This window comes from Tasmannia lanceolata, unplaced genomic scaffold (genome assembly GCF_043159265.1).
Source record: "Tasmannia lanceolata isolate RefF3 unplaced genomic scaffold, GAP_Taslan_0.1 ptg000024l, whole genome shotgun sequence".
Lineage (NCBI taxonomy): Eukaryota > Viridiplantae > Streptophyta > Magnoliopsida > Canellales > Winteraceae > Tasmannia > Tasmannia lanceolata.
Window position 1 is genome coordinate 2,246,687 of NW_027518701.1, and position 131,396 is coordinate 2,378,082.

At 40.3% G+C, this 131,396-nt stretch overlaps 6 protein-coding genes across 6 annotated transcripts; 2 read left to right on the forward strand and 4 right to left on the reverse strand.

Moving 5' to 3' along the window:
• Window positions 1–9,986: 9,986 nt before the first annotated feature.
• LOC143857273 (splicing factor U2af large subunit A-like) lies at window positions 9,987–46,088 on the reverse strand. The gene is made up of 18 exons (XM_077367693.1): window positions 45,900–46,088; window positions 44,112–44,287; window positions 39,002–39,109; window positions 33,662–33,729; window positions 32,982–33,052; window positions 32,423–32,467; window positions 32,281–32,340; window positions 30,726–30,786; window positions 30,529–30,641; window positions 29,889–30,004; window positions 28,835–28,933; window positions 28,650–28,725; window positions 28,306–28,394; window positions 27,164–27,230; window positions 26,971–27,069; window positions 16,274–16,355; window positions 16,000–16,067; window positions 9,987–10,294 (listed from the first exon to the last, which is right to left on the reverse strand). Exons 1-18 carry the CDS (start codon window positions 45,993–45,995, stop codon window positions 10,160–10,162), a joined length of 1,629 nt encoding a protein of 542 aa, XP_077223808.1. The 5' UTR covers window positions 45,996–46,088; the 3' UTR covers window positions 9,987–10,159.
• LOC143857274 (uncharacterized) lies at window positions 41,248–42,901 on the forward strand. The gene is made up of 3 exons (XM_077367694.1): window positions 41,248–41,983; window positions 42,074–42,278; window positions 42,378–42,901. The coding sequence occupies exons 1-3, from the start codon at window positions 41,347–41,349 to the stop codon at window positions 42,670–42,672; spliced, it is 1,137 nt and encodes a 378-aa protein (XP_077223809.1). The 5' UTR covers window positions 41,248–41,346; the 3' UTR covers window positions 42,673–42,901.
• Window positions 46,089–65,191: 19,103 nt separating the features above from the next.
• LOC143857181 (CBS domain-containing protein CBSX5-like) lies at window positions 65,192–68,254 on the reverse strand. The gene is made up of 2 exons (XM_077367571.1): window positions 67,823–68,254; window positions 65,192–66,175 (listed from the first exon to the last, which is right to left on the reverse strand). Exons 1-2 carry the CDS (start codon window positions 68,167–68,169, stop codon window positions 65,347–65,349), a joined length of 1,176 nt encoding a protein of 391 aa, XP_077223686.1. The 5' UTR covers window positions 68,170–68,254; the 3' UTR covers window positions 65,192–65,346.
• A 19,135-nt stretch (window positions 68,255–87,389) lies between these two features.
• Window positions 87,390–89,285, reverse strand: LOC143857427 (uncharacterized). Its single transcript, XM_077367852.1, has 2 exons — window positions 88,479–89,285; window positions 87,390–88,325 (listed from the first exon to the last, which is right to left on the reverse strand). The coding sequence occupies exons 1-2, from the start codon at window positions 89,283–89,285 to the stop codon at window positions 87,390–87,392; spliced, it is 1,743 nt and encodes a 580-aa protein (XP_077223967.1).
• A 28,587-nt stretch (window positions 89,286–117,872) lies between these two features.
• On the forward strand, window positions 117,873–123,527 carry LOC143857428 (uncharacterized). Its single transcript, XM_077367853.1, has 5 exons — window positions 117,873–118,714; window positions 118,883–119,200; window positions 119,306–121,423; window positions 121,619–122,588; window positions 122,940–123,527. Exons 1-5 carry the CDS (start codon window positions 117,873–117,875, stop codon window positions 123,525–123,527), a joined length of 4,836 nt encoding a protein of 1,611 aa, XP_077223968.1.
• Window positions 123,528–124,543: 1,016 nt separating this feature from the next.
• Window positions 124,544–125,758, reverse strand: LOC143857429 (uncharacterized). Its single transcript, XM_077367854.1, has 3 exons — window positions 125,608–125,758; window positions 125,105–125,511; window positions 124,544–125,017 (listed from the first exon to the last, which is right to left on the reverse strand). The coding sequence occupies exons 1-3, from the start codon at window positions 125,756–125,758 to the stop codon at window positions 124,544–124,546; spliced, it is 1,032 nt and encodes a 343-aa protein (XP_077223969.1).
• Between the last annotated feature and the right edge of the window lie 5,638 nt (window positions 125,759–131,396).

Sequence of the window (131,396 nt, forward strand, 5' to 3'; positions counted from 1 at the left end):
TAAAGACAAAAGGGAATTCAATGATGAAAATGCCCCTTTATACCCTTTAGCATTTGTTTTATTTTTTCCATTTACCTTTTACCTTCATCAAGCATATATACGAGGAAGATGGTTTGCCGGCGAAATGTTCTCTTCTCCGGCGAACTGTTCTCTTCTCTTCTAAAGTAGGCACAAGCTCTCTCTCTCTCTCTCTCTCATTGTTGAAGGGAAGTAATGGAATAAATTAGGGCTGCTTTATTTTATAAATTTATCTTCCATTACAGTTAGGGTTTCCCTCTTGCTGTTGAAAAATGGTTTGGAGCTGTCTCTCCCTCTCAATCTTGAAGACAAAAAACGTAGTTGAAGCCAAAAATAGTTACTCGAAGGGAAAACAGTTTAATCGAAGCCAAATAGTTACTGGAGCTTCCAAATTGCATTTGCAAAAGAAAACTTGTGGTGGTTTTTTGCTTCAAATGCACAAAATTAGACACATCGGCCTTCTTCCTTCTCAAATATTTCTCAAAAAGAGTTTCGAGATCTCTCCCTCTTCTTCTCGATGCAAAAACAGGTAGTCAAAGGGAAAACAGGTTATTCGAATTAAAAAAAAACTTGGTCGAAGCCAAAAATTGCTTGGTTGAAACCAAAAATGTGTTTCCAGTAACATTCGCAGTTCTGTTTTTTGCTTTGACTAAATTTTTTAGGCTTCGAATAACTGTTTTCTCCTTCTCGACTAAAAAATAGGTACTCGAAGCGAAAGAAGGTTATTCGAAGCCAAAAAATACTTGGTCGAAACCGAAAATTGCTTGGTCGAAGCCAAAAATGTGTTTCCAGTAACATTCGTAGTTGTATTTTTTGCTTCGACTAAATTTTTTAGGCTTCGAATAACTGTTTTTCTCCTTCTCGACGCAAAAAACATGTACTCGAAGCGAAAACAGGTTATTCGAAGCCAAAAAATACTTGGTCGAAGCCAAAAATTGCTTGGTCGAAGCCAAAAATGTGTTTCCAGTAACATTCGCATTTGTATTTTTCGCTTCGACTAATTTATTTAAGCTTCAAATAACATTTTTTCTTCTTCTCGAAGCAAAAACAACTACTCGAAGCAAAAAAAGGTTATTTGAAGCCAAAAATGTGTTTCAAGTAACATTCGCCATTGTGTTGTTTGGCTTCGACCAAGCAATTTTTAGCTTCCACAAATATTTTTTCTGCTTCGACTACCACCTGATTGGCTTCAACTAACTGTTTTTTGGTTTGACTACGACGTTTTGGCTTCGACTAAAATGTTGAATTCAAGTAACAAATTCCAGTAACATTCGGAACTCTTTTTTCCATTAGCCACAGTAACACAACAAAGATAATGAGATTTTGAATATTTGGAGAAGGAAAAAGAAAATGAGAAAGGGGCGTCTCTAGAGAACTCCTTCTACCCTCTAAGGACAAATGAGCATCCGCTGCCGGAGAAATGAAGATGTTTCGCCGGAGAAGAAAGATTCTCTCGCCGGAAAATTAGGTCGTTTCACACAAAATGAGTCGGAGTAAAACCTAGAAAGAAAGTGTAAAACCTGGAAGAAAAAGTAAAAGAGTAAAACTGTAAAACAAAGAAAAGAAAGATTAAAGTAAGCCGAGGGGTATTTTTATCCTAAAAGATCCTTCTTTTAATAAAATAGCATTCTGTAGAGTTTTTTCAAAAGTCAACATTTTCTCGTCATTTTTTTCAAATTTGCAGCATGCAACAGTAATTTACCCATGGGTTATTTACTGTTACATGCTGGACATTTGAAAAAATGACGAGAAAATGTTGACTTTTGAAAAAACTCTGAGAAATGTTGTTTTATTAAAAAAAATGACTTTTTAGGACGAAAATACCCCTAACCTTACTTTATCTTTCTCTTCTTTGTTTTTACACTTTTTTACTTTTACTTTCAAGTTTTATAGTTTCATTTCTAGGTTTTACTCCGACCCTTTTTGTGTGAAACGGCCCATTTTCCGGCGATAGAAGCCTTCTTCTTCGGCGAAACATCTTCATTTCTCCGGCATATGCTCATTTGTCTTGAGAGGTTAGAAGGAGTTCTCTAGAGACGCCCCTTTCTCATTTTCTTTTTCCTCTTCCAAATATCCAAAATCTCATTATCTTTGTAAGTATTTCCCCTTTTCTAGTGGTTGTAGCCAAAATCAGTTGCCCAAAGTGCTTTCACTAGGCAAAAGGGTAGTGGAAGCCAAAATGGTACTCGCACGGGTTATTCATAGCCAAAAAATATGTTACTTGAAGCTAAAAAAATGTAACTCGAATCCAAAATCGATAGCTCAAACCCACAAAGTAATAGTCGAAGCCAAAATAAGAAGCAAGGCACTCGAAGCAAAATGTATGTTATTTGAAGGCAAAAATGATAGTCGAAGCCCAAAAAATGCTAGTTGAAGCCAAAAAAAAGTTATTCGAAGCCCAAAATGATAGTCGAATCCAAAAAAAGATAGTCGAAGCAAAAAAAAATGATAGTCGAAGCCAAAAAAAAAATTTACTTAAGCCAAAAAACTAGTCGATGCCAAAAAACAAATTACTCAAAGCCAGAAAAAGTTACTTGAAGCAAAAAAAAAGTTAGTTGAAGCCAAAAAAAGAAGTCAAAGATAAAAAAAATTTAGTCGGAGCCAAAACGTGTTAGTCAAAGCGAAAAAAAAAGTTTGTCGAAGCCCAAAACGTGATAGTCGAAGCCAACAAATATTTCTCGAAGCTAAAATATATTAGTTAAAGACGAAAAAAGTTACAAAAGAAGATATAGGACGTCTCTAGGAAAGAAAAGGTTGAATCTCACAATGGATTTTTGTCAATTCCGCCCAATATACGGAATTGTTGAAATTTTGTTTTCTTTGACAGGTTTAGTCTGCCACACTATTATTGTATTAGGGTAAATTACTGTTACGTGCTATAGTCTTTAAAAATTAACCAAAAAATGTTTGTTGTTTCCAAAACCCTTATAAATGTTATTTTTAAAGACAAAAGGGAATTCAATGATGAAAATGCCCCTTTATACCCTTTAGCATTTGTTTTATTTTTTCCATTTACCTTTTACCTTCATCAAGCATATATACGAGGAAGATGGTTTGCCGGCGAAATGTTCTCTTCTCCGGCGAACTGTTCTCTTCTCTTCTAAAGTAGGCACAAGCTCTCTCTCTCTCTCTCTCTCTCATTGTTGAAGGGAAGTAATGGAATAAATTAGGGCTGCTTTATTTTATAAATTTATCTTCCATTACAGTTAGGGTTTCCCTCTTGCTGTTGAAAAATGGTTTGGAGCTGTCTCTCCCTCTCAATCTTGAAGACAAAAAACGTAGTTGAAGCCAAAAATAGTTACTCGAAGGGAAAACAGTTTAATCGAAGCCAAATAGTTACTGGAGCTTCCAAATTGCATTTGCAAAAGAAAACTTGTGGTGGTTTTTTGCTTCAAATGCACAAAATTAGACACATCGGCCTTCTTCCTTCTCAAATATTTCTCAAAAAGAGTTTCGAGATCTCTCCCTCTTCTTCTCGATGCAAAAACAGGTAGTCAAAGGGAAAACAGGTTATTCGAATTTAAAAAAAACTTGGTCGAAGCCAAAAATTGCTTGGTTGAAACCAAAAATGTGTTTCCAGTAACATTCGCAGTTCTGTTTTTTGCTTTGACTAAATTTTTTAGGCTTCGAATAACTGTTTTCTCCTTCTCGACTAAAAAATAGGTACTCGAAGCGAAAGAAGGTTATTCGAAGCCAAAAAATACTTGGTCGAAACCGAAAATTGCTTGGTCGAAGCCAAAAATGTGTTTCCAGTAACATTCGTAGTTGTATTTTTTGCTTCGACTAAATTTTTTAGGCTTCGAATAACTGTTTTTCTCCTTCTCGACGCAAAAAACATGTACTCGAAGCGAAAACAGGTTATTCGAAGCCAAAAAATACTTGGTCGAAGCCAAAAATTGCTTGGTCGAAGCCAAAAATGTGTTTCCAGTAACATTCGCATTTGTATTTTTCGCTTCGACTAATTTATTTAAGCTTCAAATAACGTTTTTTCTTCTTCTCGAAGCAAAAACAACTACTCGAAGCAAAAAAAGGTTATTTGAAGCCAAAAATGTGTTTCAAGTAACATTCGCCATTGTGTTGTTTGGCTTCGACCAAGCAATTTTTAGCTTCCACAAATATTTTTTCTGCTTCGACTACCACCTGATTGGCTTCAACTAACTGTTTTTTGGTTTGACTACGACGTTTTGGCTTCGACTAAAATGTTGAATTCAAGTAACAAATTCCAGTAACATTCGGAACTCTTTTTTCCATTAGCCACAGTAACACAACAAAGATAATGAGATTTTGAATATTTGGAGAAGGAAAAAGAAAATGAGAAAGGGGCGTCTCTAGAGAACTCCTTCTACCCTCTAAGGACAAATGAGCATCCGCTGCCGGAGAAATGAAGATGTTTCGCCGGAGAAGAAAGATTCTCTCGCCGGAAAATTAGGTCGTTTCACACAAAATGAGTCGGAGTAAAACCTAGAAAGAAAGTGTAAAACCTGGAAGAAAAAGTAAAAGAGTAAAACTGTAAAACAAAGAAAAGAAAGATTAAAGTAAGCCGAGGGGTATTTTTATCCTAAAAGATCCTTCTTTTAATAAAATAGCATTCTGAAGAGTTTTTTCAAAAGTCAACATTTTCTCGTCATTTTTTTCAAATTTGCAGCATGCAACAGTAATTTACCCATGGGTTATTTACTGTTACATGCTGGACATTTGAAAAAATGACGAGAAAATGTTGACTTTTGAAAAAACTCTAAGAAATGTTGTTTTATTAAAAATATGACTTTTTAGGACGAAAATACCCCTAACCTTACTTTATCTTTCTCTTCTTTGTTTTTACACTTTTTTACTTTTACTTTCAAGTTTTATAGTTTCATTTCTAGGTTTTACTCCGACCCTTTTTGTGTGAAACGGCCCATTTTCCGGCGATAGAAGCCTTCTTCTTCGGCGAAACATCTTCATTTCTCCGGCATATGCTCATTTGTCTTGAGAGGTTAGAAGGAGTTCTCTAGAGACGCCCCTTTCTCATTTTCTTTTTCCTCCTCCAAATATCCAAAATCTCATTATCTTTGTAAGTATTTCCCCTTTTCTAGTGGTTGTAGCCAAAATCAGTTGCCCAAAGAGCTTTCACTAGGCAAAAGGGTAGTGGAAGCCAAAATGGTACTCGCACGGGTTATTCATAGCCAAAAAATATGTTACTTGAAGCTAAAAAAATGTAACTCGAATCCAAAATCGATAGCTCAAACCCACAAAGTAATAGTCGAAGCCAAAATAAGAAGCAAGGCACTCGAAGCAAAATGTAAGTTATTTGAAGGCAAAAATGATAGTCGAAGCCCAAAAAATGCTAGTTGAAGCCAAAAAAAAGTTATTCGAAGCCCAAAATGATAGTTGAATCCAAAAAAAGATAGTCGAAGCAAAAAAAAATGATAGTCGAAGCCAAAAAAAAATTTACTTAAGCCAAAAAACTAGTCGATGCCAAAAAACAAATTACTCAAAGCCAGAAAAAGTTACTTGAAGCAAAAAAAAAAGTTAGTTGAAGCCAAAAAAAGAAGTCAAAGATTAAAAAAATTTAGTCGGAGCCAAAACGTGTTAGTCAAAGCGAAAAAAGAAGTTTGTCGAAGCCCAAAACGTGATAGTCGAAGCCAACAAATATTTCTCGAAGCTAAAATATATTAGTTAAAGACGAAAAAAGTTTCAAATGTTACTGGAATTCAAAAGTTTTAGTCGCAGCCAAAAACATGTTAGTCGAAGCAAAAAAACCAGTTATTCGAAGCCTAAAAAAATTTAGTCGAAGCGAAAAACACAACGGCGAATGTTACAGGAAACACATTTTTCACTTCGACCAAGTAATTTTTGGCTTCAACCAAGTAAATTTTGGCTTCGAATATCCTGTTTTGGCTTCGAGTACCTATTTTTGCGTTGAGAAGAAGAGGGGGAGATCTCGAAACCCTTTTTGAGAAAGATTTGACGAGGCAGAAGGCTGATGGGTCCAATTTTTTGCATTTCAAGGAAAAAAACCTTTGAATACCCTAAACACACACAGAGAGAGAGAGAGAGAGAGAGAGAAGGAAATGATGTTAGATGGAGTTTTGAAAAAAAATTAGAAATATAAAGAGAGAGGGAGAATGAGATTTCAGGCTTACCTTCTTACGTATTACCGGAGAAAAGAGTAGGTTTCGCCGGAGAAGAAACACTTCAACTAGGTTAAAAACAGGGTAAAAGTAAAACTGTAAAAAGAAGAAGGGAAGCAGAATAAATGTACTGAGGGGCATTTTGGTCCTAAAATTTTGATTTTTTATAAATTAGCATTTATTCATTTTTTCTCAACAAGTGACATTTTTATGTCAATAATGCAACTCTCTGACACGTAACAGTAAATAACCCTTGTATTATTGTGAAAAGTAAATAAACAAAAACAATATTAAGCTAAGTAATCTAATCTAATCTAACTACTATATATAAAGGAAAAATGATGGGTTAAGTTCTTTCACCCTTTGCCGTTATTTCCGCTTGTGTCCCACTGCCATAATTCCAATTGTATCCCACATGTAAGGTCATTTGAGTCATTTGCGGTTATTTCCGTTTGTGTCCCACCTTTTGATCCATACATTGTCTCTATGAGAAATTATTTGAGGGTAAAATCGTAATCTACATACGAAAAGTACAAACACAGGGTACCTGTCTATGACAATTACGGCAAAAAACTACCAAGAAGAGGTAAAGACATATGACAATGACGAAAAAACTACTTTATATTACTCATGCAGGACACTTGCAAAATATTGATGGATTCCGGGCACCTGAAGAGAAACAACAACTATGGAAACCCCTATCGATTGGAGGGCTAGGATCAGCCTATATCAATTGGAGGGCTAGGATCAACTTATGGAAATGGTTTTACAGGCACAACCGATTGATGTTGTGTTCCATCACATAGACGGTTTAGATCAACCTATAACCCTCTATAGATCGGAGGGTTCGGATCAACGTATGAAAATTATTTTTGGGGAACAACCTATGTAGGAAGTGGCCCATCCAAAAGAAATTTCTTTTCTTTTTGTCTGTGATTTACACGTCAGCATTATTCTTTTACCATTAACCCCTTTGCTGATATCTAACATCTATCTCTATGAGAAATTATTTCAGGGTAAAATTGTAATAATCTACATACGAAAAGTACCGACACAGGGTACGGGCCATACTGTACATTTTAATAGAGTGAGTAGTGCGATCATCAAAATACGGTGAGTAGTGCCATTATAAAATATGGTAGTGAGAACATTAGCACTATATATAATTTCAAACCGTCGTTGTTACTTGGATGTTCCCACCCAAGTCGGGTTCAACCCGAATTTGAGTTGGGTCGGGTTAAGCTTTTTCTAGGGCCGGCAACGGGGTGGGGCCGAATGTTGCATTCCCCGTTCCCGTCCTCACCTCGGGGAAAATTCCCCTTCCCCGCTTCAGGGATTTGGGGGAGTCCCACCCCGCGGGGGGAATCTAATCCCCATCCCCGCCGAGGAAAAATCCCCGTACAATCTCCGCCCAATGAAATAAGAAATGTGAGAACTGCTTACATATAAAATCTTGGTAGATTTGTGAAAATGATATTTGCACAACTTCAAATGTCTTTTTTTCATTAATTTGCTGTGAAAGCCTATGGGAAATGAAATGATCATTTGATAGATCTTCAAATTTTAAATAAGTTATTTTTTATAATGTAATGAATCGGGGCGGGGCGGATCCTCGGTTTTCCAGGTTAAATTGCCAGCCCTAGCTTTTTCGCAAATCAAGTTGGGTTGGGTTGGGAAAAATCAACCCCAATTGGAAATCGAGTTGGGTCGGGTTGGGCTATCGAGCAACCCGACCCGACCCGAAACCCGAATTGGGGTTCCATCTGAAGAAGTTTTGTATACGTGTGTTTTTCTTTTTCAACATTGAAATAGTCTCCACAGTCCACAATGGACGGTTTGGATAATCCTATGTTGCGGGCCATACCGTACTTGAATAAAGTGAGGAGTGTGATCATCAAAATATAGTAGTTCGGATAATATTTCCCTTCGTTAATTGTTAGTCCTTGTTTGGTTTGGATTTTGAGAACCGATTGTGAGTTAAAAATTGATTATTGGTGACTCACTATTGGTTCTCAAAATCCAAAACAACCCGGCTTGAGTTGAGGTGGTCAACAATTGGTACCATATCAAATCAGGTTAGCCCGACCCAACCCAACCCGAATTGGGTCGGGTTGACACCCAAGTTGCACCCCTAACGATGGTGAAAAAACTATTTTTCCTTATTCACTATGCCGGGTCAAATTACAGAAATGTTGATATTACGAATGCAGAACACCTGTAAAAATATTGACGAATTCTGGGCACCTTAAGAGGAACAACAATCATGGAAACCTCTATAGATTGGTGGGCTAGGATCAGCCTATGGAAATGATTTTACGGGCACAACCTATTGATGTTGTGTTCCATCACATGAACGGTTTAGATAAACCTATGATGTAGTCTGTACAATTTTAAATGGATTATTTAAATGGATAGCTCGTGCATCGCACGTGCATTTTACTAGTATAATTAAAAAGAAAGAATCAGCAAACTTCAAATCCAAAGAATTCTTCTTATTTTATAGCCATCGATTTAGCACTGGATATAAAAAGGAGAGGAGGCACCCATGTTTTTTTTTTTTTCAATAAATGGTTCAAATCATTTTATTGATATGAGTTGGGCTGCAGCAGGGTCGGGTTGGGCCGGGTTTTTTAAAACCCTAGCCCAACCCTGTTTCCAATTATCCTCAGCTCTGACCCTGAGTCAGGGCCTAAAAACCTCAACCCAATGCCCGCCCTACAGAGTATAGCCCAGCCCTGACCCGCCCTGATTGGGCCGAGCCGGGTCGGCCCTGATTGACCCTAGTGAAAAAGAAAAAGAAGAAAACCGAGCGAGGTAAACGACTGATTCTTAGTCAACTCGGTTAGCTTCCTCTGCTTCCGGTGGTGGGACAACCACTGATGCGGACAAAGGCTAGGTAATGTCTCTCCAACTAGCTCTACCCCGGTCACTGGGTCAATAATCGGCCCCCCGGTGTGAAACCAGTTGGTTCCGTAGTTTGAGAATTCTGCTGATCCCAAGTACTCCATCTCCATCATTGCATATGGGAATATAAAAAGTAAAGAGGAGAAGGCATGACCAGAAGAATTGTGTGAAATAAGTGAATTTATTCAATTGAGGCATGATTGATATAAAATAAAGTATACGAAGATAAGTGTGACACATCAATTTTTTTCATGCACTGGGGCAATTCAAAGGAATTTATGATGACCCAATGCATTGGATCTCCGTTGTGCCCTCCGTTGAGCACGGGCACATTTGTCTGTATGGTTTAGCGATCACATTCAAAACAGTAAGCACACTTGAACCCAAGATTAAGCCAAAAGTAAAAGCTTATATATATATATATATATATATATATATATATATATATGAGAAAATGTTCCGACACATGTGTAGATAAGTTATCTACACACTAGCTTAAAATATAGTGGGGGCCACATTATTTGGGTGATCCAAACCATTCATTTTTAAGGCCCTCACATAGATAGGGTGTCCATAAAAAATCAGATCCACAGGATCATCCTAACCATTCGAACTGTGGAGGCAAAAAATGGACTACTTTGTTAAGGGCGGGTCAGGGTTCACATGGCCAAACTTGCACCCCTGGATATGAGTGTTGTATATCAGATAAACCTAAGGCACAGAAAATGCTTTTTGACCAATAGCTACATAAACACATACTACATTTTGCCCTTTTTGATTGAGAATAGTATATGTGGCTAATAGAATCCTTGGTCCCACCTTCTAAGGAAATCCACACCTCCCTTTCTCAACAAGTATATCCATGTTCAGTTATAACAAAGACTCAAGAATAAGTGAACGTACAGGATTCAATCTTGTGATTAATCCTGTAATTTCCCAAGATTATGAAAATCAAAGCAACAAAATCAGTACTGTATGAGATAGAATCAAGAGCACTACATGTTTCGATCAAAAGGAGAGGAATAATTCAAATTACTGAAAATAAAATCCAAGTCAATCAACCAAGTCAAGAACTATTGTTGGTTACTGTACAAATAAAAATGGCCTCTCTGACTTGCCGTTTGTCACTCGTACTCTCCGCAAGCAAACTTTTCTTCTGGAAAATAGACTGCAGTAACCACATTACCACCGAACCTCCTTCCGTTAAGCGCGGCTTTTGCCTTGGCGGAACCTTCGGTGTCCGCATACTCCAAGAACACCTGAAACAATCCCACCACATTCCTATCAACTCGGGCAATTCATGTAACTGTTACCCATCCGTAAAAAAAAAATTCCATACAAGAAGTTGATATTGCCACTCAAATCGTTCAGTGCCATTTGAGGTTCCGCCATCTCATTATTTAGAAATTCTTTCCCTAAATTTTCTTTTGATAAAGTTCTTTCTCTTTGTAAGTTATTGAGCCAGTGAAGCAATTCTAATAAAGAGATAGAACAAAGATACCGAAAAAAGTGGGTTGATATAGTTCTATCAGTATAGATGCATTTCTGTACATTTCGTACCCATAAAATAATGCTTTATGTAATCATATATATCTTTCAAACTTTTCAAATAATGGCGTGACTGTGTCGATGTATTGGGTTTCCCTCTGGTCACCATGTTATAACGAGTCTAAGGCAGTTCTTTGACTGGGAATTTGATCAGCTTTCTAGATTATTGGAGACTTTGGAACCGCAATATGTTCGCCGAGTTGAGACTTTGGAACTGCAATATGTTCGCCGAGTTGGGTCCGATTAAGAGGTTTGGATTTGGTGCACATCAGGATAGTTTAGTGTCAAGTCTGTCTATCTTCACCTTTGTAAACATATCTGCCAGCTGATCTATGGATCGAGTGAAGATTGTGGATATCTCTCTCTCTCTCGATTCTCTGACGAATAAAATGGTAGTCCACCTGAATGTGCTTCGTTCGTTCATGGAAAACAGGATTAGTAGCAATATATATGGCAGCCTTGTTATCACAACACAACCTAGAAGGGGAAGAGGGAACAACACCAATCTCAAACAATAATGAGCGCGACCAGAGCAGCACTCGTATGTGTCATGGCCTTGTATTCAGTGTATTCAGCTTCAGCACTGGACTTGGCTATGACGTCTTGTTTCTTGCTTCGCTATGACACCAAGTTCCCTCCTATAAAGGTACTTTAACCAGTTGTCGACCTCCTATCTGCTGGAGATCCTGCCCAATCTGCATCAGAAAAACCTTCAATTCTCATATTACCATGCCTCTTAAACAACAAGCCTCTTCCTGGAGCACCTTTCAAGTACTTGAGAATCTGGATTACGGCAGAGCCCAATGAGAGGTACGATGAGAGATCATGTACTGACTAACTGCCCCTACAGCATACGAAATGTCTGGACAAGTAACTGTAAGGTATATGAACTTCCCAACCAATCTCCTCTATCTGCCAGAGTCATCCAACAGATAAGCTTCACATTAGGATCCATGAGTGCAGATGCAGGTTCCACTACAGGATTTCCTGTCTCTTCTAATAAATCCAACACATACTTCCTCTCTGATAGAGAGAGGCCTTGAGAAGAACGTGGCACCTCTATCCCAAGAAAGTACCTTAGGCGACCCAGATCCTTAATAGAGAATTCTTTCTGCAAGAACGTCTTCAATTTCTGTATACCCCTGAATCACTACTAGTGATAATAATATCGTCCACATACACTATCAAAAATATACAACCATCTGTGGACTGATGACTGAAAACTGAACGGTCAACAGAACATTGTTTCATTCCAAAATGAGTGACTGCTTCACTGAATCTTCCAAACCATGCTCTTGGAGATTGTTTAAACCATAAAGAGACTTTCTCAGGCGACAGACAGAGGAGGACAGCTCCCCCTGAGCAACATATCCAGGAGGTTGCTCCATGTAAACCTCCTCAGTGAGGTCGCCATGGAGAAAGGCATTCTTCACATCGAGTTGATAAAGAGGCCAAGCATGATTTACTGCCAGAGAAAGTAACACTTGAACATAAGGAATCTTTGCAACAGGTGAGAATGTCTCAGTGTAATCAACGCCAAAGGTCTAAGTATACCCTTTGGCGACGAAGCGTGCTTTCAAACGCTCAACAGTCCCATCTAGCTGATACTTAACAGAGAACACCCATCGACATCCAACAAGCCGAGCACTAGATGGGAGAGGAACTAATCCCAAGTCTGATTAGTATGAAGCCCACCCCTCTCTAGATCCATGGCAGCACGCCAGCCTGGATGAGACAGAGAGCTTCGGCCACAGATTGAGGTAGAGAAACAGAGGACATGGAAGATACAAAACCTCGAAAAGCAGGGGTGAGATTATCATATGAAACAAAGTGAGAAATAGGGTGAGTAGTCGAGTGTGAGCGAGTAAAGGAAGCAATTGCGGAATCAAAAGGTACCATAAGGGAAGGAAGAGGTGATATCTGAGAGAACTTTGAATCTCTGGCTGAGAAGATGAGGCTGGAAGAGGTGGTGGATGATCTGCCCATCGACGTCGCTGGTAACACTTCAAAGGAGCAGGAGGCCCCGAAGGTACAGAAACTGATACAGGGACAGAGGTCGATGCAGGGACATCCACTGATGAAGATGGTGAAGAATACACGACATGGTCCGGGAGTACCGGGAGAGGGATTGCAATCTGTGAGTCGGGAGTAGGACTCAGGGTTGCAAGAACCTGTGGAAAGAAGGGCTCGGACTCAAAGACGGAAGCGGAATGCCAAGATGATGAGAGATACTACCAACTAGGGGTGCAACTTGGGTCGGGTTGAACTCGAATTTGGGTTGGGTCGAGTTAAGTTTTTTCAAAAATCGGGTTGGGTTGGGTTGGGAAAAATCAACCCGAATTGGAAATCAGGTTGGGGTGTCGGGCAACCCAACCCGACCCAAAACCCGATTTCCAATTCCGATATGTATAAAAAATTTACTTCTTTGTTTGTTTTGTCATTGTATAACTCAAATCTAGACAGAAATAAAAAACTTGGTGAAAGTTGTCCTAATTAACCCTCTTGTTGGGGAACATCTAATGACTAGGATGAGATGGAAATAAAAAAATAAAATGGAGAAATCAAACAAATGGTGAAATCGGGTTGGGTCGGGTTGGGTTGGAAAAATGGGTTCCTCGGGTTGGGTCGGGTTGAGGCCAACCCGACGCGACCCAACCCAACCCGAGTTGCACCCCTACTATCAACAATAGAGATAAGAGTAGTGGTGCCATCAGCAAGAGTAATGGACAGCAAAGCAGAATAAAATGGACGAAAAGAACTAAGCTGGGAAGAGTTACTAGTCATGTAGTTCGAAGCCCCCGAATCAATAATCCAGGAACCAGAGCTAGAGAGAAGTGTAGTGTTCGAGCTACCTGGCTATGCAAAGCCAGCAGTAGGATGGGCGCCCAAGTGAAGACGTTGAAGCTCCTCAAAGTCAGCCTTGGAGACTGTGAAAGAATCATTGGACATCACTAGCGCAGTAGCAGGGTAAGGAGGAGCAGTTGGAGAACTAGCAATAGAGAGATGGGCCGAGTGGGACTGACGAAGCTCTGGATGCAGCTGAAAACAAGTGTCAAGATAGTGGCCCTCTCGCTGACAGTGTGAACAATAAGGGCGACCACGACCCCCCACCAACACGGCCACCGCGGCTCCGACCACGGCTCAAAGACCCACCTCCGCGACCAGTGCAGCCACCACTATCATAGGTAGCCAGAATAGAACTATCAGGAAAAATAGAGACATTCGGGGAAGCATCAATCAAAAGACACTTCTGAGCACGCGAGTAAACCTCTGTGATAGAGGGAATAGTGCTAGAGCCGATAAACTGCTGACGAAGATTAATGAACTCAGGACCCAGAATGTCGAGGTAATGGATAACACGAATCTGGTCCCGCTGACGCGCAAGAACAATGATATCAGACGTGAGAGGCATAAAGACATCAAGCTGCTGGCATAGGGAGACAAACTGGCCATAATGGGCAGCAGAGACATGTCACCACGATGAAGACGCATCCACTCAGAGTATGTGGCACATATTCGAGTCAGATTGGCTACTCCCGAGTAGAGTAGCATAGTATGATCCTCAGATCTCCTTCGACATAGGGAGGAACATCATGGTGCCAGTAATAGGAGTCATACTCTGCCAAAAGAGGGTGCGAATCAGAGCATCCTCCAATTCCCAGCGCACACAAGAGGGATCAGTGTAGCTGGAGGGGCCTGCTAATAAGGCGAGCCTTGCCTCAAGCAAGGAGATATGTCTCAACTACGACCTTCCAAGTCAAGTAATTAGTCCCGTCTAGTTTGATAGTGGTCACCTGTGGGTATGAGCCCTCCACAAAAGACGGATAGCTCGAAGAGGAAATAGCCGACGATGATGATGTGGCATGAACTAGAGAGGTCGCGCTGATAGAAGGATCCCCAATAACAGGAGGCTCCATAAAGACAGAGATAATGAAGATAGCAATCATGAAAGTCGGCAAGAGAAAAAAAAAAGATGATTTAAGAGACTAGATGGGTCCAAGGGACATAGCGCGGCTCCCTGAGAGAGAGAGAGAGAGAGAGAGAGAGAGAGAGAGAGAGAAACGTACATCAACATAGAAAAGAAAGATGAAGCCGCGGACAAGATAAGAAGATAAAGAAAGGTGTAGGAAGAGGATTTACACCATTAGAAGAAGGGAGAAAGAAGATTTATGAAGTAAAAAAAAGTTAAGGCTGAAGGGTTCTAGGTGTAGGGAAAAAATATATGGTGTGACGAGTAGGGGTGGAGGGGCTTCGAATGAGGGTAAGGGCTGCGGGTGTGGATGGGAGAAAGAGAAAGGGTTAGAGAGAGAGAGAGAGGGGCGTTGTTCACGGCACTATTCAAGGTACTCTTCACCGCATTTTTTTTTTTTGAAATGGCAATATATTGAAAGAATGGAACCGAGATGGTCCACAAAAATACAAAGAAAGAGAAAAGTTACATCAAAAGCACTGTTCATCGCATTGTTTGGAGGAAGATGGTGGCTAATGGTGATAAGTGTGTGTGTGTGTGTGTGTGTGTGTGTGTGTGTGAGAGAGAGAGAGAGAGAGAGAGAGAGAGAGAGATGCGGTGAGGGGGGGCGTGGTGCGAAGGGTGAAGGGAGAGAAGAGATGGGTGAGGGGAGAGCTTCTCCAATGGTCCCTAGGGCATCGTAACCCTAGGGCTCTAATACCATGGTATAGAGAAAGAATGCCAGGAAGGGTTTGAGTAAGTTAGGGATGTCTCCCCCTTACACATGTGTTTATAATAACGAGGATAGTACAAAGACAGTTATGCCCTTAAGCATTCTACATATTCTAACAGATTGGGGAGGCCGATTCCAATGATGCGGAAATTAGAGCGGCACTTCAAGGCCTTAGATACTTGTAGAGTCACGCCTTATCTAAGGTTATAGTAGAAGGGGATTCACTTAATGCTATCGGGTGGCTTAAGGATGGCAAGGGTGTCCCATGGAGATTTGCCCGTTGGATGGATGAGATTAGGGATTGGGTTGGTACTTCGCAAGTCCATTTTAAGCATGTCAAGAGATCCGCTAATTCGGAAGCGGACAAACTTGCGAGGGACGTAGTAGTGAGACAAGATACAGGATTTTTGGATTTCCTTCCACGCTGAGGGTTTGCTGTTTTGCATTTATGTATTATTCTTTGTTACTCTTCTTTTTTGCTGACTAGCTTGGTTGGCCATGTAACATTTATTTTATTAATGACATATTTACCATTCAAAAAAAAAGTAGAGGGCATTCTAGGTACTATGGGAAAAGCTTAAAAAAAACAACTCCACACAGACACAAACAAATGCACTTTCTATATATTATACTAGTGACATTGGATTTTTTTATTTATTTATTTTTTGTGATAATATATGTTTCAATCTTATCATATAACTGCCCAAACCTACACAGGCACACAGAAAAAATACCTTTCCAACTCCTGAAGTATGCTCCCCATTCGGGTTTGGGCGAGGGATAATCACATTCACCAGTGGCCCTGGTTGATCGATGCAAAGAAGATCATATCAGACCGCATTGCATTCAAGAAGAGCATTTTGAAAGATAACATTTATCCACATCTCTGTTTCCGAATTGTACAGAAAAGAAGGTGATGAACTCATTTTTCAAGTCTCCACAATGCTTAGCAGAGAAAAGCAAAAAAACATAGACAAGTAAACATTTCAGGATGAGAACTATACTTACCAAACTTCCCACCCTCCTCCCTCATATCTTCCAATATTTCTTCATACTCTTCATCTTCCCTCAGCTCATCGGCAGATACCACCTTAACATAGATCCATTTAGCATTGACAGCCATTAATTAATTCAAGAATGAAAACTACAACAGATAAATATGCACATGCTTGTGTGATTACAAAAAAACTACGCAGCACCAGCATTTTCATCTGCTTTCCAGTAAGAGAAGATTCAAGGGATTGTGCTACTATCAACACCTTAAGAATCACAAATGTTCCTGAATTTAGATTAAATACACAATAAAGACAAAAACATATCCATCTTGTATAAAGAGAGTGGGTGTCTGATTAACTACCATGCTACATGATTTGAACAATTAAGCTAGTGAACCCTTTCCTATTCTCAGTCTGTAAGCGGCTAATTGCACTAAAGTCAAGATGCGAATCTTATGCTATGTTATTTATACATATCCATATGAATATTCATATTTATATTGCAAATTTAGTTTAGCCTATTCATCGATACTTATCGCGCATCTACATGTATTATTTCAAGGAACATACATTAATTTATAGTTTTATACTGGTTGATAGTTAATACTTGACCGGAGAAGAGATGTTTGACGTAACCTATGTACGGGAAGAAATGATAATTCCCTTTTTGATAAGTAATGTGTGACGATCATGTGTACCAAAGGTATTCTACTTTAAAAGTGTTATGTTCAACATGTAACAAGGCTATACTTAGGCATAGTGTTAACATACTTTCTGTTCTTTCACACTATAATTTTAGAGGTACTATCCATTGAGATTTTTAAGCCCAGGCCATCCATGGCAGGACTCATTTAATCATCAATTGGGTGGGATTCACATGATTAGAACGGAACTCGTCTCATAGGAGTAGAGAGTCTAGAGACCACTGTATGTGGACCATTTTTCATTTTCATTTATATGACTTAAATGCTTTTCCTTAGGCAAGTTTGAGAAGTCCATTTTATTTTATTCTTTGCTCATTGAGTCTTAACTCATGTCAACCACTTTCATGTTTGTAATTTGTAATTTGAGGCAAATTTGAGCTGCTCTAACAAAGCTGAAGTTAGAGCAGCTCATCAAGGTGTGTTACTCTTAGGGAGAGCAAGGATGGACAGCACTATTGTGGAAGGTGACTCGTTAAATGTCATTAGGTAGCTTAAGGGTTCTTTGGTTCCTCTTTGGAGATTTCTTCGCTTCTTCGATGAAATAAAGGATATTACGGTGGGGTGCGCTACGGTGTATCAACACGTAAGAAGATCTGCTAATGAAGTAGCGGATAAGCTGGCTAAAGATGGGGCTGTGAAGCAGGCTTTGGAGCTCTTCGACTTTCTTCCTCCTTAAGTTCTTTTTTGTTTTTTCTCTGTCTGGGCGTGTTTGTAATGTGGTGTGTGTGGGGGGACTCTCTCGGTCTTCCCTTTTTAATGAAATCAGTTACTATTCAAAAAAAAAAAAAAAATTTGAGGAAAGATGAGGTTGCTTTAGTTAATTTATGAAAAGACTTGCCATTCTGATAATTTTTGGATTTGACTAAATCACTTTAACCAGTGTCAAAGCTGAAAACTAGTCCTAGTTTTATTGAAAATGAAAAAGAGAAAATAAAATAAACTACCCTCATTCTTTTGAACAGTAACTAAAATTTTATTCAAGAAAACCAGTCACCTGGAAACATATAACAGGGACAAGGCGTCCATCAGGGTATATATATCCGTGAAAACCTAAAAAACTCCCACCTACTCAACTTACCCTCCAACATCCCTATTGCCCTCATCTAAAAAATGAGCCAATTATCACTGTCACGCCCCGACCCCACAGTAAATATTGTCCGATTCTGGATCTTCTACCCTCCCTGATTTTGTTTTCCAGCAGCACTAACTGTGCCTGACCCACTCCATGGGGCGGGCCCCTTAGAGATGCTGAAAACACGTCTACACAGGCAGAGGGAGTCCACGGATAAATAGCCCAGAATCTTTCCCTCCTCTTCTGATGTGAAATCTCACCCACGCCCCACCCCCCCCCCGGCGGGGGGGGGGGGGGGCCAATGTCCTCTCTGGCACAACGTACTAGAGGAGGTCCACTCTGATACCATTCTGTCATGTCCCAACCCCACTGTGTAATTATAGTCCGGTTCTGGGTCTTTTACCCTCCCTGGTGTTGTTTTTCAATAGCACTAACCATGCCCGCACGGCCTCACGCACCCCCACCCCCCGGGCGGGAGGGGCCAATGTCCTCGCTGGCACAACGTACTAGAAGAGGTCCACTCTGATACAATTCTGTCATGTCCCAACCCCACTGTGTAATTATTGTCCGGTTTTGGGTCTTTTACCCTCCCTGGTTTTGTTTTTCAATAGCACTAACCATGCCCGACCCACTTCGCACGGCCTGCACCTTGGAAATGCTGAAAATGCGTCCACAGAGGGAGAGGGAGTCCCCACATATAGAGCCTAGAATCTTTCCCTCCTCTTCTGATGTGGGACCTCTCAAAAACCACCTCATCTTTCTCCGCTCCCTCTTCCCCCGACTTATCTGTTTGCTCATTAGCTAACTTGTTCATATGATGGATTTCCGAGCCTAAAATCAAGCATAGTTCTCTAATTTCCGATATAATGTCCACTAATTTCTTCAAACATATTGCTTTTTTCCTTGCCCAAGCCAAGGCTTTCGTACAGTCAGCCTTCAATGCTTAAAGGACCTAACCTTGAACTTGCATACCGCCTCAACCCCAAAGGAGGGCTCTCGTTTCCAAATCATTAGAATCACAAACCCTCACCGGTCCAAAGAAGAACAATAAGATATGTCCATTACCAGCCCGAAGTAAACCTACAATACCTGCTCGTCCAAGATTGCCATTACAGCTTCCCTCAAAAATGAACTTCACTCAACTAAGAGGGAGAGGGGCACCTTGGAGAAATTTTAATCTTCATACCTTTTTTGAAGATAATCATCCTCCAATTTATTAGGATGTTGCTCATCCTGTAGTTAGAGAGGTTCTTTCCATTTCTAATCCATAAATGAGGTCGATTTGATTTCAGTTAAAATCTTCCCTATCCCCCTCTGTTTCTCTTTGAAGAGAAACAGAGGGGGAGGAGTTTTTCAAGTTGACCGGCAAGCGAAATGTCAAAGATAGGGAAGAATGCGGAGGAGTCTTTCAGTTTAAGTGTTAAAAAAGATGCAAGAGAGAATAGGGAGGAGTTTTTCAAGCTGACCAGCAAGCGAAATTTCAAAGATATATCTGTCCCAGTTTACAAGCTTCCTCATTTCAAAGAGGCTTTGGAAGAGGAACGTAAAGACAGGCTTTTGCGTTGCGAAGTGCAGATGGCGGATGAGAATAGAGAAAAGGTACAGCCTACTGAAGATCTCTATAGATTCTCTGGATATGGAGGTCAGCCATTTGGTTCGCTCTCGTCTTGTACATGTGGAAGATAGAAGTGGGAAGGAGATCAAGGTGAATTCGGAGGAGGCCAGAGTCTCAAAGGAAAAGGAGATCGCTTCCGACGAGTCCGATGAGATGTTATCGATTGGCGATGTTTTTGGGATAGGATATGATGAAAATATTGATGAAACGAAGAAAATGTTTTTCAGAATGGAAGACAGGGATTTGCGCGAGAAGATGGAAAAAGGAAAAGCAGCGGGAAAAGGGAAGTGAGAGCTGATTGCCCTCAAGAAATAGAAGGCCAACTTCCCTATTGTAAATTGTCTATGTGATTAGGGTCTTTTGTTTCTGCATCTCTCTTCTTTTTCCTTTTCTCTTCTTGTGTCTGGGTCACAGGATTAAGTATATGGTATTGGAACTAGGTTTGTTATTAGCAATTAGATGCTGGTAGGAGTTTGATGTTTTAAGACTCTAGATGTTGTTAGCTGGTAAGGGAGTGGGCCTAGGATTTAAGTTGTCGATGCTAATCTCAGTCAAGTCAAGCAGGATGTTTGAATCAATTTCTGGAAGTAGGATAAGTTGTAGGGCGGGAGGATGATTATGGGTAGTTGGGTGGGGGGTGCTTATGTTGTTGGCCGGAGGATTATGCGTAGTTCTCTCTGAGGCGGGATGCCTGTTTTAGTTGGTTCATTAAAAAATTTCAAAGGAGATTTGGGAGCGGATGAAACAATGCAGATCCTCATAAAGCTTGAGAGATTTTGGTCTTTTGCATCTTGAGGCATTTTATTGTTCTGATCATTGAAGAAGAGGAGTGAACGAAACGAAGCATATCCTCACCAGCTTGAAAGATCTCGGTCTTTTGCTACTGGAGGCATTTTATTGTTTTGATCCTTGCTTGTCCTTGAGGAGATTTGTGGAGAGGTTCTTGAAAGTGAAATTTTGGAAGCACGATGGTTCTTTTGTATGGATGGTATTTTTTGGAATGTAAACGGAATGATCGGATGGTTAAATCCATTCTGCTGGGACCGAGAAGAAGATGCTTTAGTTTTATTCTAGTTTCTTATGGTCTAAGAGTATGCTTCTGACCAGCCATACTATGTGCAAGTTGGGACCTCTGGTTGCCAATGTTTATTCATAGTATGAATATATTTGTCATCTTTCAAAAAAAAATTCTTTTTCCATAAATGTCAAATCGTTACATAAGGTACCAACCTCCAAAGTTTTTATGATACGGAACGCCCAGGAAATTCCGAAGCTTTTTATGATAGATGAGCAAAGGAACAATGAATCATTAAATGATCCACAAATTCTTCTTCCTTCTTGCAAAGAATGCACCAGTTGGCGAGATGATCTTCCTTCTCTTTGAGCCAATCACAAGTATTGAGTATCTTACTCTCTACCATCCAAGCAAAAGTCACTCCCTCCAGAAGAGCTGCAGATCATCATATACTTGTGAAACGGGTGTCGATCTCGTCCTTCCTCACCAAACTGTAGAAAAAACTACTAAAAAAAGAGCCCTTCTTTTAATCGTAATAGAAAAAAGAGCCTTGTGAATCAAGGGACCATATTCTTTTGTCAAGTTAAGAGAAGTAATAGAAGGAACAACGAAGGCCAAGAAGCGAAGAAAGGCTAACAATTTCACTATCATTAAGGTTTCTCTTAAGCCTAATCACCCAATCCAACCCCTCAGCCCCCTCCTTTACATGTAGTCACATACTACAGCCATGGCATAACAAAACTTCACCTAGCTAAAGGTCTACCCAAAATCTTGGTCCCTCTTCCCCCCCCCCACTTTAAACCTAACTAAGGACTCATACAGGGGGTCTACACCTACATATAGACTTCCATGCACCCGAGCCTTTTCATAACGAAGAGTTCGTAATCTTCCAATCTCCCCAACCCTGCCAATATCTGTCCCCAATAATTTTGTGTCATAATGCGTCTTTCTCCCCATATCTCCAAAGTCGTTTCCTCAAAATCGCCTTATTCCGCAATCTTATTTTACCGATCCAAACAACTACATGTTTCTTCAATCTATATACATTCCAGTTCATGACATGTTTCGGCTTTCTATCAGCCTCCCCTCCCTCCCATAGGAAATCCCTTTGCAGCTTTCCTATTCTCTTTGTCACCTTTGCTGGGATGTTATATTCTCGCAAAGGAAAGACATCTCTTCTTCTAAGATGCTAACTTCTTTTCATGTGTTTCCACTATTGGGGTCAAAGTAAAGTTTTTGGTATACTGTATCCCAAAGGCAAGCCAAGATATGTGATGGCAAATTCCTCTCTCATGCATCCAAGTGCTAAAGCACGATCCGACGCATCTTCGATCTGCATATTAATTCCTATTATCAGCTCTTAGAGAAGTTGACCTTCAATTCAAACGCCATTTCAAACCATCTGAAAATTCTTTTTAAATTTTTTATTTGCTCCTCGTCATCATGAATGAATATGAGTATCGTCGGTGAGCTACCATTGTGAAATAGGCCGGACATTTTTGTTGGTTTTCAATCCTCCTGTAAGATCCACTTCTCCCGCTTTAGATAAGACCAATCTAGCACTACCATCGTGAATAGATGTGAAGATAAGATGTCACCCTGCGTGATGCCTCTCGAACTGTCGAAACTCCCAATTGGAGCCCATTAACGAAGACGGAGAAAGACGGCTTGCATAATAAGGCTTCTATCCAGCTCCTTCCATCTTCTCCTGAATGTAATCAATAAAGTTCCAATCTGCATGGTGGTGCATCTTCTCCACATCGATCTTGCATATAATTCCTTTCTCTCCTCTTCTCTTAGTATCAATAACTTCACTAGCAATAAGTCTACCATCCAAAATCTGTCTACCTTTCACAAATGTCTTGTGGAACTGCGAAATAATATTCACAATCACTTCCTTTACTCTCCTAGCTAGGATTCTTACCAAGATCTTATTATACACACTATGGACTAAACCAATCAGCTTAAAATCTTTAAGCCGAAATTTTGGAGCAGCTCGAAATTTTGGATTTTTCTCTGATTTTTTTTGGCGGGGGATGCCTAAAGGTAAAAGAGGCAGGTCAAATTGTGTGAATAGAATAAGTGGGGGGTGCCTGCGGAAAAAATGGGGGTAATGAAGTCTTCTTGTTTTTCCTCACGTGACTCCAAACAAAGTAAAAGGAGAGGGTTGCCTTGGGAAAATGAGGGGGGTTAACATTTCCTTAATCATAAGGTAATAAATACTTATTAGGGGGTGTCCAATTAAAAGGGGGGGTGTCTAATTTCAATTGAGATCCTCGATAGAACAGAAAGAGAGAGAGGCGGTGGCTTTCAAGGTGTGGGTCCGTCGGGAGTAGCTTCGGCGGGTGTGGGTCCGGCGGCGTGGTGCGACGGAGAAGCTCTGGCAGGAGGGTCAACGGTGGCAGCACCTCCAGCGAGGAATTTTTTTTAGTTGAATGGGCTGAAATACAGATTTTGTCCTTGCTGCTGGGTTGCAAGCATGGGAATACGGCCTATGTTTGGTTGAGTTAAACAAGGCTGATGAAAGGCAGCAAGGTTTGGATGGATTTTGGGGGGCTGGTTTGTGTTTTGGAGATGAAGGGTGACTTTCAGGTGAAATAAAATAGGGAAGATGGGCTGAAAAAGATGAGTGCTTGAAGGGGATGGATTAGGGTTTAGAGCTATTTGGGAATTGAAGAAAGATGGCATTCTCTATTGAACAAATTAGGATCGATTGATTTAAGAAAAGGCAGCAAGGATATGGTGGAAAGAGAGATGGTTGGAACGTGGGAGTCTGGGAGTAAAAGAGGGGTGAAGGGTTTCATAAAATCTGTCCGAGCTTGGTTCTCTGACTAGCTCGCAGATCTCAAACACGGATGTCGATAATCTTCGGCTCTCGGATCCTTTGCTCTGATACCAAATTTGGTGTAGGCTTTGAAGAGAATTTAGAAGAAGAAGAAGAGAAGAATTAGAACTAGAAGAGAAGAAATTATGGAGAAAGAAGCACTCAAATCTCAATTTAATTTAATTAATCATCAAAAGTTCTCAATAGAACTGTAGCTTTGCCTATAAATAGGCAATTAACAATCCTAAAAGAAAGAAATCCGCTAAATTAAGAATCCTTAAAAGATTAAAACACCCTAAAGACCAAAACAACCCTAACAAAATCAAATATGCCCCAAAATATCCCTAATAACACTAAAATAATAAAAAGATCCCTAAGGGACCCAAATAACAATAAAAAAGATCTCTGTGGGGCTCCCTGAGGGCGGCCCCGCCTAAAATAAACTCACAAGGGGCGCCTATGATCCTCATCAACTCCCCGTGCTGAAAAGAAGCCTCCTCCGGAAAGTGAAGAGTCTGGTATTGTTCCAAAATGTCGGGATGGGGGAAGGGTGCCTAAAGATCTCCAAGATTCTTGCCAAGATCTTATTATTCTTGCCAAGTTCTTATGCCTAAGACTCAATTCAATTGTCACTCCAAACCCATCCAAGTCCTTGCCAAGTTTTTTTACTTCCTCCACATGTACTGGGTTGTTAATCACATCGATCCTTCTCGTTGCATTCGTCATTCTATGGCAAAACTCACTATTAATCTCTTGATGCGCTCTTTATCCTCAATTACTTCTCCCATCTACTAAATTTTTAATTTCATCGATCCTTCTCCTTGCATTCGGCACAACACGGAAAAACTTAGAATTCGAATCCCTTCCTTTAGCTGAGTGGCATGCGCTTTTGGCTCCAGCTAATTTCCTCTCTTCTAAGGTTCTCATATCCCACCTTTAGATCTCTTCTTTCCTGTTGTTCTTCCTCGCCCAATCTGAATTCATCTTCCTTTCTATCATAGCCTCAATCGTCTTTACAATACGTTGTCTTTTCTAAGTCTATTCTTGGTGCAAACCAAGAGGTTCATGGGTAATTCAAGAGAACTTAGGAGCCTAGTGAGTAAATTCTTCAATTAAGATAACTCAAACCAGCCACAGATCAGATCAAGTATTCGAATTTCATCAAATTACACTAGAAAGCTTACTTTGAGTTAACCTTTGACTTGATTCACAATGAGCATGAAAATCTACCTCGAGCATGCATTGACCACAACAGAGCACATAAAAGAAAGTATATATATAAGGTTGCAATAAGATAAGTCTGAATACAAGCTGAGAATAAAGAACAAAATGTAAATCCTAGGGCCTAAAGGTAACCACCTATAGATGGTAAGTAAACTCAAGTGTGAAGTAGGCTTGGGGGGGATAGATGATGGATGTTTGTAAACCAGTGTCAAGGATACTGAGTAGAAAGGATAAATATGGTCAAATCTTACCAGGGAGGTAGATGTGTCGCCCTCGGACTCTATGTCGAAGGTCCAAGAGAGTGGTGGAGAGACTGAGGTCTGAAGCAGTCCAAGATACAAATAGCTAGTGATGGGTGAACCGAAGTGGAAAAATAACCTTGTGCGCAACCCCGGACAATGAAATCACAAAGGAAATCAATACAGGACAGCAAGGTACCGCTGTGTAAGTGTAAAAGTGAAGAGAACAAGAGGTGGAGTGACAATAATGAGAGGAAAATGGCAATAACTAATAGGGTTAGCGGACAGGCTGATGTAATAGCGAAGAGAGGAGGGTAGAAAGTCAAGGAAGCAGTGGATAGGACTGTAGGGATGAGAACAACCCTTTATGTGACTGTAACAGTCCCTAAATAGCATGAAAATAGCCAAGAGTAGATGGGAAGAACGTATATGGTAAGAAGCTTTGCAAGGGAGGTGAGGGAGTAGGGGAATATAAGAGTATTTAAGTTAATGATGAATGACCCTTACTTAAGTCCCAACTAAATAGTCCTGAAGGAGTGGATAGGACTGTTGGGATGAGAACAACCCTTTGACTGTAACAGGCCCTAAATAGCATGAAAATAGCAAAGAGTAGATGGGAAGAACGTAGGGTAAGAAGCTTTGCAAGGGAGGTGAGGGAGTAGGGGAATATAAGAGTATTTAAGTTAATGATGAATGACCCCTACTTAAGTCACAACTAAATACTCCTCACTTAGGGATAATAGGGATAACAAGGTCCAAGTGTATAATGAAGTGGGGTGAGCCGTATGGGCCATAGATGATGTGAACAACCCCCACAACTAGGTTCCAAAATAGCAAAATACTAAAATAGAATGTTCTAAATACAAAAATAGCAACTAGACAAATATAAAGTAGCTAAAACATACTCTCCCCCATTGCTTTATCTTCTCATCAAAATCAGGAACCTCGCATAATGCTACATCAAATTTTAGGGGTCTTGGCTCACCTTCGATCTCCTTCAATTACAATAGAATTGGACAGTGATCGAAAATCGGGCGCAGCAAAGCTCATTGGATGATGAGTGGGAAGCTCTCATTTATTTCAAAAAAGCACTGCTTCAACAATTTGAGCCATTTTACTATGTGGCAAAGCCAATTCATCTATCCTTCATGGTGTCAAGGGTGTTGAACTAGTCAACTAGATCACTGTGATCCTACGATACCCAGATACTTATGTCGGCCCAACGTAACGGGTACAACACTATAAAATACCAGTACTCAATGCATAGATACTTGGTCAAAATAACTGCCATGTTTCAAATGTGAGTCATTCTCTTAGCTATCATACGTTTTTATTTCTAGTGTCACAGATTTTCAGTTATAATTAAGTGTATGTGAGTCTTATGGATGCTATAATCACTACATTATTAGTTTAATTTTCTAAGTTAAATATAATTAAAATTCATAATATTTTATTTATGAGGAATGATAGATGCAAGGGCCCTCTTTATGCAAGGGCTAAAGAAGGGCCTTGAATAGATCCACATCATTAAGTGCAACCGAATTCAGTTTCTCAACCGAATTTAAAAATGACGTGGATCTATTCAATGGCCCTTCTCCGGCCCTTGCATCTATGATTCCTCTTTATTTATACATGTTTTATGTATTATACCATGGTATGAGATACTCTCTCTCTCTCTCTCTCTCTCTCTCTCTCTCTCTCTCTCTCTCTCTCTCTCTCTCTCCTGAAATGGTATGGTATGAGATACTCATAACTGTTGTCGCCTCTTAGATTATGGAAAATGATGTAGCATCTCCAGTCCATGTCCTTGCTCATTCCTACACCCTTCTATGGGCATCATAGCCCTTAATAATATATTATACCAGCCACCATGAGGCAAATAAATTGCGTATGGTGTCCTAAAGAGATCTAAAGATGAAGGGTAGTTTTTTTTTTAATAGTACAGAGAACTTCATTAAAAGAAAGAAAAAGCAAGGATACACAACCGAGATCTTCATCTAAAGATGAAGGATAGTACCTCAGTTAAACAGACAACGTTAGTCAGGTTCTCTATGGCCATGCCAGGACCGAACCCAGCTCCAGGCAAAGTCGTGCCACCAGCTTGCAAGAACATTTTCTACACCAAGGCACCTCAAATTATTTAATGGTCTAGGAAAACAGACAAAGTGAAGAAAACCAACAGGACCAAGAAGAACTATTCAACTGTTTACCTGCAAAGCTATATGTTGTTGTGCTTGTGCTAAAATATTCTCCTGGTCTGGTTTCATCTGTTCTATGCTGTAAACATGACCCAAACAAAATATTAGGCACAATTGATATTACATTAAAGCTCCATTTTCTTTTTTGAAAATTGACCAGTCAGACACGCGTATTGGGCGGTGCCATGGTTTTAAATTTCGGCCGTGAGTCGGAAAAGTACCAAACTTCGCCGAAACATTTCGGAAATTTCGGCCGAAACGTTTCGTTTCGGTAAAATTTCGGTGAAACGTTTCGGAAATTTCGGTGAAATTTTTACAAGATTTCGTACGAAATTTCGTACCGAAACCGAGATTTAAAACCTTGGGCGGTGCGACACCTAGCTACCTAATGAAAACATAATTGTTTACTCATTTTCTGCTATTTAAATAAAATGTATAGAGTTGTCCTATTTTTCTTAGATTGATAACAAAAGCCTTATTTGAATTTAAGTGGACACATGTCGGTGTGTTGGGGCATATGAAAATTTTTGTGGCTATGCCTTACCAAGACACACGTGTGAATATTCAGCTCACGTATTGGTGTTTAAAAACTCGTACTCAGACAAGAACTCTCCCCAAGTAAAACCAAGCAGACTTGGGTGGTTCAATGATTGACAAGGTGACTAACTTTGTTATTCACTTGAGCAAGTCCAAGGAGTTTTTTATTGACTCAATACATTCAAAACCGACTACGAGAGTCAACGATTTACTGAAAAAGTTTCTAAAATGTGACACATTTAGGATGGATAAGATCCTTTTGCTTACAAGTTTCAATCAGAGAACCAGGTACAAATATATGAGAAAAATGCAATTAAAAAACAAAGAAGAAACAAACACATTAGGGGAAAATAACTCAGAATGCAATAAAAGAGAAACATGGCGACCCTTTTTCAAGGAGCACTGAAGCACACATACAGAGGCTAGTGCCTTGGATTTCTTCTTCTTTTTCCTAATGATTGCCCCTTTTTTTCTTCTTAAATGATTGCCTTGGGAACTTAGTTATAAGTCATTAATCCCATATTTTCCAAGTCAAAAAAGAATACACTTAAGTACTTGTGAGTCTCATTTTAGTTATTGTATATTTTGACTATATACTTAATCTAGAGAACACCAACCTGGCAGTAGCACGGCGGACAGTAAGAGTCTTATCACCCATTTTCAAACCATTAAGTGCAGCACAAGCAATATCTGTCACAGCTGGATCCTGAAATGCTTGATTGTAGATTAATTAATTATCATGAGGCTCCAGGTACAAAGGAGGAAAGGAAATAGAGTGGTTTTGTCTTTCCAATACCCAAAAACCCCGACCAAGTATGCCAAAAATCGAAAATCCAGACAACAATGGCATAATCTTTTTAAAGACAACAAAATCAAGGATGTAACCTACTCCAGCAAACTCCGGCCTTATTGGGTCCAATTAGAACTTCAAGTTTTTAAAATTTAAACCTACTGCACACACCTGATAAACACAGAAACCATAACCTTTTGAATTTCCAGTGTCCCTATCTTTAACAAGGTCAAACCCACGCAGAGATCTGCAATTTGAGGTATCGCAGACAAAAACTATTGGGCACAAAATGTTCAATAAGATACACGAATACAAAACAAAACTTGAAAATAGAGATTCATAGATAAAGTCCATACCCAAAGGACTCTAGCAGCTCCCTTATTTGTGCTTCTGAGAAGTAGTACGGTAACCCACCCACAAAGATACGGTCTGGTCCCTCCGCCCCACCAATTACACTGCAATCCATATTGGAATCACAGATTTAAAAATTTTCACCATTTAAATTGCCCCCTTCTCTCTGTATGTGAAACAGCTTGGTTTCTAGTAATTTACTAATGCCATTTATCAATCAAAGATAAATATGAATGGAAAAAGAAGGCTTGACTTTTTAGAGAGGCTTGACACTTTCTAATAAATGTACGAGAACCTTAAACAATCAAAGAATTATAAATAAAAATAATAATAATTGATTATTATTTCATCATTCAAAAAATTAATTATTATTTAACGATCAAAGAAAAATAAAAGGTCGCAGGCCTAATATTTTATTATCAAGTAAAGAAAGGAATAATAATAAAAAAGAAAACAGGAAATTGAATGGACCCAATTTATCTTCCTCGCAATCCCCCTCTCGAGTTGAAGAATAAAAAAAGGATTAGACTTCCATCCATCACCCAAAAAAGAGTAACAAGGAAAAGAGAAGAAGAAAACAAGAAAGAAGAAATAGTCTCTTTGCAGCTAAAAGAAAATCCCACAGGTAGACCAAAATAAACCATATTAAAAGAAGAAAAGAATTGCAAACGAATATTACGGCCGGGGGGGGAGGGGGGGTATTCGTTTTCAAAAAAAATACTATGGGGGATATTATTCAAAAAGCCATAACATCTGACTTAATTTGATCATGACTTGACAAAAGTTTAAGGGGTAACTCAGTTTCTCAAAACCCAAATAGCTCACTAAAATATAGAAAATACTGCAGGACTTGAAGATCTTGATTAGGTACTGGGAACATAAATCAAGTGCTCAAATAAAACAAAAAGGGAGGCTATAATAAACTTTGTTTAACCCAAAAGAAAAAAAGAAAAAAAAAACTCAATCTAGCAATGAACCAAGTTTCTAGTCGCATAAAAATCTGGCCCTTGTCAAGTTGAGTTTCAAGTTCCCAAACCTAGGCGGTACATGCAGACTTACCCTGGTGTGAGACCAACGGCAGCTAAGTTGAGATGAGGGCTGGGTTGGCTGGGTCCAAGTGCTGCAGCCAAAGAAGGGTTGTAGTCTGTAGGCCTCCGAACCCTCACTGATACTCCCTGTAGTGACAACAAAAAAAATCAGATATATGGAGTTATCAGTGCCGTGCATTGATTTAAATTTCGGTCAGAAATTTTGGATTTCTGTTGGATCCGAAAACTGGAAATTTCGGATTTCGGCCAAAATGACCGAAATTTGAAAAAAAAAAAATTTGGTTTTGGTCGGTCTGAAATTTAAATCCATGGTGCCATGTGCATTGAGATCTGAACAAGTAGAGAACTAATGGGAAATATGCTCTTCCAAAAAGACATGATAACCAATAAATGAAGATCTGTGTAGGTATTGATTGGTGCGTCATGTGCCTTTGACACTGGAACTCCCCAAATCCATATATTAGATAAGCTTATAAGGTCAATTTGTTGTGCCAATTTCGAGATCAAATTTCAAAGTTCACGACTATATCCACATGTTTAATCAAACTGTTAATTTTTTTTGTACAATAGGAGTGTGAGAACTAGTTCTGTTTTAAACAAATTGCCAAAGCTAAATTGGAGATGATCATGGAACTAGAACAACGGAATACCTCAAACATTATCCCATCCAATGTCATTGCATTACTCGCTTCTTCAACAGTTCTCATTTCCACAAAAGCAAACTTCTTTTCGTGATTAATGTATACATTGACTACAGCATCACCTAAAACCAATATTAGCTTTAGTCAGTTCTCCACGCTCGGACAGTAAAATTCTATCATTGGAAAAGAAATTAAAATAAACCCACCTGGACCAGCAGCATTTCCTCCAATTGCAGACATAACACGGCTGAAAAATGTTGCAATTGTCTGTTAAAAACATCGGAAAAACAAAAATGAGTACTTTAAAAGGCTTTGACTAACATTCAAATGAAAAAGGCTTTGACAAATAAGAAAGAAGAACTACTAAAAATGTGTCGGCCATTCCAATTCCAATACATAATCACAGCCCATAATCTGTGGATAGCAGAGTGAAAAGACACATCCATCTTTACAGATAAAGAAATCTGATGTACATTTTCCTCTGAGGATGATCATGGATCTACTTGATTTCTGCAAAACATGGATTAGAACAGATAGATGATTGCAAATAAGGGGATTGGAACTACAATAGGATTTCATGTATTCCAGACGTCCCAAAAGATTATTAGCAATTAGATATGAGAGGTAAGTAGCTGAACTCACTAGCATCAGGTCCAAGACACCCCTCAAGCCAATATGCAGTTTATTAGCTATTAGAGAATTGATTAATTAAGGGATTTGCTAGGGTCCATCGCAAAAGGCATTTCGCGGAACGTCTGTTGCATGAGAGAGCAGCCACCTCATGAATAATGACAAAATCTGTTGGAAAGTGAGCCCATGTGGCTGCTCTCTCATGCAACAGACGTTCTGCGAAATGCCTTTTGCGATGGACCCTAGCAAATCCAATGAATTAAAGTTCTCTCATAATCTTATATAGGATCAGCAAGACCCACACTAAGTAACTCCAATATTCCTTTTCATTTTGATATCTCACGAGAATTTCCAAATGAAAATGGATATCAATCCGAAAAAGAAGTGTGCATGCATGTTCATCGAAGAAATACTCAACTCAACCGATCAAAGATATATTTATGTACATAAAAAATATCATGGGATTTGCTAAGGTCCATCGCAAAAGGCATTTCGCGGCTGGTCTGTCGCATGTCAAACGACCCACCTCGTGAATGGAGACAACAGCCTTGTCTCCATTCACGAGGTGGGTAGTCTGACACTCTGACATGCGACAGACCAGCCGCGAAATGCCTTTTGCGATGGACGACTCGGTCATTTATAATCCTAAAACACTGTCTTAATACAAAAATTGCAGAACATAAGGGTGTAAGGCCTACTTTTATAGCTAGCATAAAAAATAATAGCACAAGCAAAGTTAAGGAGTATAGTCAAAAGAATCAAAAATGGAAGATACCACTATAAGGGAATGAAAAGTGAGTGATGCATATAGGTTTTTATGGCATTTGCAAAATGAAGTAGACTATAATCCAAGGATCCACTTTAGCTTGGAACTGAGAAGTGAGTGATAACAAATCATGTAGGGGTTTATATGGCATTTACATAGATGAAGTATACTATAATCCGGATCAAATCAATCACCTTTTTTTAATGGCAAATCAATCACCTTTCTGCCTTCAATGTTTACAGATAAATGTTAAAGAATCCACAAATATACTACAATGGGATTGAGATTTACTAGAGACATAATGTGAGGAGAAAAATAGTCAATATATTACCAGAAAAAAAAAAAGAACTAGTTCAGAATAAGACCTGCTCATTTGCCATGGGAGGAAGGCCTCCAACATACACACGACGTGCATGTCTTGTTGCCTGATGAATAAAAGAAATGAAATATCTATCAATCACACCACTAAGAGGTAAGAAGAAAAACCATGAAGTGTCGGCAATATACCTGCTGGGTCATTGTTTGTGCTGGCATCAGTGGAAGACCCCCAAACTAAAACAACCATCAGAATACAAAAGTTTAGAAACTTTACTACATAAATCCAAAACAAAAGGTACAAGAGAATTTAGAGCCACTCATCAAGGGATTATTCAATTACAAAGGGATCTTTTGGACCGTGTGATCATGGAAGGAGATTCTATCAATGTTATTAGATGGCTTAGAGGTTCTTTGGTTCCTCCTTGGAGATTCACTCAGTTTTTTTCATGAGATCCGAGATAGATTGAATGGTCTTTCATTATCCTTTATCCATGTAAGAAGAACGGCAAATGGGATTGTGGATAGATTAGCTAGGGAATGAGGAGACAAGCAAAATCTCGAACTTTTTAATTTTCTTCTCAATGGGTTGTATTTTTGGTTTTTTATGCTCTATATTTTCGTTCTTCTTTGTTTCTGTTGGGGTTTACTTTCTCAATCGCCCTCCTTATTAACGAAATCTGCTACCTTTCAAAAAAAAAAAAGGTACAAGAGACAACCTACAAATCCAGGGAATGTTTCGTAAGCATACCTGTGTAGTCCCAAATGGAAAGATATTTGGAAACATTCCTGGCATGGTCTGGGGAACACCAGACACTTGCCCTGAAAGCAAACAATGACAATGGAATACAGCATCAAACAATCACAGTGGTGAAACAAGGGCAAGCAGGACTTAAAAAACAAAGTTAAATCCATTTCATCACCTTAATCTTTGTATTTGCATATTCCTACTCAATGTAACTTCCATAAACAATATTGGAAATATAAATAATAAATAAAATCCATCATTGCAGATGCTGAGGAAATATTTGTAAGTCTACCAAAGGCAATAGTTGCCGATTGAAGGAGAACATGATCCAGCAACTCGGTGCATTGTTTCCTCGTTGAACATAAAATCTACAGTGGTCACGCCCATGGGTAGCGTAGTAGGACATGTGGCCCAACATTGCCTTCTTACACCCAAATGATAAACAAAAACACAAACAAGAACCACACACAACAGCCAAACAACACAACAAGGGCTCTCAGTTTCAGTATGAAACCACTAATAAAACAGACGATAAACAATAGAACAAATCAAAAGAATCTGTAGATATTGAAAATTGTAAGTGCTTGCAAATGCTACTTGGGAATAGAATACCAAGGCCAAATTAGTTAACAAAATAAATGGAAGTCATTAATGATATGACAATGGGGAGGTCAAGTACAGACCTAAAACGGCAGAACCAGGCAATACTGCAGTACCAGGCGGTGCCATGTCAAAACCGCTTGCCCGTTTGCTGTAGACAAATATATTTACAACCAATCAATTATAAGAAAAAGGGAACATAGGAAACAACCAAACCCAAACAAAGAACCCAATTTGCAATGGTTCAATTTCTGCATCAAGACAAAATGAAAACAAGAAGGAAGAAACCTAACAACTTCATAATTGTAAACAGAAAAGCAGTGTGTGTATAAAATTCCCCAAAATAATAGACAAAATGTGAAGCATCAAGACTTCAAATCTTAAAGCTGTCAAAATGAGAGTTTACAGAAATGTGGAAATCCAAAAGATAGAAGAATTAGCTATAACAGGGTGAATCCTTCATTATACACAACCGCATAATAATTCACAGTGCAATGCCCAACCCCACCAAGGGTCGGTAGAGTTGGTAAATTTTGACTTAATCTCAACCATAGATTTTCCGATCAAAGATCAACGATCTAAATCCTTGATTTGGAGCCAGTCGGACCGTCGAATCAAGCATAGGCCCCTTGGATCTTCGATCAGATTTGTTTAGATGCGAGATTGTACCATCCAAGCGTCGATTATGCCTTAACTATCTGATTAGTGGATGGCAAGCAAATCGACGGCTCGTAGTTGATTTTTGTCATTATATTTGTATCCAAATCCTAGGGCATCAAATCTTGTCCGTTTGACTTGATTTTGGCCTTATTGGGTGAGTTTTTCGATTCCCTATCCAACGGGCCCAAGATCACAATTTGGACGTGATTTGATGAAGTTATAGCCCATTTGCCATTATGGTACGGGTCAAATACGGGATTTGTGTTTTAGAATTCTTTCTAGGCAAGTTTAACATTGCTTTATGTTATTTAAATTAGAAAATAAATTAGTAAGATTGTGTTTATCTTCCAAATCCTAAAGAGTTGACTTTGCTTTTCTCCTTTTGGTAAGCCATGCTAGCACATCACATTTTAGGCATGCACTTTAAAATATAAAACTTAAAATCTTTAGAGGGAAAACAATAAGGGAAAGTTTGCCAACTTATGGGATTTGCCCAGAAAAAGTTTGCCACCTAGGGGTGTTGATCTCTCATCTCACACGACTCAATCTCCAAAAGTCCCACATGCACCTAAGCTTCGAGCTAGAAAAACCGTAGAAGAGGTTGGAGGATACTCATGCTCAGGTAAGTAGTCTTAGGCATGGTTTTAAATTTCGACCGAAATCCGAAATTTCGGTCAACACAGAAACCGAAATCCGAAATTACCGAAACGTACAAAATTTTGGTCGAAATTTCAAACAAAATATTAATTTTTTATTCCTTTACAAAATTTCAGCCGAAATTACCGAAATTTCGGCCCAGAAAACCGACATTTCGCCCATCTTTACCGAATTTCGGGATTTCGGCTGAAATTTCGGTTTCGGCTAGGTCTCCAAAATTTATGCCGAAACCGAAATTTCAAACCATGGTCTTAGGAAAGGAGATCTCATGCTCAAGGAAGTAGAGTCTTGATGCAAGGGACCCTACCTGGTGCCTAGTTGCCTAATGTTCCAGACATGCATTATTGCAATACCCAAATGAATGATTCAGCAATGAGTTTAAGGAGTTGGATGGTAATTAATAAACAATATCTTCATAAAACGTAAGGTGGATGTCACGAGGAATTGGATTAAATTGGTTTAATACCAAGTGAGTGTACCCAGCCTCATAGTTGAGAGCATTTTTCGCTCAAAGGGCATGCAAGCCTTTTGGAAGATATTCCCTTATGTAGTGATCGGAGAACTTGGAGTGAAAGAAATATAATAATCATTGAGAATAATCCTCTCTTTGTTCACTTCGAGATATCAAAGTGCTCTATCATCTTTTTTTAATAATAAAAGTGCTCTATCATGTAGTTGGAGAAATATAATAATCCTCTCTTTGTTGACTTCAAGAAATATAATAATCATTGAGACCTCTCGTTGTTGACTTTGGGATATCAAGGTGCTCTATCATCTAGTTGGACCTGATTGGGAAGGAATTTGGGGATTCGAGACTATAGATCATCGTCGAAGTTCGAACTTGGAAGGAGCTTATCCTTGGCTATTGTGGAGTGTTTGCTTCTGGCTCCTTGCAGCTCAATTTTGATGGTTGTACCATTGAGCCACAATTCAATTGAAATAGGATGTTTAGATATGAGAGTAGAGAGGTGTACGAGAAAGGTGGTGAGTCGAAATTTTTTGTGAATATTACCGAATCATCAAGATATGTTTCAGGCGTCTATGATTTTCATAGGGAGATTCTGAAATTCCAGAGGCTTGGTCCGATCAAGCTGCTGAATATTGGAAACAAGCATGAAATTTTAATGAATTTGAAAGAAATTGTATTGAGGAAACCTTTGCACGCCTCTGTTACCTGATGTGACACCTTTTCACGCCTACGGAAAATAGATGCAGCAATGTTGAAGAGACAATTATCTTCCAAGTACTTAAATATTATTTAATGGATGAAAATGGGCTTTGAACAGTAAAGTAAAGAAAGAGAAAAAGAAATTAAAAAAATAAATGGGGTTGGTTTTTTTTTTCATTTTCGTATTCTTTCATAACATAAATATGTATTATATATAAATATTTATTTGAATTACATGTGAAATTTGGTATGTACTAAGTTATCAGAAATGCACGATAGTGCATGTCACTAAGGGTTCAAACTTCAATGCTTTTAAACCATTATGGATGGTTAGTACATGTTACTAGGGGTTCAATCTTTTCAAACTATTATGGATGGTTGTCTTGCGTATATGCTCATTCTAGCATTTCCTGAAGTTTCATCTCTAAATCCTATCATTTTCATATATTTTCATATGTTTCCATGAATTTATAGGATTTCTACCAAAATTTCCAACTGAAACCAAAAAGTTTATGTTTTCGTGGCGACCGAAACTGAAATCGAAACCGAAATTTAAAGTTTTCGTGGCACTAAAGAGAGAAGCAAAGGGAGAGCTTCTGGGACTTTACGAAGTGAGGAAATTGGCTGCTAACAGTGGGAACAGAAGAAATATCGATGGTCTTCATTCCCCAAAAGTCATCGCATGCTTGGAGCACCGAGACTCATATGTGTGGGGGAATATATTGGCAGAGCCATTGAGATATGAGCCATGGTCTTCTGACTTCCTTGGTGGAGGGAAAGGTTCTGCGGCTTTCCGAATTGAGGAACTAGGCTGCTAACAGTGGAAACAGAAGATATATCGATTGTTTTCATTCTCCAAAAACCATTGCGTGATTGGGGCACCAAGACCATCAAATGTTTGGGGGAATATATCGGTAGAGTCGTTGAGACATAGGCCGTGGTCTTCAAACTTGGTGGAGAGTACGCCCAATTTTTCACCCTTTTTTGGTAGCTAAGCTGAAATAGAACCTTTGACCTCAAGGTTGTAGAACAAAGCCTTAACCACTTGAGCTAAAGGCTCAAACCCAAGAGACAGGGGTGCAACACGAGGAATTCCAAGGAGCTCACGCATCCTAGTACAACTCTCGCCCAAGCGCGCTTAACTTTGGAGTTCTGATGGGATTCGGTGCATTTGTGATTCTATGATAGTTTTTCACCCCTTGTAGGAGCATTCATAGCATGCCCTTGACAGAGTGCCTACAAGAGTCTCTCTGGTTGTCTTGCTAATTCTTGTGTTCAGTATGGTTGTGATTCTTTCTCAACCAACTTTGGGACCTTGACACATCACGGCCATGGAGTAAACTTGCAAAAGTCAAAGAGTCCAAAAGAACAAACAAAATTTAGCCATTGAGTAAACTTGCAAAAGTCAAGAGTCCAAAAGAACCAACGAAATTTAAAAGGATATTGAAAAATCTCAAAAGATAAGAATCTAATTTGAAAACCCCTCGTTAATTCACTAAACAAAGAGGGAGAGAATAATAAAGTTGCATGTTTTAGCAAAAGTATAGAAACTGAAGTCTATTTTCAATTTAAAAAAATAAAAATTCCTCCTTACACAGTAATCCCAAAGTATATCCTAAACACCTTCTAAGTTTGCCCCTCTGTAGTGATGGATTTAGACTTCTAATTTGAGTAGAAAAAGCTTTCAATTTTGCTAATTGACTTGGGTTGCCAGGTATCTGTAAATAGTAATCTCAAAACAACCGAACTCTTATTCTCAAACTGAACATTATTTTACATTATCCCTAACTACAAACCAGTCCCATCATATTCAACTTCCAACTTCAATGTAAATCTCCTTAATTCAAACTAAAAATTACAGATGCTCAAACAGTCCCACGGCTCCTACGTATTTCCGAAATGGGGACTTTCTGTTGAATTTAAAGTTTCTAAAAACATATAATAAAATCATCGTAATTCATAGGAACTAATAATTGCAACTCTTTACTTTCATCAAAGGCCATCCTTCTCGAATTGATGGTTTGGAGGGCTTACAGATCTGTCCTACAACACTCGGGGTTCAAAGGGTATACATATCGCACAATTCCTATGTCAGAGCATCTTAACTGAAGGTTCCAATACTATATAATGGTCATTTGGCAACCTACAAGAGATCCAATAAATTGACTACTTAAAATTAGACTCAGAAGTATGAAGCAAAACTTTATAACAAAGAGGATTTTTGTACACCAAGTTAATCCTCTGATCTAAAACTTATTCACTCTAAATATATGACATATAACGATTCCTTTTATGCTCTCAATAAATGGAAGATATAGACAACATCTGTTAATGTGAAGAATCATCAATTATATAACATGGAATTTCATAACTGCAACAGTATTGATTTATATTTGACAAGTATGCTATACACCCGTCCGAACTTCAAAAAAACACAAGAGAATGTCCATTCAAAAGAGACAGAGAAGAGGAACAAGATAATATCCCTCAAAGTACATCTGTTAAAATTACAGAAATGTTCTACACAGCACTCAGTAAGTCCTCCTGCAAAGCATGTGACTGGCAATTAATAAGCCTCAAATGAGGTGGCACTGCAAATGAGATTCTTAAAACAGAACAAAAGGACATTCAAAATCGTCCTTTTCATTTTATGGGCTGAGTCGAGCGTGTGATAGTGAACAAGTAAATCCATTAACCACTGCATTTGTATTTCCATCCGCAATTAGTGCTCCTTAAGGAGTGAGCTAATAATTCCAAATTTACAACTCAACTAAGCCTTTGTCCCAACTCAACTCAAATAATTCCAAATTTACAATGTAATAAAATAGAATATCAACATCTACCATAACATAAATATGAAGGAAAGAACTAATAAAGCTAAGAAACGAACCATTATTTGTCAAGAGACAATACACAAGAGGAGAAAGTGTTTACGCACCTTTTTGATCGAGAGCGTGAGCTAGACCGATTTCTAGATTTATCCCCTGAATGAGAACGTGAACTATGTCTGTGTCTCCTGTCTCTATCTCGATCATAATCGCGCCGCCTGTATGGGAATATATATGCATACAAATTAAAAAAGTAAAATACAGACATTTAAAAAAAATGAACAGAAAGCACAAGAACTGGACATAGCAAAACATTTTTCCTTTTCCAAGAGAAACATAACTAATGATGCAAACCCTAAGGTATGATACCAAATTCATGTGAATCTAGGGTTCGCAGGTTGATTTATGGGAATTTTAACCATACATTCTCAGAATAGAATAAACAACAAGTAGTATGCCAAAGAAAATAGATATGTAACTAAGATGAAATAATAATGTACTAGCCGGTCCACAGTGCGGAAAAAAATAAGGAGACATCATAGTTGTAAATACCGTTTCGTTTCGTCCGGAATGGACGAAACGAACCGGTTTCATTCAAATTCCGGAATGAAATTGACAAAATTTCGTTTCGGACGAAATTTCGTTCCATTTCGTCCATTCCGGACGAAATTTTCCAAATCCGGAATTTCGTCCGGAATGGACGAAATTCTCCATTCCGGCCGAAATCGTCCATAACGGCTAGTTTGACTTGCAGAATTTACGACAATGCCCCTGCAACGGCTCTTTTTGGTTTTTGACCATTTAAACCTCAAAATGTGACCGTTTATAGCTGTTGTGAAGGGTATTTTAGTCATTTTTAAATGCACAATCAATAAAAAACTCTATAAATAGCATTTTCCCTACCTTCTTTTCCTCCACCTTCACATAAGTGATTCTCCTTCTCTTCTCTACTTTCACTTACACTATCTGTTCTACTAAATTTCCTACAAGTCTACCCTCTTTTTCAACTCAATCCAAGTCTATTTTGGAGCAAAGGGAAGGCATACATTCAACTTACCACTACAAGAAGTCAAGAACTATTTCCAAAGGCTTATTTCAAGTGAGTGAAGGCTAATTTTTTCTTCTTCTCTTCAACTCAAGTTCAACCCCAAGGTTCTCTTTATTTCTTTCCATTTCCTTCTTTTATTTCTTACTTCATTTGTCCCCTTCTACTTCATTTTTTTGTAATTTGTTTCAATTTTCTTTCTTCTAATTCATTTTTCCCCTTCTTCTAATTCATTTCAGAATGAGTGGGTAGGGTTCGGGACCTTCTGCAGGAGCATCCTCTATTGGTTCGGCACCCGCTAGATCGGATGACCCGGCATGGTCTTACGGTACATTGGTTCCGGGTCAAAGAAATAAAATAACTTGCATATTCTGTGGCAAAGTCATATCGGGTGGAGGTATAACCCGCTTGAAAGAACATTTAGCGGCTGTTCCTGGTGAAGTAGCATCATGCAAAAAAGTGACTGAAGATGTAAAATATCGAATGAAGCACCTTTTAGATGCAAAGAGAAAAGAAAGGGCTAGGATGAGCATATCCAGAACAGAGGTTGGAGGTTTTTATGGCACACCAGACGAAGAAGAAGAGCAGGATGAAGAAGACCTTGGCACACAATTGCCTCAAGTCCCTCAACGAAGAGGTAAGGAAGTTCTTGTAGAACCGAGTGGTACAAAAAGGAAGAAGAAGGGAATCACAGGAGGGATCAGGAATTTCTTTGCAGCACGAACAACCCCTGGAGCCCAGCCAAGCATTAAAAGTGCTTTGGCTACTAAAGAAACAATGGATAGAGCAGACATGGCGATTGGCATGCTTTGCTACGATGCCAATCTCCCTTTCAACGTTGCCAATTCACCTTTCTGGCAACCTATGTTTGACACTGTGAATGCCGTGGGTTCGGGTTATAAGGCACCTACTTATCATGCTTTAAGGGGTCCCATTTTGAAGAATACAGTGGACGAGGTAAACAACTACTTGGAGGAAATTAAGATGTCGTGGAGATACACTGGTTGTAGCATTATGGCAGATGGATGGACAGACACCAAACAACGTTCCCTAATCAACTTTTTGGTGTACTGCCCTAAAGGAGTCATATTCCTCAAATCCGTTGATGCATCTGGCATAGTGAAGAATGCCGATGAATTATACAATATCTTTGCAAAGATTGTCGGAGAGGTGAATCCGGAATATGTGGTGCAATTTGTAACTGACAGTGAGCCAAGTTACAAAGCTGCTGGGAAAAGACTAGAAGCCGCGTTTGGTACATTCTTCTGGACTCCGTGCGCAGCTCATTGCTTAGATCTCATCTTTGAGCATCTGTGCAAACCGACTGTATTTCCTCACATAGCAACCACAATTGAGAGGGCTCGAACGATTACAAAGTTCATCTACAACCATGGAAGCCTCTTGAATTTGATGAGGAAGAAGTTCACAGGAGGGAAGGAGTTGTGCCGCCCTGCTGCAACCAGATTTGCTACAAATTTCATTAGCATACAAAGTCTGGTGTTGAATCGGAAAGCACTTCAGCAGATGTTTGTGTCTGATGAGTATAGTACTAGTAGGTTTGTCCAACACCCACTGAGTGAAGGGGTAGTTAGTACTGTGTTGGATAAATCTTTTTGGGACCAATGCAAGTACATTCTAAACATCAGCGAGCCTTTAGTGAGAGTGTTGCGCTTGGTAGATCGGCAGGACAAACCGGCGATGGGTTACCTATATGAGGCTATGGATAAGGCCAAAGAGAACATCAAGGAGAGGTTGAAGAGAAAATCAGATTACAATCCCATCTGGAGGATCATCGACCAAAGATGGGATAGGCAACTTCACAGTCCCCTCCATGCAGCAGGATATTTTCTTAACCCTGCTCTCTTTTTCACTCCTACCTTCTCTAGGCACAGTGAAGTAACCAGAGGCTTGTTGGCATGCATCACTCGACTGGTACCTGATGAAGGTACACAAGACCTCATCACCAATCAGATTGAGGATTATCGAGAGGCTAAGGGTATGTTTGGAATGAAGCTTGCAATCCGCAACCGAACGAAGTTGGGACCAGGTATATTTGAGTTTTTTGTTTAATTAAGTATAATTCATTTTAACTTTCAGTTTCTCAACAAATAATGATTTACTATTTGTTACTTTACAGTTGCATGGTGGAATCAATTCGGAGGTGACGTGGAAGAATTACAGACATTTGCGATCAGAATTCTCAGTCAGACCTGCAGTGCGACTGGGTGTGAAAGGAATTGGAGCACCTTCGAACACATTCACTCTGCAAAGAGAAATAGGTTGGAGCACCAGAGATTAGATGACTTGGTGTTTGTCCATTACAATCTTAAGTTTCGAGAAAGGTATACAACGTAATATAATGTTTTCAACTCTCACCTCATCACTTTAAGCTTTTAAGTTTAACCTTTGACATTGATTAAACTTAATGTTTTCCTTTTCAGGGACTTGTTGAGGAAATCATCTACCACTAGTGACCCTTTGAGCATAGACCATCTGGATGTCATGATGGATTGGGTTGCAGAAGAAGAAGATGCCATATTCACGCCGGAAGACATTGGGTGGGAAAATCTTGAAGCACCTACTGTTGTGGTTGGGGCCGGGGACGACAACGACGACTTTCTCATGCCTCTTGAAGAAGATGTCCATACTGGTGGTCCAGGTGGTGATGACGGCGGCGGCGACGACGACGACGACGAAGAAGACATCGAGTATGATCATCCGGGTTATGATGACTGAGAGTTGTTGCTACTAGCTATTGTCTATGTTTCATTTTCATGTATCTTTTTTTTTTAATGTTTTTCTATGTATCAGACTATCAGTTACACTTGTGCAAGACTTTATGTGTTTAAGTAATGAATATGCCTTTTGGGACACATTTTGGACTATTTATTAGTTTTTCATCTTTTTCTATTGATTTTTTATTTTTTTGGATTTTTCTCATATTTTTTAATATATTTTTTGTGTGAACGAAAAGTTTCGACCGAAATGCACCGAAATGACCGAAATCCCACCGAAATTCCGTTTCGGTGGCCAAAACGAAATGGCGACCGAAAAGGAATTTACAACTATGGGAGACATAGATAGAGATATGAGAAGAATGAATTGATCTCAGCCAAAAAAGGAGAAATGAAGGAAATAAGGACCAAGATCAAGACGATCAAGATCCATAAAAGATAAAGAACAATATCTAGAAAAGATGAAGATCGAGAAAAGGGGAATGAAGATCAAGGATAAGAAAAAATAATGGGAAAATAGGGAACAGTTTATAAACCCAACCGGAAAGGGTGAAAGGAGGGGAAAAAATGGAAGGAACAATTTATAAGCCCAACCGGGAAAGATGAAAACGGAGAAAGGATGAAACGGCTTATAAACCCAACAGGAAAGGGTAAGTGAAAAGAGGAGATTATGAATGTAAGATGTAAGAAGGGAGAAAGGGAATAAATAAAGCATGTAAGAAGGGAGAAGAGAGAGATAGAATAGTAGAAGGTATAGAGAGGGGAAGTTGTACCTTGGCCGAAGAGAGGTTTCTTCTCACATTTTTTCAAAGATTTCCAAGACTTCCCTAGGCTTCCTCCTTTATAAGGAGGGTTGAGGGGTGTTTTGCAGATTTACTAAAAATAGTAAGTCCACGCTTATTAAAAATAGTTAGTTTGTGCTTACTAAAAATAGTATGTATGTATTTTCAATGGGTGGCGTGTGGGCTAAGGCTTAAGTGATTTGTGCTTACTAAAAATAGTAAGTACGTATTTTTAATGGGTGGAGTGTGGGTTAAGGCTTAAGTGATGGTAGGCCTTGGGGAAAAAGGAAAGGAAAGTGGGTCATAAGTTGATGTGGACATTTACCACATATAGGATAAAAATTATAGCTAAAATAGAAATAAATCTCACATAAAAGAACTAAACAAGTCTCTCATGAAAAAAAAAAAAAAACTAACTAAAATCAAGTCTATAGATGATGGGTCACATAAATAACAAAGAAAATCCTTGTTATTGCATTAACATAAGCTACCAGACACGTCTTAAAGAGCAAGTGAAGAAAATAGTCACTCAAATCGCTTTATCAACCCAAGTCAATTAGAAGCAATGAGTAAACTGTGAAGGATGGGTAAAACCTGTACAAAAACAAAAGCCAAGACATCAGCACATCAAACCTCCCCAAAGTGGAGTCTTTCTTACCTGTCATAATCACGGCTGCGATGTCGATCATAGTCATCAGATTTGTACCTTCCTCTTTCATTCCTCATACTTCTACCCTTGTAGTGGTCCCTATGATTGCGGTCGTGGTCTTTTTCCCTATCCCTATCACTTTCTCTGGTCCTAGACCTCTCGTGTTCTGATCCATGAGAATTGTACTGAAACAAGTTGAACTTAAATCAGCAGTTTTTTCCAATAAAATAGGGAAACACAGGCAATTAAGACAAGAGGAACATTTAGAAAGGATTGTTCTGGTTCCAATAAATAAGAAATCAGCATGTAAGCTCAAGGGGAATAAGGTAATCAAGTTCATGGTTTTAAATTTCGTCCGAAATTTCAGTTGGGACAGAAACTGACCTTTCGGTTGGGACAGAACCGAAATTTCGCGAAATCCGAAATTTCGGCCCGAAATTTCGATACTCAACTTAAATCCATGATCAAGTTTATATGCATCTATAAGTTTTAAAATAATCACTACACCAACTAAAAAATATTGTTCAACTTGACAAAACACAGTACAATTATAAACTGCTGGATTTTAATTAATTCCCAATTAGTTTGGATTCAATTTCCGTTCGCAGTTGAGACTATAAAGTTAATGACAGGACAGATATATGATTTTTTTTCTGGGCAGGCATTGCCAGATCATCATCTCTAACCAAGTGAGTGACATCAGGTTGCAATCTTGATTCATTTATGGCATAGTCAGAACTCCTTTAAGCCCATTCTAGACCAACAAAGTCCAGGTAAACCAGTATGAAGGACCTCAAGAGTTCACAAAAGAAAGTGCTCAGAGTTTAAGGATCTGTTTTGGACTCACTATCGGTTCTCAAATTTCAAAACAAACAGGGCCTGTGTGATCACCCAGCGAACACGATTTGCAAAAAGGAAACATTTTTAGTAGTCATTTGGGTTTGCTTCTATTCAAAGAAACAGTAGCTTATTGCTGCCATCTTAATTTTTAGTAGTTATTTGGGCATGCATTGGGTTCCCGTTTGATTTTGAATCCAATAATCTATTTTAGCCTCACAATCGGTTCTCAAAATCCAAAACCAACATGGCCCTTAAGCATCAAATAGGGCGGCATCACAGAAACTGAAAATTAAATGAAGCAGAATCTTAATATGGATTCGAAATGCCACATCATACATGGACTAAAACGACCTCGACCTAGCAGGGTCCCACAAACCAAGCCCAAGCCAAGCATCATAGAATAAATGCCTCAGCACTGTGGGTGGTCAATAGTTAACCAGGGTGATCTCTAATTAGATTTTTCCAATGATGGTGCTTTTATGTGTTAACTTCATTAATTACTTCTAAGAAAAGACCCCCTCTTCGAAGATTAGCTAGAATTACAGACAAAATTAGTTATCTTATGACTTTATGAGTAACCCCTGATTTCATTTTTTGTTTTTAAAATTTTCCCACACCTAAATCAATGTGGCATGTCTTAAATAATAGGAAATCCACACAGCTAGTGTGATAATCAAAGCGGAATCGAGTGTTCTAGTTCTGGAAATTTGGATCTTCCCAAAATTATTTGTATGGTTTTCTTCAAATCCAAGAAAAGGGGGAAAAGGAAACGATATGAATGCCAAAGTAATTAAGGAAAATTGCGTGCCCAGATATGAAAATCAGATTATAAGTTTAAAAAAGATAATCAAATTCAACCAAATGGAAAGAAACAAAAAACAAAGAGAAAGAGGAAGAGTTCCATTTCAAAAAAAAAAGAGAAAGAGGAAGAGAAAGAAGGCAAAGAGAAATTCGAACCTGACGTTGAGGGTCAAGATGATCGTATGGAGGAGATCCTCCTCCTCCACCTTCTTTGTAGCCATCTCCACCGTTGCCCTCCTTCCTATTAGACATGATAGTGTTCTGATTCTGATCACAAACCCTAACCCTAGGTCCCTTTTACCAAAGCATGTATGTCTGAGAGAGAGAGAGAGAGAGAGAGAGAGAGAGAGGTGGGGTCAGCTTTCAACCTTATAAATAAGGAGACAGCTGAAGAGCATGCATATTGTCATATTGACTAGCCTACTGTTTGGATTGCAAGAAAATCATTTCTGATGGAAAAAATTTGATTATGGTCGGTTTGGATTTGAAGGTCCCTCGGAATAGAAATTGTATAAGATTGGTTCAATGTATCTGTGTGTAAAAAGAAAAGTAGGAAATTTAAGAAATATTTTTCCTTTCTAAACTTTTCTAGAAAATTTTCTGAAAAAGTTTGGAAGGAAATTGTTTTTCAACATTTCATGCTTTTGCATGAGAAAGAAAAAAAGTGACTTGAACCCATTGAAGTTTTATGTGGCCTTTAGGGTCGGTTTGGATTTGCAAGAAAAATATTTCAGACAAGAGTGTGTGTCTGTGGAGGATGGGGGGATCTATTCTTTGGGCACGTTGCTGCGAGGAATTTGTTTTCATGATAAATTGGCCATCTTCAAGTGTGAAGTCCCTGAAAATCAGTAGACCAAATCCCGGAAACGGCTGTCTCCGTGATGAGAAGTTGCTAAAAATCCGGAAAATGTTGATCCGGTTTTAAGCAGAGTTCTTTTCCCGATTTTTATCAACTTCTCATCATACAAATAGCCGTTTCCAAGATCTTATTTCTTGGTTTTCAGGGTTTTCACACTTGAAGATGCCCGATTTATCATAAAAACAAATTCCTCGCAGCCAAACGTGCCCTACATAGTTGTAAGGGAAATGGTATGATTATGGTCAATTTAGGGGGATACTATCATAAAATGAAGATACCTAGATATTTAATCAAACTTAAGAAGAAATTTATCCATACCCAAAAAGGCCAATAGTAAAAAATGTAAAAAAAAAAATATGTTGAGAGAGCAGCCACCTCATTAATAAAACAAAATCTGTTGAAAAGTGAGGCAATGTGGCTGCTCTCTCATGCAACACAGCTAGCCTGCGAAATGCCTTCTGCGACGGTTGTTAGCAAATCACGTTGCTGCAAGGAATTTTTCTCATTATAAATCGGGCATCTTCAAGTGTGAAGTCCTGAAAATGAGGAGACCAAATCCCGGAAACAGCTGTCTCCGTGATGAGAAGTTGCTAAAAATCCGAAAAATGTTGATCCGGTTTTGAGCAAAGTTTTTTTCCTATTTTTATCAACTTCTCATCATACAAACAGTTGTTTCCGTCTCCGAGATCTTATTTCCTGGTTTTTAAGGTCTTCACACTCGAAGATGCCCGATTTATCATGAAAATAAATTCCACGTAGCCAAACGTGCCCTACACAATTGTAAGGGAAATGGTATGATTATGGTCAATTTAGGAGCATACTATCATAAATTGAAGATCCCTAGATATTTAATCAAACTTTAGCAGAAATCGATCCATACCCAAAAAGGCCATTAGTAAAAAAAAATGTAAAAAAAAAAAATCTGTTGAGAGAGCAGCCACCTCATTAATCAAACAAAATCTGATGAAAAGTGAGGCAATGTGGCTGGTCTCTCATGCAACAGCTAGCCTGCGAAATGCCTTCTGCAATGGTTGTTAGCAAATCATATATATATATATATATTTATTTATTTATGTGATTGTGTGTGTTCGTGAATGAATGTTATGATTTACAATTTGATACGATTCGACTCTTATTACGATTTTACGATACGATTCTGATTTTTAATAATTGTATATAAATATAAATACATTAAAAATATATGGTTAGTATATAGAAAGGAACATGTAAACATTTCTAAGGCTTTTTTAATTATTTTGTCGATTTATACATCATCCAAGGCCAATAACTCGACAAGATTTTTTGAAGATGTGGGTGTCTGACGCAGTTTGATCCGGAAGCATTCTTTGGAGATAAAAAAGATTTAGAAATTCTTGCTCTCTTTTTTATTTTTTTGAAAATAAATAAATCTTGATCTACGCCCAGAGCAAGAGGACGCTCGAGCTTGATCAAGCAAGGAATCGTTGGATGCTTTCATCTACGCCACGAGCGAGGAGACGCTCAAGCCCAATCAATTGCGAAATCAAAGTGATGATATTCTTGCATTCAACAAGAAATTGAGAAATGGAAGATATGGAACAAAGATTAAGACATTAATCTTCAAATTCCATCATCTTACGAAAAAAGATGAAAGATAAAAGAGCCAAGATCTATTTCAAATTTCTCTCTAATGAGAATATTTCCAAAAATTTCAATTCCATACCTGTACATATGAGAGGGAAAGAAGCCTTATAACGACAACCTCTAATACAACATAAAACTCCTAAACTACCCCTACTAATGCAGAAATATAGCTTGGCACTTTTATATTTCGTCTTTTTTCTTAAGTTGATGGAATTTCAAGATTAGTATCTTAATCTTTGTTCCAAATCTTCAATTTCTCAATTTCTTGTTTATTGCAAGAACATCATTACTTTGATTTCACGATTGATCGAGCTCTTACTGTAACGCCCCAGATTTTTGGAGAAATACCAACTCGGTGCGTAGAAGAATATTACATCATCTTTCTTAAAAACTTTCATTATTCCCAAGATCTCAAATACAACAACGACGTTTAGAGGGTTTACAGAAATTAGGTCTAACTTATTACATCTTAATTCAAGACATAGTTGATACATATTTAAAACATATTTGTTCTTTAGAACAGTTCTGCATTCAACTCTAGCATTCATCATCTTTCATCTATACTTCACCTGGGGGTTGGAACAATAAAACAAGGAAAAAGGGGTGAGCTCAAATAGCCCAGTAGGGTATAAACAAGAAGTGATGTAGAATTGTCAAGCTCATAAGAACATGATATTTTGCAGATAGGACATCTCACATTATAAACATGAAAAGAAAAAATAAGCACAACATACTTTCCAAACGTATAGAGAAAACTTACAGAACTTGATATCAAGAATATATAGACTTCATTAAGCATAGATGCTTTCATTCATAGCCATATCTCGGCCCATTCATAGCCATACCTCGGCTCATAATCCTCTAGATTTACACTCTCTAGAGTCGTCTTTACCCACGTGCACATGGAGGACTATAACGCGTCCACCTGTCATCATATCATAACTCAGTCCATATTCAGAATTAGGGTATCACAAGATAAACCCTAAACATAAACATATCTCACGGAAACAAGTTTCGAGGATAGAATCATTTATCTGAAAGGAATGGGGTCTGAAAGAAAGGATCCCCCTTGAATTCTCATCAGTTTAGAAGGATAGAAACTCTTATAGCAATTGCGTATAAAGAGAATCAAAGAATAGAACATCCAGTATAGTAAAAGAGAATCAAAGGAAGAAAACTCTTACATATAGCAAAAGAAAATCAATGGACGAAAACCCTTACATATAGCAAAAGAGAATCAATGGAAGAAAACCCTTACATCAAGTTTAGCAAAAAGAGAATCAAAAGATAGGTAACCCTTACATAAAAAGGAAATCAGAAGATAGGGAACCCTTACATCAAATATAACAAAAAAAGAATTAGAAGATAAGAAACCCTTACATCAAGCTTTCCGATCACAGGTTTGTTTGAGCTTACACCTTGGAGTGGATAACCTGTAAATTTATTCTAATTTTATCAAATTCATGTTTTAAGGCAGTGTCATTTCTGTCCAGGTAATGTCCATCTATGTCCAAAATAATGTTCCCTGTGTTCAGTGTTCTTTCTATTAAAATTTTAAAATCATGGGGCCCAGCATGCACTATTCATATGGACCCCACATGTTACTATTCATGTGGACCCCACATGTTACTATTCATGTGGACCCCACATGTTACTATTCATGTGGACCCCACAGGTTACTATGCTCAGCAGTTCACCATTCTTTGATTTAGTTTATTTCTTGGCTACTATGCTCAGCAGTTCGCCTTTCTTTGATTAAAGTTTACTTTACGGTTACTATGCTAGCATTTCACCGTTCAAATAAGATGGGCTACTATGCTCAGCAGTTCGCCTTTCTTTGATTAAAATTTACTTTACGGTTACTATGCTAGCATTTCACCGTTCAAATAAGATGGTAAAACTTGCATAATCTATAGCGAGTTATCGCCTCTTATGCATGCTTTATCCTAATATTTACATAGGTGGTAGAACCAACCATATTACCCATAGTAAATACTTTAACTATCTATATGAAAGACTTACCTTGGTGGTGATGAAGTGGATTTCCTTTTCCTTCTCTTCTCTCTCTTTTTCCCTCTCTCTCTTACTCTTTCTTCTCTGAATTTTTAGCTCTACTAGGGTTTGTCGAAATAACAAAATGAGAGTCGCTATTTATAGATACTACATTATTAAATTCACAACTACCCTCTTAAATGCTTCTCTTAAATGCTTTTAAAAATATAGGAATAGTAAAGGTATAAATAAATGAATAGTAAAGGCTGCTTGAATAGAAACAGAATGATTAATATTATTTAATTATTATTTTCGTCGCGCAACTACTCATTAATGATAGTGGTTGTGGAGTGACCCGCTTAACCAATGAGTTAATGAAAGTGATTGCGGTGTGTCCTTCTGGTAGTGGTTCCCACTGGCGTTGGGTCCCGCTATTTGTGGGTCCTGCTTGTTGTGGGACCCGCTTGTGTGGGGCCCGCTGATGTGGGGCCCGCTTGTGTGGGGCCCGCTGATGTGGAACCCGTTTGTGTGGGGCCCGTTGATGTGGGACCCGCTGTTGGTGGGACCCGCTTGTGAATAGTACTCGGTGGGTCCTACTGTGAATAGTAATTTTGAATAGTTTATCTCAATAGTGAACTTGCATAGTAATCATACGTAGTATTTCTGCATAGTAATCTTGCATAGTGACTATTGTGAATAGTAATTATGAATAGTGACTATTGATAAAAAAATTTATATGTGTAAGTATCTACTCATTTTTAGTTGACATCTGGGACGGTGGTTTAGTGGTAGGAAGCCGTTCAATCCTCGCTCAGCGCTGGGTTCGAATCGCGTACGCCCCATTATGCCAGATGTCCTCATGCCCGATTAACTCGGGGAAAAATGAGTAATGGCCAATGATTACCCACCTATGAGGCCATTTTTATTTATTTGTATATATATATATATATATATATTTTTTTTTTTTACCGGTTATTACACTTACGCCTCCTTGCTCATGGTGAGGATTAAAGCATCCGACGATTCCGTGCTTGATCGAGCTTGTGTGTCCCCTCGCTCGTAGTGTAGATCAAAATTTATGTTTTTCAAAGAAAATAAATAAAAAAGAACAAGAATTGTTTTACCCTTTGAATCTGCCATAGAGGATGGTGAGGAACACATTTTTGCTTCTTTCCCTCTCATATGTTGCATTAGAGGCTGCCTATATAAGGCTTCTTCCCCTCTCATGTGTATAAGTTTGGAATTGAAATTTTTGGAGAGATTCCCATTGGAGAGAAATTTGAAATAGAGCTTGGCACTTTTATCTTTCATCTTTTTTCTTAAGATGATGGAATTTCAAGATTAGGGTCTTAATCTTTGTTCCATATCTTCCATTACTCAATTTCTGGTTGAATGTAAGAACATCATCACTTTGATTTCACAATTGATCGACCTCTTACGTCTCCTTGCTCATGGTGTGGATCAAAGCATCCGACGATTCCGTGCTTGATCGAGCTTGTGCGTCCCCTCACTCGTGGTGTAGATCAAAATTTATGTTTTTCAAAGCAAATAAATAAAAACAGCAAGAATTGTTTTATCCTTTGAATCTGCCATAGACGATGGTGATGAAGACATTTTTGCTTCTTTCCCTCTCATATGTTGCATTAGAGGCTAGCTATATAAGGTTTCTTCTCCTCTAATATGTATAAGTTTGGAATTGAAATTTTTGGAAAGATTCTCAAAAAAGAGAAATTTGAAAAGATGATGGAATTTCAAGATTAGTGTCATAATCTTTGTTCCATATCTTACATTTCTCAATTTCTTGTTGAATGCAAGAACATCATCACTTCGATTTCACGATTGATCGAGCTCATACGTCTCCTTGCTCATGGCGTGGATCAAAGCATCTGACGATTCCGTGCTTCATCGAGCTTGTGCGTCCCCTCGCTTGTGATGTAGATCAAAATTTATGTTTTTCAAAGAAAATAAATAAAAAGGAGGAAGGATTGTTTTACCCTTTGAATCTGCCATAGACGATGACGAAGAACACATTTTTGGTTCTTCCCTCTCATATGTTTCATTAGAGGCTGTCTATATAACGTTTCTTCCCATCTCATATGTATAAGTTTGGAATTGAAATTTTTGGAAAGATTCCCATTAGAGAGAAATTTGAAATAGAGTTTGGCACTTTTATCTTTCGTCTCTTTTTCTTAAGATGATGGAATTTCAAGATTAGTGTCCTAATCTTTGTTCAACATCTTCCATTTCTCAATTTCTTGTTGAATGCAAGAACATCATCACTTTGATTTCACGATTGATCGAGCTCATACGTCTCCTTGCTCATGGTGTGGATCAAAGCATCCGCCGAATCCGTGCTTGATCGAACTTGTGCGTCCCCTCGCTCGTGGTGTAGATCAAAATTTATGTTTTTGAAAGAAAATAAATAAAAAAGAGCAAGAATTCTTTTACCCTTTGAATCTGCCATACACGATGTCGAGGAACACATTTTTGCTTCTTTCCCTCTCATATGTTGCATTAGAGGCTGCCTATATAAGGCTTCTTCCCCTCTCATATGTATAAGTTTGGAATTGAAATTTTTGGAAAGATTCCCATTAGAGAGAAATTTGAAATAGAGCTTGGCACTTTTATATTTCGTCTTTTTTCTTAAGATGATGGAATTTCAAGATTAGTGTCTTAATCTTTTTTCAAATCTTCAATTTCTCAATTTCTTGTTGAATGCAAGAACATCATCACTTTGATTTCACGATTGATCGAGCTCTTACGCCTCCTTGCTCATGGTGAGGATTAAAGCATCCAGCGATTCCGTGCTTGATCGAGCTTGTGCGTCCCCTCGCTCGTAGTGTATATCAAAATTTATGTCTTTCAAAGAAAATAAAAAAAAAGTGCAAGAATTGTTTTACCCTTTGAATCTCCATAGACGATGGTGAGGAACACATTTTTGCTTCTTTCCCTCTCATATGTTGCATTAGAGGCTGCCTATATAAGGCTTCTTCCCCTCTCATGTGGATAAGTTCGGAATTGAAATTTTTGGAGAGATTCCCATTGGAGAGAAATTTGAAATAGAGCTTGGCACTTTTATCTTTCATCTTTTTTCTCAAGATAATGGAATTTCAAGATTAGTGTCTTAATCTTTGTTCCATATCTTCAATTTCTCAATTTCTTATTTAATGCAAGAACATCATCACTTTGATTTCACGATTGATCGAGCTTTTAAGCCTCCTAACTCATGGTGTGGATGAAAGCATCCGGCGATTCCGTGCTTGATCGAGCTTGTGCGTCCCCTCGCTCGTAGTATAGATCAAAATTTATGTCTTTCAAAGAAAATAAAAGAAAAAGAGCAAGAATTATTTTACCCTTTGAATCTGCCATAGACGATGGTGAGGAACACATTTTTGCTTCTTTCCCTCTCATATGTTGCATTAGAGGCTGCCTATATAAGGCTTCATCCCCTCTCATGAGTATAAGTTTGGAATTGAAATTTTTCGAGAGATTCCATTAGAGAGAAAATTGAAATTGAGCTTGGCACTTTTATCTTTAATCTTTTTTCTTAAGATGATTGAATTTCAAGATTAGTGTCTTAATCTTTGTTCCATAACTTCAATTTCTCAATTTCTTGTTGAATGCAAGAACATCATCACTTTGATTTCACGATTGATCGAGCTCATACGTCTCATTGCTCATGGTGTAGATCAAAGCATCTGACGATTGCGTGCTTGATCGAGCTTGTGAGTCCCCTCGCTCGTGGTGTAGATCAAAATTTATGTTTTTCAAAGAAAATAAATAAAAAGGAGCAAGGATTGTTTTACCCTTTGAATCTGCTATAGACGATGACGAGGAAAACATTTTTGCTTCTTTCCCTCTCATATGTTGCATTAGAGGCTGCATATATAAGGCTTCTTCCCCTCTCAAATGTATAAGTTTGGAATTGAAATTTTTGGAAAGATTCCCATTAGAGAGAAATTTGAAAGAGAGCTTGGAAGTTTTATCTTTCATCTTTTTTGTTAAGATGATGGAATTTCAAGATTAGTGTCTCAATCTTTGTTCCATATCTTCAATTTCACAATTTCATGTTGAATGCAATAACATTATCACTTTGATTTCACGATTGATCGAGCTCTTACGCTTCCTTGCTCATGGTGTGGATCAAAGCATCCGGCGAATCCGTGCTTGATCGAGCTTGTGCGTCCCCTCGCTCGTGGTGTAGATCAAAATTTATGTTTTTGAAAGAAAATAAATAAAAAAGAGCAAGAATTCTTTTACCCTTTGAATCTGCCATACACGATGTCGAGGAACACATTTTTGCTTCTTTCCCTCTCATATGTTGCATTAGAGGCTGCCTATATAAGGCTTCTTCCCCTCTCATATGTTTAAGTTTGGAATTGAAATTTTTGAACAGATTCCCATTAGAGAGAAATTTGAAATAGAGCTTGGCACTTTTATATTTCGTCTTTTTTCTTAAGATGATGGAATTTCAAGATTAGTGTCTTAATCTTTTTTCAAATCTTCAATTTCTCAATTTCTTGTTGAATGCAAGAACATCATCACTTTGATTTCACGATTGATCGAGCTCTTACGCCTCCTTGCTCATGGTGAGGATTAAAGCATCCGGCGATTTCGTGCTTGATCGAGCTTGTGCGTCCCCTCGCTCGTAGTGTAGATCAAAATTTATGTCATTCAAAGAAAATAAAAAAAAAAGAACAAGAATTGTTTTACCCTTTGAATCTGCCATAAACGATGGTGAGGAACACATTTTTGCTTCTTTCCCTCTCATATGTTGCATTAGAGGCTGCCTAAATAAGGCTTCTTCCCCTCTCATGTGTATAAGTTTGGAATTGAAATTTTTGGAGAGATTCCCATTGGAGAGAAATTTGAAATAGAACTTGGCACTTTTATCTTTCATCTTTTTTCTTAAGATGATGGAATTTCAAGATTAGTGACTTAATCTTTGTTCCATATCTTCCATTTCTCAATTTCTTGTTGAATGGAAGAACATCATAACTTTGATTTCACGATTGATCGAGCTCTTACGTCTCCTTGCTCATGGTGTGGATCAAAGCATCCGACGATTCCGTGCTTGATCGAGCTTGTGCGTCCCCTCGCTCGTGGTGTAGATCAAAATTTATGTTTTTCAAAGCAAATAAATAAAAAGAGCAAGAATTGTTTTACACTTTGAATCTGCTATAGACGATGACGATGAACACATTTTTGCTTATTTCCCTCTCATATGTTGCATTAGAGGCTGCCTATATAAGGCTTCTTCCCCTCTAATATGTATAAGTTTAGAATTGAAATTTTTGGAAAGATTCTCAATAGAGAGAAATTTGAAATAGAGCTTGGCACTTTTATTTTTTGTCTTTTTTCTTAAGATGATGGAATTTCAAGATTTGTGTCTTAATCTTTGATCCAAATCTTCCATTTCTCAATTTTTTGTTGAATGCAAGAACATCATCACTTTGATTTCACGATTGATCGAGTTCTTCTGTCTCCTTGCTCGGGGTGTGGATCAAAGCATCCGACGATTCCGTGCTTGATAGAGCTTGTGAGTCCCCTCGCTCGTGGTGTAGATCAAAATTTTTGTTTTTGAAAGAAAATAAATAAAAAAGAGCAAGAATTGTTTTACCCTTTGAATCTGCCATAGAGGATGGTGAGGAACACATTTTTGCTTATTTCCCTCTTATAGGTTGCATTAGAGGCTGCCTATATAAGGCTTCTTCTTCTCTCATGTGTATAAGTTTGGAATTGAAATTTTTGGAGAGATTCCCAATGGAAAGATTTAAAATAGAGCTTGGCACTTTTATCTTTCATCTTTTTTCTTAACATGATGGAATTTCAAGATTAGTGTCTTAATCTTTGTTCCAAATCTTTAATTTCTCAATTTCTTGTTAAATGCAAGAACAACATCACTTTGATTTCACGATTGATCGAGCTCTTACGCCTCCTTGCTCATGGTGTGGATGAAAGCATCGGCGATTCCGTGCTTGATCGAGTTTGTGCGTCCCCTCGCTCGTAGTGTAGATCAAAATTTATGTCTTTCAAAGAAAATAAAAAAAAAGAGCAAGAATTGTTTTACCCTTTGAATCTGCAATAGACGATGGTGAGGAACACATTTTTGCTTCTTTCCCTCTCATATGTTGCATTAGAGGCTGCCTATATAAAGCTTCTTCCCCTCTCATGTGGATAAGTTTGGAATTGAAATTTTTGGAGAGATTCCCAACGGAGAGAAATTTGAAATAGAGCTTGGCACTTTTATCTTTCATCTTTTTTCTTAAGATGATGGAATTTCAAGATTAGTGTCTTAATCTTTGTTCCAAATCTTCAATTTCTCAATTTCTTGTTGAATGCAAGAACATCATCACTTTGATTTCACGATTGATCGAGCTCTTACGCCTCCTTGCTCATGGTGTGGATGAAAGCATCCGGCGATTCCGTGCTTGATCGAGTTTGTGCGTCCCCTCGCTCGTAGTGTAGATCAAAATTTATGTCTTTCAAAGAAAATAAAAAAAAAAGAGCAAGAATTGTTTTACCCTTTGAATCCGCAATAGACGATGGTGAGGAACACATTTTTGCTTCTTTCCCTCTCATATGTTGCATTAGAGGCTGCCTATATAAAGCTTCTTCCCCTCTCATGTGGATAAGTTTGGAATTGAAATTTTTGGAGAGATTCCCAACGGAGAGAAATTTGAAATAGAGCTTGGCACTTTTATCTTTCATCTTTTTTCTTAAGATGATGGAATTTCAAGATTAGTGTCTTAATCTTTGTTCCATATCTTCCATTTCTCAATTTCTTGTTGAATGGAAGAACATCATCACTTTGATTTCACGATTGATCGAGCTCTTACGTCTCCTTGCTCATGGTGTGGATCAAAGCATCCGACGATTCCGTGCTTGATCAAGCTTGTGCGTCCCCTCGCTCGTGGTGTAGATCAAAATTTATGTTTTTCAAAGCAAATAAATAAAAAGAGCAAGAATTGTTTTACCCTTTGAATCTGCCATAGACGATGACGAGGAACACATTGTTTCTTCTTTCCCTCTCATATGTTGCATTAGAGGCTGCCTATATAAGGCTTCTTCCCCTCTCATATGTATAAGTTTGGAATTGAAATTTTTGGAAAGATTCTCAAAAGAGAGAAATTTGAAATAGAGCTTGGCAGTTTTATCTTTTGTCTTTTTTCTTAAGATGATGGAATTTCAAGATTGGTGTCTTAATCTTTGTTCCAAATCTTCCATTTCTCAAATTTTTGTTGAATGCAAGAACATCATCACTTTGATTTCACGATTGATCGAGTTCTTTCGTCTCCTTGCTCATGGTGTGGATCAAAGCATCTGAGGATTCCGTGCTTGATTGAGCTTGTGAGTCCACTCGCTCGTGGTATAGATTAAAATTTATGTTTTTCAAAGAAAATAAATAAAAAAGAGCAATAATTGTTTTACCCTTTGAATCTGCCAAAGACAATGACGAGGAATACATTTTTGCATCTTTCCCCCTCATATGTTGCATTAGAGGCTGCTTATATAAGGCTTCTTCCCCTCTCATATGTATAAGTTTGGAATTGAAATTTTTGTAAAGATTCCCATTTGAGAGAAATTTCAAATAGAGCTTGGCACTTTTATCTTTCGTCTTTTTTCTTAAGATGATGGAATTTCAAGATTAGTGTCTTAATCTTTGTTCCAAATCTTCAATTTCTCAATTTCTTGTTGAATGCAAGAACATCATCACTTTGATTTCACGATTGATCGAGCTCTTACGCCTCCTTGCTCATGGTGTGGATGAAAGCATTCGGCGATTCCGTGCTTGATCGAGTTTGTGCGTCCCCTCGCTCGTAGTGTAGATCAAAATTTATGTCTTTCAAAGAAAAAAAAAAAAGAGCAAGAATTGTTTTACCCTTTGAATCTGCAATAGACGATGGTGAGGAACACATTTTTGTTTCTTTCCCTCTCATATGTTGCATTAGAGGCTGCCTATATAAAGCTTCTTCCCCTCTCATGTGGATAAGTTTGGAATTGAAATTTTTGGAGAGATTCCCATTGGAGAGAAATTTGAAATAGAGCTTGGCACTTTTATCTTTCATCTTTTTTCTTAAGATGATGGAATTTCAAGATTAGTGTCTTAATCTTTGTTCCATATCTTCCATTTCTCAATTTCTTGTTGAATGGAAGAACATCATCACTTTGATTTCACGATTGATCGAGCTCTTACGTCTCCTTGCTCATGGTGTGGATCAAAGCATCCGACGATTCCGTGCTTGATCAAGCTTCTGAGTCCCCTCGCTCGTGGTGTAGATCAAAATTTATGTTTTTCAAAGCAAATAAATAAAAAGAGCAAGAATTGTTTTACCCTTTGAATCTGCCATAGACGATGACGAGGAACACATTGTTTCTTCTTTCCCTCTCATATGTTGCATTAGAGGCTGCCTATATAAGGCTTCTTCCCCTCTCATATGTATAAGTTTGGAATTGAAATTTTTGGAAAGATTCTCAATAGAGAGAAATTTGAAATAGAGCTTGGCACTTTTATCTTTTGTCTTTTTTCTTAAGATGATGGAATTTCAAGATTGGTGTCTTAATCTTTGTTCCAAATCTTCCATTTCTCAAATTTTTGTTGAATGCAAGAACATCATCACTTTGATTTCACGATTGATCGAGTTCTTTCGTCTCCTTGCTCATGGTGTGGATCAAAGCATCCGAGGATTCCGTGCTTGATTGAGCTTGTGAGTCCACTCGCTCGTGGTATAGATCAAAATTTATGTTTTTCAAAGAAAATAAATAAAAAAGAGCAATAATTGTTTTACCCTTTTAAATCTGCCAAAGACAATGACGAGGAATACATTTTTGCATCTTTCCCCCTCATATGTTGCATTAGAGGCTGCTTATATAAGGCTTCTTCCCCTCTCATATGTATAAGTTTGGAATTGAAATTTTTGTAAAGATTCCCATTTGAGAGAAATTTCAAATAGAGCTTGGCACTTTTATCTTTCGTCTTTTTTCTTAAGATGATGGAATTTCAAGATTAGTGTCTTAATCTTTGTTCCAAATCTTCAATTTCTCAATTTCTTGTTGAATGCAAGAACATCATCACTTTGATTTCACGATTGATCGAGCTCTTACGCCTCCTTGCTCATGGTGTGGATGAAAGCATCCGGCGATTCCGTGCTTGATCGAGTTTGTGCGTCCCCTCGCTCGTAGTGTAGATCAAAATTTATGTCTTTCAAAGAAAATAAAAAAAAAGAGCAAGAATTGTTTTACCCTTTGAATCCGCAATAGACGATGGTGAGGAACACATTTTTGCTTCTTTCCCTCTCATATGTTGCATTAGAGGCTGCCTATATAAAGCTTCTTCCCCTCTCATGTGGATAAGTTTGGAATTGAAATTTTTGGAGAGATTCCCATTGGAGAGAAATTTGAAATAGAGCTTGGCACTTTTATCTTTCATCTTTTTTCTTAAGATGATGGAATTTCAAGATTAGTGTCTTAATCTTTGTTCCATATCTTCCATTTCTCAATTTCTTGTTGAATGGAAGAACATCATCACTTTGATTTCACGATTGATCGAGCTCTTACGTCTCCTTGCTCATGGTGTGGATCAAAGCATCCGACGATTCCGTGCTTGATCAAGCTTGTGCGTCCCCTCGCTCGTGGTGTAGATCAAAATTTATGTTTTTCAAAGCAAATAAATAAAAAGAGCAAGAATTGTTTTACCCTTTGAATCTGCCATAGACGATGACGAGGAACACATTGTTTCTTCTTTCCCTCTCATATGTTGCATTAGAGGCTGCCTATATAAGGCTTCTTCCCCTCTCATATGTATAAGTTTGGAATTGAAATTTTTGGAAAGATTCTCAATAGAGAGAAATTTGAAATAGAGCTTGGCACTTTTATCTTTTGTCTTTTTTCTTAAGATGATGGAATTTCAAGATTGGTGTCTTAATCTTTGTTCCAAATCTTCCATTTCTCAAATTTTTGTTGAATACAAGAACATCATCACTTTGATTTCACGATTGATCGAGTTCTTTCGTCTCCTTGCTCATGGTGTGGATCAAAGCATTCGAGGATTCCGTGCTTGATCGAGCTTGTGAGTCCACTCGCTCGTGGTATAGATCAAAATTTATGTTTTTCAAAGAAAATAAATAAAAAAGAGCAAGAATTGTTTTACCCTTTGAATCTGCCAAAGACAATGACGAGGAACACATTTTTGCATCTTTCCCCCTCATATGTTGCATTAGAGGCTGCTTATATAAGGCTTCTTCCCCTCTCATATGTATAAGTTTGGAATTGAAATTTTTGTAAAGATTCCCATTTGAGAGAAATTTGAAATAGAGCTTGGCACTTTTATCTTTCGTCTTTTTTCTTAAGATGATGGAATTTCAAGATTAGTGTCTTAATCTTTGTTCCAAATCTTCAATTTCTCAATTTCTTGTTGAATGCAAGAACATCATCACTTTGATTTCACGATTGATCGAGCTCTTACGCCTCCTTGTTCATGGTGTGGATGAAAGCATCCGGCGATTCCGTGCTTTATCGAGCTTGTGCGTCCCCTCGCTCGTAGTGTAGATCAAAATTTATGTCTTCCAAAGAAAAAAAAAGAGCAAAAATTGTTTTTCCCTTTGAATCTGCCATATACGATGGTGAGGAACACATTTTTGCTTCTTTCCCTCTCATATGTTGCATTAGAGGATGCCTATATAAGGCTTCTTCCCCTCTCATGTGTATAAGTTTGGAATTGAAATTTTTGGAGAGATTCCCATTGGAGAGAAATTTGAAATAGAGCTTGATATTTTTATCTTTCTTCTTTTTTCTTAAGATGATGGAATTTCAAGATTAGTGTCTTAATCTTTGTTCCAAATCTTCCATTTCTCAATTTTTTGTTGAATGCAAGAACATCATCACTTTGATTTCACGATTGATCGAGTTCTTACGTCTCCTTGCTCGTGGTGTGGATCAAAGCATCCGACGATTCCGTGCTTGATCGAGCTTGTGAGTCCTCTCGCTCGTGGTGTAGATCAAAATTTATGTTTTTCAAAGAAAATAAATAAAAAAGAGCAAGAATTGTTTTACCCTTTGAATCTGTCATAGACCATGACGAGGAACACATTTTTGCTTCTTTCCCCCTCATATGTTGCATTAGAGGATGCCTATATAAGGCTTCTTCCCCTCTCATATGTATAAGTTTGGAATTGAAATTTTTGGAAAGATTCTCATTTGAGAGAAATTTGAAATAGAGCTTGGCACTTTTATCTTTCGTCTTTTTTCTTAAGATGATGGAATTTCAAGATTAGTGTCTTAATCTTTGTTCGAAATCTTTAATTTCTCAATTTCTTGTTGAATGCAAGGACATCATCACTTTGATTTCACGATTGATCGAGCTCTTACGCCTCCTTGCTCATGGTGTGGATGAAAGCATCCGGAGATTCCGTGCTTGATCGAGCTTGTGCGTCTCGTCGCTCGTAGTGTAGATCAAAATTTATGTCTTTCAAAGAAAATAAAAAAAAAGAGCAAGAATTGTTTTACCCTTTGAATCTGCCATAGACGATGGTGAGGAACACATTTTTGCTTCTTTCCCTCTCATATGTTGCATTAGAGGGTGCCTATATAAGTCTTCTTCCCCTCTCATGTGTATAAGTTTGGAATTGAAATTTTTGGAGAGATTCCCATTGGCGAGAAATTTGAATTAGTGCTTGGCACTTTTATCTTTCCTCTTTTTTCTTAAGATGATGGAATTTCAAGATTAGTGTCTTAATATTTGTTTCATATCTTCCATTTCTCAATTTCTTGTTGAATGTAAGAACATCATCACTTTGATTTCACGATTGATCGAGCTCTTACGTCTCCTTGCTCATGGTGTGGATGAAAGCATCCGACGATTCCGTGCTTGATCGAGCTTGTGCGTCCCCTCGCTCGTGGTGTAGATTAAAATTTATGTTTTCTAAGCTAATAAATAAAAACAGCAAGAATTGTTTTACCCTTTGAATCTGCCATAGACGATGGTGATGAACACATTTTTGCTGCTTTCCCTCTCATATGTTGCATTAGAGGCTGCCTATATAAGGCTTCTTCCCCTCTCATATGTACAAGTTTGGAATTGAAATTTTTGGAAAGATTCTCATTAGGGAGAAATTTGAAATAGTGCTTGGCACTTTTATCTTTTGTCTTTTTTCTTAAGATGATGAAATTTCAAGATTAGTGTCTTAATATTTGTTCCAAATCTTCCATTTCTCAATTTTTTGTTGAATGCAAGAACATCATCACTTTGATTTCACGATTGATCGAGCTCTTATGTCTCCTTGCTCATGGTGTGGATCAAAGCATCCGGCGATTCCGTGCTTGATCGAGCTTGTGAGTCTCCTCGCTCGTGGTGTAGATCAAAATTTATCTTTTTCAAAGAAAATAAATAAAAAATAGCAAGAATTGTTTTACCCTTTGAATCTGCCATAGACCATGACGAGGAACACATTTTTGCTTCTTTCCTTCTCATATGTTGCATTAGAGGCTGCCTATATAAGGCTTCTTCCCCTCTCATATGTATAAGTTTAGATTTGAAATTTTTCGAAAGATTCCCATTAGAGAGAAATTTGAAAGAGAGCTTGGAACTTTTATCTTTCATCTTTTTTCTTAAGATGATGGAATTTCAAGATTAGTGTCTTAATCTTTGTTCCATATCTTAAATTTCTCAATTTTTTGTTGAATACAAGAACATCATCACTTTGATTTCACGATTGATCGAGTTCTTACGTCTCCTTGCTCATGGTGTGGATCAAAGCATCCGACGATTCCGTGCTTGATCGAGGTTGTGTGTTCACTCGCTCGTGGTGTAGATCAAAGTTTATGTTTTTCAAAGAAAATAAATAAAAAAGAGCAAGAATTATTTTACCCTTTGAATCTGCCATAGACCATGACGAGGAACACATTTTTGCTTCTTTCCCTCTCATATGTTGCATTAGAGACTGCATATATAATGCTTCTTCCCCTCTCATATGTATAAGTTTGGAATTGACATTATTGGAAAGATTCACATCAGAGAGAAATTTGAAATAGAGCTTGGCACTTTATCTTTCGTCTTTTTTCTTAAGATGATGGAATTTCAGGATTAGTGTCTTAGTCTTTGTTCCATATCTTCCATTTCTCAATTTCTTGTTGAATGCAAGAACATCATCACTTTGATTTCACGATTGATCGTGCTCTTACGTCTCCTTGCTCATGGTGTGGATCAAAGCATCCGACGATTCCGTGCTTGATCGAGCTTGTGCGTTCCCTCGCTCGTGGTGTAGATCAAAATATATGTTTTTCAAATAAAATAAATAAAAAAGAGCAAGAATTTCTAGATCTATACAATCGCCGAAGAACCCTTTCGGATACAACCGTGTCAGTGTCATTGTTATTTCATTATCAACAATATGTTGGGTTGGTCTTGTATATGGTAGCTGTGTACAACACTGCATGTACGTACGGCAAAGTTATCAAATTTCAATTGGTACGGGAAGCCGTTTTTAAGAGGAAATTGAAGACTTTGAATCTCTTGGTTAGGAATGCTCGGAAGCTTTACCAATATCTCATACAAAACTACACTCTGTCCATGATAAACTCTAGTGGACTGTTGTTTATTGAAATGTATATTTGCTACTTTTTCAAAGAAAACTATATTTCTCCCTGGTGACTTAATGACTACATACAAGACTGTGAAAGGCAGTAGGCATTTCTGACAGGAACCTCTCCGAAAGAGTCACAACGTGTTCTTGATAGCCTAAGAGCTCATCACTTTCTCAAATAAGTGCAGGTCAATACCACACTGTTGTATAAAAAAGGGGCTGATATTTGGGTTCGGAGACAATGAGAGGGTGAAACTTGGGTGTGACCATCGAGAGTATGCGTTGATCCAATTGAAATAGTGGTACCCACAGAGATGCAAGAGGCAGCTGAAAGCAGGTGAGTTTCAGGGATACTTTAATTGCATGGATGGGAGCTCGGTAAACTTTTGTATAATAATGTCTGCATTTTATTTATTTTTCAAGCAATATCTATTTGAAGTTAGAAAGGCCTTGTCTATCTTTGTTGTAGAGAGATTGCTCCCAACCCTAGAGTTTTCTTTGACATGCCCATCTTTGTTGTAGAGAGATTGCTCCAAACCCTAGAGTTTTCTTCGATATTTCATAAAATTCAGGATGCTTTGTGATTTTTTTGAAAAAAAAATAAAATCCTAATTTTTCCCAAGATTTTGAAAAACCATTTAAATTTCTTCGTATTTTATTTTAACATTGATAATATCACAAAAATATCATGATAACTTCGCGATATCATTTATTCTTGTAATTTGTTCATCAACTTTATGTTTTTATATATAGTTTTTGCTGAATTTTTCGAATTCAGTGAGGGAAATTCACCTGATTTTTGCCAACCTTCTACTGGATTATACTCTAGCTGCTTTTCTTGATGTTAAATAGTAGACATCAGTGAAAACTGCTGTAGTTTTTCTCCATTCATAAAAGAAAAAATAGTTCATGACAGCTTGTTAAATTGAGAGAATCCCCCACGAACCCTGAAAATCATCTCTCTTGCATGTTAAGTTTGCCGTAAACACACACACACACACCTTTGTGACTGAATTGAAGGGTTAGGATCTTATGATACGGGATACTTAGGAGCATGGCATATCTATATGCATTCGACCGTGTAAAAGGTCTCAATGGGGAGGAGCTCTGTTGGGGCACAGCTCTCCATCTTATGCATCAAAAGGTTCACGTAATCCATATTCTTCTTCCCCACCCCCTCCCTGGAAAGAACATCGGTAAGTTTGCCTTAGTTCAGCTGGAGTAAGGAACAAGTAATCCATATTCTTTTCTTCTTTTTGTTTTCAGTAGGGTGTTAAAGAAATGTTATGATATAATGTTAGTTGGATTTAGGAGGAAAAAAATCATCTCCACCATGTAGGATCATCGGAGCTTGTCCACTTTGCTTTTAATTTTATTTTCTTCAAGTTTAAGACTGATTCCAGAATATCCCATATCCCTATCAAGAGAAACTCTTTTGTTATTTTTCAACACCAAACTAAAAAAAGGCACAAAAACACACAAATCCCATAAAAAACTTCAACAACAATATTCACAAATCCTTCCCTCAGCTTACAGCTCCACTACTCTTCTACTCGGACGACTGTAAATGCTCCCGGAAAACTTTCAAAACATCAGAAAAAGTAACAATTCCAACCAAATTATCATCATCTTCAATAACCCACACATAATTCACCCTGTGCGCGAGCGCCTGGATCATCACCGCAACAATGGAGCTCCCCGGATGGCATACAATCGCTTCAGACCGTCGGATCATCCTCGCCGAGTAGCTCCTCGTCCTACTATACCTCCTTATCTCCGGCAAAGACTCCACAGAAGAATCATCCTCTTCAGAGGATGATGAAAATGATGAAGAATTAGAGAATTCGCCTAATATCTCTAACATCCCTTCTAAATTCCCCTCTCTCAACCTCAACTTCAGAGTCCTAACAAGGTCCTCTGGTGGGCCACCACAGTCAATGTAGGCCATGAGTTCGCCAGCGGAGAGGGCGATAATCGCCGGAGCAATGGTCTCATCACAGGCGGCGAGAGTTGAGGGGGAGATCTCGCCGATGAGGGTACCGTCGGGGGAGATTACGGCGACTGAGGTTTGTTCTGAGAGGGCGAGGGCGATTGAATCGACGGCAGATAATGCGGAATCATGGTATCCGACGGCTAGGATATCGGTACGGATAATGCCGAGGGAGGCGATGGAGAGGGCGGGGATCGGAGAGAAGATTCCGATGCAGTTGAGGAAGAATCTGATTATGTCTTCTTGAGTCAGACAGCAGAATTCAAGATAGTTGGAGTGGGTTGAATTGAGAATTGAGTTATTTTTTTGAAGCTTTTTTCTTTTGCTTTGGATTGGAACGATTAGGTTTTGTGCTCCTTCGAGAATCAGATCTAGAGCTTCTAACAAACTGTGAAAATAGAAAAAAAGAGAGAGGTTTTCATTAGTTATGGAATAAGAATCTACTGAGAATTAAGGGAGAAAATCAAGAGCAAAGATGTATGTAAAAAGCTCATGGAATGAGGAAAATATTCTGTTTGGAAAAAAACAGAACAGAGTATCCCAAAAATGGTTTTTTTATGGGAATAAGTTAAGCCCACCAAACAGAAAATCGTTCAAAATTCAAACGCAAAAAAGAAAAAAGGAAAAAGAAATAAGAAAAAGTCTTCAAAGAATAAAACTTGGCTTAGGTCGGGGTCTGAGGAACTTTCCACAGACCCGTGCTAATAGCATGGACTATTAGCCATACTATTAGCAAGGTGTGGAAATATTAATTACATCTGAAAAATAAATAGTAAGCATGTAATTGATATTTCCACACCCCCAACACCGTGAACCCAAACCTGAGCCGACATCAGTTGAAAAGGCAAAGAAATGAAAAAATCTTGGTGACATCAGCAAAATCTTGGTTTGAAAATGTTGGTCTCTCTTTTTTTCTCTCTCAACCTTCTTTCTTCCACTGATCCTAATATCTTTCTCTAATTAATGCTTGTCCCCTCCTTTCTCTCCTACCTTTACCCACATAAATCTCAGGAAAAGAAAAAAACCCGGCAACCAAACGGAGTCACAAATCGGGAAAAATGTACTCGACAATGAAAAAATTAGGGCGAAAAATCCGGTACCCGTCGTCATCAATGAGTTTAATGCAAAATCCTCCAGAAACGTCTCAATTCATCGAAAATAAGAGCAAACCATAGACAAACACCTCAACAATCTAATCTTCTAAGATACAGAAGCAAAAATACAAGAAAAAGCTGCAAATCACAGCACGAACAAAGAATTTCACTAAAAAAAATCCAGAAAAAAAAATCTTCCTGACAAGAAACTAAAAGATAAATAACAAATTTCTATAAGCCCTAGATCTCACTAATCCTCAGTTCAACAAGCAATACGAGCCCCAAAACGTTGAGAGATTGGAGAGAGGCGATTTGAGAGAAGAGACAGGGCTCAAGATGTTCTGAAATCTAATCTTAAAAACCTTAAAAATCTAATCTTCTGAAATACAGAAGCAAAAATCACTGAAAAAAACTGAGAATTCCAGCATGAACGATTTTTCACTAAAAAGCTCCAAGAACATTCAACATCTAAGCACTAGATCTCACGAATCCTAACCTGCAATGCCACTTAACATGTCCTAATCTAATCTTCTGAAATACAGAAGCAAAAATCACCAGAAAAACTGAGAATTTGATCACAAAAGGCGTCTTTCACTAAAAAAATCCAAGAACATCCAAATTTGAAAAGAAAATCCCAAAAAAAAAAAAAAAACAGAGCAGAAAAAAAAATCTTCCGGAAACAAATGAAACTGAGAGAAAAAATAACCGAAGATTTTTCTTCGAAAACAGGGAAATCAGAACACACCACAGCATAACAAACCTTAAAAATCTAATCAGCACGAACGACATCTTTCACTAGAAAATCTTCAAGAACATCCAAATTTCAAAAGAAAATGCAAAAAAAAATAAAAATAAAAAATTCTTCGTGACAAGAAATAAGTGAAAATCAAAGAAAAATAACAAATTTCGAAACCTAAGCCCTAGATCTAACGAATCCTAACCTGCAATGGCGTTCAACATGCCGTACAAGCCCTGGAAGTTTCGGAAGGAGATCGGAGAGAGGCGATTTGAGAGCAGAGGCAGGACTCAAGATGTTCTCTTCTCGGCAGAGGTAGCAGACAATATCAACCATGCAAACCTTCCCGATGCAGATACACTCGCCGGAATCTGACACCGGAGCTTTTTCCGGCGAGTTATGGTCGCAGTTCCACACGCTAAGGTAACTCTCCCCGCATTTCTTCAACGCCGATAACGCTTCTCCGACTGTAGCCGATTTAGGCAGTGATTTTAGCGGTGGTTTTCCCAGGCAGAGGTCAGATACCTCATGAGATAGAAAGTTCAGTGCCATTTACTTACAGAGAAACCCTAGAAATCTCAGAGAGAGATGGAGAGAGAGAGAGAGAGGGAGAGAGAGAGAGAGAGGATCTTTTTTTTGTTTTATTAGCGAGGAATGACGTGAAAGAGAGTTTGTGGGGGCAATTTAAAGAAGTAGGTAACCGGAAGACAAATACAGCGCGTAAATTTCCCAATATGGGAAATGTTATCAGCACTCCTGTATTTTTACGATGGCACTCCTCACCTTTATGAAAAGTACAGTATGGCCCGCAACATAGCATGATCCAAACCATCCATTAGATGGGCCACAGACTAAATAGGTTGTGCCAGAAAAATTATTTCCATAGGTTGATTTCTAACCCTCCGATCTATAGAAGGTTAGGATCAACCCCTAACATTCAGATTTAGATCGGAGGGCTGGAAATGATTTTTGTGGCACAACCTATTTAGGCTGTGGCCCATCTAATGGACGGTTTGGATCATCCTATGGTGCAGATCATACCGTACTTTTAATAAAGTGAGAGTGCGCTCATCAAAATACAGTAGTATTGCTGATAACATTTCCTAATATCTATTTTACCGTGGGCCCCACTCGCATGATGTCATTAAGGAGATTTTATATGGCGTAAGCCCATATAGTCGTCCTAGTTATTTTTTTAAAATTTGACAGAGGGGGGACAAATAAAAGAAATAATATCAGAGGGGTCAAGTGTATGCTGGAAATGACAGAAGGGGGTCGAAATTTGGTTTTCAAAATTTTCAATGACGAGAATGCCCCTCTGGCAGAAACAGGTGATATGACTTTTAAAAATAAAAAAGCATTTCAGTTTTTGACTTTTTTCCCTCTGTTTCTCTTCCCTCTTCTCTCCTCCCGTCTGCGTTTTTTTTTTTTTTTCCGTCCTCTCCTCCGGCGATCTCTACGGCAATCTCTCCGGCAATCTGTCCGGCGATCTCGACGAAGGTGAAGCACGTATTAAACCTCGCATTTGAAGGAAACCCTACCTGGTACGTCGTTTCGTTCCCTTCCTTTATTCAATCTCTTATTTTTTGAAATTTTAAAAGGAAAATCAGGTTGAGAGAGATGCAAAAGGGGGGGGGGGAAATCGTTTTTCAACCGTTTTCTATGGCATTTGAGTTCATATAGATGTCAGTTACTGCATTTCCTCCTACAGAGTAAAAGTAGTTGTAAATGCTTGTAAATGCTGTTTGTTGTTGCTAGGGTTTTCTGTTTTAATTTGTGAAATGGAGAAACGTTCTGCTGTTTTTTTATTCTAGGGTTTTCTTTTGTAAATTAATTTGTGAAATGGAGAGATGGGATTTCATTTCATATATTCGTATCCACCTACAGAGTAAAATAGAGTTGCATGCTATGGTATTTGTTGATGCTAGGGTTTTATTTTTTTATGTTAATTTCTAGAATGGAGAAATACGATTTCATTTCATGTACATATCACTTACCGCATTTCCACCTACAGAGTAAAATAAATGCAAATGCTCGTCTGCTATTTGTTTATGCTAGGCTTTTATTTTTTCAGTTTCTGGAGTGGAGAAATGGGATTTCAAAAACACCTTCTTCAAAAACCCCTATATTGCCCTTCAAAACCGTCTTTAGGTACTAATAACCCAACCTCGGTAGCTGAAAATCCATGAGAAGCCCCCCTTAGGTACTAGTAACTGTAGACACCCCATTTTGACCGTGACCTGCACCTCCATGTTTTGTGCTTAACTTTTCCAAATCAGTGCGTTGGAGTCCCAAATTGCACCTTGGGCTAGCTTAGGTTCCCACCGAGGTCTCTGCAAATTTTCGTCGAAATCCGAGCTAATTTGCCCAGCGAGCAAACCTCGGAAAGTGTCGTGGTACAAGTTCAGAAGGGCGGAGGTGAAATACGTCTTTTTCCATGTAAAAAAGGGCATTCTTGGGAATTTATGTTGCTTCTCTCGCAAGCAATCTTTTGTGGCCATTAGATCAGATCAGAGGGTTAGGAATCATGTATAGCTGGGAATATTTCCCCCTGTTTTCTGCTTGGGACCACCCCCTGCTAGTACAAAAAGATGTTTGTAAATGGATTAGGGAGGGCTGTCCAGAGCAAAGAAAGGGGGGGTCAAATATATCATTTCCCTTTGGGTCTGTTTTGCCCAGCCGCCCCCCTTGTGCAAAGGAGTAGTTATAAATGCATTAGGAGGTGGCTGTCTTAGGGAAATGGAGGGGTGTGTATGAGTATATCGTTTCCCTTAAAAGGGAAACGAATTAGGGTTCGAAAAAAAAAAAGGAAAAAAAAAGGGAGAGGGATTTTCTGCAGCCGCATAAGGGAGAAGCTGAGAGAGAGGTAGAGGGGAAGAGGGAGCCGCCGTTGGATTACTCCTCCACCGCCATCATCGGCACAGCCACCACATCTCAGCAACCCTCTTTTCCTAAATCCCCATCTCCTCTGCCATTTCACTCCACAACCGCCACCATCCTCATCCTCTGCAACTCACGGCCGAATCCCACCACCATCACCACCCTTCTTCCACCTCCATCTTGTTTTTCTTCTTCTTCTTCTTCTTCTTCTTCTTCTTCTTTTTCCCCATTTCCTACCTCACTCCTGCCGGAGCTCCAGCCAAATCCCACCGCCACCTCCAACCAGATTTGCAGCCGTCTCCTCTCAGCCGCACCTCACTCCCATAACCACCATCACCAGCCATCTCTTCCACCTCTGTAACTCCGACCACCATCTCCATTTACCGGCCATCTCCTCCGGCTCCATCTCTCCTACCTCCAAGTTCCGATTGGATTTTCACCCAAACCCTCTTCACCACCCATCTTCTTCCCATCCCTATCTCCACCACCAACCACCATCATCATCTTCCCCATCTGCAAAACCCATTTCATTTTCTTGACCAAAATCCATGTTCAACTCACCACCACTCCTTCGTCTTCTCCGGTTAGCTCGTCGGAGCTCCGGCCATTAACCCTTTCCCCCATTTTCGCCCACTACCACTCTCCAAAACCTATTCCCAACAGATCCAAACCCCATTCCATAGCTAATTTCTGATTCCTTTGCAAACCCATTTCTTTAATCTACCACCATTATCCCCATTTGAAACCCACTTCATACCCTATTTTCTTCCTCTGCCAAACCCTCGGTTCAGCCACCATCTACCACCAACACCACCGCCTTTTCTCGGAATCCAGCCACCCCATTCTGTTCTCCGGTCACTCTTCCCACCACTAAAACCCATTCTCATTTCTCTATTTTCTTTTCATCTTCATCTCAGCCATCTATCTCCACCTACTATCTTCCTCTACCCCTATCTCCAAAACCCATCCCAAGAACCTATCCCATGTTTCCCCTTATCTCTTCAATTACAGCCACCATCAAACCCATATCAACCTCCATTGATTCCGGCGAGAATTTTTGCCAGAATCCGACCATCACTAATACCATTATTAGATCTGTCATCAGTTTATAAGAGAATCAAGTGTCTGATTCGAGGATAGCAAGGAGAAGAGAGGCTTGAAGTATGGATGCATAGATTCCTTCATCAGGTAATTTGTTCAAATTTTGTTTAAATATGTATTTTCTTCGCTATAAGGGGTTTGTTTGGATGCTTAGGAAATCTTGATTTGGATCACTTGCATTCATAGCATATTTTAGCATTTTAATTTGGATCTGGATCTAGCTTTTGATTGAAAATTTCAGCTTATTAGCTTATTTCTGTGAATGGTGGGGTTTGGATCCAGATCTAGTTTTCTTTTAACGGGAATTTTCATGTTTTTGTGAATCTCGTGGTCTGGATCTAGATTTAGATTTTTGGGTGGGAATTGTCATGTTATAGATGTTGAGATTTGGATCCAAATTAGGGTCATCGATTTGGTTTTCTCAAGTATTGCCTCTGAATATCTGTAAGTTCAATATAGTGGGGGAGAATTCGATTTTACATCTGTAGGAATTATTAAAAATTGTTTGTTGGCATTGTTATTATGCTCGTATGGATGGCATGAGATACCCATATATGTTTTTATGCTTAGAAGTTCATGAAGTTTAAGTTGGTTTTGTTTGGCCAGTCCCCTGGTCTCCACTCCATGGTTCATTGATTTCGGATTTGATAGTCTTCCAGGTTGGTCTTAGTTTTCTTTCTTTTGAAGCATAAGTTTGAATTGACAGAGCTGCTCATTAGTTTTGGAAGTGGTTTATATCAGTTTATCCTCCCATTGATTCTGCATTTTGCGGCTTCGCTGATTTTAATCCCTTGATTTTTCTTTATATGCTCGACCATTAGCACCTGCTATCGTGATAATAATTTCTTCCTTTAATAAGTCCAGGAGTTTTCTCTTTTTGCATATGAATGTCAAGATAAAAATATGAAGGAGTAATAAGGGTGGCTTGATTAATGAGATTCTAAGGATATAGATGAGCTTCCTTCGTTGCAAATCATTTTGGTAACCTCTTAGGTGGTCAAGATTTTGAAGTTTCAAATCTGTGGTAAAGTATTAATTGCTTTGTTCTTCATTTGGATTTTCCTAAGATAAAAAAAAGAAAAAAAAGAGCACGGGATTTCAGCTAACTGGCGGTTTGAGGGCAATGATAAGGTTACTTGGAGCCCGTCTTTATGTTTTGTGGCTCACCGCTTCGCACTTGGATCTGCACAAATTGATATCCCCTGTATGCACTGAAATTTTTACTAATTGGAATTATCATAATCTTTTGATATTTCTAATACTCTTCTTATCTTAAGCATTGAGTTAGGTTCTGAAGACAATAATGAATGGACTGTTCAGGTGAGATTATCTTGAAGCTTATCATATTTGTTTAATTTTATTTAAATAAATTGTTTTAGGAAAGAAGGAGATTAGATGACTACTCTATTCGATATTATCGACATGAGTACTGTCTGATTTCAAGGCGGGATTAGAAATAATATCATGTGTATTATGATATCAGATGATTACTTTAGCATCATCTGATTTCATCCCCATATTGGGGTGGTGTTTGTGGTTGGGCATAGAAGTGTTTGATATTGTTTTTGCTTTATTAGGCTATCCAGCGGCTGGTCTGGACTAATTTATGTTGTTTATCATTTTATGATTGCTATAGGTTGTGTATTTTTTTAATTGAAAATTCTTCTTTGCTTAACACTTGATTTATTTTTATAATAATTGAATGGAAATCTGAGTTTATTTGATAACCTTTTTCTTCACTTTGATTAGAGACTAACTCAGTCTTGTTAGAGCTTTGCTTGCTTGGGATCTTGGATCGTTTTCTCTGTTCTTGGGGCACTTCTTTACGTGTTGTGGTTCGTCTCTTTGAGACGCTAGTTGCTTGTTCGGGGTTTCCCCTTTAGATTTAGGGCTTTGCCCTAGTTTGTGGTATTACTTGCGTGTTCCCTTTAAGATTGAAAACATTTAAAGGTCCAGAGCATTGGAAAAGCTTTAAAAATCCAAAAACATTAGAAATTTGAAACTCAAAAACATTTGAAAACTTTAAAAATATCAAAAACATTTGAAAAACATAAAAAACCTTAAAAAATCTAAAGTGTTAAGTGTTTCTTTTAGAAGCGTAGTTTGAGAGTTCGATTTTCGAACTACGTTGGCTTGATCCTCTTCCACGAGGTACGTAGTGCAGCTTGGGATTTATATCCCAAGTCCAGCCAAACTTTGTAAATAAATTCTTTACCCCTTTTTCTTTAAAACCGTATTTTCAAAAGGCTCTTCCTCTAGAGTTAGGATTTTCTCCTAGATAGAGAGTTTTAGAGTTAGGAGTTTGTCTTGGATTTGTTGTGTGCTTGTTTGTGTTTGTTTTAGAGTTAGGGGTTTGTCCTAGAGTTATAGGAGCGCCTCCGTCCAGTCAGTTGGCGATTCACATCGCTGACTGATGACTAGGTCTAGGATGCGTTAGTGATCCCATTGTTTTCCTTAGGATGCACAGCCTAGTTACACATAGGTTGTAGGAACCACCTGCATTAGCTTAGGGCTAACCTGCATTTAGCTAGGACATATAGGGTGTCCTAAAATCTACAATCCATCTGGAATTTAAATAATCGTACATGAAGCTTTAATAACTAGTCCGGTCTTTTAGATCGAGTCTAAGATAGAGGTCTAGGTGTCTTAGGCATCCTAGTTTAGAATAGGTGCGAAGAACTACGTTGCCTTGATTCTCGTGGAGGCGGGGATACGTAGGCTTCTTTGGATGAACATCAGACCATCCGAGGACTCGGGCTAACTCGTTTAGAGTCTTAGGATTTGTTGTGTTGTTATATTGTGTATTTTGTTGTGTTTTCTTACTTTCTTGTGCAGACCTATACCTTTAGCTGTAGCTCGCATGTGTATGTCCATCAGAACTTAGACACCAGTTAGGTATGTCACTCATAACCTAGCAATATTTAGGTGGCACCTCTTTTATTTATTTTTTGTGTGCTTATTATTTCTATTCTCAGGAAATGCATGCTTAGGTAGACGACTCCTGAGGATTGTTCCCATTTCACATGATTTTTACCCAAACTCTTCGAGGTTAATAATAAATGGCATAAGAGACCAAGTGTTCGCACTCGGGCGAATTGGGGGCGCTCTTCGTACCTTCTCCATTCATCACCAGGCACGGACCTTTTGTATCTCTGGTTATCCATTGCAAACAGAGCATTTGTTTTGGTTCCATGGCGTGTCCATGGATGGCGACTCTGAGTTTATTTTAGGTATGTCTCGGTTTCGAGCCCTGGCACCGGATCAAAATATATCTCTTTCTTTTTATATCGCCACTCATGCTATGCTGTGAGAGTGGCATCCATTTCGAGAGTTCCTTGGCAGAGCTCTCCTTCACATTGTGGAGATCTTTGAGGATTGCTGTGGGGACCTCGCGTCCCTCGCCGCACTCGTCCTCTCGGATCGGGGTCCACAGTAACCCCATTTATGTAGCTGAAAACCCCTGAGTTTGAATTTGAGGACCATCTTCTGGATTCGATTGACCCTCCATGGATTCTTCTACTACCCCATGCACAGGTCCCCTATATTGCCCATGAGAAGCCCCCCTTAGGTACTAGTAACCCCATTTTTGTAGCTGAAAACCCATGACTTTGATCTTAAGGACCATCTTCTGGATTTATGCTAGGGTTTTATTTTTTTACGTTAATTTGTGGAATGGAGAAATGCGATTTCATTTCATGTACATATCACTTACCGCATTTCCACCTACAGAGTAAAATAAATGCAAATGCTCGACTGCTATTTGTTTATGCTCGGCTTTTATTTTTTCAATTTCTGGAGTGGAGAAATGGGATTTCAAAAACACCTTCTTCAAAAACCCCTATATTGCCCTTCAAAACCCTCTTTAGGTACTAGTAACCCTACCTCGGTAGCTGAAAACCCATGAGAAGCCCCCCTTGGGTACTAGTAACCCCATTTATGTAGCTGAAAACCCCTGAGTTTGAATTTGAGGACCATCTTCTGGATTCGATGGACCCTCCATGGATTCTTCTGCTACCCCATGCACAGGTCCCCTATATTGCCCATGAGAAGCCCACCTGAGGTACTAGTAACCCCATTTTTGTAGCTGAAAACCCATGACTTTGATCTTAAGGACCATCTTCTGAAAATTTCGAACGGGGTCAAAATTTGATATAAGGGGGACAAATAAAAGGCATAATATCAGAGGGGTCAAGTGTTTGTTGAAAATGACCGAAGGGGGTCAAAATTTGGTTTTGAAAATTTCGGATGACGAGAATGCCCCTCTGGCAGAAACCGAGTGAAATGACGTAGAGAAATAAAAAAAGCTTTTAAGTTTTCTGTCTTCCCTCTTCTCTCCTCTCGTTGGCGATCTCGACCATCTGTTTTTCGTCCTCTCCTCCGGCGATCTCGACCAAGGGGAAGCACGTATCAAACCTCGCATTTGAAGGAAACCCTACCTGGTACGTCGTTTTCTTCCCTTACTTTATTCAATCTCATTTTTATTTACTTTTTAAAAGGAAAATGAGGTTGAGAGAGATGCAAAAGGGGGGGGGAATCATGCAATATGTTTTTAATTTTTTTCAGTTCATATACATGTCAGTTACTGCATTTCCTCCTACAGAGTAAAATAGTTGTAAATGCTTGTAAATGTTGTTTATTGCTGCTAGGGTTTTATGTTTGACATTAATTTGTGAAATGGAGAAACGTTCTGCTGTTTATTTATTCTAGGGTTTTATTATGTACATTAATTTGTGAAATGGAGAGATGGGATTTCATTTCATATATGCGTATCCACCTACAGAGTAAAATAGAGTTGCATGCTACGGTATTTGTTGATGCTAGGGTTTAATTTTTGACGTTAATTTGTGGAATGGAGAAATGCGATTTCGTTTCATGTACATATGTTAATGCTAGGCTTTTAATATTACAATTTGTCGAGTGGAGAAATGGGATTTCAAAAACACCTTCTTGAAAACCATGTAGAGCTCCCCTATATTGGCCTTGAAAACCCTCTTTTGGTACTAGTAACCCCACCTAGGTAGCTGGAAACCCTTTTCTGTGAACTTGGGGACCATGTTGGGCAGTTGATGGCCCCTCTATGGCGACTTCTTCTAGGATTTGATGGACCCTCCAAGGGTACTTCTCCTACCCCATTTGAGGGCCCATAATCCCTTCTCTAATACCATGCATAGCTCCCCTCTATTGCCCTTGAGAAGCCCCCCTTAGGTACTAATAACCCCTTTTTTGTAGCTGAAAACCCATGACTTTCAACTTCAGGACTTTCTTCTGGATTTTATGGACCCTCCAAGGGTACTTCTTCTACCCCATTTGAGTGCCCATAATCCCTTCTCTAATACCATGCATAGCTCCCCTCGGTTGCCCTTGAGAAGCCCCACTTAGGTACTAGTAACCCCTTTTTTGTAGCTGAAAACCCATGACTTTGAACTTCAGGACCATTTTCTGTATTTGATGGACCCTCCAAGGGTAGTTCTTCTACCCCATTTGAGGGCCCATAATCCCTTCTCTAATACCATCCATAGGTCCCCTCTGTTGCCCTTGAGAAGCCCCCCTTACGTACTAATAACCCCTTTTTTGTAGCTGAAAACCCATGCCTTTGAACTTCAGGACCTTCTTCTGGATTTGATGGACCCTCCAAGGGTACTTCTCCTACCCCATTTGAGGGCCCATAATTCCTTCTCTAATACCATCCATAGCTCCCCTCTATTGCCCTTGAGAAGCCCCCCTTACGTACTAATAACCCCTTTTTTCTAGCTGAAAACCCATGCCTTTGAACTTCAGGATCTTCTTCTGCATTTGATGGACCCTCCAAGGGTACTTCTCCTACCCCATTTGAGGGCCCATAATCCCTTTTCTAATACTATGCATAGCTCCCCTCTGTTGGCCTTGAGAAGCCTCCCTTAGGTACTAATAACCCCTTGTTTGTAGCTGAAAACCCATGCCTTTGAACTTCAGGACCTTCTTCTGGATTTGATGGACCCTCCAAGGGTACTTCTCCTACCCCATTTGAGGGCCCATAATCCCTTCTCTAATACCATGCATAGCTCCCCTCTGTTGCCCTTGAGAAGCCTCTCTTAGGTACTAATAACCCCTTTTTTGTAGCTGAAAACCCATGCCTTTGAACTTGAGGACCTTCTTCTGGATTTGATGGACCCTCCGAGGGTACTTCTCCTACCCCATTTGAGGGCCCATAATCCCTTCTCTAATACCATGCATAGCTCCCCTCTGTTGCCCTTGAGAAGCCTCCCTTAGGTACTAATAACCCCTTTTTGTAGCTGAAAACCCATGCCTTTGAACTTGAGGACCTTCTTCTGGATTTGATGGACCCTCCGAGGGTACTTCTCCTACCCCATTTGATGGCCCATAATCCCTTCTCTAATACCATGCATAGCTCCCCTCTGTTGCCCTTGAGAAGCCTCCCTTAGGTACTAATAACCCCCTTTTTGTAGCTGAAAACCCATGCCTTTGAACTTGAGGACCTTCTTCTGGATTTGATGGACCCTCCGAGGGTACTTCTTCTACCCCATTTGAGGGCCCATAATCCCTTCTCTAATACCATGCATAGCTCCCCTCTATTGCCCTTGAGAAGCCCCCCTTACGTACTAATAACCCCTTTTTTGTAGCTGAAATCCCATGCCTTTCAACTTCAGGACCTTCTTCTGGATTTGATGGACCCTCCGAGGGTACTTCTCCTACCCCATTTGAGGGCCCATAATCCCTTCTCTAATACCATGCATAGCTCCCCTCTGTTGCCCTTGAGAAGCCTCCCTTAGGTACTAATAACCCATTTTTTGTAGCTGAAAACCCATGCCTTTGAACTTGAGGATCTTCTTCTGGATTTGATGGACCCTCCGAGGGTACTTCTTCTACCCCATTTGAGGGACCATAATCCCTTCTCTAATACCATGCATAGCTCCCCTCTATTGCCCTTGAGAAGCCCCCTTACGTACTAATAACCCCTTTTTTGTAGCTGAAAACCCATGCCTTTGAACTTGAGGACCTTCTTCTGGATTTGATTGACCCTCCGAGGGTACTTCTCCTACCCCATTTGAGGGCCCATAATCCCTTCTCTAATACCATGCATAGCTCCCCTCTGTTGCCCTTGAGAAGCTTCCCTTAGGTACTAATAACCCCTTTTTTGTACCTGAAAACCCATGCCTTTGAACTTCAGGACCTTCTTCTGGATTTGATGGACCTTCCGAGGGTACTTCTTCTACCCCATATGAGGGCCCATAATCTCTTATCTAATACCATGCATAGGTCCCCACTGTTGCCCTTGAGAAGCCTCCCTTAGGTACTAATAACCCCTTTTTTGTAGCTGAAAACCCATGCCTTTCAACTTCAGGACCTTCTTCTGGATTTGATGGACCCTCCGAGGGTACTTCTCCTACCCCACTTGAGGGCCCATAATCCCTTCTCTAATACCATGCATAGCTCCCCTCTGTTGCCCTTGAGAAGCCTCCCTTAGGTACTAATAACCCCTTTTTTGTAGCTGAAAACCCATGCCTTTGAACTTCAGGACCTTCTTCTGGATTTGATGGACCCTCCGAGGGTACTTCTCCTACCCCATTTGAGGGCCCATAATCCCTTCTCTAATACCATGCATAGCTCCCCTCTGTTGCCCTTGAGAAGCCTCCCTTAGGTACTAATAACCCCTTTTTGTAGCTGAAAACCTATGCCTTTGAACTTGAGGACCTTCTTCTGAATTTGATGGACCCTCCGAGGGTACTTCTTCTACCCCATTTGAGGGTCCATAATCCCTTCTCTAATACCATGCATAGCTCCCCTCTGTTGCCCTTGAGAAGCCTCCCTTAGGTACCTATAACCCCTTTTTGTAGCTGAAAACCCATGCCTTTGAACTTGAGGACCTTCTTCTGCATTTATGCTAGATTTTAATTTTTACGTTAATTTTTGGAATGGAGAAATGCGATTTCATTTCATGTACATATCAGTTACTGCATTTCCACCTACGGAATAAAATAAATGCAAATGGTCGTCTGCTATTTGTTTATGCTAGGCTTTTATTTTTACAATTTGTGGAGTGGAGAAATGGGTTTTCAAAAACACCTTCTTCAATACCATGTAGAGGGAACAGTTTATAGTTGATGGGCCTTCTTTAATACCATGTGGAGACCCATGTTCATTGTTGAAGCAGTCATGGTTCACTTGTTTTATCTTCGATTTCATTTATTAAATTATTGGTCCAATGATGGTCATTGAATTCCAATAGCTAGTGCTTATCTGCTTTGTTTCTTAAAAGGTCTGATGCTATGAGTTTTTTTTTAAATGCATGTGAGCTAATACTCGCCTGATGCCCATGTGGATAAGAATTTTAACAGACCTCCTAATCTGTTTTGGGGGTTTGTCCTTGTTGTTGTGCTTTCAGAAAATTCATATAGAACACTGATCGTTGCACTTATTGGTTAGCTCTTTTGTTTCTTGTTTGCTTTGCTTCATATCTAAGAAGCTAGACCTTAGAGGTTACAGACATGATACATATTTTCAGGTAAGTATGAGAATTGTAATAATTGTTGGTTTGCTAGCTAGCTTTTCTTCATAATAGTACTGATTGGGAATATGAGTTTCTGCTATGGGTTGGATTTTATTGGTAATTTATTTTAGAGATGATGAGGACGAGAATTTTAATGATTGTCAATATAACTGAGTTTTTGGGTTATGAATTGATCTCGGTGATTTTGATTTGGTTGTTCATTGTTATACAGTTTTTATCCGGTCAGGAGCCATTCAAAGCCTTGAAAGATGGTGATGCGAAAAAGTGATAGAGTGAAAGTAACAAAGCCTCCAACAAGGACAGAAAGGAGTTTAGAAGGGGAGGAGACGAAAACTGCAGCTGTGAAGAAGAGAGGAACAGATGTAAGTGTGTATGTTGTTAATTGTATCAATCATAGTAAGTTAATTCATTTACCACATATATTTTGGCGATGTAATTTGTTTTGCAGGCTCCATACGTCCCAGCACGATGTTCTCCAGCTTCTTTCAAATCGGCAATGGACAGGATAAAGTTCAAGCCAGTCCATTTTCATGCCATAGAAAAGACTCCTTTCCGACATCTGTTTGGCATGGAGGACATTATCATGCACAAGCCTCTCATAAGAGCTATCCACGATAAGAGGACTCCCGGCACTAACACATTCACGTTAGGGAGTATAAATGTCCCCTTCCTTCCAAGAGATGTGGCATTGGCATTAGGACTGCCACTTAGTGGAGAGCGAATGGACGTGGTGAGGGTTCTGTCATTCGACAGGACAAAACCGCAACCTAAAGTGCCTGGCTGGCCATTTCCAGAGGCCAACGTCAAGGCATCGGCTATTGAGAATGAAATTACAGCATTAGTTAGAGAACGCAATAAAGTTTCGATAGAGAAGACAGTGAAATATGTTCTCCTCCATCTTTTTGCCTCTGTCCTTTTCACAAAAAGCGCACATCGAGCTGACGAGCTCTTCTGGCCCTACATCGACGACATAAGAAACATTGGCAACTATAACTGGGCGATGGCAGTGTATGACTGGCTCGTAGATTACCTAGACAGAGTCAGCAAGGGTGGCAGGTACCTTGGTGGCTGCTCGTTGGTAATTCAGGTAATTTGGACTCATGACATTTAATATTCTAACCGTGCTGTTTATAGTTTGATTAACATGGTGTTTCGTATGTATGCAGGTATGGTTATACGAGCATACCACATTTTGGATTCCCACCAATCCAACTGCTCGTCCACGTGTCCTTAAATGGGACTGGAAAGCAAACGAATCAAAGACATATCGATTAGTGGAGCAGAAGCAGATAAAGAAATCGGATGTGAGATATGAAAATTTTGTTAACGTATATATCAATACTAGTATCTTGATAACTGACTATGTTTTCCAAAAATTCAGGTGGTGGTGACATTGAAAGTATCTCTATTAGAGAAGTCACAGTACCTACAGGATGAGGTAATGCAGTCGAGCAGGACTATGTTGCCTACGTTATTTTATTTTACTTTTTGATTTTTTAAATTTGATCATTGACTGTCATGTTTAAACATTAGGATGTTGAGGAGACAATGGAAGCCGATAAGGAACAGTTGGAATCCGAGGGGATAGTTTTGGGAGTAGAAAGTGAAATGGAGAAAGGAAGTAGTGAAGATGAGTCGAAGCATATAAAAATTTTGACGAGAGAGAGAGATGTAGTTGATAGACAGTGGCAGATGATTAGAGCAGCATGGGAAGAAATAAGAAAAAGAGAGGAAGATGTTGGAAAAAGAGAGGAAGATGTGAAAAAGAAAGAGGAGGATTTGAAAAAAGGATGGGAGCGTATCCGGAGAACAAATGAAGGGACTGGGGGAAGAATGGAGGGGGTTGAGGAGGAGAGGAAGGGCGAAAATGCATCTCAAGGTGCACGATTATCTTTGCAACTGTGCGAGGATTGGACGGATTTAGCTGACCTTGGATGTGACATGGATGCAGCCGCCACCCTAATAGATGTATCGGCTCAGAACCCCAAGTCACATGAAGAAATATTCGGCACCACAGACGGGGTGATCCTTAACCCTTTACAACGATTGTTCGAAATGGGGGTGACCAAGGAAGAGGCACCATCTACTGAAGTTGAGATGAAAGTGAGTGGTCTAAGGGATGAGATGGTGGATTCCGAATTAGGGAGCATTGTGAGGGGTGTGAAGATGGATGGAAGGAGTAGGAAACCTGGGAGAGCCAGAAAAAGCCCCTACTATTCAGGGAAGACCCGAAAGAGGAGGCAGAAGGAAGGGAAGAAACAGGGGGAGGACCCCAACATACCTAAACCACCGCCCAAGAAGAAAGGGGATGACGAGAAGATGCGTAAGGGAAGTAGAACAGCTCTGATAGAGAGACTTCTAAAGCATGAAAAAAGGCAAGTAGATGTGAATTATATTATACCATGATTTAAGTTGATCAGAATTGAAAATTATTAACTAACAATTTAATACAATTTTGCAGTGATATCCTCATGGAAACGGATGATGTACACCTAATAGCTGAAGACCTACAACAGCTTTGGAATATCAGACAATACCTGACTGGCACTGTAAGTGTCATTTTTTATCATTAATTTCTACATTACTTTAGGTAATAATGTACATCTGACATTTACTTCTCTTCCTTGAAGATTGTCGATATATATGGGAAGCACGTGCAGTCCTCCAACGACGATGGGTTAACAGATCCTACAATGGGGGGAATTGTCTTCGTTCCATCGGTGGTACATGTAAGTGTAATTTCTATCATCCCACATTGAGGTTTACATAAGATTTTATCTGTAGTATCCCATTGAATTCCTTTTTTTTATAGGGAACTCTCACTGCAGTGGGGACCAAAGTCACTGAGGAGCTGAGGGTAGAAAAGTGGAAGACAGCGAAGGACGCTGTGCACAGTAGACTCTTAAACCACCACCTCGAAGCAGTAAAAATGGTACTATTACCATTATGTGAAGACAACCATTGGGTTCTCCTCATTGTGGATATGGTCAACAAAATCTTCCACGAATGCAATTCCTGTAAATGAATGGAGTTCCAGGAAAGAGCAGGATTGACCGTAAGTGGGTTAGCACCTTTAATGTTTTCCTACTTATAAATCTATACGTATAACACTTATGTTTCCTAAACCTGTCAATGTTAACCACTTGCAGGTTGCATTGTTGAAGGAGTACTTAAAGGAAAGGGGCTGTGATATAGACCACTTTCAATATGCGCAGATGGAAAATTTCCCACAACAGGCCAATGGGTCAGTATATTAGTATATTTAAATGTTTATTTTTCTAGGCTATGATTTTGATTCGCTCAATACAACCGTTGTTATGCAGGTTCGACTGTGGTTTGTTCGTGCTTAAAGCGATCGACCATCTGTATGCAAATGATCCATTTACTTTCAGCAAGTCTGACATTCCCGCTTATCGGCTGCAGCTGTGCGAAAGATTCTTGCGCGGAGAGTTTGGGGACTGTGGCGATTTCCTTAAGGGGGATATATGACTGAAAAATGAAGAACATCTCTTCAAGTTCTGATGGATGTTGTAAACATGGTGGACATTGATGGTCTTTCCAGTGAAGTTTTCTGTCTATTTGTAAGCAAAATGGGGTAAAATAGGCTAAATTTATTTGTAATTGTTGGGCGCATATGTGTAGGACAGAAAGCAGGGTGTAGAGACACAGAGGGAGGGTTTGTTTGTATCTCAGCATACTGACAACTATGTATTTGTAATGAAAAATCAAGTTCTGTGAAGTGATGGTGGTTGTGGCATTGGGTTCATTGCGAAATATGGTAAAGGTCTTTGAAAATCATCAAATATGATTTATTTGTAATTGTGGTTATTCTCTCTACTTTATATTTTCATCGTCATAGTTGGCAATGGGACCCCTGTTTTTTGTGCTTTTTCGGTTTTGTTTGGTTGCTTGAACTGTTGGGAAGAAAAAAATTATTCCTCAAAGTTGTTGATAAATTGCACACTTAATTTCTTACAACAGCCACCCCCTTCTTTCCAAATGGACTGTCCACCCCACACCATAGGATGATCCATAACGTCCATTTGATGGGCCACAATTTCAATAGTTTGTGTAGCAAAAGACAATTCATGCATTTAGTTCATGGTTTGAAATTGCTATGTACGCCTTACATACAAAATAAAAATATAAAATAAAAAGAAGAAAAAAAAAATTCTCGGAGGTCCGAGATTTTGTCTTGGAACTCCGACTATATGGGCAGATGGAACCTCCAACGATTCTCGGAATTCCGAGATTTCCGCCACGTTATCCTCGGAGCTCCGAGATTCGGTCCAGTATAATATGAAAAAACCCGTCTATTCTCGGAGCTCCGAGAAATTTTCTCGGAACTCCGAGATTCGGTCCAGTATAATTTGAAAAAATCCTTCTATTCTCGGAGGTCCGAGAAAAATTCTCGGAACTCCGAGATTCGTTCCAGTAGAAATTCCAAAAAACCTGTATATTCTCGGAGCTCCGAGAAAATTTCTCGGAACTTCGAGATTCGTTCCAGTAGCAAATCCAAAAACCCGTATATTCTCGGAGGTCCGAGAGTAATTCTCGGAGGTCCGAGAGTAATTCTCGGAACTCCGAGATTTCGTCCAGATTAGCCTCGGAGCTCCGAGATAATTTCTCGGAACTCCGAGATTTGGGCAATGGAAAAAAAAAAATTTCCTTTTGTTCTCGGAACTCCGAGAATCGGCCCAGGAGCTTGATAACCCTGGACCCGGTTCCTTTTTTTTACTTTTCTTCTCTTCTTTCCCTGTTCCGTCCACTTCTCTTCAAACCCTAACTCCACTTTTTCTTTCGTTCCGTCATTTTCTCCCTACATCTTCCTCCAAAACCCTCTTCTCCCTTCCAAATCCCTCTCTTCTTCCTAAAACCCTAGGATTTCACCCCTTTTTCGTTTTTTCTTTCTTCCCTTCTCTATTTCTCTTTTTGGCCTCCATTTTAGGGCTATTTCTCTTCTTCTTTACATATCACTTTTCTCTCCACCCATATTTCCTCTCACCATGCCTCCTAAAACCAAAAATCTCAACATCAGAGGCTCCTCCCAAGTTGAAGACCCCGAATACGTTCGTGAAGAAGTTCCCGACGAAGAAGGGCCTTCACGGAAGAAGTCCAAGGCCAAGGCTGTGGCTGCCAAGGTTGTGGCCAAGTCCTATTTCACTGGGGATAAGGCGAAGAAACTCTGGGACGACGTCGGCACTAGGCGCGTCCTAACTGGTAGGTACATTGATCCCCCTGTCCTTGAAAATTTTGATTTAAAGGCCAAATTTGATGCTCTTCATTGGACACCCATCCTTCACATTAACGAACCCGTTTACCCTCGATTGGTGCGTCTCTTCTATGCCAATCTCACCATTTTCCCTTCCTTTTTCAAAATCGAATCTAAGGTCAAGAAAACTGTCATCAAACTCACCTATCAGACTTTTGCCACAGTATTTGGGATTAGCCATGAGGGCCTCTTACACTATTTTTGGCCGGACGATGGGACGCATGAACTTGATGATATTGATCATGACACTGTCTATGGTCGGATAACACGGCGCTACCACCCTAATATGCCCGTACAATCTGCCGACCTCATTCCGGTTGCGCGCGTGCTCCATAACTTCATGTACCACATCTTCATACCTCGTGGTGGGATGCGTGAAGCCGTAAGACCCTTAGAGGCATATATTATCTACAGCATCCTAGAGGGCCGCCAGCTTTGTCTGCCATATATCATGTTTCGCTTCATGTTTCAGACCCCTGAACGCTACCGATCTTCCTTGCCATATGGCATGATTCTCACCCGTGTCTTCCGGCACTTCGCCATCACCTTGGATGGAGAGATGACCATGACTCCTACGGTCCCGTTTGATGTTCCGACCTTTAACCGCATGGCTCTTAATGAAGCAACGATTGACATCGATGTTCACGATGGAGGAGGCTACGAAGCCGAGGACCAGCCTGCACCGGCACCTCAGCCTTCAGAAGATACATCTCAGTTCTGCACTCGCCAGGATTTGGCTCACATGCAGGAGGCCATTGAGCGATCCATGGCCTCTCAGTTTCAGCAGTTGTCTACCCATGTCGACTCTGCGATTTCGACTCGCTTCCACACCATGACTTCCCACTTTGATGACCAGTGGGCCGCCTATTATCGCTACATCTCCAGTGGTCAGTGGGGCCAGGCGCCGGGCAGTTCTTCTCATCACCCACCGCCTCCTTCGGAACAGTAGATGGCTCTAGTTCTCTGATGATGGATCCTGTCTTGTTCAGATTTCTTTTTATATTAGCCTTATCTATATGTTTCTATAGTGTTTGGATTATCAGTTGGTTGTATGGATCATATTTAGGTAGTTGCTTAGATAGTCAGTTGGATCTTTTTGGGATGTATTCCGTTTTATATAATTCTGTCACTGTTATGATGTGTCGTGGATGCTATGTCCTTTGAGTGGTTGTATGCACTTTCATTGGCTCACACCTACTCTCTTTCCTTTTGTTCCCCCTTTTTTGGTGATGACAAAAGGGGGAGAATATTTGAGCTCCCAAGTCATAATAATATGCATATATTAAGGGGGAGTAAAGCTCTATGCTCCATTTTTTGGGACATCAATGCCCTTCAAACGAACAAAAAGGTCAATAAATATAGGTTGCAAAATGACAAACTTTTTTTGGCCCTTTCTTAGCAGCAGGGAAAAGCTTTTTGCAAACTTTTTTGCAAAATGACAAACTTTTTGCAAAATGAACAAAAAGGTCAATAATATGCATATATATATATATATATATATATATATATATATATATATATACAACCAATTTAATTTTTCAGTTCTTGAATTTTCTTACCAGCAGGGAAAAGCTTATTTTAACAATGCTTGCAAGGTACAACTCATTCGAGCTTCAGAAAACTGGGCAGCCTTCAACTATGACAACCCATTCCACCTTAAGAAAACAGGGTTTCCCTCAAAAAATTACAGTATTCCAGTAATTACAGTATACCATTAATTACAGTATAACAAAGAATACAGTATTCCACCTTCAAAAAATTGGGTTTCCCTCATAAAACTGGGCAGCCTTCAACTATGCACACCACTAATTACAGTATACCATTAATTACAGTATAACAAAAAATAGAGTATTCTACCTTCAGGAAATTGGGTTTTCCTCAGAAAACTTGCCACCCTTCAACTATGCACACCACTAATTACAGTATACCAAAAAAGGGTTTTCCTCAAGAAATTATTATATACAGCAACTAATTACTGTGCACACTTTCAATTAATCCACTTCTCCTCCTTCATCCAACTGGAGCCTCCAATGCATTCTCCGCGGAATAATTACGTGAAAAAGGAGCTGCACAAGGTACACCCGACCTACAACACCACCACCACACCGAATAAGTATGGAATCGGGGATGTTCTATACTACATATTGACCTCAATATATTACGTATCATGTACCTATTGAAAACGGGGGCAGAGGGTCCAATGGCAGATTCATCAGGGAGTTGTCTCTCCATGGGAGGTTCTCTGCAAGTCCTTTTGTTGTGGCCTAGTTTTCCACAGATCGTACATTTGCGATGCACTCCACTCTGCAATTCGCGGTCAGATCTTCTCGTTCGCGGCCGTCCAGGTGGTCTTTTCGCTATTGGAGGTAATACAGTCTGCAGAGGTTCTGGAGGCAGTTCCCATTGAGTGCGATCTATTGTAGGGTGAAGCACCTCACAGTACGTTTCCCGATACATCTCTATACGAAACCATTTATGGCAATAATCGTACTCATCAAAATCTGTGATGGCAATGGCTGCCATGGCATGTCCGCACGGAAGCCCAAGCGTTTGGAACTCACGACATGTACAGGTTTGTTGCAGCAAGTTTACGACATCATGATGATCACGGGACCTTACTTCAAATTCGTGCACACCTACTCGATAAGCAGTATATCCGCGACCCTGTTCCATGGCCAGTCCCAAATGTTTTTCTGCATAATGCGTGCACTTTGTTTCCCATTGAAGGCCCATCGCTTGACGTTTCTGTATGTATTCGGAGCTCTTAAAACGAGTGAGCTCCACCGCAGCTGCAATCGGCAATTTTCTTGCATCCTTTAGCACTGCATTGTAACACTCCGATCTATTGGTGGTCAACACATCATATCTTTCCCCCTTGAAGTAGAAACTAGCCCAGTTTTCCTTCGGAATAGCGGCTATCCAGTTGTGTGCATTTTCATTCCTCGACTTAATTTTTTCCATTGTTTCTATGAAAACACTCTCTCTCAAAGCCCTAGCAGCTCTCCAGAACAATTTCTTAAGTAAAGGGTCTTTGAAGTCGGTGTACAGATTGGCGGCGAGGTGACGCATGCAGTAGCTATGGTTTGCAATAGGCATTACTTTAGGCACTGCTTGCATCAACCCCTTTTGTCGATCGGAGCACAGGGTCAATGCGCCTATCCCCTCAGGCAATACGTGCCGCTTCACCAAATAGAGGAACCAGCACCAGGTATCTTCGTTCTCAGTCTCGACAACACCAAAAGCTAACGGAACTAATCCGTTGTTCCCGTCTACCGCAACTGCGATCAGTAAGATTCCAAGATACTTTCCACGTAGATGCGTCCCATTGACCAAAACTATCGATCTGAGTGTTCGTTGGAAAGAACGTATGCTGGGACCAAATGCCCAGAATAAGCGAGCAAATTTATCATCTCCCCCTGGACGTAGATCTCTCGCTCGAAAAACACGCATGTAGGTGCCCGGGTTTGTTCTCATCATCTCAACTATCAGTGCAGGGAGCAAGCGGTACGAGTCCTCCACATTTCCACACTTTATTTCAAGGATGGTGTTCATCGCAAGGTGTGCTCTACGGTAGGTCATGGTTATACCCCAGTGCGACTTGATGTACTGTCTTATGATCCTTGTCCCCACATCTTCTGGACGGTCAAATAGGGGTAAGCATGTCTCGGCAACCCATGGGGATGTAGCTAGATGATTATCATTCCCCTTTAAGTGAGATGTACACGTATGGTCGCTCACAAACTTCTTCACTAACACATAAGTCATACGGCTAATGCCTGATATACGCCACTTGCAACCTGGTTCCTTGCATACAACGGCATACTTCTTGGGAGTTGACCGTGACTTCTTGAACATGAATCGTTGCCGAATTGCATACTCCTTAACGGCCTTCTTGAACTGCTTCATATTTGGATACATAGCCCCAACAGTTTACTCATCGAACTGAAGATTATCTGCATCTACCTCATCAGCCCCAACATACATGTCGTCTACTTCCAGTGGCCGACTTGTGCCAGCAGGTAGAAATGGCCAACCATTGGCGGTAGGGGGAGCCACTTCTGTTGGCCTAAGATTTTCACCAGAATCTTCGTTCTGATTTTCATTTCCATTATAATTTTCAGGATCATGGGCGGCCTCATCACCCTCCTCATCCTGAACCTCAGCCTCAGCCTCAGCCTCGTCATCATCCTCATCATCATCCTCTGCAGGATCATCATCATTGTCATCTGCAGTTCTAAATTCTTCGAAATCACAACCGAAGACATGAAAATCATCCTCCAAAACGTTAATATGCTCCAACGGCACATCTGCATCATTCCCGGGGACAATGATATCTTCGGAGGTAGGGTTCTCATACATATCGTCCGAGAAGTTTTCATTTAGGTCAACTCGTACCCTACACAGTTCAACAATATAAAATTAGGATAGTAGATTGAGTACTTCAATATAAATAAAATTGTACAAGACATACCTTGAACTAAATTGTGCCGAGTCACCTCCTATGCTTGTATTACCCAATTCTGTTTCATATTCTCTTTCTAAGTCTACTTCAAAACGAGAGTCCGGAGTGACACTTACTCGTTCCGATGGATATCTTAGGTGTGGAATCGATGGAACGGAAGTAGGAGGTATGCATGCATTATGAGAGGGATTTTGAGAGGGAATCGGTGGTACAGAAGTCAAACGTATGGGCAGGTTATGAGAGGGATTTCGAGGTGAAAAAGAAGTAGAAGGTATGACATTGTTTGTGGGCAGAATTGAAGAATAAGATGAATTTAGGCCATTGTCAATTTTTGTTATGTATAGCATCACAGAGTTGAAATTATCTTTCTCAACCACCTTAACCAACGATTGGAAGATTTCATCGCTATCGACGTCGATTAGATATGGATCAACAACATATCGACATTTGATGGATGCTGACACCCGTCCTCCAATACTCCCAATTCGACTGTGGATTAGAGCCTCCAATTCTTTAAGATTCATTCGGGGACTTACCAATAACAATTTCTTACTCCCACCAACATATTCCCAATTAACTTCATCCTTCAGTATGCCATCATAGTGTAACAGTAGAGAAAGCATTGTGCGTGCCAGTTTACGAAGACCTGCAAAGGGCAGACAAGATATGATAAGAACCAGTACGTAAAGGGGGCTTCTCAAGGCGAATAAGTAGAGGCCGACATAAGCAAAACCTTCGGAGGCACACGTTGAAAGAAGAAAATATGACCTTCCTGATTGAAAACTTGTCTGCAAAAGGAGTATATGATATGGTTAAGACTTAAACATGAGAAGAAGATGATAACATATTTTTTCTCAGTACATTTAATACCAGACTGAAGCATGGAAATAATTTAACATAAGTGAACATTGCATTTCAAGTATACAGGTCACAGTACGAAATCTAGTTTAAAGACGAAATCTACGAGAAATTAGTTTAACATGTTACATCCGGCAAGGATATAATATTTTCTTAATTAAATTACAGCAGAAGGGATTATGGGCCCTCAAATGGGGTAGAAGAAGTACCCCCGGAGGGTCCATCAAATCCAGAAGAAGGTCCTAAAGTTGAAAGGCATGGGTTTTCAGCTACAAAAAAGGGGTTATTAGTACGTAAGGGGAGCTTCTCAAGGGCAACAGAGGGGAGCTATGGATGGTATTAGAGAAGGGATTATGGGCCCTCAAATGGGGTAAAAGAAGTACCCTCGGAGGGTCCATCAAATCCAGAAGAAGGTCCTGAAGTTCAAAGGCATGGGTTTTCAGCTACAAAAAAGGAGTTATTAGTACCAAAGGGAGGCTTCTCAAGGGCAATAGAGGGGAGCTATGCATAGTATTAGAAAATGGATTATGCCCCTCAAATGGGGTAGGAGAAGTACCCTTGGAGGGTCCATCAAATGCAGAAGAAGATCCTGAAGTTCAAAGGCATGGGTTTTCAGCTACAAAAAGGGGTTATTAGTACCTAAGGGAGGCTTCTCAAGGGCAACCGAGGGGAGCTATGCATGGTATTAGAGAAGGGATTATGGGCCCTCAAATGGGGTAGAAGAAGTACCCTCGGAGGGTCCATCAAATCCAGAAGAAGGTCCTGAAGTTGAAAGGCAAGGGTTTTCAGCTACAAAAAAGGGGTTATTAGTACGTAAGGGGGGCTTCTCAAGGGCAACAGAGGGGAGCTATGGATGGTATTAGAGAAGGGATTATGGGTCCTCAAATGGGGTAGAAGAAGTACCCTCGGAGGGTCCATCAAATCCAGAAGAAGGTCCTGAAGTTCAAAGGCATGGGTTTTCAGCTACAAAAAAGGGGTTATTAGTACCAAAGGGAGGCTTCTCAAGGGCAATAGAGGGGAGCTATGCATAGTATTAGAAAAGGGATTATGGGCCCTCAAATGGGGTAGGAGAAGTACCCTTGGAGGGTCCATCAAATGCAGAAGAAGATTCTGAAGTTGAAAGGCATGGGTTTTCAGCTACAAAAAAGGGGTTATTAGTACCTAAGGGAGGCTTCTCAAGGGCAACAGAGGGGAGCTATGCATGGTATTAGAGAAGGGATTATGGGCCCTCAAATGGGGTAGGAGAAGTACCCTCGGAGGGTCCATCAAATCCAGAAGAAGGTCCTCAAGTTCAAAGGCATGGGTTTTCAGCTACAAAAAGGGGTTATTAGTACCTAAGGGAGGCTTCTCAAGGGCAACAGAGGGGAGCTATGCATGGTATTAGATAAGGGATTATGGGCCCTCAAATGGGGTAGGAGAAGTACCCTCGGAGGGTCCATCAAATCCAGAAGAAGGTCCTCAAGTTCAAAGGCATTGATTTTCAGCTACAAAAAGGGGTTATTAGTACCTAAGGGAGGCTTCTCAAGGGCAACAGAGGGGAGCTATGCATGGTATTAGAGAAGGGATTATGGGCCCTCAAATGGGGTAGGAGAAGTACCCTCAGAGGGTCCATCAAATCCAGAAGAAGGTCCTGAAGTTCAAAGGCATGGATTTTCAGCTACAAAAAGGGGTTATTAGTACCTAAGGGAGGCTTCTCAAGGGCAACAGAGGGGAGCTATGCATGATATTAGAGAAGGGATTATGGGCCCTCAAATGGGGTAGGAGAAGTACCCTCGGAGGGTCCATCAAATCCAGAAGAAGGTCCTCAAGTTCAAAGGCATGGATTTTCAGCTACAAAAAGGGGTTATTAGTACCTAAGGGAGGCTTCTCAAGGGCAACAGAGGGGAGCTATGCATGGTATTAGAGAAGGGATTATGGGCCCTCAAATGGGGTAGGAGAAGTACCCTCGGAGGGTCCATCAAATCCAGAAGAAGGTCCTGAAGTTCAAAGGCATGGGTTTTCAGCTACAAAAAGGGGTTATTAGTACCTAAGGGAGGCTTCTCAAGGGCAACAGAGGGGAGCTATGCATGGTATTAGAGAAGGGATTATGGGCCCTCAAATGGGGTAGGAGAAGTACCCTCGGAGGGTCTATCAGATCCAGAAGAAGGTCCTGAAGTTCAAAGGCATGGGTTTTCAGCTACAAAAGGGGTTATTAGTACCTAAGGGAGGCTTCTCAAGGGCAACAGAGGGGAGCTATGCATGGTATTAGAGAAGGGATTATGCGCCCTCAAATGGGGTAGGAGAAGTACCCTTGGAGGGTCCATCAAATCCAGAAGAAGGTCCTGAAGTTCAAAGGCATGGGTTTTCAGCTACAAACAAGGGGTTATTAGTACCAAAGGGAGGCTTCTCAAGGGCAATAGAGGGGAGCTATGCATAGTATTAGAAAAGGGATTATGGGCCCTGAAATGGGGTAGGAGAAGTACCCTTGGAGGGTCCATCAAATGCAGATGAAGATCCTGAAGTTCAAAGGCATGGGTTTTCAGCTAGAAAAAGGGGTTATTAGTACGTAAGGGGGGCTTCTCAAGGGCAATAGAGGGGAGCTATGGATGGTATTAGAGAAGGGATTATGGGCCCTCAAATGGGGTAGGAGAAGTACCCTTGGAGGGTGCAGCAAATTCAAAGATGGTGCTCAAGTTCAAAGGCATGGGTTTTCAGCTACAAAGAAGGGGTTATTAGTCCCTAAGGGGGGCTTCTCAAGGGCAACAGAGGGGAGCTATGCATGGTATTAGAGAAGGGATTATGGGCCCTCAAAAATTCAATCCCTACACTCTTCAAACTCATGTCTGTCTTCTTTTCGCAAGCACTTTCACATTTAACACCAAAGCTAAATGGGATAGCATGAGTTTTGAATTACTAATAATAGCAATATCTTATGGAGCACAACCACCCTTTGCGCATTATCATATCACACTGCCATATTTCTCTTAAATAAAATCTTTGCAAATTATTTCTTTCAGGTAGTAAAGAAAATAATATGAAAGATAACAAGGGGGTGAAGGCAACGGAGAAAGATATGTGATTGTATAAGAATGCCATCTGGAAACATGTACCCCAACTGTAAGAACGGTGTGTTTGCCACAAATGGTTTATTTTTTCTCTAAATATACACTCAACTCCTATTGTTAAAGCATCAATTTCTTTAATGTTAATCTTTATTTGTTAGTTTCAAGAATTTGTTGCTCAAAATAAATGGATGTTAAGAAAGCTTTTATTCATGGAAAGTTCAAAAGCATAAATGTAGTTCAAAAGCTTTTAGTATGAGAGGTGAGACTACAAACTACATCATCTCTACTATGACAGGTGAGAATACAAATTTGTCAACTGACTACAAACTACATCTCTACTTCGTACTCACACCGAAGACAAATCATGAAAAATAAACTGAGACCAAGTAGGGTTTACTGTTTTCCAGGTTTCATACGTGCTTCACCTTCGTCGAGATCGCGGGAGAGATTGCCTACGGCTCTGTTTGGTTGTCAAAAATCAGGCATCTCATTAGAATTTCGTGGGAATTTTAGATGCCGGCACGTTGTTTGGTTGTGTTTTTCAAACCCGATGGTCAAAACACCCACAACAATGTCGGGATACGGTCGGCCCACGTGGCTCTCCAATGAAAACCGAATGGCAAACCCCCAAAACCGAGTTTCTATATTAGAATTTCAACAGGAATGGCCTTCTCAAACGACGGATGAGGCTCCACGCACTGCTTCGTCGCATATCTTCCGCTAAATTCTTGTAACCAAATGGCATTTGGGAATTTAGTTCCAACAAAATCCTAGTAAGCATCCCTACAACCAAATGTTACTTCAAAACCCACCCCCATAAGGTCCTTTCATTGCCATTCTGCACAAATCCCCTTTCACTTCCCCTTCCCCTTCCCGCCGAGATTCACGAACCAACCAGACCCGTAGAGATCGCCGGAGAAGAGGACGGAAAAAAAAAACACAGACCGGAGGAGAGAAGAGGGAAGAGAAAGAGAGGGAAACTGAAATGCTTTTTAATTCTTGAAAGTCATATCACCTATTTCTGCCACAAGGGCATTCTCGTCATTGAAAATTTTGAAAACCAAATTTTGACCCCCTTCTGTCATTTTCAGCATACACTTGACCCCTCTGATATTATTTCTTTTATTTGTCCCCCCTTCTATCATTTTCAGCATACACTTGGCCCATCTAATGGACGGTTTGGATCATCCTATGGTGCAGATCATACCGTACTTTTAATAAAGTGAGAGTGCGCTCATCAAAATACAGTAGTATTGCTGATAACATTTCCTAATATCTATTTTACCGTGGGCCCCACTCGCATGATGTCATTAAGGAGATTTTATATGGCGTAAGCCCATATAGTCGTCCTAGTTATTTTTTTAAAAGTATAGTACGGAATTACGGACCACACTATATGATGATCCGTCCATGTGATGGAACACGACGTAAATAGGTTGTGCCGCAAAAATCATTTCCAGAGAATGATACCAGTCCTCCGATCGATAAATGTTTTAATAATATGCAGGTCCTCAATAGATAGGAGGGTTGGGATCATCCTATGGAAATAATTTTTTGGGCACAACCTATTTACGTTATGGCCCATCATATGGACTGTTTGTATCATCTTCGTGTACCGTACTTTTGAAAAATACGAGACTATAAGGGCTCTTACATCATATAAAATCTCGTCACTATGAACAGAACGGCTCTGTATTTCGAGCCTCTAGTGGCATCAGAGTGATCTGAACCCTCCATTTGGTGGACCCTACTGTAGAGATTTAAAAACAAACTATTATCTGATAATTTCAATTCTATGGCATGATGCGAGTGGGCCCAGCTCAAACTTCTTGCCGTAAAGATTTTCAATTGTATTATTCCCCAAAACTAAAATAGATATAAAAATAAGGAAAAAAAAAGATTTTAGCTTTTCCAATGGCTAAAATTATAAGAGACAAGGTGAATTTGCCTGTTAATTATCATAGTGCGGGCTTGAAAAATCACATAAGATAGTTCAATGATCTGGTCTATTGACTACATTGAGATAATCCGGACCACTCATCTAGCAGTGCTTATCAGATCGGAAAACTTAAGCCATCCTATCAAATAAATTTTACATTGAATGGGCCGACAAATCCATGACTGATTGGGCCCATGCTAATATTCTAGACTAGTTTTGACTAGAGTTCCGTTTTGGAATTGTTTACCTAAAATCTATGACGGTGGGAGCCACCACTTTGGTCAGGTCACGATGGGTCGTCTTTTTTGAATTTTCCGTGCGTCGCACAGTACATATAGCGAGAGGAAAACACCAAAGAATGGTTAGTTTATTTTCTCAACTTCCATAGGCGGCGAGTTTTCAACTTTATGCCCTGACATGCTCAAAGTACATGTGTCAGGCCAAAATAAGACCATTTTGCCCTTCATTGTTCTGCAAGTGGTACACATCACAATCAGCCATTTTCCTACTAATTACGTCTATTTTTCTACCTGCATTAAATATACCTCGAAATCTGCAAAATAGAAATAATTTCATGTGATTTGAAAAAATCTACTTAAAATCAAGAATAATCTTTACCGTAGAGGCGGAGGCCGACGGCTACAAAGTAAGGTGCGACTGGAATGCAGCTGGGTGCGATCAGAAAATACATGGGTACGAGTGCATTAAAGAAATCCTATTAATATTTTGTGATCTCGAGGCCTACACCTTCGAAGTTGGGAAATGAAGGTTTTAATCTACGCCGTTGAACGATAGGGTTTATTTCAAAATAACTGTGGTTCGATATAGTTTCGAAATGTTCATTTCTCAACGCCGCTATAGCCACTAGCTTCTCCCTCCATCTTTCTAAGAAACCTTTTTTTTCTCTGCCTCTCCCTTGCTGTTCTTTCGTCTTCTCCATCTTCTCCCTTGCTTTTCCTTCGTCTTCTACATCTTTAGCCACCGCACGGTTTCCAATCCTCGTACAACTATTAACTTCGACGTTAATGTCGACATTATCCCGTAGTTTTCATATTTTCATACATTTTCTCGTAGTTTTTTCCGTAATTTTTCTATAGAGGTGCATTTTTCAGTATTTTCCCATAGTTTTCTAATCTGAAACCTTTTACCCGTAATTTTTCTCCAAAAAACTTAGTACCTTACCCGCATGAATATTATTACTAGCCACCTTTGCAATTTGCACCACGTCAATGAATAAGACAAATCTGCCAAAAAGGCAACATAAATGGCTATCATCACATGATCACATGCAATTGCAAAGGATGGGCATGAAGTAGTCTTTGGCATAGGTGGCTAGCAAATCCCTATAAAAACAACAAAAATCTTAAAAAAAACATAAGGGAGAAGATACTGGCTACGAGGACGTTGAGAAATGAACCTTTCGGAAAAATATCCGAACCCCACTTAATTCAAAACGAACCCTAGTTCTTACCCGTAGATTAATCGTTCAATATCGTAGATTAAGCCTTTCCTTTCTCAAGTTCGAAGGCGTGGCCCTCGACATAAAAAAATATTAATGGAATGCACTCGCACCGATATACATTCTGATCGCACCCATCATTATTCCAGACGCACCTTACTGTGTACCTGTCGATTCATGCCTCAACGACAAAAAATATTGCTGTCTTTACACTTACATTCACAACGTCGATGTTATAGTCGACGCTAAGTGTATGTTTCACATGAAATGATTTACTTTCTTTGGCGAATGTGGAGGTATTTTTAATGTAAGTAGAAAAAGAGACGCAATTAGCAGGAAAAGTTAGATGTGATATGTGCCACTGGGAACATGCAACTAAGGGCAAAATGGTCTATATTTGGTCTGACACATGTCCTTTGTCCGTGTCAGGGAGTAAAGTTGAAAGCTCACCGCCTATGGAAGTTCAGAAAATAAACTAGCCTTCTTTTATATTTTCCTCGATATCCCGATACATATCTTTGATACCTCTGAGTGGGCCCCAATTTCGTACACTTCCGTCACCTTGTGTATCAATGCAACTTTAGCTGTTCTCTCATATAAATACTAGTATGTCTATGGGTACATATCTATGTACCACCATCTTCCTCTATTCCTCGGCGCTAAGCTAAGTAGGCAAAATTAGTCTGCACCCCCTGTTTTGGTAATAACACTCTTTTCTTTATTTTATACTTAGTTAATTAGCTAATAAAGGCTACTATAATTCCCAACGAACAATCAGTAGCTAGTAAATGATGTGTTTAGCGATAACGTGAGTAGTGACATAAATAAAACGGAAGTGGCAATATCATTTCCGCAAGAAAATTCTAAAAGAATTTTGTTCTTAGGTGTTGAAAATGATACTCCTTTTTTTAAGGTCTATTTTGAGAGCACAAATTGGAGATTAGAGTTATTTGACATGCCAATTTTGCCCTTCAAATCTCCACTTCCTTGTTTTCATAATGGCTCAATACTTTATCAATAATTTTCTCATTGGTTTTATAGAGCATCTTGAGAATTATAACAGCATGTAGAGCTAATTAGGAACCAGTTGTAATGTAAAAGACCGAAATCCTATTAGGGCCCGCTTGGATGCCTGAGCAGATTTTGATTTTGATTTCTCACATTTGCAGCCCATTTTGCGTTGTGATTTGAATCCAGATCAAATCCTTGAATTTCCAAATCAACGACTGACCGTGAAAAAAAAACAGATTTCCAAATATGCTGTGGAAATAAGTAATTGGAAATCCACATATTTGGTAGTTTCCTTCCCCCTCTTTGCTCCCCTCTAGTAGGAAGTACCCCCTTCTCTCTCTGTCTCCCTCAACATGAGCTGGCGGATCTATTTATTTTGTATTTAAAACTCAATTCCAAATCCAAATACAAAATATGAGGTATCCAAACGGGCCCTTATTGAAATAAGGGAGTGTGGATATCGATTTCCTTTTATCTTATAGGACCCTTTTGAAATACTAGACAAGGATTCAGAAATGACATTTCTACCCCTGTCTCAGCATGCATGCCCACTCCCTTTTGTTTGTCTTTTTAGAAACCGGGAGAAAGCAAACAGAAGGAAAAAGAGATTGAAAATCATATTGGGAAAGGAAAAAAGCTAAAAAAAGGGTCACCTTTACTACACTACTTTTGCCTCGTTCATCTAATTAGAGCTGTTGATCTAAATAGCAATATTACAAGTCTAACGAAATCCTAGGCTATTGATCCATCAAGCTTCTTTTGGGTTCAGACAAGAAAAGCTAAACTACTGATTTTTCGTAGTCCTTTCTCTTATGCATGGGATGTTCATTCAAGATAGAGCCAAGAGCATGTGTGGGTTGACTAGACCTGGCAAACGGGTGGACCGGGCCGGGTTTAACCCGACCCGTACAGGTCCGGGTCAAACAGGCCGGGTCAAAATGACTCGGAAAAATTTATGGGTCACGAATCTTGGAACTGCACCCGGCCCGTACGGGCCTAGGTCGACCCGCGGGTCACCCGTGAATTACAGTATGCCATGATATTTTGTTTCAAACAGGTGCTTTCACGGAGTTTCGTAAAAAAAAATTCCAACAGGTGCTTTCATGGAACTCCGTGAAAGAACCTGTTGGAAAAAAGCACATGTTGGAAATACAACATTACAAGATTGTTGGAAAAAGCACCTGTTGGAAAAAAAAGCAAATTATGCATGCAAAACTGTCCACGAAATAGAACTGATATTAAGATTCCAAACAAAAACAAACAAGACAAAAGCTGTCACTGAATCCAACATTACAAGAAAAGCCAACATGACGACCATCCAAATTCAGAAATTTGGAAACCCAATTGGCGAAAATAAATGACAATAAATTTGTCACAACAAATCTACCATGAAGATTCCAATTCCAAAGAACCCACCAATTTGAAAGATTGAAAGAGATATAGGAGCTTGACATGAAGATTGAGCTGCCTTGACTGATTTAAAACAAGACCTCATTTCCCAGGTTCCCCGTTCAACCCAGATCATGCAACTCAAAAGCTTGATTCAACCACAGACCGGTTGCCAGAATGATATTGGAATTGGATTATGCACCCCACTCTACATCAGAGAATGGCCTAAACTATAAAGAAAGCAATCCTTAAACCAACACAATTTAAAGACCAAAACAATCAAATTCATCAATGAAACCAAAATCCCCAAAACAATGCAACTTCATCTTCATGTTCTGGAGCCACATCGTTCTCCTCATTTGTTTACCATAACCTCGATCTTCTCCCCTCGATTAAGAACCTGCAGAATCCATACAAGAAAAAAACATTATCCATCCATTTTTTTTATACTATTATATTTTTTGGCACAACCATAAAGGCATGGAATCTGTTTCTCACAACTTGAAAATAACATATAGCTATAAACATAATACATCATTGTTATCATCAATATATCTAAAAAAACTTCTGCAGCTTCCATGGCATTAGTCGTAGCAGATTCTCTAGGCTCAGTATTCATATTCTTAGATAATGGCACCACTAGTTGCTCATCACTTGGATCATCGCCTGCATATACCAAATACAAATAATTAATTTAGTAAAATACATGAGAAGAATATGTTTAAATATCATTTGTGTATTGTAAATCAAATATTGTAACTTACTTTCTATTTCATAACCAAACAACCAATTTCTAGAGCAAATCACCGCTTGGGTATTTTCCGGTAGAAGTGAGCTTCGATATTTGGTGAGAACTTTTGCTCAAATACTAAAAGCCGATTCCGAAGCAACAACAGTTATGGGGATGCTCATGAGACCACGCGCCAATATAGATAGTATGGGATACCTCGCATAGTTGTCTCTCCAATACACTAAAATATTCATGTTTGCATAGTGTTTGCGATCGAACTTTGGCTCTTCCAAATAGAGGTCTAGTTCGGACTTTTTTGCGGTACTATTTCCACTATCATATTCATAATAATCAAATTCCTACATTATTAAGATATCAAAGTCAACAGTAATAAATTAATAATACACAAAATTTAAAAAGAAACTACCACAAGTGTTTAGGGAAAAAAAAGAACTTACACTAATGTCATCATCGTTGTTACTACTGGCCGTATTTTCCACCAAAGAATGGTCTGAAGCTACCACGGGATATTTGGTAACATATTCTTGAAAAAGAGAAGTCAATGCACTTCGAACAGTATCCACCTCCACCTTGTGACTGTCTTCATCAATCTTCTTGTAACAAAATTCTACAAGATTCATCTTGTAACGAGGGTCAAGCACAACGGTCATAGCAACCACAACACTATAAGAGTTCCAATACTTTAACAACTTTAGTTTCATTTCTTGTGTCATGCTACTAATAACAGTATCATCACTCTCTATCTCTCATTTAGGCGCAAATGAATTTTTCACACATATTGAAAATATAAATTCGCCGTTGGATACTTGGAACCCAATAAGAGAGTTGTAATATCAAAAAATAGCTTCAAGAATTTGTGCTTTTTCTCCCCCCTTTCTCATTCATCTCTTGTTGGACAATACTTGTAACCCGGTTCCATCAAAGTATAATGTACAAAAGCCTGACGATATTTGAGGGCACTCTCAAGCATTAAGAAAGTGGCATTCCATCTCGTCGGTACATCCATGCGCAAACCCATTGATCATGTCACTCCCACTACTTCACAACACTCCGCAAATTTCATTAATCTACCCTCGGATCCTTTAACAAATTTAACACTTTCTCGGATCTTGTTTAATGCAATATTAGCCACCTTAAAAAACCATCTTGAACAATGAGGTTCAAAATATGAGCGGAACATCTTATATGGAAAAAAACTACCATCACATACTAAAGCTCTTTAAACTCGAAGTTGGCTCTTTAAGATTTCAACCAAAGTGTCGCAACTAGATGCATTATCCAAAGTTAGAGAAATTTTTTTTTCGATCCCCCATTCCTTCAAGAATTGAAATATCTTCTCCGACAAAAAAACACCACTATGAGGAGGAGATAAGTGGCAAAAATTGATAATCCAACTTTTCAAATTCCACTTCTCATCAATATAGTGAGCGGTAAGGCAAATATAATTCTCGCTCGTACAAGATGTCCATACATCGGATGTGAGACATATCCTACCGGGAACCCTCTCCAAAGCAAGTTTGAGTTTTTCTTTCTCTCTCCTATATATTTTTAAACAATCGGCTTTGGCGGTATTTCTACAATATGACTTCACATCCGGATTTAGATACATGTGAAAATCCATAGTGCCTTCATGCTCTACCATTGAGAAAGAGTAGTTATGTTTCATTATTGAAATGACTATCTTCTCATGATATGTCTCTCGACATAATATTCTGGCCCCCAATTGCATTTCATGACTAAAATGCATTGCCCTAGATCCATATTTTGACGTTTTGGATACTTGGTGTAATGCTCTCTTAAATTCTTTGTCCCATGACTAGTACTACCAACGGCATAACTTTTACTACACAACTTACTGTAGACACCCCATTTTGACCGTCCCCTAATCTCTCTGTGTTTGAGCAAAATCCTACCAAATCAATCAACTAGGGTCCCAAATTTCACCCCAAGCTAGCTTAGGGTCCCATCTAGCTCCCCGCAAAATTTCATCGCGATCCGTGCACGTTTGCCTAGCGAACGAGCTGGGAGATTGTGTGTAGTGTAAGCAGAAAAAGGGGGTGAATTATCCTAGAACGGTGCCAAACCTGGGCCGAATAGGACACGTAATTTCGCGCGCCTATCAAAATTTCGCGCGCTCATCATTTTCGGAGAGTCGATATCAACCCCCCAGATTCTCTATAAATGCGAATTTTAAGTCTTTTTTTTTTAAAAAAGAGAAAATTCGTGAAAAGAGAGAGAGAGCGAGAACAAATCCCAAAACTATTATTCCGATCGATTTGTTTTCCCGATCATCTTCTCCGAGCAAATCGTGGCCGGATCCCCAACCAAAAATTCCGGCCGATCTCCTTTCTTCTTCTTTAAGCTTCACTATCTCTATCCTCCCTCTTGTTCTCTTCTTTTCTTCACATAGAACCCTAGATCTAAGAACCAAACCCTAATTCTCATTTTCTTCGCTCCGATCAAGTTCTCCGGCCTAGCTCCGGCCAAGTTCTGATCTTGAAATTTCTGTTAATCTTCTTCTTATTTCTTCTTTGAATCTGTTGATTTCTCTGTATATTTTTTTTAGAAACCCTACTTCCTCAAAACCTTGGATCTGTCCATCAAAACTTCAGATCTGCTATTATAAACCCTAGATTTGGTGATCTTCGATCATGATTTTTTTGTTTCTAAGAGCTTACTCAAACCGTAGAAACTTTAGAAATTTCAGATCTATTCATAGAAATCCTAAATCTTGCTAAGAATCTTCAGATCCTATAGCTAGTTGTTACGAATTTGTATTTTCTTTAGAAATCGTTTTTGAAACTTTATTCATTTGGATCAAAGAGAAGATCTTAGATCAGAAGCCTATAAAATCAAAGAACAGAAGATTGGAATCGTATGATCGTGGTGTTCTTGAGCAATCGAGAAACTTCAACAAAGAAACTCTTCTCAAGCTCTCAAAAGTTCTGTTATTTCAATAATTTTTTGCAACAAATTGCACTGTGGCAGAGGTAAGTCATCATCCCTATTTCATTTAATTTTGTGGAGTATTTAAAAACATGTCCTCAGATCTGAGCTTTAGTTTTAAATAGGTATTTTTAATTTTGTGAAATTAAATTAATAATATTGTATTTGGATGAGTAATTCTTTATTTATTTGTATGTATCTGTATTTCATTAGAAATTTTTTTTAATTATTTTATTTTATTTTTTAGGCCTGAATGCATATAGTAAAGTACTCTATTAGAGCATTTGATGCATGAGAATTTGAACCTAATGAATTGGCTGAGTTATTGACATATGTTCAGCTGTTTGGAAGTGTATTTTGTTCTCCTATCTGTTGAGTTAAGTTGAAGCGTAGGGTTTGGGGGAACTTTGGTTCTTGCATTGCAATTGTATTAAGATAGATCAAAACATGTTTTCTCCTTTTAAGCATAGAACCTCAGTTGGGAATTTAACTTTTGTGAGATTATATAGAGACATGGCTCAGCCTAGAGTCTCGAAACATGTTTCTTTCTTTTGCTCCTGATGTGCGCATAAAAAAAAATCTATGAATGAGCAATATTCAACCTAATTAAGTGAAATGACCAGTTTATTTTGGTCCCTGTATCCTTATTATATCTGTATTTTTACTTGTTTTATTCCCCTTCTTAGATTGCCACATGTTATTGATAAGAGTATCTCAAGTGATTTGGGGACAATTATAATGAGATTATAAAGTTCATTATCCCTAATTATATATGTATCAAGTAGATCTTTTCATATGTACTAGAATATACTGGTGGTGATACACTGTCAATATGTTATTTACCTTTCATCATAAGCATCTATTAAATTATTCCATACCATGTGAGTATATATAACTTGATGATGTGATAAAGTAATTTTTGAATTTTGGATATGATTTATGACTGTTTGAAGTGTGCTGTAGAATTTGTAAATGTTTACGAGACATTGGGATAGTAAAATTTATTTCATCAAATGATTTCTATTGAAAACCTCAAGTCTGCTCATAAAAAAAAATCACATCAAATTAGCTCCACTATTATTTTTGAGATGATACTGACACTGCTATGTTTTGCTGACCACACAAATCTCATTTGTATCCCTGTCCTTAATGATAAACTTGTTGGATATCTCTTTGGGAATCACCAGAATATTCATCTCTTATTGAATCTGGGCTTTATGCCATATTTTTTGGGTTTCATGATTCATGTGTTGTTTCACCTCCTTGTCTTATAAGCTTAGCCTACAAGTCATGATTATTTTTTTTATACACCCTGATTGAACTTCTTAGACCCACAGTTTATTTGATGAGACCTCCATGGTGTACTAATATTATTTGATTTGGCTGAGCATTGTTGTGCTATTTGTAGGCCATTAAGGTAAGTTTCATGGATATGATTATCAATCTACTAATGGCAATTCCTTTGGATTAAATCTGATGGTTACAAATGATCTTTTCTTTAGCATACCCTTTAGCAGTTTTGCTTCATTGATACAGTTAGAGTATAAGGTTGAAATTGGAAATTTCTCAGAGTGTAAATGAAATATTAGAATTGTTTTTTTTCTTCTACTATACTTTTAATAAGTGTTTTAGTCAAGAATTGCTGCAAGAAATTCTGTATCTCTTAAACCGATTTTTTTTAAGCAAGTGGTATTCACAGATGGATAGAGAGTTTAGTCAAGAAAAGAATATTTTTGTTATATTGAATTCTCTATTAAGAATGAATTATGTTTGGAATGACTCTGGCTGAAAATGACAAGTCGAATTCCATGTAATTACTCTAAGGATGATGATGATTATATTGGCAATCTCCTTCTTTATTTTTATTTTAAAACTCAACACTGTTGGTTTCAAAAAAATGGCACAAATAGTTTTGTTGACCGTATAAGGTCAGTTGCAATTATATATATATATATATATATATATATATATATATATATATATATATATATATATATGTTGGTATAGAAACAGAAGATACTAGAAGCTGTTGATACTTGCACCATCATGTTTTCGTAATGGCATATTGTTAATTCCTTCTTTATGTTCATGTGCCTAAAATGGGTTTTATACCCGATGGATAGCTTTGTAGGGTAAAGTCAGAGAATTCCATTTGATCTGTTTGATTTACCCAAGTTTAGGCTAATGTTTCATTCATAATGAATTAGACTTGGTCTTTTTTAATATATCCTCATTTATAATTTATGTGTTTAAAAGTAAATAGTTGTTGTTCTTGCAGGTTATTACATTCTTTGATTATAATTTGTGTTTGTTTAAAGGAATACTCATTTTAGTAGAGCAATGACAGGGAGCATATTTGCAGTTTTGTTTTGGATAGTAAATCTTAGTTGTTTTTATCTTTCAATATCCTACGTATATGGGCACCCCTCCACTATAATCATAAGGATTGCCAAAGTTGAGACTTCATTTGTAGTTTCATTTTATCCCGAGACTCCATACACACAATCTTATGGCTCTTAAGACATATTGATCATGATTTAAGGCTTTATTCATTGAGCCATTAAAACCATAGTGTATGGCTGCTGTTGTATGAGCAGAACCTATGTGAATGCTATGTGAGTGTTAAAATTTATGAAGAATGGCTTGCTAAATGGATGGGAACCAAATAGTATATTCATCTAGTATATTAGGTCATTTACTTTGGTTGCAAGGCTTGGGGCATGTTAATTTCATATAACTGATAACCATAGCTTTATGCTTCATTTCTTATTTGCGAGAATACCTGCATGCTGTTGTTATGAAATAGCTTTGAAAGATTGGGAATCCTATTGGCAATTCTTATTTTGTTGGAACATGAAAATGCTAATAACAACTTTTCTTTAGGATCCAATGATATTCATCAAAAAACCCTTATTTTGTTAAGATGTGGTGATGCCCATTATTTTGTATAAACTGCTGCCCATTGGTTTGTTTCACAAGTACATAGTTGTTGTCCATTGTTGTTCACTGCTTAATGCCCATTATTTTGTATAAACTGCTGCCCATTGGTTTGTTTCACAAGTACATAGTTGCTGTCCATTGTTGTTCATTGCTTAATGCCCATTATTTTGTATAAACTGCTGCCCATTGGTTTGTTTCACAAGTAAACAATTGATGTCCACTGTTGTTCACTGCTTGATGTCCATTAGAATAAGGGAAGATGAGATTTGAAGGAGCTAGAAAAGAGATGAAATGTGAATTAGATAAGGCTGTATTTATTGATGAGATTTGGAAAAGGGCGATGAAGGAGTTATCCCAAGCCCATCTTTTAGGGAGACCTACTTGGTCCATATAGTATCCCTCTTCCTTTTTGTCTTTTATAAAGATAGCCTCAAGTCATTAGATCGTTCCATTCATCGCCAGGGCGATGAAGGCGCTAGCCCAAGCCCATCATTAGGGGACTTGCTCAGTCCAAGTACCACTCCCCTCTTTACTTAAAAGACTTACCCAGTCTTTTAGGTGTGTATCCCTTGTACATTAGAAACCCATTCATTGCCAAGGCAATGAAAGAGATATCTGGAGCCCCTCTCTTTTTGGAGACTTGCTTAGTCTCATTGACACCCCTCCTTGTCTCCCCTCTTTTTTTTTTTAGACTTACTCAGTGTTTAGAAACCCTTATAATTTGTCCTCTCATTGCAAGGCCAATGAAGGAGTTATCTAGAGCTTACTCTTTTAGAGAGACATGCTTTGTCTCGTAGGAAAACTTACCTTCAGGGAGACAGGCTATGTCTCATGCAGAGAATGTTCTATCCTTTAGAGACAAGCTTTGTCTCATTAGTGAGTCCATCCCTAGGAGACATGCCATGTCTCATTAGCACCTCTCTTAGTGTCATTTGTTTGAGAGTCAGTCTTTTAGCATAGGAGTCTGTCCTTAGAGAGTTAGTATTTCTTTCAAGAGTCAGTCCTATCATCATATGGGTTAGGATTTTTTCCAACCTCTCATCAAATCATGTGTTTTTTTTATCCACTCCTGCAAGGTATAGGATGCTGTCCAACCCTTGCAGAGTTGTGATTCTGTTCTTTTCCCCCGCAAAGTATAGGATGCTGTCTAACCTTTGCGGGATATTCAGGAGTTTGTCCTACCCTTATGATGATAGGGATTTGTCCTTTTGTGTCAAAAACTCAAAAACATTCAAAAATTTCAAAAACACTTGAAAATTCAAAAACATCTAAAAACCAAAAATCCTCAAAAATCTGAGTCGTTAAGAATAGTTAGAAATTTCTTTTTCGAACTACGTTGGCTTGATCCCTTTCAACAGGGTACGTAGTGCAGCTTGGGATCCACATCCCAGGTCCAGCCAAACCTTTAAAAATAAACATTTCACATCTTTCAAAAATACAAAACTTCTTTAAAACCTTTTTAAAAAGACCTTCCCCTAGAGTTAGGAGTTTGTCTTAGCTTTGGGGTGTTTTAGAGTTAGGAGGCTGTCCTGATTTGTTTGATATGGTGTGTCATGTCGTGTGAGTGTCCCTAGAGTTAGGAGGCCTCAAGTTGATCGGTTAAATACTTAGTCGAACCGATAGCTAGACTAGGAAGCATATAGTCAGCCCGTGGTTTTCTTTAGGATACACAGCCTAGTCACACATAAGATGTAGGGCCCACCTGCATTAGCTTAAGGCTAATAAACTTGCATTAGTTAGGGCATATAGAGAGTCCTAAAATTTACAATTCACATGAACTTAAGCAATCGTGCAAAAAGCTTTAAAAATCAGTCGAGTCTAGTGGATCGAGTCTAGGATAGCGGTTCTAAATGGTTAGGCATAGTAGTTTAGAATAGGGCATCGAACTACATTGACTCCGATTCTTCCCGAGGACGGAATACGTAAAGCAGCTGGGATGGACGGCCATCTTGGTCCGAGTCAAGTCGCATTAGAGTTTTAGGATTCATTTTGTCCAGTCATGTATAGAATTGAATTGTGTTGTGTGTTTTGCTGTGTTTTCTTACTTTCATGTACATATCCTATACCTTTAGTTGTAGCATGCATGTGTTTGCACACCAGAACTCAGACACCAATTAGATATGACACTCATAATCTAGTTATTCTTAGGTGACACTTATTTCATTTCTTTTATGCGTGGTTATTATTCATCTCCGAGACATGCATGATTAGATAGACGTCTTCTCGGAGATATTGGTTCCCATTTCATATGACTTTCGCCCAAAACTCTTCAAAATTATTAAGTAAATGGCATAAGAGACCAGGTGTTTGCACATGGGCGGATGAGGTGCTCTTTGGACCTTCCGAATTCGTAACTAGGCACAAACCTTCTTTTATATCTTTGGTTATCCGTTGCAACAGAGCATAGTATGGGATCCTTGGCCCACTTTCTTGGATGGCGACTCTTTTTTGTTTAAGGTACGCCTCGAATCTGGGCTAGTCCCCGAATCGAGAGGTATCTCACCTTTGTCTCGCCACTCATGTTGTGAGGGGCACTTCTTTTGAGAGTTCCTTGGTAGAGCTCTCCATTCACATGGATGATTCCAGAGAGACTTTGTGTGGGGGCACGTCCTCGGCCTCTCTCGGATCGGGGTCCACACTTACATCTTGCCCTCTCTTTCTTGTTCTCGTCAAGGTATGATTCATATTCATCCCAAATTGTTGCTCTACGCTTCTTAACAACATTACTAGTAGTACTATCATCAATCAAATTTTCATTGTCATCATCTACATCTACATGGGTACTCATGTTCACAGTTAAAGACATTAATGACCAAAGGAGGAGCTGCATTTATCGAAAAAGAAAGAAAGAAAAGAAAGTGAACATCAATAGAAGCAAGATAGAGTTGCCAAGATATAAAGTAATAACAGTAACAATTAAAAGAAGCCCCAAACACGACATGGAATGGGGCTAGAACAAATGTTATGAAAACAATAGAAAACAATTAAATGACAATTGAGATATCACATGTAAATAAACCGAAACCCCTTCTACAAAAATTCTAAAACCCCAATAATCAAGCTTAGCCCTGCAATCCTAACAACAAACAAGGCCAATACATACATAATCAAACAAGGCCAATAATCAAGACAACCCAATCCCAATAACCAACCCAAACATAAACCTTGCAAACCAAAAAAAAAAATGTTGGACCCAAAGTCAAGCTGCAAATTGTAGGCTACGATAGAGAGTGTAAATATAAAAAGCAAAATAAGCACCCAAATAAAAATAAGCACCCAAATAAGAAAACCCAAGTAGGGTTTTCCGATCTGTTACTACTAAGATCTGTTGAATTTTGGGAATGAGGATGTCTTTTTAAAACCTACTAGAGGGCTCTCATGATCCAAAATATACAAATAAAAAAACCTACTGTTGTCATTTCAAGGTCCCTTTTATCAATTTCATGTCCCATGCCAGTTAAAAATACCTAGGCAAATCAATTATTTTCTATTAAATTATGTGGTGGACCTTAAAGCAATGCGCCCTTTTTGGTATCTTCTTCCTTCTTCCTTCACTTTCTGGATCTTAATTAGACCTGGCAAACGGGTGGGTCGGGCCGGGTCAACCCGCAGGTGATGCGGGTGCGGGTCACACGGGTCGGGTCAGGAGATGACCCGCATTTTTGCAGGTCAGAATTTAGGTGACCCGCGCGACCCGCAGGTGGGCCGGGTCAACCCGCGGGTCACCCGCAAATTCTAACAGTTATTTATTTTTGAAAATGTTATCACTGGATTTTGATGAGGGGGGTATGGCTGGCACCGTGGGATGATCCAAACCGTCCATTAGATGGCCCACAGCCTAAATAGGTTGTGCCCCAAAAATCATTTCAATAGGTTGATCCTAACCCTCTGATCTATAGAGGGTTAGGATCAAGTGATCAACCCTCTAACATTCAAATCGGAGGGTTGGGATCAACCTATGGTGCTAGCCACAACCTATTTATATTTTATGGTGCCAGCCATAACCTATTCAGGCATCAAACCCTTAAAAAATAGATTAGCATGACAAAATCACCATCCTTTACATTATAAAAAAAAGCCATCTAACTAGATTAGCATAACAAAATCACAACCCTTAAAATAGCCAGGTGACTTGCGGGTGCCCGCGGGTTGACCCGACCCGACCCGTGTTTTTGCAGGTTGGGTCACCCGCGGGTTAGTTTTGACGGGTCACTAAAACTCAGACCCGTGCCCGCAAATTTGCGGGTGGGTCGGGTCGACCTGCGGGCACGGGTCGCTTTTGCCAGGTCTAATCTTAATTACACCAAGAGACCTTCATAGAGCAAATATGGATGAGGGCCCACCAATTTACAAGATGGGACCCACCACCTTCTTTGTCATAACCTTCAGGCCACATATTCCATTACAACTGGACCTACCGAGATGAAACAGGTACGTCGACCAACCATTCTGGCATATCTTTCAAAGCATTATGGAGTAATGCATTAAATAAGGGATGTTTTGGCAACCATGAAAAATTATTCCATGGAATACTCATGGCCCCAATTGTGTGAGAGGGAGAGAAATGAGTAAGTGTAGAGAGAGAGAGCATAAAAATTCTTAAAAATAAGATGAAAAAAATCTCTATTTTTAATGGTTTTTTCCCCTGGTGTTTAGGAGATTTTAGGAGCTTTAGAAGCTCCCCCACTCAAACCCTATCAAGTCTCCTCCTTTTCCGCATCTCTTTCCTACCTAGCCCCACAAATATTCAGTGTAATATTTTTTCACTGCTGCCAAACATAGCTAAGGGTCAATCATCTTTTTGAGCGTTCTCACACACGACCCAAAAACATGGTTTAAAATACCGGTTTCGGTTCCTGGGAAAACCGAAATTTCGACCGAAATTCTGAATTTCGGTCAAAATTTGGTAAGAAATTAAAAAGAGTATTTTATTAATTTTGAAATTCCGAAATTTCGGCCGAAATTTTGTAATAATTTTTTTTTTAAATGTCCAAAAAACGAACTTTCGGTCGAAATTTGGTATTTAGAGAAAAATGGGATTTCGGAAAATTTCGGTTTCGGTGGATTTCGGTCGAAATTTAAAACCATGCCCAAAAACATATGTAAAAAAAAAAAAAGTACAGTGAGCCCCATCTATTTGAGTGATATAAATTATTCATATGTTGGTTTTCTCCCTATCCTAAATTCTTCTCCATAGGATGATCATAGCCGTCCGATATATTTAGAGTAAAATGGATGGCTTAGAAAGTTGAAAAAAAAAATGATGGTAACGAAACCTCCACGGCTGAAGCTCATTCGAAAGAGACCGGACCCACTGCTTCTTCTAATCCCTGGTGTGTATCCCTTGTGTGGGCCCATTGTACCTTCTTTTTTCTCCCTACAATGCATCTCTTGTCTTTGGCTTCATAGATGGGCTTTGAAATGTAACAATGCCTGCCAACCTGTATTGCTCATTCGAAAGAGATCGTTCCATGTCGACATGAAGAAGGTTTGATGTTGAAATAAATCAAGCAGATGGTGAAGATATGCTCCCCATGTTGCAAAATGATAAGGACACCCCCGTTTTCTTTTGTCCTATTTGGAAGTTGGTTGCCAGCCACTAGTTTAATTTTATTAGCCATCCATTGAAAAAAGAGGAGGGCAAATAGAATTTGCCAACCTTTTTAACTGGACTAACAACTGTAGGGAAATGCAAACATTCAAATTAGATTAGACAGAGTAATTGGAGAACATAATGCTGGTGATAATTCAAAAAATCTGAAGTAATTTTGGGCATGTATTCAACCAACAAAAAGAAATAAATTTTTTTATGACAAAGCCTACTACGAGGATAATAAGGTACGAACTAGGTTGCTCTCTTTTAAGGTGAATTTCTGATATGCACTGTCAATCTCTTCAGGGTCTGCGAATCTAAGTGCAATCTCCTATAGGAGAGAACAACTTGATATGCACTGTCAATCTCTTCAGGGTCTGGAAATTGAAGAGATTTGAACCACATGAGTGGAAGACTTCTGCTCCCCTTGAGAAAGAACAATGAAAAAACAAAAATGTAAATAGTACAATATATTCTTCGTATATGAAAACAGAGGAAATCAACTCTTTTTGTAGGCAAAATGTGATAGTTGGACAACAAGTTGTCCTTTCAAGGCATCCATTATATTTCTAAAAAACAAATCCACCTGTTAAAATGAGGAAATTTTAAAAATAAACATGCGCTTGGTAAAAATATTAAATTGCGTGATGGTTAGAGTCCAATGGTCGCACGATCCAACGGTCGGATTAGTAGAAAAAGCAACGGCCAGATATGAAGACATTTTAACTGTTAGATTTCTTAATAAATAAATATTTATTAATTTTATAAAATAAAAATTAAACGAAATGCAAAAACAGTGTCTCACATGTGAGAGAGCCAAACTAAGCCGAGCTTGGTAAGTGAGCACACGTGTGTGACATTCCACAAAAATGTTGGAAATTTAAGCTTGACCACATGACCATATCGGAAATTGCTACTTGCATGGAGCTTGCCATGTATCCATTGAATGTTCCTACATTGATTATTACATTGGGAGCTTGCTACATATACTTGGTTACATTAGAGCCTACTACATTGGGAGTTTGATACATTGGAAATCTACTATTTTGGGAGATAATATTCTTGGGACTTAGTTTTTTTTATATTTTGGAACTGAACAAGTCGTTTATTAGTATGTTACTGGTAACTTAGGGAAGCTAAGAATAGTTAAAAAATGTCTATCTCAGATTTGAGAAACAAGGAAAAATTTTAACTTGGGAAAAAAATTCCACGGAATAAATTCATTTTCCGTAGAAAAAAATCCCGAAAATATTTCCCGACAACCAAGAACTCCCTTACATAATTTTATTTTATTATGAGGCCCCGTTTGGATTGCAGGAGTTATCTAGAAAAGATTGGAAAGGGGAAATATTTCTAATTTTTTATTTAGGGGGACCTTCAATTTATGATGATATCCCTCTAAATTAACCATAATCATATCATTCCCTTCAAAATCATGGAAAGAAAAAGTTTCCTTCTGAATTATTTTTCTTGCAATCAAAACATGGTCACATGTGCTGTAGTACTATTTGTAGCCACTGTTCTTCAGTGGGAATGCTGTTCTGTTTATTTCCTCCTATTAAAGTCCATTTAGAAGACTTTGAGGCCATTAATAGACTTTGTGGTCCTTGCTAAATAAGAAGAAAACAAATCAAAAAATAACATCAGACATAGAAAACAAACATAAAGACAAAAGCAGTGAAGCTGTAAGGCATAATACCAAAGCACAAAGACTCTCCTTATCATGGATTTGGCTTCGTATTGTCGGGTTTTTTGCCAAAGAAAACCCACTTTAATTACGAAGCAAAGAAATATGTGGATAATATAATCAAACCAACAAGAGAGCAATCACACAAGAGAACACAAAAGATGTAAGTGTAAATCCTCCAACGAAGAGGGAAAAACCACGAGGCGACTCCGACGAAATATCCACTAATCAAATAAGTAATACAACATCTTTCTCTCAAGTTTTTCTCCCAAAACTTGAAACCATACAAGAAATAAGAGAGATAAATGGTTACCTCGTTGCGAATAACAAAACTCACTTTCTCATAAAAAAATATCCACTTCAATCTTCAAGTCGTAGAAACCCAAATCCTCACGAAGTCTCCGTGCAACTAGAGGATCCAACGGCGCGTTGAAAATCTCCAAGAAGAACGCTCCAAAACCTTGGTTTTGATCCCACACAAGACCCTCAAAAGAGCACCCAAGAAAAACCCTAGTTTTCTTATTCTTCTTCTCTTCCCTCTTTCTTTTCTTTCTTTTTCTCTCTCTTTCTTTATTCACCTTTTTAACGTTTTTACTAAAACGTCACTACACCCCCACCACCGACTCACTCATTTCCTTTTTGCAATTTGGAAACAAATCTTGTTTCCTATATTCAATAGGATTCATGTAATATAGTGGGTGTGGAGCCTACTCATGGGCTGGACCCACAACAATCTCCCCCTCCAGGCCCATGAAGAGAAGACACCAATCTTGACTCTCACTTGGAGTCCATGCCAGCTATGCCTATGCATACCTTAGGCTTTTCTCTGGGAACAACTGTTGTCAGCATATCAAACGGATTCTTGTCAGTACGAATCTTCAACTGCACCAACCGTGTTTCGATCACATCATGGATCCAACGGTTCTTGAAAATCAATTCCACTACTACCCAGTGTTCTTTGCCTTTATGAGATTGTGTCTTCTGAAACCTTTTTGGCTCCCCCTTACTAGTAACTAATATATAATCTGAGGTAAGACATCTCGTTGATGGCCGATGCTCTCTAGTAGATCTTCTAAGATGAGATTCCACTATCTTTATCTGTGGGGGTTGCTCCCCCTGCTCATGATCTATCACAGTATCATGATCACCTGCATCTGATCTATGATCACTACCATCTTCTTGTTCTTCTCCCCCATGTATAACATGCTCGAATGAAGAACGAATAGATGTAAGATCAATAATACCATCAACCACACTCGTAAGTTTTTCAACCCTCTCAAAATCTGCAAAAGTTTGGTCTTCATGGAACACAACATCTCTGCTTTTGACTATCTTCTTTTTTTTAAGATCCCATAGTCTATAGCCAAATTATTCATTTCCATAGCCCACAAATATGCACGGAGTAGCTTTATCATTAAGCTTCAACCTTTGCTCTTTGGGCACATGAGCAAAAACTTTACACCCAGATACACTCAAATGAGAGTAGGAAACATCTTTTCCTGTCCACACAATTTCTGGAATATTAAAATCCAACACAGCCGAGGGAGACTTGTTAATTAAGTAGCAAGCAGTGCGAACTGCTTCACCCCAAAATGACTTTGGCAACTTAGCCATCTTCACCATGCATCTGACTTCATCTTCTCTGTCACTCCATTACTACGAACTGTCTTTTCATGTCTTATACCATGTTTAGAACAATAACCTTTAAACTCTTTTGATGTATACTCTCCCCCGTTACCAGTTCAGAGGCGCTTCATAGGTTTTCATGTTTCTCTTTCTACCATGACATGAAATCTCTAAAAACATTGGAACACATGATCTTTTGTTTCAAAAAATAAACCCACACTTTCCTCGTTGCATCATCAATAAAAGTGACAAAATAACGATTGTCACCGGGAGATTCCACCTCAAAGGGACCACATACATCATAATAAATCATGTCTTTGACGAATGGAATAAGTGCATTCTTTGCCAAAATCTGCAACTCCTTCTCACTCATGTGAGCAAGCCTCTTATGCCACAAGCTAGGAGAACTGTCTTCAATAACATTTACCATATCTTGCACACCTTTGCATACGTCTTATATATTATGCAACAAATCTTCCCATTTGCAACAACGAGTAGCCCTTTGGTAAGCTTCCAAATTCCTTTACCAAAGTAGCTTTCATAACCTTGCCTATCCATGGCTAGCCCAGAAATAAGATTTACGTGCAAATCAGGAACATGTCGCATATCCCTCAAAGCCAACGTGCACCCAACATTGATTTCTATGCACACATCACCGATTCCCACAATCTTTGAGAGACTAGTGTTACCCATCTTCACCATACCAAAGTGTCCTGCTTTATATGAAGTGAAGAACTCTCTATTGGGAGTAGCGTGGTAAGAAGAACCTGTATCAACAACCTTCTTCTCCAAAAGAGTGTTATCACTTCTTCATCAGACACTGTAGCCGTAGTGTCTTTATCATCATCATTTCTCTGATTTTTACTTTCCTTTTGTTCTCTTTTGTAAACTCAACAATTCTTTCTTATATGGCCCTCTTTACCACAATGGAAGCATTTTTTCTTCTCTCTTGAATTCAACATTTCTATATATTTTTCATAATTTTTTGACCATCTGCTTCTACTTCTACCTCTATTCTCTATGATAAGAGCATGTGCATGGTCTGTATCCGTTGATTTCCTTCTAGTCTCTTCACTAAGCAAGCTACTAGTAACTTGGCTCATACTAAGTACACCATCTGGAGCAAAGTTACTAAGTGACACCACCAAAGTTTCCCAACTATCAGGTAATGAGCTCAAAAGTAGCAATGCCTGCAACTCATCATCTAGCACCATCTTCATTGAAGACAACTGGTTCACTATGGTCTGAACTTCATTCAGATGCTCTGCAATCGAACCACCTTCTTTGAACTTCAGGTTCACTAGCTTTCTAATTAAGAAAGCTTTGTTCCCAACAGTCTTCCTCTCATAAAGATTCTCTAACTTTTTCCAAAGAGAATGTGCAGATATTTCATTAGACACATGGTGGAACATACTGTCATCCAACCATTGTCTAATATGTCCGATAGCCTTTCTATTCAATTTTTGCCAATCTCTATCAAACATGCTAGTCGGCTTGGCCTTATCACCTTCAATGGATTCATACAAATCCTTACAATAAAGAATATCTTCCATTTTTGGTTTCCAAATCATCCAATTTGATCCTGTAAGCTTGATCATGGTTCCCGTAGAACTCTCCATCTCAATCCACACAAACTATGCTTCCAAACCACCTTAGCTCTGATACCACTTGTTCGGTTTTTCGCCGAAAAAAACCCACTTTAATTACGAAGCAAATAAATATGTGGATAAAATAATCAAACCAACAAGAGAGCAGTCACACAAAAGAACACAAAAGATTTACGTGGAAAACCCTCCAACGAAGAGGGAAAAATCACGGGGCGAATCCGACGAAATATCCACTAATCAAATAAGTAATACAACGTCTTTCTCTCAAGTTTTTCACCCAAAACTTGAAACCATACAAGAAATAAGAGAGATAAAGGATTACCTCGTTTCGAACAACAAAACCTACTTTCTCACCAAAAAATATCTACTTCGATCTTTAAGTCGAAGAAACTCAAATCCTCACGAAGTCTCCGTGCAACGAGAGGATCCAACGGCGCAGTGAAAATCTCCAAGAAGAACGCTCCAAAACCTTCGTTTTGATCCCACACAAAATCCTCAAAAGAGCACCCAAGAAAAACCCTAGTTTTCTTATTCTTCTTCTCTTCCCTCCTCTCTCTCTCTATTTTTTTCTCTTTCTTTATTCACCTTTTTAACGTTTTTACTAAAATATCACTACACACCGACCAACTCGTTTCCTTTTTGCAATTTGGAAACAAATATCGTTTCCTATATTCAATAGGATTCGTGTAATACAGTGGGTGATGGGGTGCAACAGCGCAGCAGCCTGTTAGCTTCCAACACGTGGCTAGAGGAGGGCCCACCGCAGGACCCTCACCAGCGGGGGTAGTTTGGTAATTACACAGAGTAGGCGAGCTTGAGCCTATAGCTGGTCGACACCTGTCTGGGAGCATTAACTCCCCAACTACCCCAATTTCTCCCTATAAAAGGGCCTTCAAAGCTCATAAATCAGGGTATTGAAAATCTCACCCACCACTCTTAAAAACACCCTCTTCACTCCGGCTCATACTGACTTGAGTGTCGAAGGGCCTGTCCGGAGTACACTCCGGGTCGGTCATTCTGACCTCGTTTGCTTCTGTGCAGCACACAGCTCATCTGGACTCTACATCCCTCCAGCTCGGCTCTTACGTCACTGCCATATCTGTTAACCGATTTTGGGCCTAACAGATTGGCGCCATCCGTGGGACCCCAGAACTAAAGGCTGTTCCAACCACTTCACAAAAATGGCAGGACGCAAGAGTGCGCGGGTGCCAACCGCACGTACCACCCGAGCCGTGCTACCCGGCAGGACTCGGAGTGAGCGACTCGCCTCGCTGGTAGTGGCAGCCTCCGCCACGGCTGAACAAAACCAGCCTCGCTCCGTAAATCTTAACTCCATGCCGACTCCAGAGCAAGTCCAAGCTCTCTTCCACCAGATGACCGCTCTCGTTGGCCAGTATCAGCAGCTGCTCCAGGCACCTCCCCAACCTCCTCCGGAAGCTCCACAACCTGTCCTCGAAAGGTCAGAAATTCACAGGGGAGGGTCGTCGCGTCGTAGTGAAGACCGGACTCGCCATTCCCCCGGACAAGTCCGTCACCCCATAGCCAGGCATGCTCAGACAGAGCCGCACCGCCGTAGGAGGTCTAGGTCTCGCTCTGCGCAAAGGCGCCGAGCTCATGAGGAGCGCGCGCCACGGGCGAAATCAGGGTCCCGTCGTCGGAGCCCGGAGAGCCACTCCGGCTCTGCCGCAGGCCAATCCGTGGGGAGAAACAGGTCGCCAGAACATAAAGACGACCCGGTGATGCGAAGGATAGAAGAGATGGGTCACAGAATCGAAGAGCTGGCTAAGGATCAAGGCCGGCCTGTGTCCAGGGCGTTCTCGAGCAGAACGCCGTTCACCGACGATGTGATGAGTGCTCCAGCACCAATGGGGTTTAAAATGCCAGCTATCCCGCAGTATGATGGGACCACTGACCCCGTCGACCATTTGGAGACGTTCCGGACGTTGATGCTCCTCCACGGTGCGTCAGACGGTTTCCTCTGTAGAGCATTCCCGACAACCCTCACAGGTGCAGCTAGGGATTGGTACTCAAGGATCCGACCGAACTCCATCAATAACTTTGAGGACTTCGGAGAAGACCTAGTTCGTCACTTCATGAGCAGCCGCAGGCCAAGGAAAACAGCAGCATCCCTGATGACCTTGCGGCAGGAGGATAATGAACCTCTCAAAGCCTTCGTCAGCCGCTTCAACAGGGAGGCGCTCCAAGTGCCAGATTTGGACCCCTCGGCCGCTACGAACGCGCTTCTCACGGGCGCTAAATCGAATGATTTCCGCCGAGCAGTGGCCCGCCGGAATCCTCATTCCCTGGCAGACCTAATGTCCGGGGCAGAGGAGTACATATCAGTAGAAGAGACACTGGCAGCTCTGGACTCGAGTCGGAGGAGAACCTCTGACGACAGGAACCAAGACAAGCCCCATGCTAAGCAGCGCAGGGACGACAAGGTCGTCAGAAGGGACAAATCCCCTCACAGGAGGGAAGAAAACTTCACCCCTCTCAACACCTCGCGGAGGCATATACTGGCGGCCATCAGCGGAGAAGAGTTCATAAAATGGCCAACTCCAATGATCTCCAAGGGAAACAGGAGAGACAAATCGAAGTACTGCCGGTTCCACAGGGACCACGGACACGATACAGACGATTGCCGACAGCTGAAGGAGGAGATCGAGCAGCTAATCAGCAGAGGCTACTTGAAAAAATATGTCCGGAGTGACACCCGCGGGAGTGACCCCAAGGAGAAGGGTCCCCAGGGCCGAAGCCCTCGGCGGTCTCAACCGCCCCCAGTCCGAAGACAGTCTCCATCGCCGCCCAGTCCACCACCAGAAGCACACGGCTCCCAACCAAGAGGAGTCATTGGCACAATCATGGGAGGCCCGGCGGCTGGAGGCACCTCCTCTGCTGCTCGGAAAGCATATGCGCGCCGGGTCAACGCCGTGCATACATGCAGCAAGAAAGCGAAGACGGAGAATGAGATCTCCTTCTCGGACGCGGACCTGGACGGCCTGATATTACCACATGACGACGCCCTAGTCCTGACTATGCTCGTCGCGAACTGGGAGCTGAGGAAAATCCTGGTAGACAACGGGAGCTCAGCCGACATTCTGTACTATCACGCCTTCGAAAGAATGATGATAGGTGACGACCGCTTAAAGCCTGCAAACTCAGATCTTTTCGGCTTTTCAGGAGAAGTGGTCAAGGTTGAGGGACAAATCGAGCTCCCTGTCCTCGTCGGAGAACCGCCCTGCCAGGCCTTCGCCATGGTCAACTTCCTAGTAGTGAGGGCTACCTCGGTCTATAACGCTATTTTAGGACGGCCTGGCCAGAACCTGATCCGCGCCGTCGCGTCCGCCTATCACCAGAAGATGAAGTTCATAACGCCCAGTGGCGTGGGAGAAGTTCAAGGAGACCAGCCGCAATCTCGGGAATGTTATGCAATGGCGCTTAAAGGCAGAAATGCGACGGAGTCGTTGCCAATCGAACTACTGGACTTGAGGGACGAAGCTCAGGGAACTCAGCCCGCCGAAGACCTTGTCCCCGTTCCCCTGTGCGAGAAAGATGACGAAAAGGTAGTCCAGATCGGCTCCTCTCTTGACGACGACGTCCGGCACAACCTCACCCAGTTCCTCCAGGACAATGCGGATGTCTTCGCATGGGCCCCCACGGACATGCCCGGCATCAACCCGGAGGTCAGTTCGCACAGACTAGGTGTCGACCCGACCTGCAGGCCGGTGAAGCAGAAGAAGAGACACTTCGCCCTCGAAAGGCAGATGGCGATCAGAGAAGAGGTGGAGAGACTCCTAAGAGCTGACTTCATCCGAGAAATCCAGTACCCGGACTGGCTGGCAAACGTAGTTCTGGTGAAAAAGGCCAATGGGAAATGGAGGACCTGCGTCGACTTCACGGATTTGAATAAAGCCTGTCCAAAGGACAGCTACCCGCTCCCAAAAATCGATCAGCTCATCGATGCCACAGCGGGTCACGAAGTGCTCAGTTTCATGGACGCTTTCTCCGGATATAACCAGATCAGAATGTATGAGTCAGATATCCCGAAGACCTCCTTCGTAACGGATCAGGGGACTTACTGCTACCGTGTCATGCCCTTTGGCCTTAAGAATGCTGGGGCCACGTATCAGAGGCTTGTAAACAAACTCTTCCGGAATCAGATTGGCCGCAACATGGAAGTGTACGTCGACGACATGCTGGTGAAGAGCCTAAGCTCGCAAGACCATGTCGCCGATCTAGAAGAAACGTTTCAAGTCCTGAGAGACAATAAGATGAAACTCAATCCCACCAAGTGCACTTTTGGGGTCAGCTCGGGGAAGTTTCTGGGGTTTGTGGTCAGCCAGAGAGGGATAGAGGCCAATCCGGAAAAAATCAAGGCCGTGGTGGAGCTCGCTCCCCCGAAAACCATCCGAGAAGTGCAACGACTGACAGCGATGATAGCCGCGCTGGGGCGCTTCGTCTCAAAATCTGCAGAGAGGTGTCTCCCTTTTTTCAACGCAGTCAAAGGCCTCAAAACCTCGCCCTGGACAGAGGAATGCCAAACCTCCTTCGAGGAGCTGAAGCAGTATTTGTCCTCTCCACCGCTGTTGACAAAGCCGGAGCTCGGTGAGGAGCTAATCTTGTATCTATCTATAAGTACCCTGGCTCTGGCTGCGGTCCTAGTTCGTGAAGAGCGCAGCCAACAGAAACCGGTCTACTACGTTAGCAAAGCCTTGCACGACGCCGAAATAAGGTACCAGCGGGTCGAGAAATTGGCTTACGCGCTGGTAATGGCAGCCAGGAAGTTGAGACCGTATTTCCAAGCTCACACGATAAAGGTCCTAACTGACCAGCCGCTTAGACAAGTCCTCCACAAGCCAGATACTTCGGGACGATTGGTTAAATGGGCCGTGGAATTGAGTGAATTTGACATCCGGTACATGCCCAGGCCCGCGATCAAGGCTCAAGTATTGGCAGATTTCGTAGCTGAGTGCTCCATCCCCCAGCAGATCGCCGAACCTGAAATCGCCCAGGCCCCAGCAGCGAAAGGTACTACCACAGCCGGAGAACCGGCAGAAGATGAAGCCAGAGCAGGAACCATCCCCATGCTGCCAGTTGAGCATGATTTTTCAATCGCCGAAGCACTGTGGGAAGTGCACGTGGACGGATCTTCAAACAAGGCTGGTTGCGGAGCCGGTCTGGTTTTAACCGGGCCCGACGGTTTCACACTAGACTACGCCTTGAGGTTCGGCTTTCGCGCTTCCAACAATGAGGCTGAGTATGAAGCACTCCTCGCTGGAATGAATCTTGCAGTCCAGACCGGAGCCCAGAGATTGAAAGCTTATTATGACTCCCAGTTGGTCGCCAACCAAATCCAAGGTATATACGAAGCCCGCGATGAGCGAATGATTAAATACCTCTCCCAGGTCCGGCAACTATCCTCCAAGTTCAGAAGTTTCGAGGTTGTCATAATCCCCAGAACGGACAACACAAAGGCCGATGTACTGTCCAAGCTGGCCGCATCCGGATACACGACTCTCGGGAATATATGCATGGAGTTCCTACAGGCCTCCAGTATCGAAAGAAAGGCTGCTGAGATAATGCAGGTGGAACACGAGCCCTGCTGGATGGATGAGATCGTCGACTACCTGCGTAGTGGGAAACTGCCTGAGGCCAAAAGAGAAGCGCGCAAGGTGATCCAAAGAGCAGCCCGTTTTTCACTTGATGGCGAGAACTTGTTCAAAAGATCCTATACTCTCCCATACTTAAAGTGTCTCCGGCCCAGCGACGCCACGTATGCCCTGCAGGAGACACACGAAGGTATTTGCGGGGAGCACTTGGGGGGCAAAGCCCTGGCAATCAAAGTCCTCCTTAGAGGTCTGTACTGGCCAACGTTGAGACAAGACGCGCTGACCCTGGTAAAGAGATGCGAGAAATGCCAAAAGTTCTCCCCCACCATTCATCAGCCCGCCGTGTCTATGGCCCCAATTGTCAGCCCGCTACCCTTCGCTATTTGGGGAATGGATATCTTGGGCCCCTTCCCACCGGCCTCCGGAAGGCGCACCTTCGTAGTGGTGGCGATTGATTACTTTACCAAATGGGTGGAGGCTGAACCTCTAGCCCAGATCACCGAACAGAATGTGCAGAACTTCTTCTGGAAATCAGTAGTCTGTAGATTCGGGATTCCTCGCGTCCTGATAACAGACAACGGCAAACAGTTCGACTGCCGAAACTTTCGGAAGTTTTGCTCCGACCTGAAAATTGAGCAGCGGTTCACCTCTGTAGCACACCCACAGACCAACGGGCAGACAGAAGTCACAAACCGAATCCTGCTACAAGGGATCAAGAAAAGACTAGACGAGAAAGTTGGTCGATGGGCAGATGAGCTGTATCACGTCCTATGGGCCTATCGCACCACCTCGCGCACACCAACGGGCGAGTCCCCATTCAACCTGTCCTTCGGAACAGAGGCGGTAATACCTGTCGATGTAGGCACCCCGTCCGCTAGAATTTCCAACTTCAACGAACAGCTCAACGGTGACGGGCTCCGCGCGAATCTTGACTTATTAGAGGAGGCCAGAGAAGAATCCCGAATAAGAGTCGCCGCCTACAAGCAGAAAATATCTCGCTACCATGACTCGAAGATACGTCCTAGAGAGTTTCGACTTAGAGATCTTGTCTTAAGGAAAGCTGCTATCTCCCAACCCAAGAAGGCTGGAAAGCTTTCCCCAACCTGGGAAGGGCCTTACCGAGTAAAAGAGGTGATTCGCCCGGGCAGTTATAGACTGGAAACACTCGAGGAACAACTGTTACCACATGCCTGGAACTCGAAGAACCTTCGCAAATATCATCAGTAGCAAAGTAGCCGACACACAAAAAAAAAACTTTGTAAATATCTCCTGAATGTGAATGAAAGAACCTTCTCTTTTTGCAAATGCCTTCGTGTCTGTCAGATTTCTAAACCCAGTTCACTAAAGCTAGGGTACTCAACGTTTGGTTCGCCACGGCTCGTCTCCGCAAAGACCGGGAGCCCACTCCTGGTCCGGAACCAGCCCGGATGCAAAAACCAAAGCTCCTTCGAAACCCAGTTCACTAAAACTAGGGTACTCAACGTTTGGTTCGCCACGGCTCGTCTCCGCAAAGACCGGGAGCCCACTCCTGGTCCGGAACCAGCCCGGATGCAAAAACCAAAGCTCCTTTGAAACCCAGTTCACTAAAACTAGGGTACTCAACGTTTGGTTCGCCACGGCTCGTCTCCGCAAAGACCGGGAGCCCACTCCTGGTCCGGAACCAGCCCGGATGCAAAAACCAAAGCTCCTTCGAAACCCAGTTCACTAAAACTAGGGTACTCAACGTTTGGTTCGCCACGGCTCGTCTCCGCAAAGACCGGGAGCCCACTCCTGGTCCGGAACCAGCCCGGATGCAAAAACCAAAGCTCCTTCGAAACCCAGTTCACTAAAACTAGGGTACTCAACGTTTGGTTCGCCACGGCTCGTCTCCGCAAAGACCGGGAGCCCACTCCTGGTCCGGAACCAGCCCGGATGCAAAAACCAAAGCTCCTTCGAAACCCAGTTCACGAAAACTAGGGTACTCGACGTTGGTTTCGCCATGGTTCGTCTTGGCAAAGAATTAGGAGTCCACTCCTAAGTCCATGACTCCTACCTGGAGTGATAGTTACGCATCATACAAAAAGAAAACAGTATAAACTAGAGACGGACAAGCATTGAAGAGTTAAACAAACAAAAACTCTTTCCATTCATATGTTGGGGCCTCAGAGGACCATTACAAAAGGGAGTTGGGCCTCCAAGGGGCCATTACAAAAAGAAATCACGCAATCGCCAAAAAAAAAAAAAAAAAAAAGGAGGAGAAGAACTCAGGGCGCCTCATCGCCCCCATCCCGCGCTGGATCTGCCCCCGGGGGCAAGAGTGCGTCAGCTGCGGTCGGCTCCTCGCCAGTGAGCGTCGGTGGATCAGGTATAACCATCCTCGACAGGTCAACGCCCGGATTGGAATCCTTGACCTGCCCAAGGCAGTCAAAGAACCCTATCTTGTAGGCCTCACTGGATAGAAGAAGGAGTTCGTCCTCCTTCTCCTGAACGGCAGTCGCCTGCCTCGACAGGGCTCTCTCCCTCTGATCGTTGAGGGCTTCCGTCGCCTCCTCCTTCTGCGCGGCCAGCTGAGCGGCAAATTCTTCTCCCAGCCGCTTGATCTCTTCGGCAGATTTTTCCACGGACCTCTTCAGCTCCTTCGCCTCCTTCTTCAACTTCCCATTCTCCTCCTCAGACTTAGTTATAGCATCGGAGAATTTCTTACTCTTCCCCCGCAGATCATTGAAGTACACTCCGATCTGTAAAAATGCAGAGGAGCAAGTGTTAACACAAGCAAACAAAGCAGAAGGGAAGCAAAGAGTAAGCGTACTCGTCAGCCATCTTACCTGATAAAGAGAAGAGAATACGGCCTCTTCGGCCGTAGCCGGCGGCTCGTGGAGAACCTGCTGCTTGTCTTTGTCAAGGATGCATTTAGTCTGAATCTCTACAGCCACCCGGCTCTCTCCAAGGCCGGAATCAGTCTTTTGGACGGCCCAGTTCGGCCGAAAAACGTTATCACCGTGCCTCGACGGGGGCGGAAGGGTGCCAGCAGACGTCGCCACGGTCTTCGAGGATCCTGCGCCCCGGCCGGATGAACTCACCAGTTTCACCGAACTCTTGGGCTTGGGCTGGGGCGGTGCGTCCTGGGTCGGAGCCGGACTCGCCGTCTCTGGAGCCTTCCTTTTCTGGCCCTGACGGACAGTCCCGAAGGCCCCCTTCCTCATCTTATCCACTAGCGACTGCTGCTGCATCTCTGAAAGATAGCCAAAAACGAAACCAGTCAGGGACAAAAACAAAAAAAAAAACAAAGGGGCGGAGAGACGAATTTTAAAGGAGGCTATCTACGTACGTGCCCGGGTCGCAGTACTAAGGCCCAACCCAACCAAAACCTCTTCCCCTTGGAAGTCTGAACAATCAACAGGCCCCTCATGGTCCAGCACATCCCGAAGTAGAGCGAGGGTTCTCGCATCTTCACCCTCGAGAAACGGTTTGCGACTCATCGCGACTGTATCCGGGGTTCCCCATTTCAAAGGGACCGGCCAAGGCTCGCTGGACTCCGTGTCCTCAACATAAAAGAACTTGTTCCTCCACAGGTGTATGGAGGTGGGAATGCCAGTGATCATTTTTATCTCCGGACGCTGGCTAATGTAAATCCAACCCCCACCCTTGTGCTTCTTCAATTGCGCACACGCGCGGAACAACGGTACTGACAAGTCCCTCCGAAGCCGGCCCCGAATGAGGTATACAAACCCCGTAAGCAGCCTCCACGAGTTCGGCGCCACTTGGGCCGGAGCTAGCCCGTAATGCTGAAGCACCGAAGCGAAGAAGGGGTGTAGAGGAAATCGGAGTCCGGCCCTCAGTGACTCGTCATATATACAAATGTCGGAGCTCTCGTTACAGGCTCTATCTCCCTCCATCGCCTCCCTCAGTCCAAACCTGGATGGGATGCAGTACTTATCCCTAATCACTGCCATGGCGGACTCATCCAGGTAGTTCTCCTCATTGAGAGCCTGTATGTTGTAGGTAGGGTTGGCATCCATACGGGCCCGTGCTACGACCTCAACGGCCCGGCCTGGTTGAAACGTTGTGGACGCCTCGCCGGCGTCACTACCAACACTCCCCCCTTGTGGAACGTAACTATCCGTTAGAAGCGGAGCGGTGTTCAGGTCTAATATCGCCTCGTCCTCCCCCTCCTCATCACTACCTATAACAGTCACACTCGCCATTTTCGGGGCCGGTGACCAAGTAGGCCTATCCTCGATCCTAATCAACGATCTAGACCCTGAACTACTAGAAGACGATTCCCCCGAACCGGACTCAGAACTAGAGCTACTAGACATGAAAGCAGGAAAAGAAATGAATGAGACGCGCTCAAGAAAAATTACCGGATCACACTGAATGCTCCCGAATCCACCGCCGTTCACAAAAACTACACGGCCCGAACTGACCCTCGCCGAACTGGACTTCGCCGAACCGACAGAGGAAAAAGAAGGGAGAAGGAGGAAAAGTAAAAAGTGAAAGTGAGAAGGCAAAACCCACTCTTATATAGATTTCTCTGAGGCGGTTTGCATTAAATGAAGGGCGCACGTCTCGAGGACGCCCGAGGGGTGCCACGTGTCTCGTATTAACGGCGGGCACAACTTTCGAGATAAGTTCCAAGCAGCCCGCCCCAAGCCGGACTGGATATAAGGCGTTTCGCAAAACGACAAAAGCAGCCCGGCCCAAGCCGGACTGGATATGACGCGTTTCGCTAAACGACAAAAGCAGCCCGGCCCAAGCCGGACTGGATATGACGCGTTTCGCTAAACGACAAAAGGCAGCCCGGCCCAAGCCGGACTGGATATGACGCGTTTCACAAAACGACAAAAATTAGTCCGGCCCAAGCCGGACTGGATCGCTAAACGACAAAAGGCAGTCCGGCCCAAGCCGGACTGGATATGACGCGTTTCACAAAACGACAAAAATTAGTCCGGCCCAAGCCGGACTGGATCGCTAAACGACAAAAGGCAGTCCGGCCCAAGCCGGACTGGATATGACGCGTTTCACAAAACGACAAAAATCAGTCCGGCCCAAGCCGGACTGGGTCGCTAAACGACAAAAGGCAGTCCGGCCCAAGCCGGACTGGATATGACGCGTTTCACAAAACGACAAAAATTAGTCCGGCCCAAGCCGGACTGGGTCGCTAAACGACAAAAGGCAGTCCGGCCCAAGCCGGACTGGATATGACGCGTTTCGCAAAACGACAAAAATCAGTCCGGCCTAAGCCGGACTGGGTCGCTAAACGACAAAGATTAGCCCGGACTGCCTTCGATTTCCGGACTGCCACAAAATCCGGACTGCTCCATTTTCCGGACTGCTTCAGATTCCGGACTGCCTCCAAATTCCGGACTGCCTCTAAAATCCGGACTGCCTCCGATTTCCGGACTGCTCCATTTTCCGGACTGCCTCCAGATTCCGGACTGCCTCCGATTTCCGGACTGCCCCATTTACCGGACTGCCTCTAAAATCCGGACTGCCTCTAAAATCCGGACTGCCTCCGATTTCCGGACTGCTCCATTTTCCGGACTGCCTCCAATTCCCGGACTGCCCCATTTTCCGGACTGCTTCAGATTCCGGACTGCCTCCAAATTCCGGACTGCTTCAGATTCCGGACTGCCTCCAAATTCCGGACTGCCTCTAAAATCCGGACTGCCTCCGATTTCCGGACTGCTCCATTTTCCGGACTGCCTCCGATTTCCGGACTGCCCCAATTTTCGGACTGCCTCCAGATTCAGGACAAGCCTCGACCACTCTCGATCGGAAGCGTACCCCACCATATTTCCCCAAGTCACCATAATAACTTGGAGAACTGGGGGGCAACTGATGGGGTGCAACAGCGCAGCAGCCTGTTAGCTTCCAACAGGTGGCTAGAGGAGGGCCCACCGCAGGACCCTCACCAGCGGGGGTAGTTTGGTAATTACACAGAGTAGGCGAGCTTGAGCCTATAGCTGGTCGACACCTGTCTGGGAGCATTAACTCCCCAACTACCCCAATTTCTCCCTATAAAAGGGCCTTCAAAGCTCATAAATCAGGGTATTGAAAATCTCACCCACCACTCTTAAAAACACCCTCTTCACTCCGGCTCATACTGACTTGAGTGTCGAAGGGCCTGTCCGGAGTACACTCCGGGTCGGTCATTCTGACCTCGTTTGCTTCTGTGCAGCACACAGCTCATCTGGACTCTACATCCCTCCAGCTCGGCTCTTACGTCACTGCCATATCTGTTAACCGATTTTGGGCCTAACAGTGGGTGTGGGGCCTACTCATGGGCTGGACCCACAACACTTACACATTGCTGAATTTCTATTACAAAAACAGTTGAGGTGAGAAGAACTCAATCAATACAAGATGTTGTGGGCCCCTGTGTAGAGATGTCATTACATGAAATTTACATTCATAGATGATCTAGCTTTAAGGGCATGTTTGGCAACCATGAAAATAAAATTCATGGACTATTTGTTTGCCCAAGGTGAGAGAAGCGTAGATAGGGCTGGTGAGAGAAAGATTTGAGAGGGTTGTGAGTGAGGAGGATGTTATAGGTTTCGTAATCAAAGAAAGAAAAAAATATCTATTTAAAATAGGATTTTTGTTTCCCTGTTTTCCATCCCTATCACATGCTCTCCTAATTCAAAGCCTTTTTAAAAAAAAAAACAATTTCCCTGTTTTCAGCTCCATCACATGCTTTCTTCACTCACCATCACCTCTCAAAGCTCTCTCCCACATGTTTGCCCATCTCTCACACTAGGTAAAAAGGATTCCATGGATTTTTTTTTCATGGTTGCCAAACATGTCCTAAGCATGTCATTATATGAAACAACTTACCATAGTCACAAATATTTGTCTCAAGAATTAGTTGGGAAGGGTGTATCTATGGATAATTTAATCATCTTTATAATCTTTATATTACCTTTATTTTTACATTACTTTGCGTGTGATGGGATTGGTCTTTTGTCCTTGTCTGATTTCTAAATTCCTAACTTAAGAGAATTAAATTTGAAACCCTTGAAATTCATCAAAGTTTTTTAAATAGTGATTTTTCATGCCTTGATAGGGGCCTTTATTTGAGATCTTTCTATATCAACACCCATGTTATCGTATGTGCTTTCACTTTGCACGCAACCTATCTATTTGTCCACAAAATATTATAGAAATATAAATGGCAATTTAAAATTCTTAAATATAAAATATTGTGGTACTTAAAAAAATAGTGTAAATCTACTGTCCAGAATAACTCACACCTAAAAGCTAGCCATTAGAAATATAAATGGCAATTTAAAATTCATTTCACTTATCCAATGTGGGACTATTTGCTTTTGCGTGGAAACTCCAACATCTACCTCTAAAACTAGGGGTGGACATGGTTCGGGTCCAACCCGAGCAACAGAACCGGTCAATTTGGTTCGGTTCGGTTCCAATTTTAAATGGTTCGGTTCCGGTTCAAATGTTTGGGAACCGATTATATATGGTTCGGTTCTAGGTTTGGGTGCCTGGAACCGAGAACCGAGGGTGATGCGCCCCGTAATGGATAAAATCACCCCCTAATGGTTCCGTGAGAATGGTTTACTTATGCTTGAGGATAAATTCACCCCCCTTTAACGTATTTCTTTGCCTTTTTAGAAAGTAGAAGACCACACGGAAATTTTCTCTATTAAGAAGATTAGTAAAAATATAAGATTATGCAAAATATCTCTATTTGGTCAAAGGTTGGATAAACCTAGAACCGAACCGAATGATCAAGTTCGGTTCTTGTTCGGTTTGGTTCCAAAGATAAATGGTTCGGTTCTGGTTCAATTTATGCGAACCGAATATATATGGTTTGGTTCTGAGTTATACCCAGAACCGAACCGAACCATGTCTACCCCTATCTAAAACAACTTAAATATTATATTTAAGGAATACATTATGTGACTCATCGGGATCCTTTAATTGTTTAGAGAAAAGAAATCCAAGTGTTCTTCTTTAAATATAAGATAATCCAAATAAAAAAATCACAAACCTGATTTACAAAATAAATTAATATAGTAATGTACAAGAGATAATCCAATATAAAAGGGCAGTGATAAATCGACTCCCCATGTGTCTATCTCCCTCCGACATGGAGAGAGATAGACACATGTGGAGTCGATTTATCCATTTGGGGAGTCGATTTATCAGAAATTCACAAAATAAATTAATAGATAAGAAGACGAGAGAGTCCAGCTGAGTCCAGCTGTCTCATCCGTACTTCTCACGTCCGGACAAAAAAACTATACGTCCGAAAATTGAAGTGTGTGGAAACTGACCATACTGCATTTATTGAGAAAGTGAGCTGTGCATTCACTTATCGACAGCCACGTATACACTTTTGTCTGAAATATTACGCCGGATAAGACGATCTGCCTTTATGGACTCTGCTATAGCCTATAGTGTGATTCCTATCCGTAGATACGTATGTACGTATAAACTGCTATTGATTCCTCGTATGCAAAGTTCAATTCCTCGGCGATTAAGCTGTGGCTATTCTTTTGTTAGGCGCCTAGATGCGTCCTACTTAGTGTGGAAAAAATTAATTAGATATCTCATCTGATATATTTAGCAGTTATGTTAGATTAGGAAACTCATTTACATTAGAATAATCTATATTTGGTTATTTCTATTCTTATTATAAGATCTTTCTCTGTTTACAAGTGCTTTATATAAGCATATGTTATTGTTAATGAAAATCAAAGAAGAAACTTGTTTGAGAAAGTGTGTCTTATGCATAAAGGAGGACTGATCCTTCCCTCGAAGTGTACCAAGAGGATGATCTTCTTATCTTCCCTCTAAGAAGATCAATCACGTTATGAACCAATTCGGGTTCGTAACATATTTCCAACAAGTTTTTTCAGATGGTCTAGGTTCGTGAAAATTCCATAAAATGTAGTTCTTCCGTGATTTCAGGTGCTAATACCCACCATATGTGATAAAAATGCACTTGATCCAACACTCCTCATCGTTGGAGATCCTTTTGGGGATAGCAAGTTCAAGTTTATTTTTGCCTTGGATAGGTTTGCTATCCTTCATTCACCTACCACAATGTTTGGAATAGCACCAAGTAGGGGTGCAAGTTTGGCCCTGCCA

Bases quoted from the DNA above. Each gene is read 5' to 3' on its own strand.
- LOC143857429 (XM_077367854.1), bottom strand. From the start codon at position 125,758: ATGAGTCGCAAACCGTTTCTCGAGGGTGAAGATGCGAGAACCCTCGCT. The intron at 125,512-125,607 runs GTACGTAGATAG...GCTATCTTTCAG, and splicing joins TAGTACTGCGACCCGGGCAC to AGATGCAGCAGCAGTCGCTA. The intron at 125,018-125,104 runs GTAAGATGGCTG...GCATTTTTACAG, and splicing joins TATTCTCTTCTCTTTATCAG to ATCGGAGTGTACTTCAATGA.
- LOC143857427 (XM_077367852.1), bottom strand. From the start codon at position 89,285: ATGAAGCAGTTCAAGAAGGCCGTTAAGGAGTATGCAATTCGGCAACGA. The intron at 88,326-88,478 runs GTAATGCCTATT...GAAAAAATTAAG, and splicing joins TGATGCAAGCAGTGCCTAAA to TCGAGGAATGAAAATGCACA.
- LOC143857428 (XM_077367853.1), top strand. From the start codon at position 117,873: ATGGCAGGACGCAAGAGTGCGCGGGTGCCAACCGCACGTACCACCCGA. The intron at 119,201-119,305 runs GCATATACTGGC...CCGGTTCCACAG, and splicing joins CCTCTCAACACCTCGCGGAG to GGACCACGGACACGATACAG. The intron at 121,424-121,618 runs GTACCAGCGGGT...GTACATGCCCAG, and splicing joins TTGCACGACGCCGAAATAAG to GCCCGCGATCAAGGCTCAAG.
- LOC143857274 (XM_077367694.1), top strand. From the start codon at position 41,347: ATGAGGAAGAAGTTCACAGGAGGGAAGGAGTTGTGCCGCCCTGCTGCA. The intron at 41,984-42,073 runs GTATATTTGAGT...GTTACTTTACAG, and splicing joins CCGAACGAAGTTGGGACCAG to TTGCATGGTGGAATCAATTC. The intron at 42,279-42,377 runs GTATACAACGTA...TTTCCTTTTCAG, and splicing joins AATCTTAAGTTTCGAGAAAG to GGACTTGTTGAGGAAATCAT.
- LOC143857273 (XM_077367693.1), bottom strand. From the start codon at position 45,995: ATGTCTAATAGGAAGGAGGGCAACGGTGGAGATGGCTACAAAGAAGGT. The intron at 30,787-32,280 runs GTCTTATTCTGA...TGTTTTTAACAG, and splicing joins CTCCCATGGCAAATGAGCAG to ACAATTGCAACATTTTTCAG. The intron at 28,395-28,649 runs GTGTGTGCAGTA...CAAGCATTTCAG, and splicing joins ATGGTTTCTGTGTTTATCAG to GATCCAGCTGTGACAGATAT.
- LOC143857181 (XM_077367571.1), bottom strand. From the start codon at position 68,169: ATGGCACTGAACTTTCTATCTCATGAGGTATCTGACCTCTGCCTGGGA. The intron at 66,176-67,822 runs GTTAGGATTCGT...CTATTTTCACAG, and splicing joins CATGTTGAACGCCATTGCAG to TTTGTTAGAAGCTCTAGATC.